The sequence below is a fragment of the Nerophis ophidion genome, linkage group LG26, assembly GCF_033978795.1.
Source record: "Nerophis ophidion isolate RoL-2023_Sa linkage group LG26, RoL_Noph_v1.0, whole genome shotgun sequence".
NCBI classification, from domain to species: Eukaryota; Metazoa; Chordata; class Actinopteri; order Syngnathiformes; family Syngnathidae; genus Nerophis; species Nerophis ophidion.
Genome location: NC_084636.1, coordinates 21024112 through 21139111, shown reverse-complemented (window position 1 = coordinate 21139111; position 115000 = coordinate 21024112). Strand labels below are relative to the sequence as shown.

Here is a 115000-nt window from a genome sequence, read left to right as displayed (position 1 = left end):
AACAAAAGTTCAAAGTCTTTATTTGTGGTTTATTTTTTATTTAAAAAAAAGTATGCTGAAAAAAATCATGTCCCTAATTTTTATGTCACGACCAAAACACAAGTTTTAAAGACTTGGCTGAATCTAGATTTTAGTCACGCTCATGAATTTTTGATCAGGAAGTATCGTTAAATTTCTGCCCCCCCCATGGCTGCATCGTAAGTAACATAATCCCATCGTTGGTTGCTTGGTTAGAGTTGTGGATTTTGAATAAATGTGTTCCAAAATCTAAAAACCAGTGTAAATATATTTTCAAACGGTCAATACCGAACACATATTCTCTTCAGTTATGTTAAGTCTTTCAGCATTTATGCAAAATACTATGTTTTTACAAGATACAAGCGGTAGAAAATGGATGGATGGAGTGTTCAACTCTTTAAAGATGTGTTTGCTAGCATTATTTAGTTATGGTCAAAATTAGCTGTAATTGGCACTACTAAAGCATATACACACACACATATATATACATATATATATATATATATATATATATATATATATATATATATATATGCATATGTGTGTGTATACATTTGAGTGTATATATTATATGTGTATATATATATATGTGTATATATATATATGTGTGTGTGTATATATATGTGTGTGTGTGTGTGTGTATATTTATGTGTATGTATATGTACATGTGCATGTATATATTTATGTGTATGTATATAAATACGTGTATATAAATGTGTATGCATATATATGTGTGTGTATATATATATATGTGTGTGTGTGTATATATATATATATATATATATGTGTATGTATGTATATATATGTGTGTATATACTTGTGTATATATATATGTGCATATATATGTGTATATATATGTGTATATCTATATATATGTGTATATATGTATGCATATATGTATATGTATATATATGTGTATATATGTATATATATATATATATATATATATATATATATATATATATATATATATATATATATATATATATATATATATATATATATACAGTGGGGCATTTAGTCAGTATTTAGTCAGCCACCGATTGTGCAAGTTCTCCCACTTAAAATGATGACAGAGGTCTGTAATTTTCATCATAGGTACACTTCAACTGTGAGAGACAGAATGTGAAAAACAATCCAGGAATTCACATTGTAGGAATTTTAAAGAATTTATTTGTAAAATATTGTGGAAAAGGGGTATTTGGTCAACCATTCAAAGCTCTTACTGATGAAAGGAGGTTTTGGCTCAAAATCTCACGATACATGGCCCCATTCATTCTTTCCTTAACACGGATCAATCGTCCTGTCCCCTTAGCAGAAAAACTGCCCCAAAGCATGATGTTTCCACCCCCATGCTTCACAGTAGGTGTGGTGTTCTTGGGATGCAACTCAGTATTATTCTTCCTCCAAACACGAAGAGTTGAGTTTATACCAAAATGGATACATGGATGATACAGCAGAGGATTGGGAGAATGTCATGTGGTCAGATGAAACCAAAATAGAACTTTTTGGTATAAACTCAACTTGTCGTGTTTGGAGGAAGAAGAATACTGAGTTGCATCCCAAGAACACCAAACCTACTGTGAAGTATGGGGGTGGATACATCATGCTTTTTATAAACTCAACTCTTGCCCTGATGTGGGATCTGAGCCAAAGATGTTGTTGTGGCTCGTGCAGCCTTTTGAGGGCTAGATACATTTACTTTGATTGATCGCCCAAACCTGCGACCCCGATTGGTACAAGCGGTAGAAAATGGATGAATGGTTGATTGATTGATAACGGTAGAAACTGGAACACGTTGTCGTGTACACCGATCCACAGCATTCCAAACATGCTCAATGGGCGACATGTCCGGTGAGTATGCTGGCCATGCAAGAGCTGGGATGTTTTCAGCTTACAAGAATTTGTGTACAGATCCTCACAACATGGGGCAGTGCATTGGGATGCTGCAACGTGGGGTGATGGTCTCGGGTGAATCGCACAAAAATGGGCCTCAGGATCTCATTGCTGTATCCCTGTGCATTCAAAATGCCATCAATAAAATGCACTTGCGTTCTTTGTTATGAACAAAGTGTCATGAAGGGGGGGTCGCAGCTTGCTGCGGGGTCGTTTCCCAGGAAGGCAGACGTGGCGTGCAGGTAAAAACATGATTTAATATTTGACTCAGAAGCTACAAAAAAGGTGCGCACAAGGCGGAAACACAACTTAGACAAAACTATGGACAATGAACAAGACAAAACTTAAAACGACGAACTGCAGTCAGGTTGAGACCCCGCCCGATGAGGACGATCAGCATGTAGATGAGCTTCCCTGAGACGATTTCTCACAGTCTGCGCATAAATTATTTGGCTTTGCAAACCGATTGTTGTAGCAGCTGTGCCGATCATGGAGGTGCACCTGTTGGATTTGGAGGTCTTGGGCTGGTGTGGTCACACAAGGTCTGCGGTGGTGAGGCCAATTAAATGTACTCCCAAATTCTCTGAAACGCCTTTGGAAACATCTAATTGTTAAAAAATGAACATTAAATTCCAAGTAACAGCTTTGGGGCACATTCCTGGAGTCAGCATGTCGACTGCACGCTCCCTCAAAACTTGCGACATTTGTGGTATAGTGTTGTGTGATACAACTGCAAATTTCAGAGTGGTCTTTTATTGTGGGCAGCCTAACGCACGCCTGTGCAATAATCATTTTGATATGCCACACCTGTGAGGTGGGATGGATTATCTTGACAAAGAGGAATGGTCACTAACACATATTTGTGAACAATATTTGAGAGGAATAGGTGTTTTGTGTATATGGTAAAAGTTTTAGATCATTGAGTTCAACTCATGAAAAATGGGAGAAAAAACAAAAAGTGTTGCATTTATATTTTTGTTCAGTGTATGTTTCTGCCATGTTATATACAACTGCCCAAGATCATTTTTATTGCATTTCAGCAGTTTGACAGTTTAACTCCATCCATTTTCTACCGCTTATTCCCTTTTTGAGATCGCAGGGGGCGCTGGCGCCTATCTCAGCTACAATCGGGCGGAAGGCGGGGTATACCCTGAACAAGTCGCTACCTCATTGCAGGGCCAACACAGATAGACAGACAACATTCACACTCACATTCACACTCATATACACTCAAAGCTCTGAGAAATATGCTCATTGTTTTATGGCGCTATCTGGTGTTTAAGAGGTGCAATTACACTAAAAAATATATTCTTTTTTATAACTGCGGTAAAAAATGGATGGATGGATGGAAAAAGTAGAGTAATATACTAGGATTACAGTCTTTTAGAAAATAGCAGTTATAATTAGAGTCAATGGGAACAAAATGGTTCTTCAGAAAAAGTGTGTATATTTTATGTTTATATCTTATTCTACCAACGTTGCAACAGATAAATAGACAGATGGATAGATAGATAGATAGATAGATGGATAGATAGATGGATGGATAGATAGGTAGGTAGGTAGATAGGTCTTTATTGTCATTGCACAAGTACAACAAAACTTTGTTTTCAGCACAAACCCGTTCAAGATTAGACAAACAAACAGTGTACAGGGTTACAGAACAGGAACGCTGATGGGTTGCCACAAGGCGCCCCGTAAAAGATGGGGAAAAAGGTAAAACGCTGGGGAAGGATGAGTACAAAAAATACAATCTAAACTGGGCTCCTAAGGGGGCCCAGTCTGGAGTGGGAAAAAAACCTCCATAGCAAAGCACAAATACATAATACAACGTACATCTCGAGATATCTACCAACAGAGGGAAGGGAGTGCGGGGTCATGGTGGTAGGCTGCTGCTCTCAGGTGCTGACCATTCTTTCATCACCCCAATGGGATTTGCGTTGAGGGCGTTGAGTTAGGGAGGGTGGGATGTGTATGTGTGGCGTATATTTTTTTGGATGCATGTTTGTGTGTAAGCCTGCAGTGTGTCTCTGTTCCGCGGCCTTGATCTCGTGCAGTCGCTAGTCCAAAGTCAACAACAACAGGTGTGTGTCCATGAGAGACAAGAAGGGATTTTGTTGTGTCTTCGCTTCACTGTCCTTCGGGAGAGTCTCGAAGCCAGGGAAACAATCCAAGTTAGAATGTTTTGTATGCGAGTGAAAATAAAATTTTCTTATCACTCTAAATTGTCTATGACTGGTCCTCAAAAATCTGCGGGGCGGACAGTCCAATGTTATCCAAGTGTCCACAGTTCTTCCCACATCCTCCAATCATTTATGGCAGCTTTGGAGTACTTTGAAGACTGCCCGCAAAAACTTCCAATTTGTCGACAAACCAGAGCAACGCTTACTCCAATCAGCAGATGTCCTGTTGTCATAATTCCAAATAGATAGATATCTTCACGTCCTTGACAGAAAATGGTCGCCAGGCACGCGACATTCCTTCTTCTCCCAAGAGTCCGTCGTGTGTCCAGCAACAACCGCTCCGTCTCGAGAAGCAGGTTCCCCCAAACCCAAGATCTTGTCAATTTTGTTGAGGCCAGTTAAATAGTTCCAATGTTTAGATTTGGAGAGCAGTGCAAAAAGAGGCAACAAAAAGGTTAACACAAGACAAAGAAGCAAGCAGGAGAGATATGAGAGAGGTTAAGGGGAGCGTCCACCCTCGATGAGTGCCAAAAACAAAGATAAATAAAAACTAAAAAGTATGCCAATTTAAAAATAAATAAATAAATAAAAAACTCCCTGGTAAAATTCCAGACTGGTAACCTTCAAATTGAACAATTATATCACATAATGAACATATATGTACTACTCAGTTTGGGCCCTAAGGTTTTAAAGGTGAACTTTGCTGACATTATAACGTTTGTGTTGCGTGAACTGTTCAAAGCTAAGTTTGCAGCTATTCAGGTGGACCAAAACATTTTCATATTTGTGATAAGGGGTATTGTAGGCAGTTTTCAAGATTTTTAATAAGCATCTCATATAAAAATGTATTGCAAACTGCCAGCAGGTGTGAGAGCAAGTGGCCCCACTTCCGAATGCCAGAGAAGTGTGCAACAGAAGGCAGACAGGCCTTATTATATATATATAATAATATTACAGCACTGACAGTGATTTTTCCTACAATAATCATTATAATAATGCAATGTACACCTCCACTGTAGGAATAACATCAACATATTTACATATAAATCCCACATTGGTTCAATCATTCGGGCGATACTTCTTTATACCAATATTTTTATTGACCCTAAATATAAATTGGGCCCTTTGAACTCTGCCTAGCAACAAGCGGCTGGGCAAATTTGGGAGAAAACCAGGAAAATTACATGAGTGAAAATAACATTGATGCTTTAAAACAATGCGAGTTTGTTCTAAGAAAGTGATACAACTGAAACGTAGCTTGGAGGTGCTGTGTATTTCTGGTCTTGTCACCCTTTCCCAGGCAGCAGGGCTACACAGCAGTGTGGTTGGATCAAAAGAGACATCGGGAGACGCTTTGCTGAACAAAAAGTTGCTTCATTACAAGCAAGCGTCATTATGCAGGACTGCAATACCTGGAGGAGGTCAAGGTAAAACAATTAGGTACTCCTAACTTGGCCTAGCCAAACCACCTTCTTATGTTCCTTCTTTCTCTGTCTGGGTGTTTAACTCAGGAGAGTACAACCTGACCATGTAAGGAGATGTTCATCTGTAATTGACTGGAAAACCTCCTCTATACGTTGTAAGTTAGAAGTTGACGTGAAGCTAGACATGGAGTCTCTCCCAGTCCACATGCAAATGTCCAACTAAGATTCCTTAATTTATTATGGACTCAACCATTATTTACTCAAATCCAGGGGTGGGTAGTAACGCGCTACATTTACTCCGTTACATTTACTTGAGTAACTTTTGGGATAAATTGTACTTCTAAGAGTAGTTTTTATGCAACATACTGTACTTTTATTTTTACTTGAGTATATTTATAGAGAAGAAACGCTACTTTTACTCCGCTCCATTGATCTACATTCAGGTCGCTGCTCGCTACTTTTTTTTTTTTTTATCGATCTGTTAATGTTTGTTTTGTTTTATGACAGAGCTTCAAAGTAGGATCTGCGCATGCCTGCGTTTCACCAATCACATGCAGTCAATGGTGACGTTGGACCAATCAAACAGAGACAGGCGGTCACATGACCCGACTTAAACAAGTTGAAAAACGTATCAGGGTGTTACCATTTAGTGGTCAATTGGACGGAATGCTTACTGTACTGTTCAATTTACCAATAAAAGTTTCAATCAATCAATCAAAAGTGTAAAGGAAAAATGACACTTTTTATTTCAACCGTACTTCCGGTCCAAAGCCTAAAGACTGATCGCACAGTTCCTGTCTTCACAATAAATGCGCCGCTCCATCGCGCCTGCGCTACCAAAATAAGAGTCTTCGAAAGCCAGCGCAAACAAGCTAGCAAGCTACGGAGTTTGCCGCCAATGTATTTATTGTAAAGTGTATAAAAAACGAATATGGAAGCTGAACAAATAAGATGCCAAAAACCAACGTCTTTCATGTGGTATTAGACGGAAAGGTGGAACTTTTTTCTCCATTTGTAAAAGTGGACGTTATCAGCACTAAAATGCAAGTCATCAGAATCAGGTAATACACCAATTTATATTCTTGTCTTCATGAAAGATAGGAATTTATGTGTGAACCATGCATGTATATTCATTAAAACACCTTTAACATGTCAACAAAAACGGCAAAATAAATAAATATAAATTATATACTGTATATATAAATGTATGCATGTATATATATATATGTATGTATATGATATGTATGTGTATGTATATGTATATATGAGGTAGATCACTTCGACTTGGTCATTTATTAAGTAATTGATTAACGTTGAAAAAGTTATTGGGGTGTTACCATTTAGTGGTCAATTGTACAGAATATGTACTGTACTGTGCAATCTACTAATACAAGCTTCAATCAATCAATCAATGAATGCCTATTGAGCCTATGGTGCTGTTAAGTTATTGTGGCTCAATGTGCCTTATTTTTTTTTAATTTTAATGAACTATTATTTAATATATATTATTGTTTTAGTTGCTTAAGAGATATTCATGGCTCTGAATTGGTCATTGCTATTTTTATGTTTTTGTGCATTATTTGTTGCCGTAATCAGGTTACTCATCAGTTACTCAGTACTTGAGTAGTTTTTTCACAACATACTTTTTACTTTTACTCAAGTAAATATTTGGGTGACTACTCCTTACTTTTACTTGAGTAATAAATCGCTAAAGTAACAGTACTCTTACTTGAGTACAATTTCTGACTACTCTACCCACCTCTGCTTAAATCTGATTGGCTCTACTTTGTAACTAACGCCCACCCTCTCTCATATTTGACACTATTAAAGAACTGTGATTGGATATATTCTGAACTTGTCCCACCCATCTACAATAATAAATTAAATATGATTAGATTTTGTTTATGTCAACATTTTTATCTTGTTTTCAATTGTTAATACTGGTTTACAGAGGGCTGAAGGGGAGTGGTTGTGTTCCTGGGACAGAGATGGGGGAAGATTATATTGGTGTATCCTGTCATGCAGACGTTGTTGATTGATTGTTTGAAACTTTTTTTAATAGATTGCACAGTACAGTACATATTCCGTACAATTGACCACTAAATGTCTTTCAACTTGTTTAAGTCGGGGTCCACGTAAATCAATTCATGGAAACCTGACACTTTGCGCTTAATTCTACCAATTTGTAGTCATGCGATTGATTGATTGAAACTTTTATTAGTAGATTGCACAGTAAAGTACATATTCCCTACAATTGACCACTAACACCCGAATAAGTTTTCCAATTTGTTTAAGTCGGGGTCCACGTTAATCGGGGTCCTTGTCAATCAATTCATGCGGCGCTTCACATTCTCAGTAACGGCAGCAGTGTTGCATCGACGGCAACAGTAAATAATTAGATTATTCGTTACTGAAAAAATAACACCATTAGTGACGCCGTTATTACCAACGCTGTAAATAAGTACTTCCACCTCCCTCTGACGCCAGCCAGACTTCAAAACCCCGCAGACAGAGGCATCCAAAACTGCGTCCAAGCACGGCTCGTTTGGGACAGCGTGGATAGTTTGTTAAAGCGGCCGTGCCAGCAACTTGAGGATTCCATTTTCAAGCCCCGCTTCTGCCATCCTAGCTACTGCCGTTGTGTCCTTGGGCAAGACACTTTACCCACCTGCTCCCAGTGCCACCCACACTGGTGTAAATGTAGCTTGAAGATGTAGATACTTGGTTTCACTATGTAAATCCACGCGCACATTCACGTTACAAACATACATATACTGTACATATACATTCACTGTACAAACACACATATATATACTGTACATATACATTTACTGTACAAACATTCATATACACATTCTGTTCATATACAAGTACATATACATACATACACTCATGCACATAATCACGTTTCATCAGACATATATAAACATTGTTGCCCTAGGGTAAACTGGGTAACACAAGGCATATTGACAGAGCTTAAACCATTGTTATTATAACAATCTACAAGATTAATATAGGTTGCCTCTCTCTCTTCTCTTTCATCTTTCGGTATTCCTTCTTTTTTTTTCTTTTTTTATTTCATTTATTTATTTATTTTTTTATTATCTTTCTAGCTATCATTATGTATACGTATTGTTCCATTTGAACAACTTTATTGTTGATAATAGAGGTAAACTATTGGTTTTGTTCATGATCAATAGCGCTTTTTCTATTGGTATTTGTATTGCTCCAGTTTTAGTGTAAAATGCTCATTGTCATTACTATATTATTTATTTCACTAACTGCTTATTTGCTATCACTTTTACGATCATATTTGTACATATTGTATGGCCTGGTGTTGTTCTATTGTTGTTGTTGTTATTGTTGTATTTGCTGTTGTTGTTTTTATCTCTCTGTCTAATCCCCCTCCTATCCCCACAATTTCCCCCTCTGTCTTCCTTTTTTTTGTCTTTCTATCCCATCCTGCTCCGGCCCGGCTGCACCAAATGATAATATAAATACATTTAATAAAGTCAAATTCAAATAAATAAATAAATGATAAATGGGTTGTACTTGTATAGCGCTTTTCTACCTTCAAGGTACTCAAAGCGCTTTGACACTACTTCCACATTCACCCATTCACACACACATTCACACACTGATGGAGGGAGCTGCCATGCAAGGCGCCAACCAGCACCCATCAGGAGCAAGGGTGAAGTGTCTTGCTCAGGACACAACGGACGTGACAAGGTTGGTACTAGGTGGGAATTGAACCAGGGACGCTCGGGTTGCGCACAGCCACTCTCCCCACTGCGCCACGCCGTCCCAAATAAGGCAACAAGAGAAGTATCCTACACTTATCTTTTGTAAAGTAAATCCGAACAGCCGATATGGGCATCTACATCAACTATATGATTTGCCTGAGAAGCTGGAAAGGACAAAAAATAAATAAATAAATAAAACACTATGTAAAGTACTTTGAGTCTCTAGAGAAAAGCGGTAAATAAATATAATTCATTTCACTTTAAGTTGAACCTTATGATTTGACGCCTTGACATTGTTTTCCACGAGTGTCCAACATTAATACATTTTAAAAAAGACCCTTCCTAATGCTGGTTTTGAGGCCTGGATTTTACAACAATTCCAATGGGTGCTACTGAGCCATGGAAATCTAAACATTTGGTGTAATTTTGAGTTTGGTCAACTCTAAGTAGTAGTGACAGAGACAAAAATATTTCAAGTGTATCTCAGCCAAAGAATGTGTTCAAAAATAAATGTGATTTCCCTGATAACACCACAGAATATATGTGTGTCGCAGTTTAGACTTTCGGATACTCTATCCGAAACTATGTTTGTGAATCTTAATTTTCCCCTGGTTTTCTTGTATTAACTGGTGACAGACTGAAACTTGGTATGAGTGCAGAGTTTTACGACGTGCTGGAACTGGAGGCTCCTTCGATTTCCTTGGAGCTTTCATGTTGGTTTCTACAAGGGGACAAATGGGCAACTGATCAGAAATAGGATTTCTAGCTAATGGAAACACTCACAGCATGAATTAATGAATTAATCATCTTTTACACCCTTGTGTTTTTACTAGTGCTCAGTTGTGTAATATACATTACACCAGTATTTTTTAAATAGTGGGTCGGGACCCCTCTGGGTGGGGTAGCAGAGGTGATCATTATATGTGTCTACACTAGTATTCGTGTTAGAACGATACACAAGCCTTCAGCTAGGTGGCAGCAGTGCTCAATCTAATCAACAGGCTTCCCTGTTTGACCCATTATCAGTAGTAAGTGCACAGGAACATGTGTACAGAGCTAACATAGGCAAATAAATGGAGAAGTTTGAGACTGGAATGAAAAGAAAAAGATTTGTCAGCGGCTTAGTATATAAAATATGTAACTCACACAGTGAGTTGTTGCATGCATGCATTTTCTACCGCTTGTTCCATTCGGGGTTTTGGGGTGCTAGAGCCTATCTCAGCTGCATTCGGACAAGTCACCATCTCATCACAGGGACAACACAGATAGACAACATTCACACTCACATTCACACACCAGGGCCAATTTAGTGTTGTCAATCAACCTATCCCCAGGTGCATGTCTTTGGAGGTGGGAGGAAGCCGAAGTACCCGGAAGGAACCCACGCAGTCAAGGGGAGAACATGCAAACTCCACACAGAAAGAGTCCAAGCCCAGGATTAAACCCAGGACCGTTGTATTGTTAGTCAGACACGCTAACCCCTCTGCCACTGTGCTGTCCACAGTGAGTTGTACCAGTGCAAAATAAATAAATATCAAGTTTTCAATAGTAATTCAAGTTAGGGGGTTTGCGTGGGCATTTCTGTCCCCCTGGTTAATGGAAAGGCAAAGAAGAAAAGGAATATGGAGTTTCTTCTGAAAATACATTTTCCAAAAAGTTGTAGGTCAGCAATCACATAAGGTTCTAAACCTTAGAAAAATAAGTTACTTTTATTGTTCCCAGAAAGTGAAAGCATACAACTTCCAAAATTGTCTTGTGTGTGTAACGATCGCAATGTATTAAAATAGAAGAGTAAGTTTTTTTTGGCGTAGGGGCAGTATTTTTCACTGGTAGCTTGTAGTGTTAATTCTTAACGTCGTACCTGGTTGAGTAGATAAGTTTGGCTTTACAGTCATAGAAGCAGTCCGCAATATCTTCTCTCCACATTCAGGATCAAAGGCAACGAAAGCTGCAAAAGAAACAAAACAGACAAAAGTCCTAACTAGAAGTGGAGCCAGAGTTAGGACATGCATATGCGATGTAGCTCTATACATACACAGTTTCTTCTGATAGAGTTCCTCCCTGGGTAGAGGCTTCAGAGCACCTTCTGAGGTGTCCATAAAGTGCTTGATGGTATCAGGTAGAGAGGTGCAGGTGACCTGAACAGACAACAAAACATATTTCAGGAACTTACGGAAAATATGCTAAGTTTACAGAGCCATTTAAATTTTTGCACAAGAGAGCAGATGTTCGACCCATCCATCCATTTCCTACCGCTTATTCCCCTTCGGGGTGGCGGGGGGCACTAAAGCCTATCTCAGCTACAATCGGGCGGAAGATACGCTATTGTACCAAGTACAATAGCGTATCCAGTCAATACTATGATTACATCGATTTTTTATCGTCAAAAAATATTTTTTAATTTTTCATATTATGTTTATAAACTCAGGAAGTATGTCCCTGGACATACTTTGAATATGACCGATGTATGATACTGTAACTAATTGGTATTGGATCGATACCTAAATTTGTGGTATCATCCAAAACTAATGTAAAGTATCAAACAACAGAAGAATAAGTGATTATTACATTTTAACAGAAGTGTAGATGGAACATGTTGAAACGGAAAATGATTAATAATTAATAATTCATTTTTACAGCTTGTCCTTCATAATTTTGACAAAATAAAATGGAAAATGACAATATATTACTGCATATGTCAGCAGACTAATTAGGAGCCTTTGTTTGCTTGCTTATTACTAAAAGTTGTCTTGTATGTTAAATATTTTATTTAAGGACAAAATTGTTCTTCGATTGCAATAAGATACATATGTTTAATGTACCATAACATTATCGACATCCATCCATTTTCCTACCAGTTGTTCCTTTCGGGGTCGCGGAGGCTGCTGGAGCCTAACTCAGTTGCATTCGGGCGGAAGGCGGTGTACACCCTGGACAAGTCGCCACCTCATCGCAGGGCCAACACAGATAGACAGACAACATTCACACTCACATTCACACACTAGGGCTTATTTAGTGTTGCCAATCAACCTATCCCCAGGTGCATGTCTTTTGAGGTCGGAGGAAGCCGGAGTACCCGGAAGGAACCCACGCAGTCACGGGGAGAACATGCAAACTCCACACAGAAAGATCCCGACCCCAGGATAGAACTTATGACTACTCAGGACCTTTGTATTGTGAGGCAGACACACTAATCAGATGTTGAAGAGGTCAAATATAATAAATAATCTCAACATAACGATCGTTATCTGTTACGGGGTGTTTAATTCCAAACAGGCCACGGGAACTTTTTTAGGAATTTTCCCATTTACGCGTATAAATAAAGTACAAACCCTGTTTTCCATATGAGTTGGGAAATTGTGTTAGATGTAAATATAAACGGAATACAGTTATTTGCTAATCATTTTCAACCCATATTCAGTTAAATATGCTACAAAGACAACATATTTGATGTTCAAACTGATACACTTTTTTTTTTCGCAAATAATCATTAACTTTAGAATTTGATGCCAGCAACACGTGACAAGGAAGTTGGGAAAGGTGGCAATAAATACTGATAAAGTTAAATTGGGTATTTTTTAAATTGTATTTTCATGGTTATATTTATAGATGTCCGATGGTGGCTTTTTTGCCGATATTCCGATATTGTCCAACTCTTAATTACGGATTCCGATATCAACCGATAACGATATATACAGTCGTGGAATTAACACATTATTATGCCTAATTTTGTTGTGATGCCCCGCTGGATGCATTAAACAATGTAACAAGGTTTTGCAAAATAAATCAACTCAATTTATGGAAAAAAATGCCAACATTGCACTGCCATATTTATTATTGAAGTCACAAAGTGCATTCTTTTTTTTAACAAGCTTCAAAACAGCCGCTTGGAATTTGGGACATGCTCTCTCTGAGAGATCATGAGGAGGTTGAGGTGGGCGGGGTTGAGGTGGGGGTGGTGGGTAGGGTATAGCGGGAGGTATATAGAGTTAGTGCTGCAAGGGTTTCTGGGTATTTTTTCGGTTGTGTTTATGTTGTGTTACAGTGAAGATGTTCTCCCGAAATGTGTTTGTCATTCTCATTTGGTGTGGTTTCACAGTGTGGTGCATATTTGTAACAGTGTTAAAGTTGTTTATACGGCCACCCTCAGTGTGACCTGTATGGCTGTTGACCAAGTATGCTTTGCATTCCCTTGTGTCTGTGAAAAGCCGTAGATGTTATGTGATTGGGCTGACACGCAAAGGCAGTGCCTTTAAGGCACGCCCTCAATATTGTTGTCTGGGTGGAAATTGGGAGAAATTCGGGAGAATTGTTGCCCCAGGAGATTTTCGGGAGGGGCCTTGATATTCGGGAGTGTCCCGGGAAAATCGGTAGGGTTGGCAAGTATGCCGGCACCACCGGACCAAATCAAAAGGACCAAAAAAACGTGACTGTCAGCCCTACATCGACAAAACTATTGAGACCAACCAACTAGCCAAATCAAAAGACAGCAACACCACCCCCCCACCAAGACACTCCATTTCCCAATGGGAAATGGAGGGTTGGCAAGTATGACTGGGAGACGCAACTGGTCTGTACTTCTCTCTACGTCCGTGTACCACTCTGTACAGCGGCGTTTTAAAAAGTAATGCATTTTACTTTTTGAAACCGATACTGATAATTTCCGATATTACCTTTTAAAGAATTTATCGGCCGATAGTATCGGACATCTCAAGTTATGTTCTTACTTTATTGTTCTATTTTAACTCAATTTTATTTTGCCATTGTTATTACAGTCTTGTATACTGCATACTGTATGGTGTTGCTCGTACTGGAACCTTAATTTCCCTGAGGGCACAAGGGACGAATAAAGGTATACCTAATTTAAGAATGGCAACATGTTACTGAAAACATTGTTTGTGGACTTAGTAAAAGTTTTGTAATAAACATAATTGGAATTCATCGATTCCAAGGTTTGTTATTGTTCCCAATTGGGTTGAGTTTTTCTTGCCCTGATATGGAGGATGATGTTGTGGCTTGTGCAGCCCTTTGAGACATTTGTGATTAAGGGTTATATAAGTAAACATTGATTGATTGATTGATTGAGCCTACATCAAAAATTGTTTTTGAAGTTAAAACAACGTTGAAATCAACCAGCTCCACTGAACAATTGTGCTGGATTATAACACAAATGACATGCACCTGGGGATAGGTTGATTGGCAACACTAAAAATTGGCCCTAGTGTGTGAATGTGAGTGTGAATGTTGTCTGTCTATTTGTGTTGGCCCTGCGATGAGGTGGCGACTTGTCCAGGGTGTACCCTGCCTTCCGCCCGATTGTAGCTGAGATAGGCGCCAGCGCCCCCCGCAACCCCGAAAGGGAATAAGCGGTAGAAAATGGATGGATGGATGGATATAACACAAATGCCATTCAACATTCTTCTCTGATGACCAACACCCAAAATTTAGACATCAATTAAACTCGCACAAGGTTTCAAATTTTCATAAACTCAACAAGAATTGACTCACAGGATTGTCCACATCGATGATGAAGATGTTGTCGTGTTTGCGGCTCACGCGGTAATGTTTGAGTATGGGGCTGTAATGGAGAGACAACAGGACAAACACAGAGGACAAATTAATGTGATGACACATAATGGACTTTTATACTGCATGTGGATCTTTTCCTATATACTGTATTTTCAGGACTATAAGGCGCACTTAAAATCCTTTTTTTTTTCTCAAAAACATACCTTATAACCTGGTGTGCCTAATGTAAGGAATACGTTTGGTTGAGCTTACCCACCTTGAAGCTATTTTATTTGGTTCATGGTGTAATAAGTGTGACCAGTAGATAGCAGTTAAACATAAGAGATAAGTGTAGACTGCACTGTTTGATGTGTTTCAACATACGAGTATTATTATGGTGTGTGTAGGTAAGACATATTATCTAGCGTTTTGTTTCACAATATCATGCAAAAGCAACTTGTCTTACCTTCTAGTACCTGCTGATCTGTATTTGGGATCTGCGGAATTGCGCGCGTCCACCTTTGTAGACTATGGCGACACCGTAGTCGATAAGCTTCTTATTTTTCTCTATCTCTTTATTATGTGGCATTCGTCCTCTGCTGTTGCCATATCTAATATAAAGTAGTGTAAAATTCTTACTTATATCTGTTAGTAAATATACCATGAGAGCGCTAAAACATACCGGTGTAGTGAGTTTACATTATTCACCCAAGGAACTTTAGCTATTAGTTTTTCACGGGACACATTTCCGATGTTGTTGTTTCAGGATGAGGAGATGCTGCTTCGTTATTGATTGAAGTAAAGTCTGAATATCATTAAAACAGTTAGCTACATCTTTTGACACTTCTTCCACTCCCGTCCTTGCACGCTACACCCCTAAAACAAAGACGACAGGGACAATATGGTGCCGAAGGTGAGCCATTATAAATAAGACCGCCCACAAAACAGTGCATCCTGAAGCAACTGTCAGCAAGAGCCTCGATGATGATCTGTAAAACATAATCTATGCAACGTTTTGACCAAAAAAACACCTTTACATTGAAATGAATTATATTTATATAGCGCTTTTTCTCTAGTGACTCAAAGCGCTTTTACATAGTGAAACCCAATATCTAAGTTACATTTAAACCAGTGTGGGTGGCACTGGGAGCAGGTGGGTAAAGTGTCTTGCCCGAGGACACAACGGCAGTAACTAGGATGGCGGAAGTAGGAATCGAACCTGAGACCCTCAAGTTGCTGGCACGGCCACTCTACCAACCGAGCTATGCCGCCATGTTATGTATACCACAAGGAAGTGTTTTCCATTTTGAATTTTTTTTTAAATAATTCTATGACTCTTTTATTGCTCCCTATAATCGCCTTATATATGAAAAACAATCAAAAATAGACCATTAATTGGCAGTGGGCCCTATGGTCCAGAAAATACTGTACGGTAAATGAGTATGCATTTTTTTTTTTTTATAGATACGTGCTTAGACGGATATTCAATCACATGAAGAAATTTTTTAAAAGAATCAAAAATAGTTTTCTGCACCAAATTAAATTTATGTAAAAGTGCTGCCCCTTTAAAAAGGTCAAATTATGATATATACTGTATTTTTTTTACATTTAAATGCAATCCTCAGCGCACAATCTTTGAAGACAACTTTGCTTGTGGTATCAAGTTTGCAGATGTTTTAGTACATGCAAAGTTTTGATCAAGCCCTGAGATGGAAATGACTAAAATTATACTCACCCTTGCAAAAGTATCAAATTGTATGTTTTGCAATGGGTATGTTTAAATATACTGTAGAACAATTAGAACATGTTATTGTTTAATTCAAAGCGGTCATTATATGTATTTATTTTTTTACATTTAAAACACTTCCTTGTGGTCTACGTAACGTAATGGTGGAGCTTTGGTCAAAATTCTGCATGGATTATCAGAATCAGAAATACTTTAATAATCCCCGAGGGGAATTTATGTTTTACAGACCATCTTCAAGCCTCTTTTTGACTGTCCCTTCAGAATGTGCCGTTTTTGTAAGCGGTATTATTTACGTTCGAGAGTCCTCATCCAGGGCCAATCCACCTTTCAACTGTGTTTTCTCCCCGTCAGCCATGGTTTAGTTTTTGCCGCTTCCATATGGAGTCTACGGACAGCTATAAGTTAGAACTAAACACTACTTATTAGAAATGGGTCATGGCAACACCGGAGGATACATTTGCATGTACGAGCCAGTCATAACAAGAGGATAGAGAAAAAAGGAACTTATTGACTACAGCGTCGAACAACAATGGCAAACTTGCGCTAACCTCTACCATGAAACTTTACCATATATGGAGATATCCACTAACGTCACCAATGGAAACGTCACAATTGGGGCAAATTCCAAATGGTTCGTTTGGAGGAAGTACGAAGGAAGGCAAGATTGTTTTATAAATATCTCTGCAATGTATAATAGTTTTGGGACTTATGCAGATCCCAAATACACAAAAACAGGTACCAATAGAAAAGAAAAGTTGGTTTTGTAAAAAAAAAGGTCGCCTTTAACTTTAAAGTAAATGGGAATATATTAGTATTTTAATAATTGGCCCTCATCCAGGGCCAATCCACCTTTCAACTGTGTTTTCTCCCCGTCAGCCATGGTTTAGTTTTTGCCGCTTCCATATGGAGTCTACGGACAGCTATAAGTTAGAACTAAACACTACTTATTAGAAATGGGTCATGGCAACACCGGAGGATACATTTGCATGTACGAGCCAGTCATAACAAGAGGATAGAGAAAAAAGGAACTTATTGACTACAGCGTCGAACAACAATGGCAAACTTGCGCTAACCTCTACCATGAAACTTTACCATATATGGAGATATCCACTAACGTCACCAATGGAAACGTCACAATTGGGGCAAATTCCAAATGGTTCGTTTGGAGGAAGTACGAAGGAAGGCAAGATTGTTTTATAAATATCTCTGCAATGTATAATAGTTTTGGGACTTATGCAGATCCCAAATACACAAAAACAGGTACCAATAGAAAAGAAAAGTTGGTTTTGTAAAAAAAAAAGGTCGCCTTTAACTTTAAAGTAAATGGGAATATATTAGTATTTTAATAGTTTGTTGTTCATCATATACTTTTCCGGGAATATAAATAAGTATAACAAGTAAAAAATGTAATTATTATTTTATAATATATATATACAGTGTATGTATATATATATATATATATATATATATATATATATATATATATATATATATATGTATATGTATATGTATATATATATATATATATATATATATATATATATGTATGTATATGTCCATATGTGTATAAATTAGTGTTGTTCTGATACCAATATTTTGGTACCGATACCAAAATGTTTTTTGATACTTTTTGATACTTTTTTAAATAAAGGGAACCACAAAACATTGCATTATTGACTTTATTTTGACAAAAAATATTACTGTACATTAAACATATGTTTATTATTGCAGTTAAGTCCTTAAATAAAATTGTGAACATGCAAGCAAATTTCTCTTTTAGTAGTAAGTAAGCAAACAAAAGCTCCTAATTTAGCTGCTGACATATGCAGTAACATATTGTGTCATTTTCCATTCTAGTATTTTTTCAAAAATATTAAGGACAAGTGGTAGAAAATAAATTATTAATCTATTTGTTAATTTACATTTAATATCTGCTTACTTTCTCTTTTAACATGTTCTATCTATACGCTTCTGTTAAAATGTAATAATCACTTATTCTTCTGTTGTTTGATACTTTACATTAGTTTTGGATAATACCACAAATTTCGATATCAATCCGATACCAAGTAGTTACAGGATCATACATTGGTAATATTCAATATGTGTCCAGGGACATATTTCCTGAGTTTATTAATATAATAGAAATTAAAGCTGCAAGCAGCGATGGACGGGACCGAGTATATTTGGAAGTGGCTGAGGAGAGGGAAGTCAGGGCTTCCCAGATATAAGTTAGAAGAACACATTGGTTTGTGTTACATTGTAGTTTTTACCTTCCATAACGTGTCTACTGACAGATATAAGTTAGAACTATACACTACTTTGTATCATAAATTTTGTAGTTTTTACCTTCCATAACGTGTCTACTGCCAGATATAAGTTGGAACTACTTAGTATTATAAATGTTGTAGTTTTTATCTTCCATAACGTGTCTACTAACAGATATAAGATAGAAAGAAAATACATGGGTACGGCTAGTAGCTACTATTAAGAAAACAGATAGACCTACCAATTCGGCGCATAAAAAGAGCAGAAGGCCTTAAAACGCCACAACAGTAAGGCACCATATGTAAGTACCCAAAATGAAGACTCGACATATAAAGAAATTCAATCGGAGCGGAAACATAGGAGGAAACGGGATTAAAACCCGATGCTAACCGCCCATTGAAAATACATGAGTACGGCTAGTAGCTACTATTAGCAAACAGATAGACTTACCAACTCGGCGTAATATCTTAACATCGACACACTCTCTCGTCGGAACTCGGGCCTGATTAAGTTTAAAATTAGTTGTAAAATGTTGGACGGTTGTTTTTACGATATGCTGGCAAACGACAATTTCAAAACATACCGGCTTAGCCACGGCACCTGGCAGCCATCTTGGTATAGACAATCACAGTCCCTCCCTCACGAATGTTGGTACGTGCGCACCAGCAGCAGACGTTACGGAAAAAAAAGGAAAAAAAAACGTCTCCTTCACTGTGTCTGCCCACGGCGGCCATCTTTTAAATTGTTTTCAGCTCAGCGGTCCTTTGAAGGTTGATAAAATCAAAACCGTAGCAGTGATAACAATTATTTCATCACCTTTTAATCAGAAGGGTTCAATCTCTCTCGTGTGGTAGTTTGAAGCCGACACGACAAACGCGCTCAGAAGAGATTATGTTTGAAAAAAGGTGACCGGTTTTTACAAAACTTTTGTTTTAAAGGGGGAATTGCAAACTTCCTGTTGATTTTCGCTGAAGGATGTCAGTGTATGAAATCTAGGTCTAAGTGAGACCTACATAGAGGTTTTTGTTTCATGTCGTTACGACATTCCTACTGGAAGTTACAGGCAGTTTTGTCTGTGTTTTCTTCCTAAGGAGCGCTACAGCGCAATTTTTAGTTTTGGGGTTAGTTTTTTTTTTAATTAAATCGTAATGTTCGCCAGTCCTGATGTGTGTATCAAATTTGGTGAGTTTTGAAGCATGTTCAGGGGGTCAAAGTAAAGCTCAAAGCTGCGGAATAATAATAAAGAAAGAAAGAAAGAATAAAATGCTAGAAATTCAATAGGGTCCTTTGTCCCAAAGGGACATTCGGTCCCTAAATTAATAAAAAAAAGGAAAGAAGATTTTGTGATGAAAAAAGATGGACGTAATCATAGTATTATCGACGAGATACGCTCCTGTACTTGATATCATCACAGTGGATGTGTAGATTCACCAATAGCGTTTGTTTACATTTTGACGCCGGTGAGCTACGGTGTGTAGTGAAGCATGTTTCGCTATTCCTCGTTCGGCAGGGATGATACTTGCAAGAAACTTACTTTATTTGTCACCGTTGAGGCGAGGATTAGTGATTTAGAAGTAGCTAAAACACTGCCGACTACGGATGGACTTTAGTCGCTAGCTAGTTAGCCATGTTTTATAGCACCTGTTCCTGAGGGCGTTTCAGGGTTATAACTTCACCTTTATCGTTAGTTTTTAAGCCAAAATGCGTCCGTTCTCCCTTTTCTATCCACACACTGTGTCTGCTTGTAAGTACTCCGTGATTGTGCACTGCCAAACATGCTCCTCTGCTTGTAATCTAGCAATGACACGATGTGATGCTGACAGGGGGGCGTGGGGGAGGGGGACTGGTACTTTTTGGCGGTACAATACCGATATACCGTACAACCCTAGTGTATGTATATATTGTAATGATCCCAGGAATGTAGGCTCACACGACTTCTCGCTTTGTCTTGTCTTTATTGCACAAGATGTAATTCAACCACACAACAGCTCTCATGTGTCTCCATCCCTTTTCCCGGCAAAACTCGCACTCTCACTTCCTATCGATGACATCACTTTCCTATCACTCCCGGAAGTCCCCGCCAGTCAAAGTCATTGGCTAACACCCAGTAGCCAGCAGCTATTATATATATATATATATATATATATATATATATATATATATATATATATATGTATATATATATATATATATATATATATATATATATATATATATATATATATATATGTATGTATATATATATATATGTATATATATATAATATATATATAATGTATATATACATATACATACATATATATATACATATATATATAATATATATAATGTATATATACATATACATACATATATATGCATATATATATATATATATATATATATATATATATATATATATATATATATATATATATATATATATATTAGTGTCTTCAAATTTTTATTTTTATTTATCATAATAGGGACTTTGTCGAGGTTAGAACTAGGGCTGGGCGATATATCGATATCCTCAATATATCGCGGGTTTGTCTCTGTCCGATATAGAAAACTGCTATATCGTGATATTCAAGTATACATTCTGATGCACGACTTGTCCAGGGTCTACACCGCCTTCTGCCCGATTGTAGCTGAGATAGGCTCCAGCGCCCCCACGACCAGGAAGGGAATAAGCGGTAGAAAATGGATTGATTCTCACGCAGTTGCTTTTAGCTGCGGGCATTACACTGCATGCGTTTTTTACTTTTTCTCGTCTCTCCTTCTCACAGAAACTTAAACAAGCGTACCTTCTCACACACGCCTCGTGTGCAGTGTCACACGCTCCCGTGGAGCAGAGAGGTAGCGACATGGTAACGTTAGCTGTGATGCTACAGTGTGGTGCGAGTGGTAGTACGAGAGAGAGAAGGTGCGAATCTGGTAACAAATGGAGGAATAATTAATTCCCAAGAAAAACCGTCTGGCTGTGGTTTGGCTTCAAGGAGGAATATGTTCAACATTTATGCGGCAAAAGAATTGTTACACAAAGTAGCAGCACTGTTAGTTTAGCATAATTTGAAAAGTCACCCGATAGAGCAGGGGTAGGGAACTTATGGCTCTAGAGCCAGATGTGGCTCTTTTGATGTCTACATATGGCTCTCAGATAATTATATTTATATAGCACTTTTCTGTAGTGACTCAAAGCGCTTTACAAAGTGACATCCAATATCTAAGTTACATTTAAACTAGTGTGGGTGGCACCGGGGGCAGGTGTGTAAAGTGTCTTGCCCAAGGACACAACGGCAGTGACTAGGATGGCGGAAGCGGGAATCGAACCTGGAATCCTCGGGTTGCTAGCACGGCCATTCTACCAACCGAGCTATGCCGAGAAACCGTGTAATACTCTTCCATATCAGTAGGTGGAAGTCGGTAGCTAATTGCTTTGTAGATGTGGGAAACAGCGGGAGGCAAGGTGCAGGTAAAAAGGTGTCTAATGCTTAAACCACGGGTAGGAAACCTATGGCTCTAGAGCCAGATGACTGCACTTGGCTCTCAGATAAATCTTAGCTGACATTGCTAAGTAACACGATAAGTAATGAATAATTCCGCTGGTAATCACAGTTTCAAAAATAACGTTCAAATTATAAAACATTCTCATGCATTTTAATCCAACCATCTGTTTTCTACCGCACCTGTGCAAGATGTCGCATTAATGGTAAGAAGTTATTGGTTAACTTTTATAATAACAATGTTGTTAAAAAGAATAAGAGACTTATTATACTCTACAAATGTTGGTCATACTTAAAAATGCACGAATTTAGTTGTATTCAGTGTTGAAAAATGTTATATGGGTCTTACGGAAATACATTGTGAAATATTTGGCTTTCATGGCTCTCTCAGCCAAAAAGGTTCCCGACCCCTGCGCTAGAGAATCAAAAGTGCTTGAAACTCCACATGTCAACATCTCCGTTCGGTGCCACACCCACAAAATGCAGAAGCAACTATTTCCAGATCAACACCGTATGAAAAAAAAAAAAAGTCAACAACAGAAGGAGGAGCTCATTTTTATTTGACAGTTATTGAAATATCTTCTGTGACATCATGCACAAAAATTTACTTTATTTCTTTTAAACTATTGTAGTGGCATTGTCTACAAAAAGTGCACTTTATTTTTGTGTTGTTTTGATATGTCATCTTAGTGACATCATGCACAAAAGTGCACTAATGCACTCTGACAATTTTGCACTTTCTGTTTTGGAAATGACATGAATGTTTGTGCCACTGCTTGATAAGTGTTTAATAAATACAGTTTGGGTAAATTGACCTAGTTGTGATTTCCCTGTCTCCATGACATTTTAAAAGTAGCATAGATTAATGCAGAATGAAGAAGAATGTTTTAATGTAGACACATAGAATTATCATAATGCTGTGATTATGTGCATCAAGTGTTCATTCAAGGCTAAGGCAAAGTATCGAGATATATATCGTGTATCGCGACATGGCCTAAAAATATTGACAAAAGGCCATATTGCCCAGCCTTAGTTATAACCAAGTATTCATGTTTGAATTGATTCTTATGGGGAACTATACCATACAAACCTTTTTAGGTTTACAAACGGTTTTCAAAAACCAATTGAGTTTGTCAATCGTGGTCCCTCTGTATAATAAATGGGGTCAGTTTAAAATGTGTGTTTTTTAGTTTCCTTTTTTTTGTTTTTTTCTTTACACCCTGACTGTTGATTGTTCGTGTTCAACACATGATAATATTTACTTACCCATTAAGTTCTTCTCTGGTGCTAATAGCGAAGGCGTCGCCGTGCCTGCTGGGCCTGAGCAGCAGGTTTCCTCTGCTGGCCTTTGTCGTCAGAAGAAGCTCCGCCTCCATGCGAGACACCGGGTGGAAGCAGCTGCGGACCATTGTGAGCACATTATTACATTATTACGCTCACATTACAAGACTTAAGTTAGTACATGGCTCTTTTTTTATGGAACAAACTTGCAGGGTATTAGCTTTGCCTGAAAAAGAATTACAATGTTAAAGTAGCCAAAACAATGTTCCCATTGGCCAGTAGTGATTGATTAATTGAACATTTTATTAATGGTTTGCACAGTACAGTACATATTCCGTACAATTTACCACTAAATGGTAGAACCCGAATAAGTTATTCAACTTGTTTAAGTCGGGGTCCACGTTAATCAATTCATGGTGTCGTATGCTAACATCTAGTACAGGGCTCGGTCCCCCAAAATGTTGATAGAGCCATATTGGACCAAAAATACAAAAACAAATCTGTCTGGAGCCGCAAAAAAATGTTACAAGCCATATTACATACAGATAGTGTGTCATGAGATATAAATTGAATTAAGAGGACTTAAAGGAAACTAAAAGAGCTCAAAAATAGCTACGAATGAGGCATAATGATGCAATATGTACATACTGTATATCTGGCCTAAATAGCATGTTAGCATCGATTAGCTTGCAGTCATGCAGTGACCAAATATGCCCAATTAGCACTCCACACAAGTATATAACATCAACAAAAGTCACCTTTGTGCATTCATGCAGAACGTTAAAAGTTTGGGTGAGCAAATGAGACAGAAAATTAAGTGGCATAAAACAGGGCGTAGAAAGTCGGAGAAAGTTGTACATGTAAACAAACTATGGTGAGTTCAAGGACCGCCAAAATTAGTAGGACAAAACGGCGCTCGCCAAATACTTGAATCCGTGAAGCATGTTTAATGTAAACAGTGTGCTTTATAACAATTAGGGAGGTTTGTGTCATGTTAGTCCTCCTACAGAAACTATATTAAAACAAAAAATATATATTTTTTCCCCTCATCTTTTTCCATTTTTCATACATTTTTGAAAAAGCTCCAGATAGCCACTATGGCGGTGCTAACGTCTCTCGAGCCGCGGGTTGCCAACCCCCCATCTCGTATAAGAGCAACTTGCGCTGATTGTTAAGTAACTTCTCTAATGCTGCAAACTTTGGCACTTGTTCCATAGTTCTGTACCTTCAAATGATGTCTGCAGATGACATGCCCCCCAAAATAGACGCAGTGGTCATTTTAGGCTGGCTTTCTAAAGGCTGGCTTTGAGTTTGAGCAACCTTTAGCTCCAAAACAGCATACATAGCGGACATGCAGTCGTGTTGAAAAGTTTACATACACTTGTAAAGAACATAATGTCATGACTGCCTTGAGCTTATTTTTTTGTGATGGAATGATTGGAGCACATACTTGTTGGTCACAAAAAAAAATTCATGAAGTTTGGTTGTTTTACGAATTTATTACGGGTCTACTGAAAATGTGGGTCAAAAGTATACATACAGCAATGTTAACATTTGGTTAAATGTCCCTTGGCAAGTTTCACTGCAATAAGGTGCTTTTGGTAGCCATCCACAAGCTTCTGGTTGAATTTTTGACCACTCCTCTTGACAAAATTGGTGCGTTCAGCGAAATGTGTTGGTTTTCTGACATGGATTTGTTTCTTCAGCATTGTCCACACGTTTATGTCAGGACTTTGGAAAGGTCATTCTAAAGCCTTAATTCTAGGCTGATTTAACCATTCCTTTACCACTTTTGACATGTGTTTTGGGTCATTGTCCTGTTGGAACATCCAACTGCACCCAAGACCCAACCTCTGGGCTGATGATTATAGGTTGTCCTGAAGAATTTGGAGGTAATCCTCCTTTTTCATTGTCCCATTTACTCTCTGCAAAGCACCAGTTCCATTGGCAGCAAAACAGGCCCAAAGCATAATACTACCACCACCAATCTTGACGGTAGGAGTGGTGTTCCTGCGATTAAAGGCCTCACCTTTTCTCTTCTAAAAATATTGCTGGGTATTATGGCCAAACAGCTCCATTTTTGTTTCATCTGACCGGAGAACTTTTCTCCAGAATGTCTTATCTTTGTCCATGTGATGTCAAAAGAAACCAAAATTAAGCTGTTTGGCCACAATACCCGGCGTTAGCACTTATAATAACCATTAATGCTTGTTTAATATTCAAATTACAAAATGTAAATGGGGTATTGTTGGCTCCGTTATAAGCTTACCTATATTTCCATTTATTTACGAGTTAGAAAAAATCCATCTGTTGTCATGTTTTTCGTATTGTTTGTGAACAATAGGCAAAATTCCCCCCCAAAAAGTGCAGTTCCCCTTTTAAGCCTAACTTGGACAAAGGATTTTTATGACTCACTCTGGCATGTCCACATTGGGGTCAGCATTCAGGCTTGAACGTTGCTGGGCATTTTTTTGTCGTTCTTTCTCCTTTTCCACAACGTCTTCCAGCAAGACTATTTGTCTCGGCAGCAGTATGTGGGAGGAAGACACTGACAGCTGCAAGCACACAAACAAGTTTGTTAAATATGGGAGAGATAAGGTAATAATTCACTACTTTATTTACAAAACCCAAAACCAGTGAGGTAGGCACATTATGTAATTGCTAAATAAAAACAGAATAGAATGATTTGCAAATCACTTTGAACTTGTGTTCAATTGAATAGACTACAAAGACAAGATATTTAATATTCGAACTGAGAAACTAATTTTTTTTTTTGCAATTAATCATTAACTTTGAATTTAATGGCAGCAACACATTGCAAAATAGTTGTCCCAGGTGCATTTTTACCACTGTCTTACATGGCCTTTCCTTTTAACAACACTCAGTAAATGTTTGGGAACTGAGGAAGATTTTCAGGTGGAATTCTTTCCCATTCTTGCTTGATGTACATCTTAAGTTGTTCAACAGTCCGGGGTCTCCGTTGTCGTATTTTAGGCTTCATATTACGCCACACATTTTCAATGGGAAGGCAGCACGGGGGGAGAGGGGTTAGTGCATTTGCCTAACAATACGAAGGTCTGGGGTTCGATCCTGCACTCAGGGTCTTTCTGTGTGGACTTTGCATGTTCTCCCCGTGACTGCGTGGGTTCCTTCCAGGTACTCTGGCTTCCTCCTACCCCAAAAGACATGCACCTGGGGATAGGTTGATTGGCAACACTAAATTGGCCCTAGTGTGTGAATGTGAGTATGAATGTTGTCTGTCTATCTGTGTTGGCCCTGTGATGACGTGGTGACTTGTCCAGAGTGTACACCGCCTTCCGCCCGAATGCAGCTGAGATAGGCTCCAGCGATCCCCCGCGACTTCAAAAGGGACAAGCTGTAGAGAATGGATGGATGGACGGATTTTCAATGGGAGACAGACCTGGACTATAGGCAGGCCAGTCTAGTACCCGCACTCTTTAAATATGAAGCCATGCTGTTGTAACACGTGGCTTGGCATTGTCTTGCTGAAATAAGCAGGGGCGTCCATGATAACGTTGCTTGGATGGCAACATATGTTGCTCCAAAACCTGTATGTACCTTTCAGCATTAATGGTGCCTTCACAGATGTGTAAGTTACCCATGTCTTGGGCACTAATACACTCCCATACCATCACAGATGCTGGCTTTTTAACTTTGCGCTCTGACAATCCGGATGTTTTTATTCCTTTTTGTTCCGAAGAACACAACGTCCACAGTATTACAAAACTAGAATAAAGTAGTTGTGACAGCAGAGTGGCCTTGTGGTTAGAGTGTCCGCCCTGATAATGGGAGGTTGTGAGTTCAAACCCCGGGGGAGTAATACCAAAGACTACAAAAAATGGGACCCATTGCCTCCTTACTTGGCATCAAGGGTTGGAATTGGGGCATAAATCACCAAATGATTTCTGAGCCTGGTGCATGCTGCTGCTCACTGCTCCCCTCACTTCCCCCGGGGTGAACATTGGGATGGGTCAAATGCAGAGGACAAATTTTACCACACCTAGTGTGTGTGTGTGTGTGTGTGTGTGTGTGTGTGTGTGTGTGTGTGTGTGTGTGTGTGTGTGTGTAACAACCATTGGAACTTTAATTTTAACATGTAACAGAGGGGGTTAGTGCATGTGCCTCACAATACAAAGGTCCTGAGTAGTCCTGAATTCAATCCCAGGCTCTGGATCGTTCTGTGTGGAGTTTGCATGTTCTCCCCGTGACTGAGTGGGTTCCCTCCGGGTACTCCGGCTTCCTCCCACCGCCAAAGACATGCACCTGGGGATAGGTTGATTGGCAACACTAAATTGGCCCTAGTGTGTGAATGTGCGAGTGAATGTTGTCTATCTGTGATGAGGTGGCAACTTGTCCAGGGTGTACCTGGCCTTCCCCCCAATTATAGTTGAGATAGGCACCAGCTCCCCCTGCAACCCCAAAAGCGACAAGCGGTAGAAAATGGATGGATGAGAATGGGAAGTTGTGACGGCATCCTACACACACACACAAAAAGATTCACTGTGCTAATGTCACGCCTGATCATGATGTTTTATTAGATTTTTGAAACTTATTGTTCCTGAGATTTTGGAATTGAACTTTTCACTCGACATTGAAACCAGGGAAGTAAAGTGGGAAAACAAACCTCAGCCACGGATTGAATGAAGCCTTTCCAAAGCTCACGAGCCTCTGCACTCGGAGCCTGTGAAGAAAAACAACCTTTTTTATTGTATTACTAGTGTGCATAATGTCATTGTCATTTTACTCTTCTGGCCCTGAACCGCTGCACAAATAAGGGTGAAAACGTGCCAGAATGTATGCAGCTTCTGTGTTTTTTTTTTTCCTGACAGATACAACACCTAGTGGCACTTTTGTCAAACCCCATATGTCTGATTGGCTTGAAATTTCTCACACACTGGCAGGGTGCCCTATAGAATTGCCACCAAATATGTGACGTGAAGTATATTTATATTGCCCTTTTTTCTAGAGAATTCAGAGCGCTTTACATATTGAAACTCATTCTGTACATCCCAGGTGTCAAACTCAAAGCCCGGGGGCCAGATCTGGCCCGACATGTCATTTAATGTGGCTCGCGAAAGCCTGGGAATAATGTGGATAATTCATATTTCTTACAAAATGTTTTCTTTGTTTCCCTTTTGACAGCAAAAAAATTATGTAATACATGAAATGTCACATGTTTCAAACTTTGATATATAAACAAATACTCAATTTTTATTGGTTTGAATTTTTGGGCACTTCGCCATTGGATTCCGATTCTTGGGGTGAGGATTTGATTCATAATCGATACTCGATTCAACACTAGTGTCCATTCAAACTGATTTTTGCAATGTATCATTTGGTATGATAATAACAACACCTTAACAAAACAGTTTACAGGTTACGAAATGTCCTTTTTTACTTTTTATTAATTCGTCCAAAAAATAAAATACATTTGATTTTTTTAAATTAATGCAAAATATCAGGATTCGGTTGTGATTAAAAAAATTTAAATAAACATTTTAAGCACCCCTAATTATTATATACCGTAACAATACATGCTTAAATATCTGCTTGTCATCTTGACTTACAATTTCACAGCAAGCTATCCATCAATTTTGTATGTACAAAAATCAAATAACCAAAGGCATAGGCAATAATATAATGAGGCGATTATACTTTTATATTTTTAAATTCACTGTTAAATCCGGCCCTCTGAGGGCAACCATGACTGCGAAGTGGCCCTTGATGAAAACAAGTCAGACACCCCTGCTCTACATCTCTACATTACATTTAAACCAGTAGGCTGGCAGAGTGGGTGCTTAAAGTGTCTTGTCCAAGGACACATTGGCAGAGACTAGGATGCTGGAAGCGAGGATCAAACCAGGAACCCTCAAGTTGCTGACAAGGCCGCTCTAGCAACAGAGCCACGCCACCCCAATATCCATCCATCCATTTTCTACCGCTTATTCCCTTTTGGGGTCGCGGGGGGCGCTGGCGCCTATCTCAGCTACAATCGGGCGGAAGGCGGGGTACACCCTGGACAAGTCGCCACCTCATCGCAGGGCCAACACAGATAGACAGACAACATTCACACTCACATTCACACACTAGGGCCAATTTTAGTGTTGCCAATTAACCTATCCCCAGGTGCATGTCTTTGGAAGTGGGAGGAAGCCGGAGTACCCAGAGGGAACCCACGCATTCACGGGGAGAACATGCAAACTCCACACAGAAAGATCCCGAGCCTGGATTTGAACTCAGGACTGCAGGACCATCGTATTGTGAGGCAGACACACTAACCCTTCTGCCACCGTGAAGCCCCCACCCCAATATACATATAAATATACCTTGAACAAAATTTGTTCAAAAACATGTTTTTGTGTTTTGTTTGCAGAGGCACCATTTGCAGAATGACTACAAAACTATGGATATCAACATTCAGTAGAAGATTAAATGTAAGCGAGCATGTCAATCATTTTTTCCATGACTGTACTGCATATACAACATTCAAATGTGCAAATATTCCCTTACAGAAAGTCTGATGGTGATATCTTGGATTTGGAGTTTCAGACTTGCTGCGTTCAGGTTAATATCCACCGAAGTGTCATTTGTGATGTTTGTCAGTCCGCTGAGATCCATCTTTTCAAGGTACTGTTCAAAAAAACGCACATAAATGTCAAACTGAAACATATTCATACACATTTTCATTCGAATTTGCAAATGCCAAATTTGGTAATTTACCGTTGTATCCATCTTGTGATTGAAAAAGAAAAGTGTGTTGCCGCACAGGCGTGTCCAGAGTTGGCAGCTTGTCTACACACACACACACACACACACACACACACACACACACACACACACACACACACACACAAGGAAGGATATACTTTTACTGGTTGAGAAAAGAAATACCGTATTTCCTTGAATTGCCGCAGGGCATATACAGTGGGGCAAAAAAGTATTTAGTCAGCCACCGATTGTGCAAGTTCTCCCACTTAAAATGATGACAGAGGTCTGTAATTTTCATCATAGGTACACTTCAACTGTGAGAGACAGAATGTGAAAAAAAATCCAGGAATTCACATTGTTGGAATTTTAAAGAATTTATTTGTAAATTATGGTGGAAAATAAGTATTTGGTCAACCACTCAAAGCTCTCACTGATGGAAGGAGGTTTTGCCTCAAAATCTCAGGATACATGGCCCCATTCATTCTTTCCTTAACACGGATCAATCGTCCTGTACCCTTAGCAGAAAAACAGCCCCAAAGCATGATGTTTCCACACCCAAGCTTCACAGTAGGTGTGGTGTTCTTGGGATACAACTCAGTATTCTTCTTCCTCCAAACACGACAAGTTGAGTTTATACCAAAATGGATACAAGGATGATACAGCAGAGGATAGGGAGAATGTCATGTGGTCAGATGAAACCAAAATAGAACTTTTTGGTATAAACTCAACTTGTCATGTTTGGAGGAAGAAGAATACTGAGTTGCATCCCAAGAACACCAAACCTACTGTGAAGAATGGGGGTGGATACATCATGCTTTGGGGCTGTTTTTCTGCTAAAGGGACAGGACGATTGATCCGTGTTAAGGAAAGAATGAATGGGGTTGAAGTGTACCTATGATGAAAATGATAGACCTCTGTCATCATTTTAAGTGGGAGAACTTGCACAATCAGTGGCTGACTAAATACTTTTTTGCCCCACTGTAATATGCGCCTGCCTTGAATTACTGCCGGGTCAAACTCGCTTCGCAAAATAATTTGCGCATGCTCAGTATTACCGCCGGGTCAAACTGGTGACGTCACGAGTGACACTTCCTCTGTCATCATTTTCAAATTGGAGGAGGCTGATTTCAATACGGGTAATTTGAAATCGCATAAAGGGAAGAAGATTAAGAGCTATTCAGTAGGATTTAAGGTCCAAGCTTACATCACACTCAAATTTTTACTGCATGCCTTTGGTAAGTGCCGGAGTGAGAAGAGGTTTTAAAATAATTAGCGCATGCTTACTTTTACCGCATGCCTTTGGTAAGCACAGGAGTGAGAAGAGGTTTTAAATTAATTAGCGCCCCGGCGGCAATTCAAGGAAATACGGTAATCACTTCCATCATTAAACATCTGTTTGTATTTGATTTATATTTTTGTATAAATATGGGTTCAAAAGCTGAAATGTGAATCACAAAAGTGCTTACATTTCCAATAAGGCGCTTTAAATAATGTTAAATTGATCTGCAAAATCCACTTTCTTACCTGCTGCTACCTGTTTCAGTGTAATTGCGATCTCCATCAGCCCCGAAAATATAAAATCAAACTATGGAGGCATGACGGAAGGTACAGTGTATGTTTTGGTGTTTCAATTTTATTTTCATTAAAATAAAAAAAGAAAACGCCTTTTTTTTTCAATGTTTTTTGGGGAATTTTAAAACAAAATAAATGATTAAAAAAACACTTTTGTGTCTTTCTATTTCCATTTATGAAAAGGAAATTAAAATACCAAAACAGCAGAAAAACAGCCCCAAAGCATGATGTTTCCACCCCCATACTTCACAGTAGGTTTGGTGTTCTTGGGATGCAACTCAGTATTCTTCTTCCTCCAAACACGACGAGTTGAGTTTATACCAAATAGTTCTATTTTGGTTTCATCTGATCACCTAATTTTTCTGCTAAGGGGACAGGACGATTGATCCGTGTTAAGGAAAGAATGGGTGGGGCCATATATATATATATATATGTATATATATATATATATATATATATATATATATATATATATATATATATATATATATATATATATATATATATATATATATATATATATATGTATATATATCGTGGAAAAACTGATTCTGAAGTAACCTATTTTTGGACATAATATAATTAGGCTTCATAGCACCCTAACTTTTGGTGCAGAGCTTCACAGTCACAGTCTCTGTCCGTGTCAATGTTTTTGTCTCTCTGGTTGTCCCTGTGAGAGTGGGCGTGTTTTGGCCGTAAGCTTAGTTTCAGCTCTCAGCCTGACACGGCTGATCACAGCTCCCTAATCAACTCACCTGCCTGCCATCAACTCATCACCAGCAACCTATATACAGTATGTTTGGACTCCACTTGGCAAGATCGCCAAATCGTTCGCAGTTTTATACGTGGTAACGCTTCTAGACAGTTTTATTCGAATTCTAGCTTTTTTGATGATCTTGTTCATCTGCTGCTTTTTAGGCACAACCTACAACAGCTGGAACCTTCTGCAGTCGAGTTGCATGCCACCAGGACCCATCTACCAATTTGTAAGATGAGGAGCCCAGCCTCCGAACAATTCTGCATGACTCCGACCAGTAGGTTGCCAGCTTGTTCCGGCTCTGAATCTTGGCTTGTGAGCCCTGTACCCGTGTTCTGGCCACCTGTGGTGTGGGCTCCTTCTGCACTGGGGCAACTTAAATAGTCAAACAGCTGTCTCAGTTCAGCGATTCCTCTGTGGTGGTATGTTTAGATGCCCAGATGGTCAAAAGTGTTTGATTAAGCGCTCTGCTAAATGTCTGACTCTCCTCCAGACAGTGAAGTGAAGTGAATTATATTTATATAGCGCTTTTCTCAAGTGACTCAAAGCGCTTTACATAGTGACACCCAATATCTAAGTTACATTTAGACCAGTGTGGGTGGCACTGGGAGCAGGTGGGTAAAGTGTCTTGCCCAAGGACACAACGGCAGTAACTAGGATGGCACAAGCGGGAATCGAACCTGCAACCTTCAAGTTGCTGGCACGGCCACTCTACCAACCGAGCTAGGCCTCGATTCCGCTCTTAAATGTTTTATTTAGCCCTTCCACCTCCCACCCTCTTTGCCTTCAGTTGTGGTTCTAATGTGCTTGACGGAACGCGTTGCAAGAAACTCTGCAAACTCGGCTGAAATTAATTGATCGTCCATTGTGATGGCCATGGTTAAGCCCCGGCTACCAAAAAGCCTGTCCAAACGGTCAGTAATGACGGCCGTTGTGGTGGAGCTCAACTTGAACACCTCAGGACATTTGGGCAAGAACTGCATTGTGTGCTGGTACGCCATGAATTTTGCCAGAGAGGTCCACCTGAATGTGCTCCCATGTTGCTGCAGACCATGGAGTTGGTGTAAGGGGCAAGGTGGCAGGCTGACCCTTTTTAACCTCTCAGAAGGCAGTAGGCGCAGTTAGGTACCAGACCCTCCATTTCAATGTCGAATTGGGCCCACAACATGGAATCCCTGCAGCAGCACCAGGTGTCCCTCATGTGCCATGCGATGTACCTTGAACCTAACAGCCTTTGGTGTGATTGCATTATGTCCCCGGGCCAGGCACACCGACCCCCAACAGGACAGCTCATATGATACTGTTGTTTGTTGTCATCCACCTTGACCAGCCAGCCCTCCTCGACATAATTGCGAAGGGTTGTGAGAACCTCATCATCCGCTGAGGCCTGCTGCAGCGCTGCCAAGGTGACCAAGCCACTCAGAGGACCCAGTTCTCATTTTCCTCTGGCACCAGTAGGATTCCTGCTGTTTGCTGCTTAGTGCTTGCGACGGTCACTGACAGGAGGTCAGCCACCGGGTTGGAATGTCCTGGCAGGAATTCGAGTTTGAAGTTGTACTGATTTAGCCATCAGCCCACTTCAACAGGCTCATGGGGCGGTACCCTCCTCCTCGAGTGCCCAGCAAATACATCAGTGCTTGATGATCTGTGTGGACGGTCGAGGCCCTTCCATACAGGTACACATACCAGTGTCCGCATGCCCACAGGCAGGTTTGCTAGACTATCAAACACTTAAAAAATAGGTTTTATTTGTCAAAAACATATTTTGCCCTGTCAGTTTGATGACACATCGACATACACGTATCCCGGCTGAACTACTGTTATCAGTCACAGAGGTATTCGAAAAGAACATGATTTAGTAATACCTTTGACATATCAGGGACAATTAACTACAAATTGACATGAAATTCTTATGGTTCCTTTAACTTGTTCATCTTCATCCTATCAGATCCTAACAATACTCTGAGGTACAACTTTGATATGGTTTCTGATGAATGCTTTTAATAACAGCATGTCTGCTTTTATTTATTGCAATCATCTGCTGGAACGTGCTGCACGCTGCAGACAACAGGAACTAGTATGATAGTTACAGCTGCAGATTTATTGTCACATTTACATTTTGCTGATGGTCCTCTCCCAATATTAGTCCATTTATGCACTAAATCGGGAGGTGAACTTGAACTGTTTTGGACCCCAGGAATGATGACACGGCTGTGCAACATACAGCTAAGTATGTAGCCCTTGAGAAAAATGTATTTGATCCGGTCTCCCATTTTCCATAAAAGATTAAACTTACTGAAACCCACTTCTACCCACCATGCAGTCTGATAGTTTATACATCAATGATGAAATATTAACATTGCAACACATGCCAATACATCCTTTTTAGTTTACTAAATTACAATTTTAAATTTCCCGGCAGTTTCGTCTTCGAAAATTTGTGTAATGATGACGTGTACGCAAGACATCACGGGTTTTTAGGAAGTATGAACGCTACGCACACACAAATCTAAATGTCGTTTGCTTAGTTCTACAGTTTTTTGGACATCTGTGTTGCTGAATATTTTGCAATTTGTTCAATTAATAATGGAGAAGTCACTGTAGAAAGATGGAGTTGGGAAGCTTTAGCCTTTAGCCACACAAACACACGGTGATTCCTTGTTTAAAATTCCCGAAGGTGAAACTTTCCTATGGATCCGAGCGTGGTCAAGCGAACATGAATCACGACCACATGTCAACCATCAGGTTTTGGTGAGAAAATTGTGGTTAAAAAGTCAGTTCTTACCGGAGAAAAGCTGAGCTTGTGCCGTCCATAGCTGCCGTCGACTTCCCTGAGACACTGCGCGTCAACACACCCATGGAGACACCCTTCCGACTATCAGGTACTATTTAACTCACTAAAACACTAGCAACACAATAGAAAGATAAGGGATTTCCCAGAATTAACCTAGTAAATGTGTCTAAAAACATCGGAATCCGTCCCAATGCAATCGCGTTTTTTATTTTTTTTTACTTTTTTTTTTCTAGTCCGTCGCTATCAATATCCTCAAACACGAATCTTTCATCCTCTCTCAAATTAATGGGGAAATTGTCGTTTTCTCGGTCCGAATAGCTCTTGCTGTTGGAGGCTCCCATTATAAACAATGTGAGGATGTGAGGAGCCCTCACACAGGTGAATTAATCGTCTGCTACTTCCAGTAAAGGCAAGGCTTTTTTACTAGAGGCCAAAAGTTACGAATTTTATCCTCGATGTTCTCTACTTAATCCTTTCAGCAAAAATATGGCAATATCGCGAAATGATCAAGTATGACACATAGAATGGACCTGCTATCCCCGTTTCAATAAGAAAATCTCATTTCAGTAGGCTTTTAATGCTCAAAATTTGTTATAATAAACATACTGCATGTGTCATCGCCGCATTGTCTAGGGCAGTTTGCAAACAAATGCTGCGAAACCCTTACCTTATCATACAATGATTGCTTCCTCAAGTACCCTTCATGATAACATGGTGGCAGCTGACTCACGGTTCTCCCTGGTTGCTCGTTCATCCTTCAGATAAGATTGACGACAAAACCAGAGACAAAGGTCGTTTTGAGGGTTGTCAATAAGAGTTTTGTGTTCACCTTGAGACGATTAAAGTGAAGTGAAGATTGAGACTGAGACTTCCTAGTACGTAAATACATTAAAAAAACAGGTAAAACTAGTTGTACTCGTCTACATATTTCTTCTAAAGATTGAAAGTAAAACTGTTTTGTAGAAATAGAGCAATTCAATTTTTACACGAAAAAAGGGTGATATATTTGTGTGTGTGTGGGTGTGTTTTCTTTTTGTACTTTTTGTTTGTTGTGGGGTTTTTGGGATGGATCACGCCTGTCAGCTGTAACTCATCACCTACAGGGCATTTAAAACGTTGTTGAAGTTTTTGCAAGAGCTGGTGAATCTTTTTGGCTCTTTTGCTTTAAGTGTAAGGGTGACTCTCTGCTGCTCTCCTCTCCTAGAACCTAAACCTCTCTACTGCCAGACCGATGATTTTTGTCATTGTGTGGAGACGTCGATCGACTTTACCCTACGCGGATGTTTTCAAGATGCGATCAGCATCTGCTTTGAACTGGAGCCAATCCTTATGCTTATTGACTTGGGGCCACCAGACCGACTCTCTTCTGATTTTTGTGTGGGTTTAGAGTTTGTGTCACATGGACATTTTGGGTACTGACTTCAGGCCTAGTTCCTCTCGGAGCTCAAATTTTCATTTCACATGTATCACATCTTGGCCTGTGTATTTATATAGCCCTTAATCACAGGTGTCTCAAGGGGCTGCACAAGCCACAATGACATCCTCGGCTCAGATCCCACATCAGGGCAAGACAAAACTCAACCCAATGGGATACAATGAGAGACCTTGGAGTGGACCGCAGATGTGGTTAAAGGCAATGGACAAAGAAAGACTGTACCGTGTACACGCCCTATTGAACAAGATCTACAAGACAGGGCACATTCCATCACATATAAACAAATTCAGCTTTATATGTGTCAACGCATTGCGGCGCACTTGCTGTGCGGAGTTGCCACCTCTTGGATGCACACGACCAGTCTGGCAGGAGTGCAGGTGAGAAACCGATTTTAATATAATAAAACAAAAGAACACTGCTACAAAAGGACAAAATAAAGCGCGTGCCTACGCACGGAAGCTAGCGCTAAACTTAGCAGGAGACAAAAGTACAAAAATGCGACGTGCCGACCGCACGCGAAGCTAAGGCGGAACTTAGCACATGGAAAACATAAGACCGAATACATACGTGACTTGTTGCAAAAGCAAACAATGGACCGAGGACGAACTAAGGAAACAGGTGGGCTTGAATACACAAATAATAATCAGAAACAGGTGTGTGACAGGAGCCCGTGAGGAGGAGCACAATACGTTGCCATGGTGACTAAAACAAACGAGGAAATGCTCAAATACAAGGATCGCCAGAGTCCAGAAACAAACATGATGAAAAACATATCAAAAGTCAAAACCATAAACAATCCGAGGCGCGGATTGTGACACTATGCAGACCAAAGAAACCGAAAGTCGTCATGTGGTGTGATAGAATATAGAACACTGAGTTTAATAAATCTAATACACATGTTAGTATGAATCATTCCCTTTTGAAACAGAAATATTGAGATTGAAGACAAAAGCAGTGAACTCCTAAGAAGCCTAATGACTAGAAACAGAACAGCAAAAGGACTTTGCAATCTAACTACAATCTAAAACGATACTGCGAAGTGGACAAGAAAGTGTATTTGTCTTGTATTGACTACAAGAAGGCTTTCGATGGAGTCAGTCTCGAAAAGATAATAGTTCATGACAAACATTGGCACTTACGTGCGAGACCTGAAAATTGATTGTGAATTCATACCGTACACATAGGACCGTTATTTGATTTGAGAGAGAAACATCTTATTACATCCATATCAAAAGAGGAAGAGAAAAAAAATTCAGTCCAAGCCTGGGCCCCTGGAGAGGGGGTCCAGACAAAGGCCAACAGAAGAAAAAAACTCATAGCCATAGCACACATAAGCATGTGTGTAAGAGGGAAACATCAAAGAACACAAAGGACATTAAAAGAGCAGAGCTGATGCAACCAGCCATTTCTACATACATGTACAAAAAATGAAAAAAACATATACACTGTGGTGGCCTCTGCGGTGTTCCATGCCATCGTCTGCTGCGGTGGGTTTGGCATGGCCAGAGACAGGAGCAACCAAGAGAGCCGACTCCAGTCCCGGCCAGTGTCCAGTCTGCATGGATAAGGGAGGATGCGTCTCAGGAGACTGAGGTGTCCGACACCTGCTCATTCAGCTAAGATACGTAGTCCAAACGGACTCTGATGTGGCAGGGACCCAACAGCTGGTCTCCATGGCCAAAAGGCTCCCAGGAGGCAGATCCAGAAGTCCACAAAATAAGCACACCGGAAGTCACGAAAGTGCCACCCCTTGTCACACAGTCCCAAAGGGTCCCGAAACAAAAGGCACAAAAAAAACTAAACACATGAAGACAAGAGGGAAACATCAGGAACACAAAAGGATGACACAAGAGCATAGAGTTCCTGCCACCGGCAGCCACTAGAGCGGTGCCATCTTGAAAAAATAAAAATAATGAAAAAATGCATGTTATTTTCCTCAAGAGCTTTGTTCTACTTGTGTAAATAATAGGGGTGTAACGGTACACAAAAATTTCGGTTCGGTACATACCTCGGTTTAGAGATCACGGTTCGGTTCATTTTCGGTACAGTGAGAAAACAAATTATAATTATTTTGGTTATTTATTTACCAAATTTGCAAAATCTTCCACCAAAAATATTTTTCTTAGTGGAATATTTAATGTGAAGTAATGGGAACCTTGGATAGGTCAATAATTCATAATAACATTGATTTTGATTCAATATTATGTTTTGAGCAATGACAGTTTGAAAGAAAGAAAAAACAGCTTCGTTTTATTAGTCAACATTGCAACTTTTTCTAAATTACATTTGACCTTAATTTAGTATTGTTAGAATGTGCCGTGGGCCTTTAAAACATTAGCTGTGGGCAGCAAATGGCCTCCAGGACACACTTTTGACACCCCTGCTTTATATAATAAAAAATTAAATGTGATAAATCAGTGGATAAAAAGCAGAGCCTGGAGACGGATGCACGTTTATCCTAACTCTCTCGCTCTCTGCCCCTCCCTCACGAATGCTGCTGCTGCGCACCCCTTCTCAACCCTGAACGTACATTGTTAATACACGCAACTATCACTCAAAATGCCGGACATTTGAGGCATTTAAGAAACTCTGCCCTTACAGCGCCGCAAAAGGGGACATGTCCGGTGAAAAGAGGACTTAAGGTCAGTCTATCCTAGCCCGGTCACTGCGAGCACCTGACCGGGTTAGGATAGACTGACCTCTTTTCACCGGGCAAAGTTTCTTAAATGCCTCAAATGTCCGGCATTTTGAGTATTGTTTACGCTACTTAATATGTACGTCTGGAAACTTGTTCGGTTCACCTCCCCACCGAACCGAAACCCCCGTACCGAAACGGTTTAATACAAATACATAAACTATTACACCCCCAGAGGTGGGTAGAGTAGCCAGAAATTTTACTCAAGTAAGAGTACTGTTACTTTAGAGATTTATTACTCAAGTAAAAGTAAGGAGTAGTCACCCAAATATTTACTTCAATAAAAGTAAAAAGTATGTTGTGAAAAAACTACTCAAGTACTGAGTAACTGATGAGTAACCTGATTACGGTAACAAATAATGCACAAAAACATAAAAATAGCAATGAGCAAATTCAGAGCCAGGAATACCTCTTAAGCAACTAAAACAATAATATTTATTAAATAATAGTACATTAAAATACAATTAAAAAAATGGCACATTGAGCCACAATAACTTAACAGCACCATAGCCTCAGGCATTCATTGTATTGATTGATTGATTGATTAAAACTTGTATTAGTAGATTGCACAGTACAGTACATATTCTGTACAATTGACCACTAAATAGTAACACCCCAATAAGTTTTTCAACATTTATCAATTACTTAGTAAATGACCAAGTCGAGGTGATCTACCTCATATATACATATACATACACACACATATCATTTATACACACACATATAATACATACACACACAAATAATTTATACACACATATCATATATAGGGCTTCACGGTGGCAGAGGGGTTAGTGCGTCTGCCTCACAATACGAAGGTCCTGCAGTCCTGGGTTCAAATCCAGGCTCGGGATCTTTCTGTGTGGAGTTTGCATGTTCTCCCCGTGACTGCGTGGGTTCCCTCCGGGTACTCCGGCTTCCTCCCACCTCCAAAGACATGCACCTGGGGATAGGTTGATTGGCAACACTAAATGGTCCCTAGTGTGTGAATGTGAGTGTGAATGTTGTCTGTCTATCTGTGTTGGCCCTGCGATGAGGTGGCGACTTGTCCAGGGTGTACCCCGCCTTCCGCCCGATTGTAGCTGAGATAGGCGCCAGCGCCCCCCGCGACCCTGAAAGGGAATAAGCGGTAGAAAATGGATGGATGGATATCATATATATACATACATTTATATATACAGTATATAATTTATATTTATTCATTTTGCCTATTTTGTTCACATGTTGAAGGTGTTTTAATGAATATACATGCATGTTAAACATATGGATTCCTATCTTTCATGAAGACAAGAATATAAGTTGGTGTATTACCTGATTCTGATGACTTGCATTGATTGGAATCAGACGTCCACGTTTTGAAATGGAGGAGAAAAAAAGTTCCTCTTTTCTGTCTAATACCACATGAAAGTCGTTGGTTTTTGGCATCTTATCTGTCCAGCTTCCATATTCGTTTTTATACACTTTACAAGAAATACATTGGCGGCAAACTCCGTAGCTTGCTAGCTTGTTTGCGCTGGCTTTTGGAGACTCTTATTTTGTTAGCGCAGGCGCGATGGAGCGGCACTTTTATTGTGAAGACAGGAACTGTGCGATCAGCCTTTTAGGCTTTTGACAGGAAGTACGGTTGAAATAAAAAGTGTCATTTTTCCTTTACACTTTTGATTGATTGATTGAAACTTTTATTATTAGATTGGACAGTACAGTACATATTCCGTACAATCGACCTCTAAATGGTAACACCCCAATACGTTTTTCAACTTGTTTAAGTCGGGTCATGTGACCGCCTGGCTCTGTTTGATTGGTCCAACTGCATGTGATTGGTGAAACGCAGGCATGCGTAGATTGTCATTAACCAAAACAAACATTAATAGATCGATTAAAAAAAAGTAGCGAGTAGCGAGCTCAATGTAGATAAATGGAACGGAGTAAAAGTAGCGTTTCTTCTCTATAAATATACCCAAGTAAAAGTAAAAGTATGTTGCATAAAAACTACTCGTAGAAGTACAATTCATCCCAAAAGTTACTCAGGTAAATGTAACGGAGTAAATGTAGCGCGTTACTACCCACCTCTGTACACCCCTAGTAAATAATGCACAATATGTGTGCATATTTTTGTCAAATGTGTTGACACAAAACATCAATCTGAACATGACGACCTATTGATATTATTTGCAGTATCAGCAGTAACGATGAGATATTTGTAGTTTGCTCTTCTTATTTGGCTCTCTCCAAGGTTGCACCATACTTGCCAACCCTCCCGATTTTCCCAGGAGACTCCCGAATTTCAGTGCCCCTCCCAAAAATCTCCCAGGGCAAACATTCTCCCGAATTTCTCCCGATTTTCACCCGGACAACAATATTGGGGAAGTGCCTTAAAGCAGTGGTTCTCAAATAGGGGTAAGCGTACCCCTGGGGGTACTTGAAGGTTTGCCAAGGGGTACGTGAGATTTTTATTTAAATATTTTGAAAATAGCAACAATTCAGCTTTATAAATATATTTATTGAATAATACTTCAACAAAATATGAATATAAAAGAAATGCAACAATGCAATATTCATTTTAGTGGACATGTTCAATAAATATGATGTTAAAGAGTCCTTTTTTGTGAAGAAATGTTTAATATTAAGTTCATGAATCCAGATGGATCTCTATTACAATCCCCAAAGAGGGCACTTTAAATTGATGATTACTTTTATTAGTAGAAATCTTTATTTATAATTGAATCACTTGTTTATTTTTCAACAAGTTTTTGGTTATTTTTACATATTTTTTTCCAAATAGTTCAAGAAAGACCACTACAAATGAGCAATATTTTGCACTGTTATACAATTTAATAAATCAGAAACTGATGACATAGTGCTGTATTTTACTTCTTTATCTCTTTTTTTCAACCAAAAATGCTTTGCTCTGATTAGGGGGTACTTGGATCAAACAAATGTTCACAGGGGGTACATCACTGAAAAAAGGTTGAGAACCACTGCCTTAAAGGAACTGCCTTTAGCGTCCTCTACAACCTGTCGTCACGTCCGCTTTTCCTCCGTACAAACAGTGTGCCCAGTCACACAATATATGCGACACACATCAGAGAATGCAAGCATACTTGGTCAACAACCATACAGTTCACACTGAGGGTGGCCGTATAACAACTTTAACACTGTTACAAATATGTGCCACACTTTGAACCCGCACCAAAAAAAATGACAAACACATTTCGGGAGAACATCCGCACCGTAACACAACATGAACACAACAGAACAAATACCCATAATCCCTTGCAGCACTAACTCTTCCGGGATGCTACAATATACACACCAACCCCGCTACCACCAAACTCCCCCATCTCCCGAATTCTGAGGTGTCAAGGTTGGTAAGCATGGGTTGCACCGAAACTCGGACGACATTTTTGACCATGAGCCTATACAAGGCTTATAAGAACAAGGAAGTCTCATCTAACCACAAATGACTGAGACCAAATTATATAACAAATTTACTTCCCTGCTTTTAGCCGGCTCAGAGTGAACATGTTTGCTTACTGGGAGCCCTTTTAAAAGAGATTTTTCTTTGTTGTTGTTGTTGTTGTTGTTGTCATAGCTTATCTGGAGAAGTTTCACAATGAACAATCTACAGGTACGGAATATGAGGAAGCTGCCACACTACTACTACGAGGGATACGTGGAGAAAAGGTCCTTTAAAAATGAGGTAAGGGTTTTGCCGTATTTGATTGCAAACTGACTTATTTATATACAAGGACTTAACATAATATATGTTTTTTTTTGGACACTTTTATGACATGCATGTTGGATCGGATCAAATTTTCTCATGGGCTACATACGGCCCATTAGCTGTTATAGGAGATAACAGGTGAAAAATCCAAATTGCATACATTTTGTGTGTGTTTATTCTCAATTAAGTCCCATGTACCAGTACAGTGTGTGTGGAAATACGGGTAACACTGATTAACTCATGATATTTGGTCATCGAATGGAGCTTGGGGTTAAATTGTGTTATTTGTTCAGGAAATTAACCCAAAATAATCTTTAATAAATGTTGTGTTGGCCTTACAAAGACAGGCATATCTAATGTATTTATACTTGTCCTTGCAAATGTGTCAAATGGTATGTATTGCAATACTCTAGATCAAGGGTCCCCAAAATCCGGTCTCAATTTTTTTCAACCCAATGCGGCATGAAGCTCCCGAGTCAGAAAGTTTGGGGAACCAATCTGTTGATTTACTGGAACTTAGTAAATTGTAAAATGCATTTATTAAAATGATCATCTCACAACATGGCAGAATATAAACTAAAACTGCTCAAATCATATATGAAAAACTGAAAACATTTAACAAGATTTAAGAGCACCGATTGTAGCTGAAATAGGCGCCAGCGCCCCCCGCAACCCCGAAAGGGAATAAGCGGTAGAAAATGGATGGATGGATGGGTGTTCTCCCTTATGGACAGCCCAGTAGGGGTTTTCCAAGGATTAGACTTGGGGCCCCTGCTGTTTAGTGTACATATTAATGATCTTCCTGACATCTGTTCAGAACGTAATGCCCAAATGCAGGAATGTGCAAGCTACTTGGAAAATGTAGTAAGCTGAACTACAAGTTGCTCTCCAATAAAGTGAAGCAGAGTTTTAGTAAGCTACATTACAAGCTACACGGCAAAAGTAGCTTGCTCAATCAAAGCTACATTTAACGGCATTTACATCTATGGGCCCTAATGTATAATATCAATGTTAATGTAACACAGAGTGTAAAAATGGACCCAATAGCACTCTACAACACAGGTGTCAAACTCAAGGCCCGGGGGCCAGACTTGGCCCGCCACTTCATTACAGGGCAGGTAGACAGCTGAGTCTTGGCCTGAAGAGTTTGCCCATCTACGGTGTTTTCCAAGTTGGAATTGCCATGATACGTATTTCTGGTCTCGTCATCCTCGTCCGGACAAAAGGGTGCCATGGCAGTGCGGCTGGATCAAAAGAGACGTCGGAGAGGCTTTGCTAAACAAAAAGTTGCTTTATTACAAGCAAGCATCATTAAACAGGTCTGCAGTACCTGGAGGATCTCAGGTCAAAAAAGAAGGACTCCTAACTTGGAGAAACCAAACCATCAGTTTTATATTCCTACACTGTGCCTCCTGAATCCGAGGTTCGACTATCCTATCCCACCAGATCCCCTTTTTGAATAAAGCAAACACCACCCCAGTCTCCCAATCCAAAGGCACCGCCCACGATGTCCACGTGATGCTGTTCAACCACTACAGCCCCACAGCATCCAGAGCCTTAAGGAACTCTGTTCGGATCTCATCCAACCCAGGTGCTTCTCAACTACCTTGGCAAACCTCAGCCCCAGAAATAGGAGAGCCCACCGCTGAGTCCCCAGGCACTGCTTCCTCAATGGAAAACATGTAGGTGGGATTGAGGAGGTCTTCGAAGTATTCCTTCCAGTGATCCACAACATATTTAGTCAACGTCAGCAGCACACCGTCCACACTATACACGGTATTGACAGTGCACTGCTTCCCCCTCCTGAGGTGGGGGTCCAGAATCGCATCAAAACCGTCAGGAAGTCGTTCACCATGGCTTCTCCGAACTCCTCCCATGTCCAGGTTTTTCCCTCTATAACTGCCAAAGCCACACACCACTTGGGTTGTCGGTACCTGTCTGCTGCCTCCAGAGTCCCATGAGCCAAAAGGACCCGAGAGGACTCTTTCTTCAGCTTGACAAATGTCATGATTCTTTGTCATGTCAAAAGCAGCACAAATACGTGGTCTTTTGTAAAGTATATTTATTTGAAGCTAAACAATGCCACATATTTAGAACATGTTACGACTACTTTTACTCTGTTTTAATTTTATAATACAGGGATTGACTTATTTTTAAACCAGTATGACAGTTATGAATGTTAAAATGTTGCCTAAAACCTCACTTGTACAGTTATTGTGTTAAAATGGTGATAGTTTGAGCCTGGACCAAAGTAATTCAGTTACAATTAGAACAACTTGGACGACAACCAAGTGAACATGTTTGACCTTAGAAGTTCCACTTTATAATTTTATTAACGAAAGTTAAATATCAGCTTATGTCCTAGCCTTCAAATGTTTAACATGAGATTGTTGTTTGTGTGCATGTAGCTGTCAGTGTCTTCCTCACTCAACCTGCTGCCTGGACAAATGCTAAGGCTGAAAGAGGTGGTGGAAAAGGAAATGAAAAGGCTAAAACATGTACCTGTACCAGTTGACCCTGTTGTGGAAATGCCAAAGTGAGTATTTAAAGGCCTACTGAAATGAGATTTTCTTATTGAAACGGGGATAGCAGGTCCAATCTATGAGTCATACTTGATCATTTTGCGATATTGCCATATTTTTGCTGAAAAGATTTAGTAAAGAACATTGACGACAAAGTTCGCAATTTTTTGTCGCTAATAAAAAAGCCCTACCTTTACCGGAAGTAGCAGACGATGTGCGCGTGACGTCACGGGTTGTGGGGCTCCTCACATCCTCACATTGTTTATAATCATATGCCACCAGCAGCAAGAGCGATTCGGACCGAGAAAGCGGCGATTTTCCCCATTAATTTGAGCGAGGATTAGAGATGCGCGGTTTGCGGTCTCATCCGCGGAGTTCGCGGATAAACCGCGGGTCGGGCGGGTGACATGACGAAAAAATAGAATTTAAATAGATTCGGGCGGGTGGCGGTTGAACCTTTTGGAAATATATGATATACATCAGTCGTCCCCAACCACCCTGACTATATTATACACCCCACTAGCACCTTTATTGTCCATTCCTTTTTGGTCACTTCATATACTCTGGACCTAGATCAGGGGTGTCAAACTCAAATACACAGTGGGCCGAAATTTTAAACTGAACAAAGCCGGGGTCAAGGGTTGAACAAATTAACCTTTTAATGGGGACCCAAACAAGTGTTGCGTTGAATATTGAACGAGCAAAGCTTATATAACTTTATAGTGACATGCAAAATCAAGTTTCAAATAATAATAATAATAATTAAAAAATATCAATGGCATATCAAATAAAATTTAAATAAAAATGTAATGCCTCTTTTCTATTTGCAGCCTTCTGAGGTAAATATCAAAATAAACTTTTTCCACAGGCTAATAATACATTCGAAAATAAAATAACAATAATGAGTGAATCAAACATTCAAGTCTTGAAGTAGCAAGAGAGTGCATGAATAAATTGTTAATCATTGCTCAGTTTGTTACTCTGATTTGCTTTACCACTGAATATGGAACAAGCAATACTTATATAACTTAATAGTGCAAAATCAACTTTCAAAAACCAAACAAAAAACATCAATGGTAAATTAAATACCATTTTTATAAAACATTTAATGGCTCTTTTCTATTTGCAGCCTTCTGAGGTAAATATCAACATTACATTTTTCCACAGGCTAATAAATCTTAAAATAAAATAACAATGCGATGGATCGGGTTGGGGGGGTGGGGTTAGGTGGTAGCGGGGGGTGCATATTGTACTGTCCCGGAAGAGTTAGTGCTGCAAGGGGTTCTGGGTATTTGTTCTGTTGTGTCTATGTTGTGTTACGGTGAGGATGTTCTCCCGAAATGTGTTTGTCATTCTTGTTTGGTGTGGGTTCACAGTGCAGCGCATATTTTAACAGTGTTAAAGTTGTTTATACCGCCACCCTCAGTCTGACCTGTATGGCTGTTGAGCAAGTATGCAGGGCATTCACTTAAATGTGTGTATAAGTTGCATATATTATATGACGCTGTTTGTATTGAGGAAAAGCGGACGTGACAACATATTGTAGACAACGCTAAAGGCAGTGCCTTTTAGGCATGCCCCCAACATTGTTGTCCCGGTGGAAATCTTGAGAAATTTGGGAGAATGGTTGGAAAATCCGGAGTGTTGGCAAGTATGAGTATTAGCGGCGAATGCAGTGTAACAGCGGGCCAGCTCTAATGTTAATTTGATATTGCCTCAAGGGCCAAATGAAATTGTACGGCGGGACAATTTGGCCCGCGGGCCAGAGTTTGACACCCATGACCTAGATGTTGAGTCCGCGACATACATGGCGGACAATAACTGATACAGTCTGCTTTACCAATCCAAAAGCATTTTCCGTAGTCTTCCCTCGTCGGCCAGGTAATACAAAGCACATGCTACTTTTTTTAATTACATCCAACGTAGCCCGCATTTTTTTGTCTCCCTTCGACAAATGGACAAAGTTTTTTATTAAGTAGAATCACAGCTGACCTGGACATACAAGTCCAGGTGAGAGGCATGATTTATGATCTTGAATAAACTTACAGGGAGCAAGGAAGCGAGTAAATAGCAGAACACTCGATGATGTAAACATAAGGGTACACGTAAGTGAGCACGTCAACCAATATAAATAGTCCGTCTGCGTTAGCGCTTATAATAACATCACCAATACTTGGTTAATATTCAAGTCACGGAATGACATTTTGAATGCTTATTTATTGGATTTTATGGGCGAAATAGAGGAGCTCCCATTGGCTCCGCTGTAATGGCACTTTTATTTACAATTTAGAATGCTTTTTTTTTTTTAATCCATCCATCCATTTTCTACCGCTTAATCCCTTTTGGGGTCGCGGGGGGCGCTGGCGCCTATCTCAGCTACAATCGGGCGGAAGGCGGGGTACACCCTGGACAAGTCGCCACCTCATCGCAGGGCCAACACAGATAGACAAACAACATTCACACTCACATTCACACACTAGGGCCAATTTTTAGTGTTGCCAATCAACCTATCCCCAGGTGCATGTCTTTGGAAGTGGGAGGAAGCCGGTCGTCATTCCTTCCATAATGATTGCTAACAGTTGGCAAAAAAAAACAAAAAAACTTCAGTTCCCCTTTAAGTTGTCTTTCTGTGTGTAATATGATTTGTCGTTGTGTAACAAAAGAACTGTCTGTCCATATTTTGATAAGCGTGTGTGTGCGCATTTAGAAATGTGTGAAGCAGGAACCCTTTATTGGCTGTCTTTTTACACCGTTGCCATGTGCGAGTAGTCCATGGTTCCCCAAACTACGGCCCGGATTCGGCCAGCCAGCATCCAAAATCCATCCCGCGGTCTGCAGTTTAATAAAATAAATACATAAAAATTATATATATATATATATATATATATATATATATATATATGTGTGTGTGTGTGTATATGTCTCTATATATGTATGTATGTATGTATATTTATATATGTATGTGTATATATGTGTATATATATATACATATATATATATATGTGTGTGTATATATATATATATATATATATATATATATATATATATATATATATATATATACTGTATTTTTCTTTATTTTTTTAATTATCATTATTTTTAATCTGTCCTTTTTAATCTGTTTTCTACCGCTTGTTACTCTGTGTCTCCTAGTCGCTCAGGCGAATCATACTGTCTAAAAATGCATTTTGCCATCGATAACGTGACATCATCGCACTCGGGCCATTATATATATATATAATGTCTTGATTGGATTATCCAGAGAATAGTGCTCGATATCGTGGTAGAGCGTAATATGTATATATATATATGTATATAAATATGTATGTATATATATGTGTAGAAATATATGTATATATATATATATATATATATATATATATATATATATATATATATATATATAAATATGAATGTATATATATGTGTAGAAATATATGTATATATATATATATATGTATATATATATACGTATATAATTATATACATATATTTAAACATTTGTTTATACATATATATATATATATATATATATATATATATATATATATATATATATATATATATATATATATATATATATAAATAGAGAGAGAGAGAGAGAGGGATATGTTTTAATTGGATTATCCAGAGAATAGTGATCTCCTGACGATTGAGGGAACGCCTCATCAAACAGTTCTGTAGAGATGAAGTAGTCTTGTGATTTTTCACACACACACACACACATATATATTATATATATATATATATATATACATATATATAAATATCTACCATTAGTCGGCGCCTTGCTGCCGTAGAAGCCAAAAACAATGGACTTTTAATCACTTGCTGTAAATAAAGCAGTAACTTAGTGGTCAAAAGTATTTTTGTATTCAAATAGGTGATCATGTAATCAAATAGAGGCTGACATTATTCTTCATCAGGGGGGCTTTTGGTTGTTGGACACTCGCACCCTGAAATGGTAAAGGGGAACTCACACAAGCTCCAAAGTGTGTCGTTTATACTTAGGAGAACCAACTTCTCTGGTATCTCCTTTGAGCTGCTTCTTTGTCAAACACACTATCAGCAGCTTCTTCATATTCTCATGGATAAATAGCCAATGTTTTGATATTATTTTATCATTCATAGCTGGCAAAAAAGCTGCCTCCTGCATTAGTATGGCGCGACTTGCATTTCTACGTTTTTAATAGTTTCTCTGTCACAATATTGATTATTTCGTCAATTCAATGAATATTGTTTGCTTCTTTTTCTTGTTAGTATACCATATGTCATTGGGGATATGTGACTACGTCTGAACACTCATAGTATGCACTGCACTTGAACGCCTCATCTTGTGAATAGGGGCACAAAAAAACCAGCGCTATTTACTGGTGCCTGTGTATACTGAAGTGTAACAATGTTTACTAATGTGCACTGTTTAATGTCTGGCCCACAGCTGTTTCCACCCAGTGTCTCGCTTGGAGGCGGAGCTTCTTCTGGAGCAAGAAGCCAGCAAAGGAAACCTGCTGTTAAGGCCCAACAGTGACGGCCGTGCCTTTGCTATTAGCACCAGAGAAGAACTTAACGGGTAAATATTATCATATTTTGAACACAAACTGACTGACACGTTGGCACTGCAATGAGGGCCTATGACAGGGGTCGGCAACCTTTACCACTTAAAGAGCCATTTTGACCCGTTTCACAAAGTAAAGAAAACAATGGGAGCCACATATGTTGTCCATCCATCTATCCGTCTTCTTCTGCTTATCCGAGGTCGGGTCACGGGGGCAGCAGCATAAGCAGGGAAGCCCAGACTTTCCTCTCCCCAGCCACTTCGTCCAGCTCTTCCCGGGGGATCACCGAGGCGTTCCCAGGCCAGCCGGGAGACAAAGTCTTCCCAACGTGTCCTGGGTCTACCCCATGGCCTCATACCGGTTGGATGTGCTCTAAACGCCTCCCTAGGGAGGCGTTCGGGTGGCATCCTGACCAGATGCCCGAACCACCTCATCTGGCTCCTCTCGATGTGGAGGAGCAGCAGCTTTACTTTGAGCTCCACCCGGATGACAGAGCTTCTCACCCTATTTCTAAGGGAGAGCCCCGCCACCCGGCGGAGGAAACTCATTTCGGCCGCTTGTACCCGTGATGTTGTCCTTTCGGTCATGACCCAAAGCTCATGACCATAGGTGAGAATGGGAACGTAGATCGACCGGTAAATTGAGAGCTTTGCCTTTCGGCTCAGCTCCTTCTTCACCACAACGGATCGGTACAACGTCCGCATTACTGAAGACGCCGCACCTGTCGATCTCACGATCCACTCTTCCCTCACTCGTGAACAAGACTCCTAAGTACTTGAACTCCTCCACTTGGGGCAGGGTCTCCTCCCCAACCCAGAGATAGCACTCCCCCTGTTTCCGGGCGAGAACCATGGACTCGGACTTGGAGGTGCTGATTCTCATTCCGGTCGCTTCACACTCTGCTGCAAACCGATCCAGTGAGAGCTGGAGATCCTGGCCAGATGAAGGCATCAGAACCACATCATCTGCAAAAAGCAGAGACCTAATCCTGCAGCCACCAAACCGGATCCCCTCAACGCCTTGACTGCGCCTAGACATTCTGTTCATAAAAGTTATGAACAGTGGATCTAGCATAATATAAATTGGCTGTAACATAACAAAATGCGGACAAAGTAAAGCGCTGTGAATACTTTCTGGATGCACCATATATAAAAAAAAAAACATGCACATATGAAATTTCCACCTGTATCGTTCCATTTGTCTTTGTGTGGTTTAATATGTTGTCTCTCCATTTCCAGACCCATATACAAACACTATCGCGTGATCCGCAAACACGACGCCAGCTTCACCATCGGTGTGAAACATCCCGTGAGTTAGCTCTTGTTGTGTTTCTGAAAATGTGAAACCCTGAGTGAGTCTAATTGTTGGGTGTTGGACATCAGAGAATGGTGAATGGCATTCTTGTGTCGATGCCAATCTTTTAATTGCTTAAAATGTCACCGACACAATATGTTAAGTGTCGCTAGTTGAGTTTAACTTTCTTTTGATTTAAAACACATTTTCACATTCAAAATAATGTGGAAAAAAGGAGATATATTCCAATACCAGCCATCATCAGCCGGGGACGGCGTGGCGCAGTGGGAGAGTGGCCGTGCGCAACCCGAGGGTCCCTGGTTCAAATCCCACCTGGTACCAACCTCGTCACGTCCGTTGTGTCCTGAGCAAGACACTTCACCCTTGCTCCTGATGGGTGCTGGTTGGCGCCTTGCATGGCAGCTCCCTCCATCAGTGTGTGAATGTGTGTGTGAATGGGTAAATGTGGAAGTAGTGTCAAAGCGCTTTGAGTACCTTAAAGGTAGAAAAGCGCTATACAAGTACAACCCATTTATCATAACCCCTCTATCAACTGTCTGGTTTCAGTAACGTGTCTATTCTGGGTTAATTTTTTTATTTTTTTGTCCTGTCCAGCCACTCAGGCAAATCATATAGTTGATGTAGATGCCCATATCGGCTGTACAAATTTACTTTACAAAAGTTAAGTGTGGGATACTTTTCTTGTTGCCTTATTTGTATTTAACTTTATTAAATGGATTTATATTATTACTTGGTGCAGTCGGGCCAGAGCAGGAGGGGATAGAAAGAGAAAAAAAGGAAGACAGAGGGGGAAATTGCTGGGACAAGAGGGGGATATGACAAAGAGATGACAACAACAGCAAACACAACAAAAACAACAACAACAACAGAACAACATCAGCAAGTAGGGTATGTACAAATATGGTAGTAAAAGTGATAGCAAAGAAGCAGTTATTGAAATAAATAATACAGAAATGACAATGAACATTATTACACTACAACTGGAGCAATACAAATACACTATTGATAATGAATTATACTAGATATGTCCGATAATGGCTTTTTTGCCGATATCCGATATTCCGATATTGTCCAACTCTTAATTACCGATTCCGATATTAACCGATACAGATATATACAGTCATGGAATTAACACATTATTATGCTTAATTTTGTTGTGATGCCCCGCTGGATGCATTAAACAATGTAACAAGGTTTTCCAAAATAAATCAACTCAAGTAATTGAAAAAAATGCCAACATGGCACTGCCATATTTATTATTGAAGTCACAAAATGCATACTTTTTTTTGACATGCCTCAAAACAGGAGTTTGGAATTTGGGACATGCTTTCCCTGAGATAGCATGAGGAGGTTGAGGTGGGCGGGGGTCGGGGGGGGTGGGCTTGAGGTGGGTGTGGGGGAATTAGCAGGGGGATATATTGTAGCGTCCCGGAAGGGTAAGTGCTGCAAGGGGTTCTGGGTATTTGTTCTGTTGTGTTTATGTTGTGTTACAGTGCAGATGTTCTCCCAAAATGTGTTTGTCATTCTTTTTTGGTGTGGGTTCACAGTGTGGCGCATATTTGTAACAGTGTTAAAGTTGTTTATACGGCCAACCTTAGTGTGACCTGTATGGCTGTTGACCAAGTATGCGTGGCATTCACTTGTGTGTGTGAAGAGCCGTAGATATTATGTGATTGGGCCGGCACGCAAAGGCAGTGCTTTTAAGGTTTATTTGCACTCTGTACTTCTCCCTACATCCGTGTACACAGCAGCGTTTTAAAAAGTCATACATTTTACTTTTTGAAACCGATACCGATAATTTTGAAACAGATACCGATAATCCGACCGGAATGAGAATCAGCACCTCCAAGTCCGAGTCCATGGTTCTCGCCCGGAAAAGGGTGGAGTGCCATCTCCGGGTTGGGGAGGAGACCCTGCCCCAAGTGGAGGAATTCAAGTACCTAGGAGTCTTGTTCACGAGTGGGGGAAGAGTGGATCGTGAGATCGACAGGCGGATCGGTGCGGCGTCTTCAGTAATGCGGACGTTGTATCGATCCGTTGTGGTGAAGAAGGAGCTGAGCCGGAAGGCAAAGCTCTCAATTTACCGGTCGATCTACGTTCCCATCCTCACCTATGGTCATGAGCTTTGGGTCATGACCGAAAGGATAAGATCACGGGTACAAGCGGCCGAAATGAGTTTCCTCCGCCGGGTGGCGGGGCTCTCCCTTAGAGATAGGGTGAGAAGCTCTGCCATCCGGGAGGAGCTCAACGTAAAGCCGCTGCTCCTCCACATCGAGAGGAGCCAGATGAGGTGGTTCGGGCATCTGGTCAGGATGCCACCCGAACGCCTCCCTAGGGATGTGTTTAGGGCACGTCCAGCTGGTAGGAGGCCACGGGGAAGACCCAGGACACGTTGGAAAGACTATGTCTCCCGGCTGGCCTGGGAACGCCTCGGGATCCCCCGGGAAGAGCTAGACGAAGTGGCTGGAGATAGGGAAGTCTGGGCTTCCCTGCTTAGGCTGCTGCCCCCGCGACCCGACCTCGGATAAGCGGAAGATGATGGATGGATGGATGGATGGATGGATGGATAATCCCTGATAATACATTTTAAAGCATTTATCGGCCGATAATGTCGGCAGCACGATATTATCGGACATCTCTAAATAATACCAATAATTACCTCTATTATCAACAACAAAAATCTTCAAATGCAACAATACATATACGTATTGATAACTTGAAATTCAAAAGAAAGCATATAAATGGAGGGGAAGAAAGAGAAGCCAACTATATTAGCCTTGTAGATTGTTATAGTAACAATAGGTTAAGCATTGTCAGGATGCCATGTGTTACCCAGTTTCCCAGAGGGCAACAATGTTAATATATGTTTGACTAAACGTGATTATATGCAAGAGTGTATGTATGTACAGTACTTGTATATGTACAGTATGTGTACAGTATATAAATGTTTGTACAGTAACTTCTGGGTTTATAAATTAAATTGTGCAAGTTATCTCCAGGAAATTAAGGTTCTAGTTGCAGCAAAATCATAAGCAGTATCCATCCATCCATCCATTTTCTACCGCTTATTCCCTTTTGGGGTGGCGGGGGGCGCTGGCGCCTATATCAGCTACAATCGGGCGGAAGGCGGGGTACACCCTGGACAAGTCGCCATCTCATCGCAGGGCCAACACAGATAGACAGACAACATTCACACTCACATTCACACACTAGGGCCAATTTAGTGTTGCCAATCAACCTATCCCCAGGTGCGTGTCTTTGGAAGTGGGAGGAAGCCGGAGTACCCGGAGGGAACCCACGCATTCACGTGGACATGCAAACTCCACACAGAAAGATCCCGAGCCTGGATTTGACCTTCGTATTGTGAGGCAGACGCACTAACCCCTCTTCCACCGTGAAGCCCCCATAAGCAGTATATGAGACAGTAATAGTAATTGTAGGAAGACTTACTATTACTGTCTCATAAGCAGTATATGAGACAGTAATAGTAATTGTAGGAAAAACCCCCAAAAAATAATAATCAAAGAGGACAGTAAGAATAAAAACAGGTATAAAAATACAATTTATATTAAGGAAATAAGAATAAGTTAACTACTGTATTTAAGGCAGGTTGTGTTGAAGGTGCAAGTACATTGGGCATTTGGACGTGTGCATTTTGGATTGTAGTAAGGTGTGTCCATTACACAGAGGAAGTCCCATTTGTTTTGATATGTAGAGTAGGTAGGATTAAGTAAACTCTGCTTCTCCCTACTGTTTTTCTGACATGTTCAATTACGTGAGTGTACTTCAATGCAACACTGTTGAGGACACTTGAAATGACATGAACCATAGCTGTACTTGTACTGTCATAGATAACAATACATAACGCTTTGTTATATCCATATCACTACAAAGATCGGTTTGACATTTGTCCATTGCAACATCAGACCTCTTGACCGAAAGCAATGGATGTCGAGCAGGTCTAACATGATATTGTGAAAGTCCAGTCCATAGTTGATCAAACATAACAGTGAGAGTCCAGTCCATAGCGGATCCAATATAGTAGTGAGAGTCCCGTCCATAGTGGAGCCAGCAGGAGACAATCCCAAGCGGAGACGGATCAGCAGCGCAGAGATGTACAGTATGTCCCCAACCGATGCACAGGCGAGTGGTTCATCCTGGGTCCCGACTCTGGACAGCCAGCACTTCATCCATGGCCACCGGATCTGTGTGTCCCCTGCCCACCCTCCACAAGGGAGAGAGGGGCAGATCAACTGGTCTAAAAACGGGGTCTATTTAAAGGCTAGAGTATACAAATGAGTTTTAAGATGGGACTTAAATGCTTCTACTGAGGTAGCATCTCAAACTGTTACCGGGAAGAAATTCCAGAGTATTGGAGCCTGAATAGAAAACGCTCTATATCCCGCATACTTTTTTGGGGCTTTGGGAATCACTAATAAGCCGGAGTTCTTTGAACTTAAAGATTTCTTGCCGGGACACATGGTACAATACAATCGGCAAGATGTTGTTTATTAAGTGACATTTTCAGTTAAAGCTATCGCTCCTTCAGTGCTGAAAGAAGTCTTGTTGTCTGATCAGGTCACCTGCGCTTCTCTACCTGACATCTTCACGTACTTCATGGACATAGACACAGAAGGCAGTCTCACCCCTCTATCCAGGGAGGAAATCTATCCGCAGAACATCTGTACGTATGTACATCACAAATCCACCGCGTCGCTTTGGCTTCACTTCGAGCTTTCTTTGTTTTTCTTTGCAGCTTACGTTGACTCTGATAATGAAAGTGGAGAAAGACTATTGCGGAGGTCTTCTGCTGGAATACTCAAACCTAATTTCTCAACCAAACCAGGTAGAGTGCCAAGAATAATCAACACCCATTCTTTCATCACTTAATGAGTCTATCTTAGAAAAGGTTTTTAATTTTCACTGCTTGCTCGTGTGGGGTTCAGATGTTTTGATTATTGTATAAGAAGTGTGATTGCAAACCTCTATCAACACACCACCTAATGAACGACGCCTTGGTTTCATCTTATATCTCATATTAGTTTCATATTAGCAAGGTATTTTTGGCAGTTGTATGAATTCACTTTGTGGGAACCCCATTCTGCAACCGTTCTTAAGAACAACTTTTGTTCTTAGGCCCACTTACAAATTTTTTAAGGAGATTTTTGTATTCACTAATGTTTTTTAGCTGGGATTTGTTCGTAGGTAAGAACAAAATCTACGAGTGCCCCAGAGCACTCTTAGGGTGGCCTATTTGTTCTTAAGTGTGTCAAGTTCCCTTATGTCTATTGTCTTATGTTAAATTAACATCATAGATAGATAGATGGATGGATGGATAGATAGGACAGACAGATAGACATATAGCAAAATGAGCAATATATAGACATTAAAAAATACACACCCGCGCACGCACACAATAGCAATGCTTTTGCTGCTACTGCAAGATGCCGCAGATGTGACCTGGGGAGGGAGCGCATATTTCACGACCATGTAGACCTATCTGCCCGAAGTGACAAATATTTATTTGAACGCTTTAGGCTAGGTCAGCAGTCCCCCCTTTCTTAAAACTTATGACTTATGTTTATTATCCTCCAGGATAATGTGAATTTCTCTTCCGTAATTTGTTTGTGTTTTCTCCGTGTGTTTGATGTTTGGCTTTTCAGACGGAATTGTGCCCTTATATGGGGAATTAAGGGTGTTTACATATGCATATTGGGGAAATAAGGGTGTGTTTATATGCAAATTATGACAGACATGCACACGCTAACCATTTGGCATTCAGCAACTTAAGAACAGCCGGTGGGAACAATTTGGCCATTTAAGAACACGTCATGAATTTGAATGGAAATCACTTAGGAAGAAAGATAAGAGGAAAAGTTAGGAACTTATAGATAGATAGATAGATAGATAGATAGATAGATAGATAGATGGATGGATAGATAGATAGATAGGAATGACAGACAGACATATAGCAAAATGAGCTGTATATAGACATTTGAAAATACACACACACACACGCACGCAATAGCAATGCTTTTGCTGCTACTGCAAGATGCCTCAGATCGTGCCCTAGGGAGAGAGCGGGGTCCAGTATAAGGACATTATTTTTTGTTCCCAGTGCAAAAAGCAAGGTCTAAAGTGTGGCAAAAAGCATCACAACACCACTTCAAAATGCATATGTTTTGCCAGAGACATAGCAGAAAAAAATTGAAATCGTGCCTAAAAGATATTTTTTGACATTGACTTGTGGAGCAAAAAATTTATAACAACATCATTCCTGACCAGAAAATCATTTTGCAGAACTTCCTCGCAGGTAGCCTGTATAAAGGTGCTTTCAATGAAATTTTAAAGAGGCCTTGTCTTTTATGATTGATTGATTGATTGATTGATTGATTGATTGATTGATTGAAACTTCTATTATTAGATTGCACAGTACAGTACATATTCCGTACAATTGACCACTAAATGGAAACATCCGAATAAGTTTTTCAACTTGTTTTAATCGGGGTCCACGTTGAGCAATTCAATATTTTAGTCAACTAAACTTGTTTAAATTTTGCTGACAAAAATGCTGTGTAATGTAGTCGACTGAAACTATACTAAATCTAAATCAAATTAGATGACTAAAAAGGTTTAAAAAAAAAAACAGACATTTTAGCCTAAAAAACTATGACTAAAACTGCTGTTAAAATAAACACTGATGAGAGATGATTAATTTGATACAGTATGTCCTCCAACATTGTTATGATGACTTGCCTTTTGTCACAACAGAACTCAAAGTGAAAGCTGAGGAGAAACCAAAGAAGCCTCCAGTTTCTAAACCTCGCAAATATCCCCCTCCTCCAAAGTTGTCATCACCTAGTCAACACGTGAAAAATAGACCTAGCTCAGGAACCACACGTGGGGTATGGGTCACAGCCAGGAGTGGGTAGTAACGCGCTACATTTACTCCGTTACATCTACTTGAGTAACTTTTGGGATAAATTGTACTTCTAAGAGTTGTTTTTATGCAACATACGTTTACTTTTACTTGAGTATATTTATAGAGAAGAAATGCTACTTTTACGCCGCTCCATTTATCTACATTCAGCTCGCTACTTGCTACTTTTTTTTAATCGATCTATTAATGTTTGTTTTGGTTTATGACAGAGCTTCAAAGTAGAATCCACGCATGCCTGCATTTCACCAATCACATGGTCACTGGTGACGTTGGACCAATCAAACAGAGCCAGGCGGTCACATGACCGTCACACGTAAACCCGATTTAAGCAAGTTGAAAAATGTATTGGGGTGTTACCATTTAGTGGTCAATTGTACGGAATATGTACTGTACTGTGCAATCTACTAATAAAAGTTTCAATCAATCAATCAAAGGTGTAATGGAAAAAAGACACTTTTTATTTCAACCGTACTTCCCGTCAAAAGCCTAAAGACTGATCGCACAGTTCCTGTCTTCACAATAAAAGTGCCGCTCCATCGCGCCTGCCCTAACAAAATAAGAGTCTCCGAAAAACAGAGCATACAAGCTAGCAAACTACGGAGTTTGCCGCCATTGTATTTCTTGTAAAGTGTATAAAAACGAATATGGAAGCTGGACTAATAAGATGCCAAAAACCAACGAGTTTCATGTGGTATTGGACAGAAAGGAGGAACGTTTTTTTTCTCCTCCATTTGAAAACATGGACGTTACAACACTATACTGTCAGATTCCAATCAATGCAAGTCATCAGAATCAGGTAATACACCAACTTATATTCTTGTCTTCATGAAAGATAGGAATCTATATGTTAAACATGCATGTATATTCATTAAAACACCTTCAACATGTGAACAAAAACGGCTAAATAAATATAAATTATATACTGTATATATAATGTATGTATGTATATATATGTATATATATATATATTTATATATGTATATATAGGTGTGGGAAAAATCACAAGACTACTTCATCTCTACAGAACTGTTTCATGAGGGGTTCCACGGTATCGAGCACTATTCTCTGGATAATCCAATCAAGACATATATATATATATATATATATATATATTTATATATATATATATATATATATATATATATATGCTATGTGTGTGTGTATGTATATGATATGTGTGGTGGAGAGCCTTGTGTGATCCAATGAACCTAAGAGCGTTGCCGTCGGGAGCCCCGGCTCCTGGTAGGTTCAACCATGGCGGTAAGGTTGAGGGGGAGGTTCCAGACGAAGCGCGATCCAAAAACTTCAACGGCGGAACTGGCGGATAATGACGCGTCGCCCCCGGCAGTAAAGGCGGATGAAGGTTAAGGGTGCCTCACTGCCTACTGGGTGTACCGTGTGTGTTTGGCTTCGGGAGTAAACCCCTAACGACAAATCTGTTGGGAAGACCCGCATCAGGCAGCCATCAACAGACCGGTGTGCTGGCAGTCTTCTGCAACTCCTTCCTGCAGAAGGTCGTCATGAGCTTTTCATGCCACTGGAAGACGTAGGGGGGAGCCAAGGTAGTGAGGGTAGTGACTGCGCACCACTTCCTTCACTCTAATCTACTCTTTGAGCAGGCCTGCTCCAAACACCCCTAACCCCTTTCCCACCCCATCCCCCCCCTCCAAGTCCTGCGGCGATGGAGAAGGGTGGCAGATACAGGTCAGGATGTGACTGGGAGTATCTAGCCCAACTCTGCACGCAGACGGCGTGGGATAGACGTTCGCTGAGGTACCGGACGGAACAGCGTGTCTCTTCGGCAGCTTCCCACGTGACTGAGCAGCCCCACCCTGCTCACCCTGAGATGGGAAGGGCCTAGAAAATGTGGCCTAAAAATGGTCTGTTCCTCCACTCCCGGGCAGCCTACCGCAGCTGTCGGGTCATCCTCCCATGCGGTCGAAAACACAAGAATAAAACCCGACTGACACTCACACTAGCGACTTGGAACGTCCGTACGCTTTTGGATGTGCGTGATGATTCATCTCGTCCCCGCAGAAGAACTGCGTTGGTGGTGCACGAACTGAAGAGGTATAACATCAACATTGCGGCCCTCAGCGAGACCCGCTTCCATGGGGAGGACTCCATAGCCGAGGTTGGAGAAGGATACACTTTCTTCTGGAAAGGGTTTCCGGAAGGCTCCCGTCGCCTCCATGGTGTAGGCTTCGCTGTGCGGACCTCCCTACTTCAGAAGCTTCCCGAATCTCCAGTTGGCATTAGCGAAAGGTTGATGACCTGGAGGATTCCCCTCACCAATAACCGTTACTGCACCCTCATCAGCGCCTATGCCCCAACACTGATTGCCGACCCTCAATGTAAGGAAGAGTTCGATGCCTCACTGCACTCCGTCATCAGCAAAACACCACTCACTGATAAGCTCATCCTTCTAGGGGATTTTAACGCAAGAGTGGGCTGTGGAGGGAAGTGATGGGTCGGCACGGTGTTGGCAAGCTCAACAACAATGGTCTCCGTCTTCTCACTCTATGTTCTGAGCATCAACTGGTCATCACGAACACCTTGTTCCAACTGAAAAACAAGTACAAAACATCCTGGCAACACCCTCGCTCTAAACACTGGCATCTCCTAGATTACATCATCACCCGCCACGCGGACAGGAAGGAGGTGCGCATCACTAGAGCCATGCGTGGAGCTGACTGTTGGACTGACCATCGTCTCATCAGAACAAAGATTGACTTAGAAATACGTCCTCAACAGAGAAAAACACCAACTTCCAAGAGGCTCAACTGTGATGCACTGAAGTCCACGCAATGTGTCAACCAGCTCAGGAAAAAGGTAGCAGATCAGCTGTTCAAGATTCCTGAAGTGCCACCAGATCTGGACACTGGACGTACCTGGAGCACCGTACGCACTGCCCTCCACCAGGCGGCCGTGGAGTCTATAGGGTACACCAGAAAGCGACATCAAGACTGGTTTGACAATAGTGCGCCAGGAATCTATGACCTGCTTTAGGCAAAACACAAGGCCCTTGCAGCTCACATATCAAACCCTCAATCCACCGTCCTGAAGGCTCAGCTCATCCGCCTCAGAAGTGAATCCCAGCGCACCCTCAGAGCCATGGAGAATGACTGGTGGACACAGAAGGCCCGCGAAATACAACATCACGCAGACACCAACAACTCTCATGCCTTCTACAACTCCATCAAGTCCATCTATGGCCCACAGAGGAAAAACATCACCCCAGTTAGATCAGCTGACGGCACCACTCTCTACAAGGACAAACAACAGATCCTGGACAGATGGGCTGAGCACTTCAGGGTACTGCTGAACACCACAAACTAGAGGGGGGGGCGGGGGTTGCCCACATCTGAGGTCCTCTCCAAGGTTTCTCATAGTCAGCATTGTCACTGGCGTCCCACTGGATGTGAATTCTCCCTGCCCACTGGGTGTGAGTTTTCCTTGCCCTTTTGTGGGTTCTTCCGAGGATGTTGTAGTCGTAATGATTTGTGCAGTCCTTTGAGACATTTGTGATTTGGGGCTATATAAATAAACATTGATTGATTGATTGATTGATTGAAACCCTGTACAGACAGACATACTCTCTGACCTCCCATGCCTGCCCCCTGTAGACTTGCTGGACTCCTCTCCCAGCTTCTCTGAGATACTCAAGGCCATCAAGGGTCTAAAAAACAACAAGAGCCCAGGCCTTGAGGAGATCCCGGGAGAAATCTTGAAGCACGGTGGATATGTCCTGAACCGCAGAATGCACCAGCTGATCACTGCCATCTGGTCGTCTGAAGTCATCCCGCAAGATTGGAAGGATGCTAACATCATAACAATCTATAAGCGCAAAGGCGACAAAGCAGACTGCGGCAACAGCAGAGGTATCTCTCTACTATCCGCAGCTGGGAAGGTGCTAGCAAAGATCATGTTACATCGAGTAGCAACTCATGTAACCGAAAACATCCTGCCCGAATCTCAATGCGGCTTTAGACGTGATCGGAGCACCGCAGACATGATCTTTGTTGCCAGACAGGTACAGGAAAAATGCAGAGAACACCGCAAATACTTGTACATGGCATTCATTGACCTGTCCAAGGCCTTCGATACAGTAAACCGGGACTTGCTGTGGGAAGTACTTGGAAAACTAGGTGTACCAGCAAAGTTCTGCAACCTACTGCGACAGCTACATGATGGCATGCAGGCCTGTGTGAGCAACGGCGGCCAACAATCCCCATTTTTCAGTGTGGATGTGGGGGTCATGCAAGGGTGTGTCCTTGCCCCAACCATATTCAACATGTTCATTTCCACTGTCACCCTCCTGTCCCATAAACACTTGGACACCACATATGGGATTCAGATACAATACCGGCTGGATGGTAACCTTTTTGACATCCGTCGCCTCCAAGCCAGCACTAAACTCACCACCCAGCATATTCTGGAACTACAGTATGCAGATGACTGCGCTGTACTTGCACACTCACCAGAGTCTCTCCAGCGCGCACTGAATGTGGTAGCCTCCATCTACAGTGCCATTGGTCTTCAGATAAACACCAAGAAAACACAAATACTCGTGCAGGAGTTTACTCCCCAGCCAAACACGCCAATCTTCACCCTTGACGGGCACCCATTAGCCACCGTCCCCCACTTCACCTACCTCGGTAGCACCCTGAAGCCAACCTGCACCATTGACGATGACGTCCAGGCCCGTATTGGCCTGGCCTCTGCTGCCTTTGGAAGGCTACGGTCCAGGTTTTTCCTGAACAGGAATCTAACCATCTCCACCAAGACAGCCGTGTATAAGGCAGTCTGCCTCTCCATGCTGCTCTATAGTTCCGAAACCTGGACACCCTACCAGAGGCACATCCAGAGTCTCGAGGCCTTCCACATCCGCTGCCTCCAAAGGATCCTAGGTCTGACCTGAGAAGACAGGGTGCCCTACACTGAAATTTGTGACCGGACCAACACACCAAGCATCACAGCACTCCTTGGCCAAAAACCCCTACGATGGGTCGGACATGTGATCCGTATGCCAGCCCACCGCCTACCCTGTCAAATATTGTATGGCCAGCTTTCAGTCGGTCAAAGGTCTGCCGGGGGCCAGAAAAAACGGTACAAGGACCACATTAAAACTCTCCTGAAAAAGTGTGACATCAAACCACCAGCACTGGAGTCCCTGGCTGCTGACCGCCAGACCTGGAGCTCTACCTGCCACCAGGGAATCACTCATCTTCAGGAGAAGTTCACAGAGCGGAGAGCACAGCGACGTGCACAAAGACACCAACGTGCCACAGCACCAGCGACCATCACAGCTGCCTTCCCCTGCCCCTCCTGTGACAAAGTTTGTGGATCACGCATAGGCCTGAGCAGCCACCTGGCTGTGCACAGGCGAAAAGCACAACAATAACCAATCAAATACTTCGTTTGGAGCAACGTCATCATCGACATCGTTGGACTGCAAAGTAATATATGAGGTAAATCACCTCGGCTTGGTAATTTATTAAGTAATTGATTAACTTTAAAAATCTTATTGGGGTGTTACCATTTAGAGGTCAATTGTACAGAATATGTACTGTACTGTACAATCTACTAATACAAGTTTCAATCAATCAATCAATCAGTGAATGTCTACTGAGCCTATGGTGCTGTCAAGCGGTCTCCTAAAGGGGGGGGGGGGGGGGGGTTGCCCACATCTGAGGTCCTCTCCAAGGTTTCTCATAGTCAGCATTGTCACTGGCGTCCCACTGGATGTGAATTCTCCCTGCCCACTGGGTGTGAGTTTTCCTTGCCCTTTTGTGGGTTCTTCCGAGGATGTTGTAGTCGTAATGATTTGTGCAGTCCTTTGAGACATCTGTGATTTGGGGCTATATAAATAAACATTGATTGATTGATTGATTGAAGTTAATGGGGATCAATGTGCCTTTTTTATTTTTTATTTTAATGTAGTATTATTTAATAAATATTATTGTTTTAGTTGCTTAAGAGATATTCCTGGCTCTGAATTTGCTCGTTGCTATTTTTATGTTTTTGTGCATTATTTGTTGCCGTAATCATTAAACAAACAGGTTACTCATCAGTTACTCAGTACTTGAGTAGTTTTTTCACAACATACTTTTTACTTTTACTCAAGTAAATATTTGGGTGACTACTCCTTACTTTTACTTGAGTAATAAATCTCTAAAGTAACAGTACTCTTACTTGAGTACAATTTCTGGCTACTCTACACACCTCTGGTCACAGCATGTCCAAACTGTGACACACATTTGCTCTCATATTTGTTATGATCAGATGTGATTACACGTATGACCGCTAGGGGGCAGTACTGGTTAGTATTCAGGTTACCGTGTCATATAATGTGGTAGAGCAAGACTGCAGATATACACATGTATGTTGTTGAGAATGTGAGGGCGAGAAAGTCGATTTTCTGGCCCGGACTTAACAAAGACATTGAAACACTCATAAATAAATGAGAAACATGCCAGAAACCCAGGAACAAACAGAGTAAAGAGCCAATGGTGATTGCTGAGGTGCCAACTGCACCATGGCACAAAGTAGGAATGGACTTGTTTCACCTCAGAGGTAAAGACTATTTAGTAATAGTGGATTACTACTCAAATTTCCCTGAGATGGCGTTACTAGCAAGCTTAACGTCAACTTGTGTAATAACAAATGTTAAATCTATCTTCGCCAGGCATGGCATCCCACACACTGTAGTGAGCGACAACGGCCCATGCTTTAGCAGCAAAGAATGGCAGAAGTTTGCAGTGCAATACGATTTCCAGCATGTGACGTCAAGCCCACATTATGCGCAATCAAATGGTCAAGCGGAAAAAGGAGTTCACATTCTCAAACAACTTCTAAAGAAAGCAGCTGACAGTGACTCGGATCCGTATCTAGCTTTATTGAGCTACATAGCATCACCTCTTCAGTGCGGTATATCACCAGCAGAACTGCTGATGAAGAGGAAACTACGCACAACCTTGCCAAGTCATTCAAACAACAAAATACAGCAAAATAATCCCTCAAAGATTGAACATAAGCTACGACTACAAAAGATGATGCAAAAGTCATTCTATGACAAAACAACAAAGCGTCTTCCTCCACTGACTACCAACAACACAGTCAGGATTGAGGATATTGATGGATGGAGTACAAAAGCAACGGTCCTACAAGAACTTGCTCCACGATCGTACACAGTGAGAACTGATGATGGACAAATTCTCAGACGCAATCGTCGCAGTCTGTTAAAGACTCCTCAAGAGACTGTTGGTGAATCTCAGGAAATACCCACACCTGTTACAGACTATAACTCTGACTGTAGCACACCTACTCCAAACGAACCTGAGTTAAGAAGGTCCACAAGAGAAATCAAAAAGCCTGATAGACTGAACTTGTAAAAAAATATATGTATATAAAAGTCAACATGCATGTTAAATATGTTCCACAAAATGTATGTTGATTGTTGTAAAAGTGTTATAAATAGTATTGGCTCAGATTTGAGATAGCCGAAGCAATCTGAAATTGTTCATACTGCACATATGTGTTAAGGTTAGACTGAATGAGAAGTTGTTTAAAATAACTGACCCAGCTAATGTGATGAGTCATGTCAATACATTTTGTCTTCTAAAAAAACAAGGGGGATGTTATGATCAGATGTGATTACACGTATGACCGCTAGGGGGCAGTACTGGTTAGTATTCAGGTTACCGTGTCATATAATGTGGTAGAGCAAGACTGCAGGTATACACATGTATGTTGTTGAGAACGTGAGTCATTAAAAAGTAAGTTACTTGCTATCAATTGTTGCGTTCTGACCTGTTCTTCCTTCGGTCAACGCCCCCAGGTTCTTTTATAAGCTGGTTTCAAATCAATCAGAGACAGAGGTTGCTCATTTTGATATTTTATAACCAAAGCGCCTTGGGAGATCAATCTAGATACAACATTTCAAAGGCACGGTCCAAATTGATCTAATCCTAAAGTGGCAGTTTCTCCCTCCTCACTCACTCTCACCCGCCCCTCTTCTTCTCCTCCCTACCTCGGACAGTTGAGATAACAGATTGTTATGTCTTCATTCCAACATTCCAAATTCAAGGTCTATGTAAAAGGCTCACACATTAGCTGTTCTAAAATCTGACTAGGAAATAAAAAGACAACCAAATCCAACACAATCCAGCCTCATCCTTCAAACACAAACATGACAATATTCTGACATTCATGGATTTAAATCATAGTACTTAACCCTCTAAATGCATCAATAGGGTGAGGTACTTGTTGAATTGATTTATTTCTTTATCATTCCGATAGGCTTTTGGCTTTAGCAAATTCAAAATCACACCACATTTGAACATTTCCATGGTATTACCCCCCGGAATTGTTGAAAATCCAGACAGACCCCAAAATCAGTGTCACTTAGCAACATGCAATCTGGTAGGCATGTTTATTATTAGTCTCAAGAACACACGCTGAAAAACACACAAAAAGTAAAAATATAATAATCCATCCATTTTCTACCGCTTGTCCCTTTTGGGATCGCGGGGGGTGCTGGAGCCTATCTCAGCTGGGTCGGGCAGAAGGCAATTACACCCTGGACAAGTCGCCACATGGCCAACACAGATAGACAGACAACATTCACACTCATAATAAACTTTATTTGTATAGCACCTTTCATACCGGAATTGCAGATCGTAAGTGCTGCACAGCAGTAAAAGCAAAGTAGAAAACATAAGGATCAGACAATAATAGTTAAAATAATCACAGTGTAGAACAAGATTGATTGAGAAGTTTATTGACGTATTAAAAAAATTCATCCATGTAATTGTTAAGGTCTTGGTAAAGTGGGGATGACCCCAGGATGCAGAGACGGGAAACAGGGTGTAATTACAAAAATAAAAACATTTAATTAGACAAAAAGGGATAACTAAGGGCGATGGGGCAGAAACGCACACCATGAAATCTGGACAAAAAAGTTCCTCAGCGGTCGGCAGGAGAAAGGGCCAAGGCACACTGAGCAGGGCCAGAGTCCAACAAAAGTTATCCTTTTTACTTCAGGGGGAGTAGAATATAAACACACAGGAGGTGAAGGAATTCAGGACAAAGGAACAAAAACATACCAGGTCTGGTGAAGCAGGTGCACGCACGACAGGAGTATTGGAGACAATAACCGGCGAGGCCAAGCTGACAGTGACGAACCTAAATACCGATGTGCTAATTGCGAGCAGGTGTGCCTCAAGGTCCGCCCCTCGCCGAGGATGAATCACTAAAAGCACAAGTGCAGACAAAGGAGAAGGCAGGAAAACACTAAAAACACAACATTAATGCTTTAAAAAGGCAAATGGATGGCACAAAAAGCCAAAAGGCTTGTTTACATTGTGGTGCATGATGAAGAAAATAATATAGGAAATAAACAGGCTAAAAGTAATGCAGAGTTAAATACAGGGATCACTGTGAGCCGCAGGTCTCATTTACAGTACAATAATCACAGTATGGATGCAGAGAATAAGATATAAGATAAGTGCAATTATATAGGATAAAAGTCAGAAGAGCAAATTCTGGTGGTTACAATAAAAGTAAAAATGTATTACAACCAGCCGGTCTGCCCCGGTTTGATGGTACCGCAATGATATAAAATAAAAACAAAGTTGGAAGCAATATGATAAGGTAATGTAGACAGTAATGCAGAGAGTTATACTTGTATAACAAAATACAAGGATCACTGTGAGCCGTAGGTCTCATTTATAGTACAGTAATCACAGCAATGTAGGAAATAAAAGGCACTGAATCGCAGGTTTCATTTACAGTACACTAATCACACTCTGGATGCAGAAATTTAAGAGCAATGTATAGGAATTTAAAGGGTGATGCAGTGTAGGTGCAGCAAGTGCAAGATGATAGTGTAGTGGTTCAAGGTGTAGTTAGCTGGCTTCCCTCATATCTAATCTAAATGCTTGAGTAAAGAGGGTGGTTTTAAGCTGTCTTTTGAAGATATCTATCGAGTTGGCTTCCCTGATAGTTTTGGGCTGTGTGTTCCATAGTTTTGGGGCATATTTGACAAAGGCTGCATCATCGATCTTCGTTTGACTATTTCTGGGAGCCTCTAATAACCCAGCAGCTGATGACCTCAGCGTTCTTTTTGGTAGATAGTTCGTTAGGTGTTGGCGATATTGCTTGGTCCCTGTCCGTTTAGGGCTTTGCATGTAATGAGTAGGACTTAAATTCAATTCTAAATGTTATAGGGAGCCAGTGCAGAGTAGCTAAGACTGGACTAATTGTGCTCTCTCTTTTTGGTTTTGGTTAGCAGTCGAGCTGCAGAGTTTTGGATAAGTTGAAGTCTCTCCGTGGTTTTCTTACGGAGACCTGTAAAGAGGGCGTTACAGTAGTCTAACCAGCTAGATGTGAAGGCCTGAATTAGCTTCTCTGCATCATTTTGATTTATAAATTGATTAAAGAACAATGTTTTGGTCACCCCGTTTATACGGGAGTTGAAATTCAGTTCTGAGTCTATGATAACACCAAGATTTGTGACCTCAGATTTGAACCGAGGATTGATTGATCGATTGAAACTTTTATTAGTAGATTGCACAGTACAGTACATATTCCGTACAATTGACCACGAAATGGTAACACCCGAATAAGTTTTTCAACTTGTTTAAGTCGGGGTCCACGTTAATCAATTTATGGTACAAATATATACTATCAGCATAATACAGTCATCAAACGAGTTAATCATCAGAGTATATACATTGAATTATTTACATTATTTACAATCGGGGGTGCGAAGGGGGGAGGTAGGTTTGGTTGATATCAGCACTTTATTCATCAACAATTGCATCATCTGAGACATTGAAACAGTGTAGGTCTGACTTAGTAGTATATGTACAGCAAGTAGTGGACATGGAGGGATCAGAAAGCATAATAACAAGTATATACATTTGATTATTTACAATCCGGGGAGGTGGGATATGCTGGGGGGAGGGGGTAAGTTTAGGGTTGCAGTTGCTTGGAGGTGTTCTTTTAGTACAGTTTTGAAGGAGGAAGTAAAAGTGCCGTTGATTACAAGACGGAACGGCACTTGTACTTGTACTTGCGTTTCAAATCGTATGGATTCTTCATTCATCAAGAGATGCAGTTTCTTTTACACCTGTTGGGAGTGCATTCCACATTGATGTGGCACAGAAGGAGAATGAGGGAAGACCTGTGTTGGATCGGAATTTGGGTTTAACGTGGTTTGTGGGGCTCCCTCTGGTGTTGTGGTTATGGCGGTCATTTACTTTAAGGAAGTAGTTTGACATGTACTTCGGTATCAGGGAGGCGTAACGGATTTTATAGACTAGGCTCAGTGCAAGTTGTTTTACTCTGTCCTCCGCTCTGAGCCAGCCCACTTTGGAGAAGTGGGTAAGAGTGAGGTGTGATCTGGGGTGGAGGTCTAGAAGTAACCTGACTAGCTTGTTCTGGGATGTTTGGAGTCTAGATTTGAGGGTTTTGGAGGTGCTGGGGTACCAGGAGGCGCATACGTAATCAAAAACGGGTTGAATGAGAGTTCCAGTTAGAATCTTCATGGTGCTTTTGTTGACCAGAGAAGAGATTCTGTAGAGAAATCTCATTCGTTGGTTGACCTTTTTGATTACCTTGGTTGCCATTTTATCACAGGAAAGATTAGCCTCTAGAATGGAACCTAGGTAGGTAGGTGACTTCATCTTTCCAGGTGATAACAATGTCACCCTCTTTGATAGTGAAGTCACTGACTTTCCTAAGGAGTTAATCCTCCTAGGTTTTTAATTAACGTTTAATTAACGAGAATTACAATTTCAGTTGTGTTCTCATTTAGTTTCAGGAAGTTGTTACTCATCCATTTATTTATTTCCAAAAGGCAGTTGGTGAAGGAGTTTGACATTGACAAGCTTTATTTTGTCCATTCCCACATGTACAAGACACATAGGAACTGAAATTACATTTTCAGCACAGTCCCGCTAAGAGCAGACATATGTTACAGGGGGGACAAGATGGGACCGCCAATGGATCAGCCACTTACAGCGCTCCTTAAAAAGGTGAGAAAAGGGTGACATTGGGAGAGGGTAAAAAAAAAAATCAGTCTGAGGCTAAACCTTCGGGGTTTAGACTGAGTCCAAGGAAAAAAAACTCACATAGCATGGCAGACATTAAACATGATACATAATCACACCAACTTGCAACAGAGGAGGGTGGGGGTGATTTGAGGCCCTGGAGGCCGGCTGCCGCTATAGAGCACTACTCAGTATGCCCAATTAACTTGGGAGAGATGTTGAAATGTTTTTGTGTACTGGGGCGATCTCAAAGTTCGACACCAGGTGTTGTTGAAAAAAAGGAAGGTCAAAAGCGTCCATCTTTGAGGAGTCCTCGGGGGAGTTCTTCAGAACAGCCTTGTTCCAGCATCAAGGCCATTCGAGGGAGTCAAATCATAGATGTTGTTTTTCTTCGAGAAGTCGAAAACAATGACTCGCCTTCTCTGTGTATCCTTGCTGGATCTCTCAATTTCAATTTAATTATTCCTTCTCAGCAAATTTCTCCAAGATGACATCCATTTTGCGATTCAGATCAGAAATCGCTCCAGTCTGTGTTCCCACAGCCCGACCCAATCCTTCCATTGCATTGAACAGCTGTTGGGCCCCTTGGGTGGCTGTCATCGTCTTCCGAATTTGACGATACACCAGAGCAATGCCCAGCCCAATCAGCAGGTGTCCCGCGATCACAGTTCCAAATAGGCAGATGTCTTCAACGTCCTCGATGGAAAGAGCTGAGAGGCACATGGGCCTCCATTTTTCCCATGAATCTCTCACATACCCCGCAGCAGTGGTTCCATCAGGGCAGCCAGGCACCCCCGAACCTCTTTTCCTTGTCGAAAAGACTGTGTCAATTGCGTCGAGAGTCCAGCTGATCATACTCATATTGATGTTTAGATTAGAGGACAGAGCAAAGAAAGAGGCTTTAGAAAAGTTCAGACAAAGACAAGGACACAGAAAGCAAGCAGGGAAGGAGGGAGCGGAGAAAAATGTGACCGCCCTCACCAAGAGGCAAGGCAGAACAGCTGTTGTATCATTAGGTTCTGCGGATATGTACAGTTGTGTATCATCTGCGTAGCTATGGAAGTCTATGTTATGTTTTCTGAATATGTCGCCCAGCGGTAACATGTAAAGACAAAAAAAGTAATGGACCGAAGCAGCTCCCTTGTGCAACCCCATAGTGATTGTCATATTTCTCAGATATATGGCCTCCTAGTCTAACGTAGAACTTCCTCCCTCTGATGTACGTTTTGAACCAGTTCAACACATAGTCCGATAGACCAACAAACTTATTGAGACGACTGACTAGAATATCGTGATCAATGTGCACAATTTCTGTTTGAAGCAGACATTTTAGTGTCATTTTGACAATAACCAAGAGTCCTTTTAAGACACACTGACCTAAGACATTTTGTCTGATTGCTAGAAAATGTTAACCACATACGTATACTAAACCAATAGAGGACCCTAAATGGCAAAAAATGTCATAGTGTGGAAACATTCAGTGCTACTTATGTTAAGGGTAAACACACTTACTGTAAATTACATATACTGTAATATTGTACATGGTAATTGGGATTTGTTATATATTGTATATCCATTAGGGGTGTGGGAAAAAATCGATTCGAATACGAATCGAATTGTTTACGTTGTGCGATTCAGAATCAATTCTCATTTTTAAAAAATGTATTTATTTATTTATTTTATTTTTTTTTTATCAATCCAACAAACCACTACACAGCAATACCATAACAATGCGATCCAATTCCAAAACCAAACCTGACCCAGCAACACTCAGAACTGCAATAAACAGAGCAATTGAGAGGAGACAAACATGACACAGAACGAACCAAAAGTAGTGCAACAAAAATGACTATTATCAACAACAGTATCAATAGTAATTATAATTTTAGCATAGCAGTGATTAAAAATCCCTCACTGACATTATCATTAGTCTTTTATAAAAATAATAAAAAAGAACAATAGTGTCACTGTGGCTTACACTTGCATCACATCTCATAAGCTTGACAACACACTCTGTCCAATGTTTTCACAAAGATAAAATAAGTCATGCTTTTGGTTCGTTTAATAGTTAAAACAAATTTACGTTATTGCAATAAGTTGATAAAGCATTGTCCTTTACAATTATAAAAGCTTTTTTTTTTTTAAATCTACTACTCTGCTAGCATGTCAGCAGACTGGGGTAGATCCTGCTGAAATCCTATGTATTGAATGAATACAGAATCGTTTTGAATCGGAAAAATATCGTTTGTAAATCGGGAATCGAATCGAAAAAATCGATGTATTATCGAATCCTGACCCCAAGAATCGATATTGAATCGAATCGTGGGACACCCAAAGATTCACAGCCCTAATATCCATCCATTCATTTTCTACTGCTTATTCCCTTCGGGGTCGCAAGGGGTGCTGCTACAATCGGGCAGAAGGCGGTGTACACCCTGAACAAGTCTCCACGTCATCGCAGGGCCAACACAGATAGACAGACAACATTCACACTCACATTCACACACTAGGGCCAATTTAGTGTTGCCAATCAACCTATCCCCAGGTGCATGTCTTTGGATATATTGTATATATTATATAAAATATATATATATATATATACATGGAAGGGTATCAGTATATATTATATAGTGTATATATAATATGTAAATATTACCTATGTTATATTTTGTATTGCTACCATGGTACATTTTAGTCTACTTTATACCTTTTGTTTTCGCCCTCTTTTTGTGCCCTTGTGTGCATTATTCTTTCCATCCTTATCCCTTCCATCCTTTGTAACTGAGCTACTGTGTGGAACAATTTCCCTCGTGGATCAATAGAGTTTGTATAAGTCTTTGTCTGAACACAAACCTAATGCTCAAATGTTGTAATCCTATTTATTACTACCAAGAGGTCATTTCAAAGTGCAAAGAACAGTGAAAACACAATGTTTCAAATAAGCAATCGTAAAAATAATCAATTTAATGTCTTTAAACTGACATTGTAACCATGATGTAATAGACAGCGATTTTAAACTAGACAAGTCAATGGCGTTTTAAAATCGTGTTTTTATCACCTTCGTCTTTTAGTAAAGGTTAAACCGTTTTTATCTTTTAACCTTTTTGAACAAGTCGTGCATGCTTTTATTTCAAGTCGCCTGGACTACTGCAATGCACTTTATGCTGGCATTAGCCAAAAAGCTCTCTCCCGGTTGCAGTTAGTCCAGAACGCGGCAGCACGACTTTTAACAGGGGCCAGGAAACGCCAGCATATAACCCCAATTCTTCAGAGTTTGCACTGGCTCCCTGTTCATTTTAGAATTGATTTTAAAACATTGCTGTTTGTTTTTAAATCTTTACATGGACTGGCACCTCAGTATATCTCGGACCTCATCCAAATTGACATTCCTGCGCGCGCTCTGAGGTCCGAGAGCCAGTTCCAGCTCGTGGTGCCCAAGAACAGACTTAAGACCAGGGGAGACAGGGCCTTCTCTGTGGTCGGCCCTAAGCTCTGGAACACTCTGCCGCTCCATGTTCAAACTGCTTCCACAGTGGAGTGTTTTAAGTCTCGTCTTAAGACCCACTTTTATTCTTTGGCTTTTAACACTACGTGAGGTGTGTGGTCCTCTGTCCTCTGTGTTTTTTATACACTTTGATTTCTATTTTACTGTTTTAATTGATTTTACCCTCTAAAATTGTTTTTAATCATATTTGTTTTTATATTGTTTTTTTTATATGGGTTTATATTTATTTTTTGTTTTTATTCAGTCATTGGTGGAGCATAATATTGTTTTTTTAATATTGTTTTTAACATGGCTGTGCAGCACTTTGGAAACATTATTGTTGTTTAAATGTGCTATAGAAATGAAGTGGATTGATTGATAATGAGGGAAACTTGTTTGAAATGCTTCACTCGTTGATGTTTGGCTTGGTTTACATCTTGGTTTTGCGACGACAATCTTTTCCGGGTGATAATCAATCAAGTGACTTTTGAAGTTGCTTGTATTTCCGGACGTGTAGACAATCGTCATCTTGCAATATCTGCATTTTGCATGTTCGTCATGTTTGCTCTGTGGTGTGATTGTATTATGGGAGACTTACAGAGTCGACAAGCTATGACGTCACGAGTGTGCGGCGTGCGTCAGACAGTGAGCGAGACACGTGTGATTGAACTAGTAAAAGATCCACATATTAAAGTACAGCTGGACTCACATATGTCATTCAGTAACGTGACATGAACCTCTTTTTTTTTTCCTTGACTGCAAAGCCAAAATACGTCCAAAATGTCCAATTTTAACTTTGTGGGAACATTTACTTGCTTCTCTGTGTTTCCTTCATTCGTTTACAGATCTGCACTAGGCTGGGGATTATGGGAGATGTGGTTTTCTTCTCAGACCAGTGTACTTTTTACTGTTTCTGATGTGTAAACTTAAGCACTTTATATTACCTGTCGTATTTTAGTACATAAAACAGTCTGTATCTGTTCAAGTCTACTAAAAACAATGAATTACTTTATAAAAAGCATTTTTTTTGTATCTTTCTTTTTATAATGTATTGTATTTGAATTAAGTATACCCCAAAGAGGCCACAAATGATTGGAGGATGCGGGCAGAAATGTAGACACTTTGTGATTTGGATCACATTGGACTGTCTGCTCTATAGGATGAATTTGAGGACCAGTCATAGAAAATTTGGAGTGAAAAGCAAATATTATTTTCACTCGCATACAAAACATTCTAACTTGGATTGTTTATCTGGCTTCGAGACTCTTCCGAAAAACGGTGTGGTGAAGACACAACAAACTCCCTTCTTGTCTCTCATGAACACACACCTGTTGTTGTTGACTTTGGAATGACTGGCGGCCGCAACAACACCAAGGCCACGAAACAGAGACACGCGGCACACACACATACACCCACGAGAAATATACGCCACACACACATAACCCACCCCCCATCCATCGCTCTTGACGCAAATCTTAGCCCCCACTTCCTCCCCTCTGTTGCAAGTCTTGAGTTGTATGTTGTAATATGTATATGTGCTTTGCTATAAAGGTCTTTTTTCAGCAACATGCAATCTGGTAGGCATGTTTATTTTGAGTAGACCTACAACAAAGTCTCAGATTTTTTGTGGACATGTTCCATAAATATTGATGTTAAAGATTTTTTTTTTTTTCGTGAAGAAATTTTTAGATTTAAGTTCATGAATCCAGATGGATCTCTATTACAATCCCCAAAGAGGGCACTTTAATTTGATGATTACTTCTATGTGTAGAAATCTTTATTTATAATTAAATCATTTCTTTATTTTTCAACAAGTTTTTAGGTAGTTTTTTATCCTTTTTTCCAAATAGTTCAAGAAAGACCACTACAAATGAGCAATATTTTGCACTGTTATACAATTTAATGAATCAGAAACTGATGACATAGTGCTGTATTTTACTTCTTTATCTCTTTTTTTTCAACCAAAAACGCTTTGCTCTGATTAGGGGGTACTTGAATTAAAAAAATGTTCACAGCGGGTACATCACTGAAAAAAGATTGAGAACCACTACATTACCATATATGTATATCCATCCTTTTTCTACCGCTTGTCCCTTTTGGGGTGGCGGGGGATCGCTGGAGCCTATCTCAGCTGCATTAGGGCGTAAGGCGGGGTACACCCTGGACAAATCGCCACCTCATCGCAGTACATACATATATATATAGGATCGCTGGAGCCTATTTCAGCTGCATTAGGGCGTAAGGCGGTGTACACCCTGGACAAGTCGCCACTCATCGCAGTACATACATACATATTGTAACGTATTATTTTCGGGTCTCACCATGTCTAGCATTAAAAGATTACAGTTGGTACAAAATGCAGCTGCTAGACTTTTGACAAGAACAAGAAAGTTTGATCATATTACACCTATACTGGCTCGCCTGCACTGGCTTCCTGTGCACTTAAGATGTGACTTTAAGATTTTACTACTTACGCATAAAATACTACACGGTATAGCTCCAGCCTATCTTGCCGATTGTATTGTACCATATGTCCCGGCAAGAAATCTGCATTCAAAGGACTCTGGCTTATTAGTGATTCCCAGAGCCCAAAAAAGTCTGCGGGCGATAGAGCGTTTTCCGTTCGGGCTCCAGTACTCTGGAATGCCCTCCCGGTAACAGTTCGAGATGCTACCTCAGTAGAAGCATTTAAGTCTCACCTTAAAACTCATTTGTATACTCTAGCCATTAAATAGACTCCCTTTTTAGACCAGTTGATCTGCTGTTTCTTTTCTTTTTCTCCTCAGTCCCACTGGAGGGGTTCCGGCCCGGTGGCCATGGATGAGGTGCTGGCTGTCCTGAGTCGGGACCCAGGATGGGCCGCTCGTCCAGAGCCGGGACCCAGGATGGACCGCTCGCCTGTGTATCGGCTGGGGACATCTCTGCGCTGCTGATCCGCCTCCGCTTGGGGTTGTTTCCTGTTGGCTCCACTGTGGACGGGACTCTCTCTGCTGTGTTGGATCCACTTTGGACTGGACTCTCACGGTTGTGTTGGATCCACTATGGATTGAACTTTCACAGCATCATGTTAGACCTTGCTTTCGGTTCCCCTAGAGCAGGGGTGTCAAACTCAAATACAGAGTGGGCCAAAATTTAAAACTGAACAAAACCGCGGTCCAAGGTTGAACAAATGAATAATAAATGATAAATGGGTTGTACTTGTATAGCGCTTTTCTACCTTCAAGGTACTCAAAGCGCTTTGACACTACTTCCACATTTACCCATTCACACACACATTCACACACTGATGGAGGTAGCTGCCATGCAAGGCGCCAACCAGCACCCATCAGGAGCAAGGGTGAAGTGTCTTGCTCAGGACACAACGGACGTGACGAGGTTGGTTCTAGGTGGGATTTGAACCAGTGACCCTCGGGTTGTGGACGGCCACTCTCCCACTGCGCCACGCCGAACCTTTTAATAGGGACCCAAACAAGTTTTGCATTGAATATTAAACAAGCAAGGCTTATATAACTTTATAGTCACATGCAAAATCGAGTTTCAAATTATAGTAAATATCAATGGCATATCAAATAAAATTCTAATAAAAATTGGGGGGGGGCGGGGTTTGGTGGTAGCGGGGATGTATATTGTAGCGTCCTGGAAGAGTTAGTGCTGCAAGGGGTTATGGGTATTTCTTCTGTTGAGTTTATGTTGTGCTACGGTGCGGATGTTCTTCCAAAATGTGTTTGTCATTCCTGTTTGGTGTGGCTTCACAGTGTGGCGCATATTTGTAAAAGTGTTAAATTGATTATACGGCCACCCTCAGTGTGACCCTTACGGCTGTTGATCAAGTATGCCTTGCATTCACTTGTGTGTGTTAAAGCCACATATATTATGTGACTGGGCCGGCACGTTGTTTGTATGGCGGAAAAGTGGACGTGACGACGGGCTGTAGAGGACGCTAAAGGCAGTGCCTTCAAGGCATGCCCCCAGTATTGTTGGCCGGGTGGAAATCGGGAGAAATTTGGAAGAATGGTTGCCCTGGGAGATTTTCGAGAGGGCCACTGAACTTTGGGAGTCTCCCGGGAAAATTTTGAGGGTTGGCAAGTATGTATCAGCGGTGAATGCAGTGTTACAGAGGCATCGCCGCTGTATAATACCGGCGGGCCAGCTCTAATCTTAATTTGATATTACCTCAAGGGCCAAATGAAATTACACGGCGGGCCAAGTTTGGCCGCTGGCCAGAGTTTGACACCCATGCCCTAGATGGTGGGGAGGTTGCCCACATATGCGGTCCTCTCCAAGGTTTCTCATAGTCACCATTGTCACCGACGTCCCACTGGGTGTGAGTTTTCCTTGCCCTTATTTGGGCTCTACCGAGGATGTTGTTGTGGTTTGTGCAGCCCTTTGAGACACTAGTGATTTAGGGCTATATAAATAATCATTGATTGATTTATATATATATATATATATATATATATATATATATATATATATATATATATATATAATATACATATATATATATATATATATATGTGTGTATTTTTTTTTTTTTTTTTTTAAAGACAGGATTAAATAACAGAATGTAGAGTAGGATTCCATCTCGGTCCACACTCCATATCAGAAGGTGGCGGTAGTGTGCAACACAAGAAGGCTTACCGACTGTCATTAAACCAAAGGAAAAAAAGAGGAAGAAGAAGAAGCAAAATAGGAGCGTGTCTGACACAACGAAGAGGTTGCGTTTGACGAGCACAAAATGGGGAACAGAGACGATGAATATGATTTCTTGTTTAAAGGTAAACGGGCGCTGTCAGATATAATTATTGTTACTTTATTCGACTAGCTCAATCAGTTCGCACGGGTGCTAACGAGCATCAGTCAGCAGCTGGTGGTGGCAGCTGACGCCGGCTGCGGTTTTTCTCCTTCGTGTGGTTAATGTTAAATATGTCATCTTCTATTTACGCCACATTGTAGACTTATGGTGATATTCAGTGCCCTTATTGGTCTAAAAGTAATATATTTTGCTCTTTTTTTGTGGATTGGAATGGCGTTGACAAGACCGGAAGCTACCTGCTAGTGCAGGGGTCGGTCATCCAAAACGTTAAAAGAGCCATATTGGACCAAAAATACAAAACAACTAATCTGCTTGGCGCTGCAAAAAATGAAAAGCCGTTAATAAATCTTATAATGAAGGTACACATGATTTAATTGTCTATATTAGCTATAGTGGCCTATCAAAAATGCCTATGTATTGCAGGCTGAAGCAAATCTTCGTTGACAGAAATGTAATATTTATCCTACACATTTTTACAACATTAGAAAGCATTAGTACATCAGAGGCTACTAAGAAAGTGAAATAACTCCTGGAAGTTACTGACTTTTGAAGGCCTACTGAAATGAGATTTTTTTATTTAAACAGGAATAGCAGGTCCTTTCTATGTGTCATACTTGACCATTTCGCGATATTGCCATATTTTCGCTGAAAGGATTTAGTAGAGAACATCGACGATAAAGTTTGCAACTTTTGGTTGCTAATAAAAAAAAGCCTTGCCTGTACCGGAAGTATGTGCCCGTGAGTCACGAGTTGCAGGGCTCCACACATATTCACATTGTTTTTAATGGGAGCCACCAGTAGTAAGAGCAATTCGGACCGAAAAAGCGACAATTTCCCCGTTAATTTGAGCGCGGATGAAAGATTTGTGAATTAGGATATTGATAGTGAAGGATTAGAAGAAGAAAAAAAAAGCGACGGCGGCAGTGTGAGCATTTCAGATGTAATTAGACACATTTACTAGGATATTTCTGGAAGATCCCTTATCTGCTTATTGTTTTAATAGTGTTTTAGTGAGATTCTAAAGACATGCCTCGAGGTCGTATGGCAGCGTCTCAGAGAGAAGCCAATGGAGGAGCCAAGATCACAGCTGCCTTTTTTGACAGCTACAGGAGGAAATCCCATAATCCACTGATTTCTCCGGTAACACTTAATATCACAATGTTCTCATCCAAAGACATGCTGGTTGACGTAGAGAAAACATGTTCGCTTGACCGCTCTGTGTTAAAGCTTCACAACAGCAAAGAAACACCGGCTGTGTCTCGGTGCTAAAGACAGCTGCAATCGACCGCTTTCCACCAACAGCATTGTTCTTTATAGTCTCCATTATTAAATGAACAAATTGCAAAAGATTCAGCAACACAGATGTCAAAAATACTGTGTAATTATGCCATTAAAGCAGACGACTTTTAGCCGCTAGTGGGGCAGCGCTAATATTTCCTTACAGTCCGTGACGTCAGGCGTACGCGTCATCATTCCGCGACGTTTTCAACAAGAAACTCGTGGGAAATTTTAAATTGCAATTTAGTAAACTAAAAAGGCCGTATTGGTATGTGTTGCAATGTTAATATTTCAATATTGATATATAAACTATCAGACTGCGTGGTCGGTAGTAGTGCGTTTCAGTAGGCCTTTAATGGCCAAAGGTATAGATGTGTGTGTCCAAGTTTAAAGGCCTACTGAAATGAGATTTTCTCATTAAAACGGGGATAGCAGGTCCATTCTATGTGTCATACTTGATCATTTTACGATATTGCCATATTTTTGCTGAAAGGATTTAGAAGAGAACATCGACGATAAAGTTTGCAACTTTTGGTCGCTAATAAAAAAGCCTTGCCTGCACCGGAAGTAGCAGACGATGTGCGCGTCATGTCACCGGTGTGAGGGCTCCTCACATTGTTTACAATGTGAGCCACCAGCAGCAAGAGCGATTCGGACCGATAAAGCGACAATTTCCCCATTAATTTCAGCGAGGATGAAAGATTTGTGGATTAGGAAAGTTAGAGTGAAGCACTAAAAAAAAAAAAAAAAAAAAAATGCGGCAGTGGGAGCGTTTCAGATGTAATTAGACACATTTACTACGATAATTCTGGAAAATCCCTTATCTGCTTATTGTGTTAATGGTATTTTAGTGAGCTTATAAAGTCGTACCTGAAAGTCGGATGGCTGGTAAACGCCAGTGTCTCTGAGAGAAGCCGAGGAGCCAAGATCACAGCTGCCTTTTTGAGCTGCAGGATGAAGTCGCATAATCCACTCAAGTCTGCGGTAAGAGCCGACTTAATATCACAATTTTCCCATCCAAAAACGTGCTGGTTGACGGAGAGAAACATGTTCGCTTGACCGCTCTGTGTTAAAGCTTCACAACAAACAAAGAAACACCGGCTGTGTTTCGTTTGCTAATGGCAGCTGCAATCCACCGCTTTCCACCAACAGCATTCTTATTTGACGTCCATCCATCCATCCATTTTCTACCGCTTATTCCCTTTCGGGGTCGCGGGGGGCGCTGGCGCCTATCTCAGCTACAATCGACGTCTCCATTATTAATTGAACAAATTGCAAAAGATTCAGCAACACAGATGTCTAAAATCCTGTGTAATTGCGCGATGATAAGAGACGACTTTTAGCTGTAAGTGGTGCTGGGCTAAAATGTCCCCTCCAACCAATAACGTCACAAACACGCGTCGTCATACGCGTCATCATTCCGCGACGTTTTCAACAGGAAACTCCGCGGGAAATTTAAAATTGTAATTTAGTAAACTAAACCGGCCGTATTGGCATGTGTTGCATAGTTAAGATTTCATCATTGATATATAAACTATCAGTGCGTGGTGGGTAGTAGTGGGTTTCAGTAGGCCTTTACTGAAACCCACTACTACCCACCACGCAGTCTGATAGTTTTTATATCAATGATGAAATCTTAACATTGCGACACATGCCAATACGGCTTTTTTAGTTTACTAAATTACAATTTTAATTTTTCCGGGAGTTTCGTCTTGAAAACGTCGTGTAATGATGACGTGTACGCAAGATGTCGCGCAATTTTAGGAAGTATGAGCACACACACAGCTAAATGTCGTCTGCTTTAAGGGCATAATTACACAGTATTTTGGAGATCTGTGTTGCTGAATCTTTTGCAATTTGTTAAATTAATATAGGAGAAGTCACAGTAGAAAGATGGAGTTGGGAAGCTTTAGCCTTTAGCCACACAAACACACGGTGATTCCTTGTTTAAAATTCCCGGAGGTGAAAATTTACTATGGATCAGAGCGTGGTCAAGCGAACATGAAACCAGACCAAATGTCAACCAGCAGGTTTCGGTGAGAAAATTGTGGTTAAAAAGTCGATTCTTACCGGAGAAAAGCTGAGCTTGGGCCGTCCATGCAGCTGCCATCGACTTCCCTGAGACACTGCGCGTCAACACACCCATGGACGTACACCTCCGACTATCAGGTACTATTAAACCACTAAAACACTAGCAACACAATAGAAAGATAAAGGATTTCCAAGAATTATCCTAGTAAATGTGTTTAAAAACATCGGAATCTGTCCCAATGCAATCGCATTTAGTTTTTTTTTTTAACTGTTTTTTTTTTTTTCTAGTCCGTCGCTATCAATATCCTCAAACACAAATCTTTCATCCTCGCTCAAATTAATGGGGGAATTGTCGTTTTCTCAGTCCGAATAGCACTTTTTGTTGGAGGCTCCTATTAAAATCATTGTGAATATGTGAGGAGCCCCCACACTTGCGACGTCATCGTCTGTGACTTACGGTAGAGGCAGCGCTTTTCTCTTAACACCGACAGTTGCGAACTTTATCGTGGATGTTCTCTACTAAATCCTTTCAGCAAAAATAAGGCAATATCGCGAAATGATCAAGTATGACACATAGAATGGACCTGCTATCCCCGTTTAAATAAGAAAATGTCATTTCAGTAGGCCTTTAAAAGAGCCATATTGGACCAAAAATACAAAAAAAACAATCTGTCAGGAGCCGAATGTGCTTTGCTATAGAGTTTTATAGAGCCGAAATAGAGTAAAAAAATCTAAATTGTTAATACTTATCAATAACACACATTTGTTTTTAAATATATGTATATTTTTAAACCCTTTTAAAGAAAATATATGCATCAACACCTATTACGTAAATCTTATGACATCATTGCCACTAATATATTGGAAATCAAGGGGAAACCCTAAACTAGTTTGTGATGACTCCTACCATTAGCACTAAAACAGGTGTGAGTGTTTATTTACCAACGTTATGACTGATGAAATGTAGTCTGATATTATTTTATTTTTTATAGTCGTGCTTATAGGAGACTCTGGGGTGGGGAAGAGCAACCTCCTGTCCCGTTTCACGAGAAATGAGTTCAACCTGGAGAGCAAGAGCACCATTGGGGTGGAGTTTGCCACTCGCAGTTTACAGGTGGACAACAAAACCATCAAGGCTCAGATTTGGGACACCGCCGGACAGGAGCGCTACAGAGCCATCACCTCGGCGTGAGTATGTGTGTTGTTTTGGAACAAAAGTTTAAAAAATGCAAAATGGCATATCGCCATCAGGTATTACCGCGGCGCAGTCGGGGCTCTGTTGGTTTACGACATCGCCAAACACCTGACGTACGAGAACGTGGAGCGCTGGCTAAAGGAGCTAAGGGATCACGCCGACAACAACATCGTAATAATGCTGGTCGGCAACAAAAGCGACCTACGACACCTCAGGGCCGTTCCCACTGACGAGGCTCGAGCTTTTGCAGGTAACACCCACAGACATGTTTGCAGAATTAACAGTCCCAATTATGAGGCAAGAAAGTTTATTTGGTTCTACTTCCAAAGTAGGGACTTCCAATCTTAAGATTACAATCATCCATTGTGCTAAAAACATTGTTAGAATCGTACCAATTTATGCCACTTCAAACAATCTCTGCAGGTTATACGCAACTTTGTCCAGTTAACAGCTGAACAGTTTGACTAATCGTCATTTCCCTTAATTGAAATTGTCCCTGCATAAGGCTAAAACACGTATCATTGTTTTAAAGGGGAAAAAATATTACGGTATGTGGAATTTCCAATTACAAATTTGCTGAACTGATTGTAAATCAGAAGTGAGCTTAAAAATGTATTTAAATGTTGGTCTATGGATCTTCTTATACGAAAGTGTCTAATCAACGCACTTGAAAAATGCATTCTTGCTCTGCACTTTCACATCTCCACACCCTTGTTTACATTGACAAAGATGCCAACATGTGTGGCATGTCTCATTTATCAACAGATAGCGCTACCTAGGACCACGTTCAGCAGTTCCTCAATGTTGTTGAAAGGGGATGTAATCTGTGCAATGTGTTGGAACTCGGGCCATCAAGTGATTAAGATATTTAATTGTGATTAATCGCAGAGAGACATCATTTTTTGTGTATAAGTGTGTTTCAGACAGATAACTTTCAAGTTTTTAATACTATTAACAAGAGACAAGGCTGTTTGTTTCATTTATGCAAATGTTTTCCTATTAAACATTATGCTTTTTTCAACAGCTCAGCACAATATAGACACACACAAAAAATAGTGGGATTTCGAATTATTATCCCTGACATAATTTTTATTCTCTGTTGCTGGAGTGCTTGCATCCAAAGGAGTGGAGGCAACACTCGAGTTTAGATACCAATTTAGTAACCTGACTCTCGCCAGATCCTTGTTGTTCGCCGAGCCCAGACAAGGGTCCGGCCTCGAGGGCAGTGCAAACACCTTTTAAGATGGCAAAAAATAATGAACTAATCAGGATCTCCGGGCGGGATTTCATAGATGTGACGTAGCGCCGAAGCAACTTCACACAACAATTGCTATTGCAAATGTTTTGTCGTATCTATCGAATATTAATTCTTTAAAAGATGACCAGAGATTTTTTTCGCTCTTTCGTTATCCAATATGTCGGCTGTTATGTTTTGGATTTCCCAATGTCACTCTCATCAGCGCCACAGGTTGATTTCGATGCGAAGATAACGGACAAGTGGTTTATCCAATTATATACAATGATTTTTTTTTTTTTTACAAGGCCCGCCTTCTGAAATACATCTCCTATTGTGAATTCTCAGGTGCTTGTGTGGAGCTCAGTGAACTACAAGGATCTTGCGAGAGTCAGGTTACCAATTTAATGCATTCATAACACAAAATCTTGATTGTCAAATATATTTGTTAATGCAACATTTGATATTTCTACCCAAATAAGTGTTTCTGATATATTTTATATTACATGTTGTACAACTTACCGTACATTTCAGACTTTAAGCCGCTCCTTTTTTAGTGGAAGAGCATTGAATTCTTCTGCTAGTTATTATACAGAGCTGGCATCAATAGATAAGCAAAGATAGATTACCGGGTACTTGCCGTAAATAGATATTCCTGATTGGACCAATTTAGTGACACACTTGATCTCTCAGAGCACATAAGGGGTTGGGAATCACTGTATTGCAGTATATCTTCTCAAGTGACTCCACTATAAAAAATTATACGTGATATACTTAACAGTAGCAGGATTAGTAATAGTAAGTTTCATTTCACAGTATTTCCTTTTAGAGTATTTGATTTTCCATCATTTAGTTGTCTTCAGCTTAATCGATGCGCACATTTGCAGAGATGTTCTGTGTTAAAATGTTCTCGTGTAAAGGCAGTGTTCACATCTTACTTACAGGAATACTTTGGGGTTTTTTTGTGGCTGAATAAAGCTGATTTTGCTCATGCTTGTTAATCTTTTTGTTAACCATGTTAAGATGTTCGGAAAACAATTTTAATGTTTCGTTCTAAAAAAAATTATTCATTAATCAGTTATTCTTTAAGCATTACCTGTTGTGATTAAACGGAACAAAGGAAAAAAACAGGTGTGTTAGACTCTCCAAACACTGTTTAAAAAGCACTGTAACCTCTGCAATGTTTTAGGAAATTTTCTCAAAAAGTCATTTGTTTAAGGCTGCAAAAATCTCAAAAGGCCTTGTAGGGGTTTTGTAGAAAACTGAATAAACTTAGTCTTAAATGTTGTCCCCTCATCAGAGAAGAACAGATTGTCATTCATTGAGACGTCAGCGTTGGACTCGACAAATGTAGAAGAGGCCTTCAAGAGTATTTTATCAGGTGGGTTGGACTTAAAACACAAACGATGGAAATTATTTTCATCCATTCCAGTGTACAATTGTCACCATTGTCATAATTTCTTTGCTGCCATACCTCTGTAAAAATCAGTTAAAATACTATGTGTGATTCAGAGGAAAGTTTGTTTGACTTTTTGTTTTTGGCGGGGTGGGGTCACTGCAGAAATCTACCGCATCGTGTCACAGAAGCAGATAGCCGACAGGTGTTCACATGACGAGTCTCCCGGCAACAACGTCGTGGACATCAGCGTCCCGCCAACCACCGACGGCCACAAGAGCAACAAAATGCAGTGCTGCTAGAATGTGATATTTGTCCCTCCTCTTCTCATCCTCACCATCATCTACCCTGATGTTACCTCAGCTAAGCACTTTTGCCTTCCCTCCTCACTCTCTCACTACTTCGGCCACTAAAGACGTGCCCAGAAGCCTTTTGCGGTAAAGAATGTGAACGGTGTTTACTGAGCTTGCCATGAAGCATTTCACTTCTGACCACTAGATGGTGCTGTGCAAATCATGTATTGGCAGCCACTTCCCAGTGAGGCAGGCAGTATTATTGAATTCTGTGTCTATTGAAATACTATTGATAATAGTTGTCACTGTTTTGTTGATTTAATGACTGGTTATGTTTACAATAAAATAAAAAGCCATTCCATCTTGTGCAATTTGCATATTTGACTAAATTGTGTTTAATAACCTAAACAGACCATTTTTAAGGTCATTTATGTTTTGTTATGGTTAAGTGGTGTACTGTTTTGTATTGTATATTTTTTATTTTTAAGTCGTTTTCAAAAGCTTTCAGTGTAGAACAACTACGAATGCAAGGAAAATGCACATTAAAACCAGTACATTTACCAGGTGGCACAAAATTAAGTTATTCTGTATTTATTGTACTTTAATTTGTATAGTGGTGCTAGAGTTAGCTTCAAAATTAGAGTTTGGACTATGAGTAAGGTCTCAAATTTGGGTTGAGCTTGAGTTAAGATATGTTTTGATGAGGGTTAGGGTTGAGGTGATGCATGTGGTTAAGATTAGAATTAAGGCTTTGTGGTGTGGTTGCATTTCGTTGAGGGTTAGGGTTGGTTTCCAGATCAAATTATGTTCTCATTTTTTGTACAGTACTCTAGAAAACCTCCTTCAAAAACATTTGAGTACATTTGCTTGAGTAGATTTTTAACTAAGTCTCTGGTAGCTAGATTAACTTCACACACATGAGAACATGCATATATCATTGGCAGGCTTGGGTAACACCAGTCCTGAACTTTTCACTCTTAACACCAGTACATCTGGTGGTAAAACAGTGACAGACTTCTCCCACTGCTGTCATAACTGAAAGTTTTTTTTCTCTTGACCATGGCTAGAAGCTTTCCTTAGGCACTTCTTTCCAACACCCTGCTCCTGTGTGTTCAGTGCCGCGGAGTAGGTGGACAGTTGCAAATCTGACATACATTCTACTGCAACTGGCAACATCATGGTTTCTCCAGCCGGTCTCGATGCACTCTGTCGCCAGGTCTGTGTTCTTCTTGAAAAGCTTCCGTTTATTTGCAGACATGGTAAAGTGAGCCCCACCACTACTATGATGGTATTTCGTGGTCCAGACTACATGATCATGTCTTGACGAATGTGTCTCTTTGTCGGGGAGTTGGCTCTACTTTAGTTGATCCTGGCCAGGCCATCTGTGAGCTCTATTCACAATGTTTCCTCCATCCTCTTATCATTATGCTGCATACATTAATGTGTAAATATTACAAGTACTATGTATAAATATGTTGAAATTAATACAATATTGAATAAATATAACAAAAATGGAAACCATACAGGTCAGTCATTAGAGGGGAACTGCATTTTTCTTAAAATATTTCCTATCATTCACAATCCGTATGTAAGACAATAGCACGTTGGTTTTTCATGCATTCTAACTAGTAAATAAACGCTAGCAAAAGTTAGCTAAAAATGGAGGTAATGGGATTCATGACGTTATTGTATCTATTGCTATAAAGCCCTCTAAAAAACATCCAAAATTCACCAACAATACTCCATTTACATGTCATTACCTGAATATTATCCAAGTATTAGCAATATTGGTACTATAAAACCCCAACGTTCAGGATGCTGCTATTTTCGTACTGAGCCTCTGAGTCTGTGAAAGTTAATTCTCGATTATAAACAATGCCTCTCACTTGTGTAGTAGCCGATAGCAAAGCCAAGAAGTCGATCAACTTTAACATCCAAAATTACACCCGGAGATGGCAAGAAATCACTTTTTTTTTTTTAAACTGTGAGGATTATTACATTTTGTCATCTATATATTACTATATTGTACCCATGAGTCGGCATCCCAATGAAAGGCATTGTACAGTAAGTCGATGTTGTACTATGGTTGTAGTTTGTATTTCTTGTTAAGCATGGTGCTTAGTTTTTCACTAAAGCTGCAACTGTTTAGCACTTCTAAAAGTTGTTGTACATCCTCCGTATATTCAGGCTCAAATGTAAAAGATTCTGTGTCATTTGTCCCAAAGTAGTTGTTGACTCTCATGAAGTCTACCATGTTTAGTACTAGTTATTGTTGTACAAAATAGCGAACGTTGTGATGTGTTTGGTAAATCAATACGCCTCCGAATGCTTGAAATGAGCTAAATACATAATATGAACCTGTTACTTCATTACATATATATAACTACAGCGTGCAAATAAAATGTTGATGAGGTTTTTGGATGTTTTTAGAGCACTCATAGATGAAATAGAGTGAATCCCATTAGCTCCACTGTTAGCTTTTGCTCACGTTTAATAAAAAGTGTTCTTTTTTTAAATAGGGATTGTGAATGGTAGGCAAAATTTCAATAAAGTGCAGTTACTCTCTAGAGTATTTGTTTGTTCGTTTTGCAAAGAGTTCTTAAATGATAACTAATTCTGAAAGAGGGCAACAAATACAACTTAATTCCATCATTTTAAGTGTGGAGGCCTCTTGATATGACAAACAGTAAACACACAGATAAGCGAAGCACTCATAAGCTCGTAAGACAGATGAGCTCCTGTCCATCCCCCCATTTGGCCCCCTTTCAATGCTGGGAGTTGAAAACAAAAACACTACACGATTAAAGGGTATTTTGTGGGACACCGAAGGCTTTAGTAAAGGACAATGAAAAATAATATCACATGGCCCTGCGATGAGGTGGCGTGTATTTTATACATAGACTTATACTGTATATCTTTCTGGGAACCAGCACTTGTTTTTGCTCTACTGCGTTTTGGGGAAAATAACTCTTTTATGCAAACACACGTCTGTCAATTATTAAAAATGTTACTAAAATTAACCAATTAACAAATATAACAATTACCATTCACAACTATTGTGTGTATATGCATTTTTTTTTTTTTACTGTGCTGTGTTAAAGTAACAAATAACAATGATGGGACGATAAATATATTTAGGGGAACTGAGCTATTTTGGGAATTTTGCCTTTCATTCACAATCCTTATGCAAGAAAATTCCTTACGGTCGTGTGTGTGTGTGTGTGTGTATGTGTGTGTGTGTGTGTGTATATATCAATCAATCAATGTTTATTTATATAGCCCTAAATCACAAGTGCCTCAAAGGGCTGCACAAACCACAACGACATCCTCGGTATAGCCCACATAAGGGCAAGGAAAAACCCACCCCAGTGGGATGTTGGTGACAGTGACAATGACTATGAGAAACCTTGCAGAGGACCGCATATGTGGGCAACCCCCCACGCCGGGGACCGAAAGCAATGGATGTCGTGTGTGTGACGTGTGTAGTGCAGTAGAAGTAGAGAGATGTCTGTAGATGTTGAGTGTTGTTTTCTGCTTGATACTCTCTGCTTACAGCTACCGCCGCTAGCTAGCCCCCCTCGGAGGAGCCGAGTGCGTAAGTCTCTTGCTGGTACAAAGTCTCTCCACCACCAAGACTCCTTCAGTGCCTCCTCGTGGCCACACACGGATAAGGGTCTTTGCAGACCCCGAACTAAACTGAAGGGGATCTCGTAGCAGCAGTGGGCCCCCAGAGACGTGGCGTATAGGCCCACCATTGTGTGGAATGCGCCCTGACGCCCGTCAACCCTGCCCAAACTATGGGTAAATAGCCCCATTGCCTTGTGGGTCAGCTTATTTAGGCAAAGGCTAAGGGAGCACAACCTGACAGAAAAGCAACGTGCTGGCGGTGCGAAATAAGCGGGCCTTGAAAGATTTAGGACCCGGCAACCTCCTGCAGTCATGATGGGGGCTGGTCGTCATGGGCTCACCCACGCCACCGGGTTTACCTCATTGTGGTGAAGATAGTGCTACTGGAGAAAGTGCACCTCCTTTGGCAGTTAAATATCTCCTTGCGCACGTACCCACTTCTGACCATGGTGAACAATACCGGGACTTACATCTGGTTGAAGTTTGACGGCGATGGGGTTTCTGGCAACTGGAGCAGGTTTGAATGGACTGGAAGCTCTTAGCTAGAACCCTGCACGGCAACAGCACAGGGTGTAGGTCGCTAACAGCTCGGTTGAGTGGAAGCTGTTTTCGGCAGACCCCTGTGTGTTTGAGCAGCCTTATCTAGGGACGGCACTGTTCACCTCAATTGAGGACAGGCCTAGAAAAGATGGTCTAAAAATTGCCCACTCAATCTTGCCTGGATAGGATACCGCACCTATCGGGCCATTCCATATACCCGCGGTCGAAATAAAAATAGAAAATCATGCAGCTTAAAACTGGCAACATGGAATGTAAGGACTCTCCTGGACTCGTACGGCAGATCTGACAGACCTCACAGGAGAACTGTCTTGGTTGCTGAAGAGCTGAATCGCTACAACATTAACATTGCAGCCCTGAGTGAGACCAGGATCTTGGATGTAAGCTCTCTAACTGAGGAAGGTATGGGCTACACATTCTTCTGGAAAGGTTACCCCTCAGTAGAACAACATCTGCATGGTGTAGTACTGGCCATCAAAAACACCCTGCTGCCAAGACTTACTGAAACACCTGTCGGCATTAGTGAGAGACTAATGACCCTCTGTATCCCCCTGGTCAGGAATCGCTACGCCACACTTCTCAGTGCCTATGCCATCTGAGAGTGAGGTCAAGGATTCCTTCTACCAGTCACTTGATGATGCTCTCTGCCGGATCCTCAAGAATATGACAAGATTTTCTTGCTTTGGGATTTTAATGCCCGAGTGGGACAGAACAGCAGGATATGGAGTGGAGTACTTGGCAGACATTGGGTTGGTCAGGTTAACTCAAATGGGATGAGATTGCTTACTCTCTGCTCAGAGCACAACCTGACCATAACCAACACCATCTTCCAGCAAAAGGCTAAACATAAGGCTTCATGGATGCACCCCCGTTCTAAACATTGGCACCTCATAGATTATATCATAGTGAGGCGTAGTGACATCAAAGATGTCCTCACCACCCGTGCCATGAGAGGTGCAGAGTGCTAGACAGATCATCATCTGATTATGGCCAATGTCCACATGCAAGTGTGCCCCCCCTTGAGACGGCAACGACCCAAAAGGAAACAAGGGCAATGCTAATAGGAGTTTCTTCTGTCTCAGCAGTGGGCTTGGCTTGATTTTCCTGTTTTGGGCCTTTTTCACTTGAAATATGAAGTGCAGTAGGATGGTTCATCTTGCGAACCTGACGCATTAATCTTCTTGTACAATGTTTACTTAGATGACCTTTTATTAGGCAACCAAAACAATGTCCTTGTGTTCTTAAAAATTCCACCTTTTTGTCATGTGACTGTGTTTTGAATTCTGAGCAGTTATTCAGGGCATGTTTGCCATGACAATATCCACATAAAGGAATGATACCACTGGGTGTGGTTTGAGCAGGTTGTTGTGGAACAGATGATTGTTTTAGAGTGAGTCCTGCTGGCTCTGTATTCATAGCTACTGAAGTAGCAAAGCTGCTGCTTCTGCTTCTGATTGGTTTTGATCCAGTTGTGCTTTTTGGGAGAGGCCTTTTCGTTCTTTGGTCCTGAATGTCTCCAAACAACGGATCCAAAAGCATTTTGGCATGGTTTTCCACAAAATCCACAAAGTTGTTGAATCTGATCCTCCTTCCAGTCCTCTGTTGTGTCTCAAAAGCTGTGCTGCGCCACTTTTCTCCGAGTTTGTAGGGTAGTTTGGATGTAATCAGCCTTGATGGGATATCAAGTTCCTCCAAATACTGTAAATCTTGCATTACATTACAGCATCCTCTTAAATACAGTGCATATGTATGTAGCATTTTCCCACCCTCAGCTTTAATCGCTGTCCAATTCAAGGCCTTTTCCAAATAAGCTCCCGAAATTTTCATCAAATCTCCAAAGTGTTCTTTTAAGAGGCACCTTGCTTCATTATAGCCCCTACTGGCTTCCATGTGCAAACAGCTGAGAATCAAGTCTCTTGGCAAACCAGAGGTAAACTGCTCAAGGTAGTAGAGTCTGTCTTGATTATTATCAGTCTTGTCTTCAATCAAATGTTCAAATGCATGGATAAAAGACTGATATGCCAGTGGGTTACCATCAAATACAGACATCTCTCTTCCTGGTAGTAGAGATAGTTTTTGCTGTGAGACAATGAGTGTTGCGATGTCACTGTCTTTGAATGACTATTTCCAAGTTATCATGAGCAGTATTAATAACCACATTATCTTGTGCATGGTGATTTATTATTTGAGTCTGATTTACACTCTGGGTCTTGTGTTCTTCGTTTGTGTTTTTGTTTTGAGGTTTATTTAGATATTCTGATGTGTTGGTGTTCCTTTTAGGTGGAGGTCTGTGGAGACTTGACATGGTTTGGTGAAGTGGGGTCTTGGGTACTGCACCGAACTCTAGAAAGTCCACATTCCTCTTCATAGTTTGTTTCATGGTGAAAATCATATTTAGTCATGCCATCACCCGGAGGTTCCTGAGCCACCTCATGGCTTTCAAGAATCAAATCACTTTGAAGGATTTGTATTTTAGCAGTTGATGCTGCAAGGTTTGCTTCCAACGCCATTTGCTCCATCTTTGCTTTAAGTTTTGTTTCCTCCAGTTGCAAGGTGTGTTTTTCTTTCAGTGCAGCAGCTCGAGCCATTGTAGCAGCGTGGTCCGCTTTGGCCTTTTTTAATTCTGAGGACACTGAAGAACATCTGGAGGCTTTTGATCCAGTGACAGACTTTGATTTGTGAGATACATTTGATATGCTGTCCAGTGGTCCAACTTTTGATTGTGCAATTTCTCTTTGCCATGTTTCAACATCTTTCATGAAATAATTCAAATTTATTATTCTGGGTTCATACCAGTCATAATAATCATTTTCCTTTTCCTCTTCTGATAGCAATTCTTGCAAAAAGTTGTGAGCATTTTTAAATGTATCCACAGCTTCTTTAAATACTTCAAAATCATCATTGACTTTATCAGCATTTGTAACATCAGTCATCAGTCTTTATTTCATTTAGCCTCCTCGTGCACGCTACCAGTCTGCCTCTGCGCGAAGCAATGCGCGTTCTCAGCATGTCGTCGTGTTCAGCTGCGGTGTGCCAGACATCATTCTAAATAATCACACTGCTCAATTTAATTTCCAATTAGTTGATCGTTTCGTTCATTCCTAAACGTCCTTCCAACATTTGTATTTCACATCCACAATTTTTTCCTTAGCGTTTGAATGATTCCATGCAGCGCAGCGGCGCGTTCATTCATTTATTCATGACGTCATCAACTGATTTTTCTCACGACCCGTGTTGTGCCGAATTATGCACCCCCGCCGTAAAATGCAACCCCAGGCGGGAGCGCGCTTACGTCACTCGGTTGCGTCACCCGTCTCGAAAAGTAGCTAAACTCGGCTAAAATCGCCTCTTTCGGCATAAAAATGTACATAAGGTGAATAATCCAAGTTGTCTTTACTTTGGATATATTAATGGATGGATTAATTGTGATTCTTTAATGATTTCGCCGTCATTGCCTTTAATGATTTCGTCTTCATTCAATCGCCTCTTTCGGCATAAAAATGTACATAAGGTGAATAATCCAAGTTGTCTTTACTTTGGATATATTAATGGATGGATTAATTGTGATTCTTTAATGATTTCGCCGTCATTGCCTTTAATGATTTCGTCGTCATTCAAACTCCTCTTTCGGCAGAAAAAGGTACATTAATATATCCAAAGTAAAGACAACTTGGATTATTCACCTTGTTATGTACATTTTTATGCCGAAAGAGGCGATTTTAGCCGAGTTTAGCTACTTTTCGAGACGGGTGACGCAACCGAGTGACGTAAGCGCGCTCCCGCCAGGGGGTGCATTTTACGGCATAATTCGGCACAACACCTGTGTTGTGCCGAATTACGCACCCGGACCCATTACTAGATGGCAGTATGCACCTTTCATGTCATTGCTGCAAGCTGCCGTTAAACTAAAGGAAGAATTTGTCAAAAAGGTTCTTTGATATCAAAGGGCTTCAACTTCAAAGAGAAGGTTCTTTTAAAGCCGATCGTTCTTGAACGAGCCATAACTCGGTGCTGGGAGGAAATGGTAACAACGTCTTCATCTCATCTCTTTTTGCACTCAAACTAATTACTTAGTTGCTTACTTTTAAAATCAGCTTTTCAGTCCGCGTCTTACTTTGAAAACATGAGCCAAGAAATAAAGCCGGAAGTTAGCAACACGCGAATGTTGATAGAGCAGCGACTAAATGTTACTGTTGAAGAAATATTTGGAGTGTTGGAAAGAACCATAGCAGAGTACGAGGAGGAACTTTCTAGGACAAAGGAGGAGAACAAACGTCTACAAAAACTGGATGCTTTTTTCAAACCTCAAGTTGTGCCACACAGAGCAGGTTTGTTTACATTTTTTTACCATATCATGTAGCGTGAAAGTCAAATCAAAAAGATTACACCGAATCAACAGCTTGTATATTGCTCACTACATTATTTTATTACACTTGGTTTGTGAAATGTATTTGACATTGTCTTCATGATGATAACCCTGTGGAAACAAGATTGTTTCTTATAGATTAGTTTGTGTTTCATAACAGTCGGACAAGTCCAGAACAATTGACCTTTTTAAAATGAGTGATTTATCTATTTTTTATTTTTATTTTACATAAAATTAATTGTGTTGAAACCCTCTGCGTGAATTAAGATATATAAACAAGTTGCAAGGTGCAAGGTTCTAATGCAGGGGTCGGGAACCTTTTTGGCTGAGAGAGCCATACAAGACAAATATTTTAAAAAGTATTTCCGTGAGAGCCATGTAATATATTTTTTTTAACACTGAATACAACTAAATGCATGTATTTTTAAGTAAGACCAACATTTAGAGCAGGGGTCGGGAACCTTTTTGGCTCAGAGAGCCATACAAGCCAAATATTTTAAAAAGTATTTCCGTGAGAGCCATATAATATATATTTTTTAAACTGAATACAACTAAATACATGCATTTTTAAGTAAGACCAACATTTAGAGTATAAAAAGTCTCTTGTTCTTTTTAATAACATTGTTATTCTGAAGCTAACCAACTATAAATAAAATAATTCTTACCGTTAATGCGACTTCTTGAACAGTGGAGGAGTTCAAGTACCTCAGAGTCTTGTTCAGGAGTGAGGGAAGAGTAAATTGTGAGATCAACTGGTGGATCGGTGCGGCGTCTTCAGTCATGCAGAAGCTGAGCCGGAAGGCAAAGTTCTCAATTTACGGGTCGATCTACGTTCCCATCCTCACCTATGGTCATGAGCTTTGGGTCATGACCGAAAGGACAAGATCACGGGTACAAGCTGTAATTGCCATAGAGGTCCATCTATTTATAATAAATATTCCAGTCACAATTAACTTGTGCTCAGCTGGGAAAGTAATTATATATACTTATCATGTCATCCATGTAATTATTATGAAACTGTTGCAGGCGTATTAAATTGTTTTAATATTAAAAAAATGTAACGTAAATGAATGTGGGGATATAAAAGGCATCCGGTCCTATCAGACCGGGCAGAAATGGAAGCAGATGACACACCCCCTGGAGCACCTGTCAGTCACAGCGTTTTTACCACAGAGCTACTTTATGGAAGTATCCTCATTTTTGACTATTTTTCTTACTTACAATGGTAAGTAAGAAAAATAGGCCAATGCCTGTGGAGAACGTGGACAACACAGACTCTTACCAGGAGGACTTTTGAGTTGGACGCACGGACGCGGTACCGTGAGTACACAGCTTCCGAACAATTGTTTGCTGCCCGTACGTGCGTGCCGCCGTGCACACGTCTCGTACGTAACTTTGGGGGAATATTTGTGTGGTATTAACTTTGGGAGGTGAACGGTATTTTTGGGCTGTGGGATTGTGTGTGTTGTGCGGGTGTTTGATTTATATTTGCAGGTTGTATGGACGGGAAAGGGGAGGTGTTTGTTATGCGGGATTAATTTGTGATATATTAAATATAGCCTAGTGGTGTTGTGGCTAATAGTTATACCTGTCTTGTGTGTATTTACTGTATTAATCATTCCCAGCTGAATATCAGGTCCCACCCGTTACTCCTTAATTTGCGTAGTGACAGAGACACCCGGGGAACTGGGTGCATTTGTTACAGAGTGGTGGCCCGTACGGGGAATAGCGGGGCTTAGTGTACCATTGATATCAGCGACTCTTATTTTCATTTGTCCTTGTGAAGCACGTTAAGGGGAATAAGTTGAATGACAACATTATTTGTCTTAACATTATTTGTCTTGTTAAAATATAATTGTATATTGGGTTACTTTTTACCCCTAGATAGTCAGCAGTGTCGCACACACACTCTTATTGTGTCACCATTTTCATACATTTTCATACATTTTGATACATATATACAGTACATACTGTACATATTCCGATATATAAATAAATAAAATGTTTATACATTCACACAAATTGACACTAACATATATATGACAGTTAATAATACTTACACATAAATTAATTTAATTGGAGCAATGTCCACTAGCAGCCACTCCCTGATGGAGGAAGAGGACAGACAGTACTGCGCTGATGCAGCCCGGGACCCAACTCCGCCTCTTGACCCTTTCCGCCATGTCACCAGTAGACCTAACCAAAATGGTTTTGCTGAGCTGACTAATTTACTGGACTCTATGTATTTAGAACAGTCCAGACAGGATGTGGCAGCAGAGGAAGAGGATGGGGTGGAACCAGAAGCAGTCCTGGAGCAACTGCTAACGCTGCAACAACGAATGGACATTCTCGAGAAGCGACTCACAGAAGAGGTCGACAGCACCCTTAACCGGGAAGATGGACATAGAGCAGCAATGGAGGCCATGGCTGGAGAGGTAAAAGCATGTGTGGACACAAAGATGCAGAATTTCGACCAAACTGTTGTAGCATGTCTGCGTCTGCGAGTTGAAAGGTGGGGAGAGGAATTAAAAAATACCCTGGCTAAAACCCGACGATCTTGGCGACCAGCTAGCTTCTCCACACCTGCAGCCACTCTACCAGTCAGCCACCTCCTCCCTGTCAGAGACATCACCATCCCTATTACACCTGCTGTCACCGCCAGAGCACCTGCTGTCACAGCCAGACCACTTGCTCTCACCTTGCCTATTACTCCTGCTGTTACCACCATTGCACCTGCTGTACCCGCCATTACACCTGCTGTCACCGCCAGACCACCCATCAGAATGTAATTTCCCCAGTTTGGAGAGTCCAGAGGCTCAGCCAATGTCACAGATTTCATCGAACAGTGTGAAAACTTTTTAGCACTCCGCCCTCTGAGCAATGCTGAGCTGGTGCGAACCCTCAATGCCGTTTTAAAAAGTCCTGCCAGGAGTTGGAGGTCGGCAGCCCGCAGTAACGTAACCAGCTGGTCTAGATTTAAGCAATCATACCTTGAAGCCTTTTTGCCAACTGGCTACCAATCCGAGATTGAGATGCAGCCCCACTCCATTATTCAAACCCCTAATCAGTGCTTACGAGATTTCGCATATGGTTATCGTGTCCTCTGCTTGAAGTTGAGATCTGACATGGAGGAAGCCGAGATCATGCGCCGCATACTCTGTGCCTGCAATCCCAGGTTGGCCAGTGGTCTGCGTGGAATTGTGACAACAGTAGAACAGTTGGTCAAGGTGGGCTCCCTGATTGAACGGGATTGGGCTAATGGTAAAGACTATTGGAGTCGTGTCCAACAATGCTACTCTCCAAAAAGATCTTGAAAGAAGATGGACCATGGACTAAGTCGTAGTGGAGCCGATCTTGCCGCTGCTATGGGTGAACAGTCCCTCCTGGTGGTCCCTGTTGGCATCCGCGGCTCTAAAGGAGATGGAGTCCTGGACTCCGGATGCACTTACTCACTAATGAGTCATACATTATGGAGAGCTGTGAAGAAATGCGGCGAGGTTCTGGAACCAAGCGGAATTCCAAAGTTTGTCATGGCAAATGGACAAGTAAACCAAGCAGTTGGAAAAGACACCCTGCTCTTTAATCTGCATGACTGTCACAGCACCCGACAGGTTCATTTGATGGCTGATGGCCACTTATGTATGCCCTTGTTGCTATGTCTCGACTTCATGACCACATTACAAATGGTACTCAAGCCTCATCTCAGGAGGCTTGCCCGGAGGGAGAGGATTCAAATTTCTCCCCAAAGGTAGAGAAATGCTTCGCTGGTCCTGGTCCTGGTCCTGGCCCTGGTCCCTCCATTAACTTTTACATGGCCATAAATGAAGAACCCAAAGTCAATCAGTCTGCAATCCCCCTCCTCGAATCCCAACCTGAGGTGGTGCGGCCACTGCTGCAGAAGTGGCCAACTGTGTGGACTGAGACTACTGGGACCACAATGGTTATTAAACATCAAATTACCACCATGGATGAGATGCCTGTAAGGAAGCGAGCCTACAGCGTGTCCAGTCAAAAACAAGAAATATTTGAAGACCGAATCAAAAAAATGATCAGCGATGGAGTGATAGAGCCATCAACATCTCCGTGGGCCTCTCCAGTTCTTTCACCCAGGAAGGACGGCACACCCTGATTTTGTGTAGACTACAGAGGTTTGAATGCCAAAACCCAGCATGACGCTTATCCCATGCCCCTCATTCATGAGATCCTGGAGTCGTTGCAAGGTGCAAAATATTTCAGCTCCTTTGACCTGCAGAGCGGCTATTGGCAGGTTGCCATGGATGACGACAGCAAACCGAAAACTGCCATGATCACCCATCTGGGCTAATATCAATTTAAAGTAATGCCATTTGGACTTCGCAATGCTGGGGCAACCTTCCAACACTTAATGGAGACAGTGCTGGGTGAGCTTAGGGGAAGAATCTGTTTTGTTTACATTGATGACGTCATTGTGTTTTCGCAAACCGAAGAACAACACCTGCTGGACCTTGAAGCGGTGTTTGAAAAATTACAACAAGCAAAACTTACTCTCAACATTAAGAAATGTCACCTGCTCCAAGATCAGCTCACCTTCCTTGGACACCTAATATCAGGCAAAGGAGTGGAAGTTGACCCGGGAAAAATATCAGCAATAACGGCATATCCTCCTCCCACAGACTTGAAGAGTCTTCAAAGGTTTCTTGGTATGGTTGGCTGGTACCACAAATTCATCCCCAGGCTGGCCGACATTTCATCTCCCCTGAATCACCTAAAAAAAAAATGTTCCCTGGGAGTGGAGTCCTACCTGCCAGGCAGCTTTCGACCACCTCAAAACTCTTTTACAGTCACCACCAGTGCTTGCTCAGCCACATCCGCTAATCAGTTTCCAGGTTCACTGTGATGCCAGTGACTTGGGCCTCGGCGCAGTCCTGGTGCAACGCCTTGAAGGTGAAGAACGGCCAATTGCCTTTGCCTCCAGAGCGCTCGAAGGAGCTGAAGTCCGCTATTTTCCACTGCCGAAAAGAATGCTTGGCCGTGGTGTGGGCAGTTGACAAGTGGAGACATTTCCTCGAGCGAACAACTTTTGATGTCTTAACGTATCACAGTGCCCTTTCATGGTCATTCAATTGCCCTAGGACTTCATCCCGACTTACACGGTGGACGCTGAGACTCCAGGGATTCACATTCAGAGTACATTACAAAAAGGGCTGCTGCAATGTGGTACCAGATGCACTGTCACGGGAACCACAGTCACTAGAAGGGCAGATTTGCCAAGTTTTCTCAAAAACCTACTGGTCAGATCTTCCCAGCACACTGCAAGATCTTTCTGAGGCCCCAAAAAATGATACAACATGTCTGGAATGTGAACCCTCTGTTGACGGGCCGGATACACTATCAACTTCAGCAAGGGGTGTGGTACCGGGGAGTACCATCTAAGTATGGCGGTTTCAATTACCAGCTGATAGTGCCATTGGCTCTGGTGCCACAGTTCTTGGGCTACTATCATGACAGTCCTTTCGGAGGACATCTAGGGAGAATGAAGACACTCTTGAAGATACTGGAAGTAGCTTGGTGGCTGACAGTAAAGAAAGATGTCTGGAGTCACGTCTAAGCATGCCAGTCTTGTCAACAATACAAAAACCCCAATGACAAGCCAGCTGGGTAACTACAGTCCTCTACCGTCAGCGCCCCAGGAGAAATGCTGGGGGTGGACTTTATGGGACCTTTTCCCCTCAGTAAGGTTCGGAACTCTGTGCTGATGGTGATGGTGGACTACTACTCTAAGTGGGTGGAGCTATTTGCTCTGAAAGATGCCAAAACTGCCAAAGTCTGCAAAATTCTTAAAAATGACAATTTCACTCGGTGGGGAGTTCCCACATATCTTGTGTCTGACCGAGGGCCACAGTTCACAAGCCAACTGATGTCCTGTCTGTGCGAATCCTGGGGGATAACTCATAAGCTAACCACAGCTTACCAGCCACAAACCAACATGACAGAACGAGTCAATCGCACCCTCAAGACTATGATTGCTGCCTTCGTAGGGGACCATCATCAGGACTGGGATAAGTGGCTGCCTGAATTCCGGTTTGCCCTTAACGCCGCTGTCCATGAGACGACCGGTTAAACCCCTGCCAGGTTGACTCTCTGGCGGAATCTGATGGGACCCCTGGAACGACTGGTGCACAAAGCTCCACCACCACACACATCTGCATATCACATAATACTTACACACACACACTTAAAGGAGGAAGTAGAGAGACATGTAGGCGCGGCCAAAGCTCGACAAGCCAGATATTATGATGCACGATGCAAAGATGTACACTTTGTAGTTGGGGATTTGGTCTGGATTAGGGCGCACCCAGTTTCCAAAGCTTCGTCTAAATTTTCTGCCAAACTTGCACCTAGATGGTTAGGGCTTGTGCGGGTAGAGAAGAAGTTGGGTCCTGTAAATTACAGTATTCGTTGGGTGAATGATAAAGTCCAAGGTGGACACTATTATTGTGGTAAACATGAAACCCTATTATGGTCCCCATAAGCCGCTGGCTGGGGGGGGGGAACTTGGGTGCATTTGTAGTTTCCTCCGCCGTGTGGCGGGGCTCTCCCTTAAAGATAGGGTGAGAAGCTCTGTCATCCGGGAGGAGCTCAAAGTAAAGCCGCTGCTCCTCCACATTGAGAGGAGCGAGATGAGGTGGTTCGGGCATCTGGTCAGGATCCCACACGAAAACTTTCCCTAGGGAGGGGTTTCGGGCACGTCCGACCGGTAGGAGGCCACGGGGAAGACCCAGGACATGTTGGGAAGACTATCTCACTCGGTTGGCCTGGGAACGCCTCGGAATCCCCCGGGAGGAGCTGGACAAAATGGCTGGGGAGAGGGAAGTCTGAGATTCTTTGCTTAAGCTGCTGCCCCCGTGACCCGATATCGGATAAGCGGAAGAAGATGGATGGATGGATGGACGTTTGAGGTGAAACTGCAGTAAAAAAAAAAAGAATATATATACATGCTTTTCATGTGACGTCATTCAGCCGGGTCACTAAGGGCTGTGCGCCATTTGGAAATGCAAACAATCATCACGCAGGTTGATTTTCAATACATGGGTTTCCGATCACGTCACACCCGTCCCACAATTCCCTTGTCCGCCATCTTGTGTGTCAAAACAAACACTCGTAACCAAGGACGCCTCCGTTGTTATTTTTGTGAGAAATGGGTCACACGTGTCGTTTGGGGCTGTGTAAATCGCGCCAATTCAGGACAAAGAACAACAAAGTACTACGATATCCCTAAGGTTATAGTACAACAGGGAAAAGAAACCGAGCAACTGTCGACAGAAATGAGCAACCTGTGGCTACTTAGAATCAATCGAGTGGGATTTACCCCTGATCCAGCAAAACGACATTATAAAGTTTGCTCTGACCATTTTGTAACAGGTACTTTGAATTATGTTGCTCTCTGTATCGATGATAAAATGTGTTATGGTTAGAATAGATATTAAAACATAGGAGGAACTACTGTGCCTGTGCTTGTACTTAATAACGCTCGACGTCTGACGTCGTCGTTGCACAAATATAACCTTCTATGTATAATATAGGCAATCGCCGCTTATTTTTGGACGATTTCATTCAAATTTGATCAATTAAATCAAGTAACCCTAAACTATGCAGTTGCATAGTTAGAATCATATAGTTCTGAAAATGCTTTTGGGTACTATTTATCAAGTGCTTCTGGACGATAGTCTTTAGCATATCCTGGAATCAGAGAAAGTAAGACAGGCTTATATTTTCGTTTGGTTTTTTATTCTCTGTACAAAACTGACAGTTCATCTTGTGTCCCCTTCTGTACCTCCGGTAGTTTCCTCTGTTTTTATGGTGCCGGTGTATCTCCGGATACGATTGCCTTGTCTAGCTTTCTCTTCATTGTCTTGGCGGATGTGAAGTTAATGTCCTGTATGGTCTTGCACCCAACTTTCTTGACTCCAGATGGAAGTAGCCAGCAAGATTTTTCCTGTGTGACTCATGTTGTCCCGCATCTTGACGCTCGCTTCAATGGCAAACAACAATGCAGAAACGTGAACATATTTCGCCAATGCCTGCCATACACGTACAGTGTCCTGATAAAACACGAACCGTCTTCTCTGATATGACCCATGGCATCAAACACAGATCAGTTGATCTCTGAGAGTGACGAACACGAGCGATGAGCACACATTTATCTTCCATTGTAGCCAGTTTCATTTCCTGTACCCATCCACACACAAAGTAATTGTAAGCTTCGAGCGACTTGTAGCCCTTGAGCTCATCCAGAGTGTAGGCACTAACATTGTTCACCAAATAGCTGACGATGTCGGGGTAGGTTATATCAGGATAACATTTCAAGTCCGTAGTCCATTCGTGCTTTCCCATCTCATACGGATCTTTATCGCCAATATCCTTCAATTTCTGTAAATACCTGTCTTTGCAAACCCCATCTAGCGTCTGTCTGTAGGGAACTTTAACGACTTCTTTCAAATATCCCGAAGTGGACGTCATTGTTGCTGCAAAAGTGTGGAAATATATTTAGAAAACTGCCGCTGACGAGTAAACAAAATTTTGACACACAAGATGGCGGCTGCTTCGAAGGATTATGGGTAATCGCCGCTAGCGGAAACCCATCTATAGCTTCTATTCACAGCCAAAAGCACACAATATGGTAGTTTTGTGTTGGGTTAATGGGTGCACTAATCGCCGCCAAAGTTCAGTCAAACGTGGATTCTTTAGTATTCCTAGAATTCGGTGCCACGAAGGCGAACTTACACAGAAAATAAGCGAAGATCGGCGAAGGGCATGGTTAGCCCTCCCAGTCATCGAAGATATGTTTAGAACATTTTGTTAGAGGTAAGCAAACGTTTTAGGCAAGTTTATTTGTCTCATATTCAAACTAATTCTACTGTATTATTTTTTTACAGGCCCAGAAAACGCAGGTTATGTCTAATATTCTGATTCAAATCCGTTTGAGGACCGTTTAAATATGTACATCCAGTACAGTAAATTAAAGCTTCGAAATGTTTAAGCTACATTTTTGTAAAGCCATTAGTTAAAATGACATCATGCCAATTGTTCATGGAAGAAAATTGAATTACGCCCTACATGTACTGTCATTTAGTAACTGTATACACAGTACTAGGAAATAATTTAAAATACAGTAATGAGTATAAATTGCCTGTCACTAAGACTTTCCCATTCGTCATCATGCTGTACACATCTTTCACCCAACCATTCATGAACTGGTTGTAAGCCTCGAGTGATTTGAAAGCCTTTAACTCTTCCATAGTATAAGCACTCTTGGAACAAACCATATCATTTAGAATGTCTATGTATGTTATAGCAGGAAGGCATTTGTGGTCAGCAGTCATTTTAGTTTTACAAACTTCGTACGGATCGATACCGATGCATTCTGTCTTTCAACCACTGTTTTATCCAAACCATCTCTGTACCGCTTCTTTGGTGGTTTACTGGCCATTTGCGTTGGTTTTGTAAGATTACTGAACCGGTTTTGTGCAGTGTAATGCAGCGAAGCGAGTTACCAATGAAAGCTTGCCTCTAAAAATGGATGCATGCAAAGCATCATGGGATTAGGTAATCGAGTGTCAGAACTATGTATCGATAAACGAACCAACAAAATTTATGAAACCATTCATGAACTGGTTGTAAGCCTCGAGTGATTTGAAAGCCTTTAACTCTTCCATAGTATAAGCACTCTTGGAACAAACCATATCATTTAGAATGTCTATGTATGTTATAGCAGGAAGGCATTTGTGGTCAGCAGTCATTTTAGTTTTACAAACTTCGTACGGATCGATACCGATGCATTCTGTCTTTCAACCACTGTTTTATCCAAACCATCTCTGTACCGCTTCTTTGGTGGTTTACTGGCCATTTGCGTTGGTTTTGTAAGATTACTGAACCGGTTTTGTGCAGTGTAATGCAGCGAAGCGAGTTACCAATGAAAGCTTGCCTCTAAAAATGGATGCATGCAAAGCATCATGGGATTAGGTAATCGAGTGTCAGAACTATGTATCGATAAACGAACCAACAAAATTTATGAAACGTACATTTTTCAGTTTTTGGATATGATTGCAGGGCAATTTCTTACCATTCTCTAAATTGTATTCATAAATAAATACAATTGGAATGTAGAAAAAGTACTTTAGAGATGCAATGCATACAGAGATGACATATGTGCCATTTTGTGTTTTACACTACAGCATCTATTCACACAGCAAGAAGCATGCTTCAGCACATTTACTGCTGAGAGACAGACTCAACATGTAGATCCAGGTGATTGTTTGTTCTTTGTAAATGACTCTAATCACAATATTTTTTCAATTAAAAAGTATACAACATATATATTTAACTGTAATACATCTAAATCAATATCAGACTATTTTTCTCATAATCTTTTTAAATACTCTAAAGACATCCTGGCCTATTCATCAGAAAGCATTGTTACTTTAGCTGCATTAAAATGAGTGCCTGAATGTATTTTCTTACCAATAATATCATGCTGCAAGACAAAATAATGGATATTAATCATAGATATTGGCTTGCATGGGCAGCACGGTGGGATAGGGTTTAGTGCTGGTGCCTCACAAAAAGAAGGTCATGGGTTTGGTACCGGTACCAAAATTATTTCGATGCTTTTCAGTACTTTTGTAAATAAAGGGTATCACAAAATATTGCTTTATTGACTTTATTTTCACAAAAAAAAAAAAGGTACATTCAACTTATGTCTCTTATTGCAAGTTTGTCCTTAAATAAAATAGAGAAAATACAAGACAACTTGTCTTTAATTAGTAAGTAAGCAAACAAAGGCTCCTAATTATTCTGCTGACATATGCAGTAACATGTTATGTCACTTTTCATTCTACTATTTAGTCCAAATCATTAAGGACATGTGGTAAAAAAAAAAAATAATTAATCTATTTGTTAATTTACTGTCAATATCTGCTTACATTCTCTTTTAACATGTTCTCTCGACACTTCTGTTAAAATTTAATAATCAATTATTCTTCTATTGTTTGGATGCTTTACATTAGTTTTGGATGACACCACAAATTTGGGTATCGATCCGATACCAAGTCGTAGTTCATATTCAGAGTCCTCATATGTCCAGGGATATATATCCTGAGTTTACAAACAAAATCTTAATTTGAAAAAAAAACGAAAGAAGATGTTGTGATGCCAAAAAATATCGACGTAATCATAATAGTATCGACTTGATACGCTATTGTACTTGGTATCATTACAAAGGATGTCAGGTGTAGATCCACCAGTGGCGTTTGTTTACATTTTGACGCCCGTGAGCTACCGTAGTGAAGCATGTTTGGCAATTCCTCGTCTTGGAGTGATAATAATACTTTTAAGAAACGTACTTTATTTGTCGCCATGGAGGCGGGGATTAGTGATTTAGAAGTAGCTAAAACACTGCCGACGGCGGATTGGACGTTTGCCGTTAGCCAGCTAGCCACGTCTTAAAGCACCTCTTCCTGAGGGTGTTTCAGTGTTATAACTTCACCTTTATTGTTAGTTTTTAAGCCAAAATGCGTCCATTCTCTCTTTTCTGTCTACACACTGTGTCTGTTTGTAAGTATTCTGTAATTGTGCGCTGCCGAACATGCTTGTCTGCTCGTGAACTAGCAATGTCACGACGTGATGACGACGGGGGAGCTGTGGGGTGCGGGACCGATACTTTTCAGAGGTGGTATCGTACGGAATATGATTCATTAGTATCGCGGTACTCTACTATACAGTACAACCCTAATCTACATATATATATTTTACATTCTACTTAATTTATTAACAATCCCCTGGTGCTGTATCGCACTGTTTTTGTACTTGTTTTAATTGTCCTTGTTCATATGTTTATGCTTGTCAATGTTGAACTTTATAAATAAAAGTTTATGGGGGGTGGGGGGGGGGTATTTTTTCGAAGCAGCCACCCGCAGTCAGAGGGGGGTGGCCTAAAGATATGCAAAGATGGGCCAATCACAAACAAACAAAGGAAGTCAGCACCCCCAGACGACACACTCACCACAGAAATAAAATTGCAAACTCTGCACCAAAACGTTTAGAACAGAAGAACTATTTGGCAATCAAGGGCTATATAAACAAACTTTGATTAATTTATCTTAATTCAACTTTAAAAATCAGCTTTATGTCCGCGCGTTTTAGAAAAGTGAAGAAGAATCGCCAGAAGTTAGCAACACGCAGGTTTTGTTTGTTTAAAAAAAAATGTGTCAGGTCAGAAAGCTGAGAATGTTGATGGAACAGCCACTAAATTCTGTCGTTGAAGAAATATTTGGACTGTTTGAAAGAACCATAGCAGAGTACGAGGAAGAACTTTCTCGGACGAAAGAGGAAAAAGACCGATGCTGGATGCTGTTTTCAAACCTCGAGTTGTGCTCCACAGAGCAGGTTTTTTTACATCTTTTTACTCCATCCTGTAATCTAAAAGTAACTTTAAATACGTGCCCTGAATTAACATTCTGCATCTTGTTTGGTAAATGCATAAATGGGGTCAAAACTATTTTGAAAAAATGCTGTTTTGCTGATTTTTAAGAAACGTGTGGGTAATAATTTGTACGTGGTCTTCATTCTGCCGTCTGTTATAGTACAAGTCTTATTTTGAAAAATGCAATATTTTGCTGAGTTTGGAGTACTTATAGTTATTCATTTTTTAATAACGTCATAATAATACTTCATAACAACTCAAATAACACTGTTGGCTGGTTGGTTGCTATCATATATAGCAGTGTTTTTCAACCACTGTGCCGCGGCACACTAGTGTATCGTGAGATATTGTCTGTGCCGTGTAATTTCACCTAATTGGGTTAAAATATTTTTTTGCAAACCATTGTTGAGTGTCTCGAGCTCGGCAGAGTAACCGTGTAATACTCTTACATATCAGTAGGTGCAGCAGGTAGCTAATTGCTGCGTAGGTGCCTGGAACTACGACAATGGTTTGCAGGTAAAAGGGTATCTAACGCTTAAACCAAAAATAAAAAAAAGGCTAGTGCCGCTAAGAAAAGGCCTTGAAGCTTGGGGATGGCTTTTCAAAAACGAAGCTAAAACTGAACTGGCTGCAAAGTAAACAAAAACAGAATGCTAGACAGCAAAGACTTTCAGCGTGTGGAACAGACGGCGTCCACAAAGTCTGAGTATAGGAGTAATAGATGGGTTTCTGCTAGCGGCGATTACCCATAATCCTTCGAGGCAGCCGCCATCTTGTGTGTCAAAACTTTGTTTACTCGCCTGCGGCAGTTTTCTAAATATATTTCCACACTTTTGCAGCAACAATGATGTCCACTTCGGGAAATTTGAAAGAAGTCGTTAAGTTCCCCACAGACAGACGCTAGATGGGGTTTGCAAAGACAGGTATTTACAGAAATTGAAGGTTATTGGCGATAAAGATCCGTATGAAATGGGAAAGTACAAATGGACTACGACTTGAAATGTTATCCTGATATAACTTACCCCCACATCGTCAACTATTTGGTGAACAATGTTAGTGCCTACACTCTGGATGAGCTCAAGGGCTACAAGTCGCTCGAAGCTTACAATTACTTTGTGTGTGGATGGGTACAGGAAATGAAACTGGCTACAATGGAAGATAAATGTGTGCTCATCGCTCGTGTTCGTCACTCTCAGAGATCAACTGATCTGTGTTTGGTGCCATGGGTCATATCAGAGAAGACGGTTCGTGTTTTATCAGGACACTGTACGTGTATGGCAGGCATTGGCGAAATATGTTCACATTGTTTCTGCATTGTTGTTTGCCATTGAAGCGAGCGTCAAGATGCGGCACAACACGACAGTCACACAGGAAAAATCTTACTGGCTACTTCCATCTGCAGTCAAGAAAGTTGGGTGCAAGACCATACAGGACATTAACTTCACATCCGCCAAGACAATGAGGAGAAAGCTAGACAAGGCAATCGTATCCGGAGATACACCGGCACCATAAAACAGAGGAAACTACCGGAGGTACAGAAGCGGACACAAGATGAACTGTCAGACTTGTACAGAGAATAAAAAACCAAACGAAAATATAAGCCTGTCTTACTTTCTCTGATTCCAGATATGCTAAAGACTATCGTCCAGAAGCACTTGATAAATAGTACCCAAAAGTATTTTCAGAACTATATGATTCTAACTATAAAACTGCATAGTTTAGGGTTACTTGATTTAATTCATTCGTTTCAATAAATCGTCCAAAAATAAGCGGCGATTGCCTATATTATACATAGAAGGTTATATTTGTGCAACGACGTCAGAGGTCGAGCGTTATTCAGTACAAACAAGCACAGGCACAGTAGTTCCTCTCCTATGTTTTAATATATATTCTAACCATAACATCATCGATACAGAGAGCAACATAATTCAAAGTACCTGTTACAAAATGATCAGAGCAAACTTTATAATGTATTTTTGCTGGATCAGGGTAAATCCCACTCGATTGATTCTAGCTAGCCACGGGTTGCTCCTTTCTGTCGACAGTCGCTCGGTTTCTTTTCCCCGTTTTACTATAGCCTTATGGATATCGTAGTACTTTGTTGTTCTTTTTCCTGAATTGGCGCGGTTTACACAGCCCCAAACGACACGTGTGACCCATTCTCACAAAAATAACACGGAGGCGGTCTTGGTTACGAGTGTTTTGTTTTGACACACAAGATGGCAGACAAGGGAATTGTGGGACAGGTGTGACGTCATCAGAAACCCATGTATAGGGGTGCAAGACAAGAAGTAAAACACTACACACAGGAAAACACTAACAAACTCAAAATACTACTTTTAGACAAGAGTTATAGTTGGTTATGGTTTTGAATTCATATCCAACAATTGCGGAAACGACTTTTTACTTTCAATATCGCCTGCTGAGTTTCATTTTTATGTTTTCTGCTGGTGGTGTGCCTCGGGGTTTTTTTTTTTTTTTCAATGAAAAAATGTGGCTTGGCTCAGAAAAGGTTGAAAAACCCGAATATATAGCATATATTATAATTATTTGGGGGAAAAAACAAACTTTTTTTAAAATATATTACTCATTCATTTTTATAACCTTTATGATAAATATTATACAATCTAAAAACACACACAAATTGGATGGTACCTACATAGATAATTTGGTTATAGAATTATTTTTGTAAAGCAAAACATATGTGTGAGACATTTGTATTATCTGGGTGTGAATATCATCAAATATTGGCTTATTAATTTTTTAAGATTTTTACATCTTCTGCAGACTGTTTTCATACCAAATCGCTGTCAATTATTGCTTTAAGAAAGTTATTAAGACAGAAGGTTGATACTCACCTTCCTCATCATGATCGCTGGGTGTTTATGTCAGTAAAGTTGTCATAAAAGTCAGTGGTCTTTTTTTAATAACGATAGAGACCACTGCACCGTTATTCTTCAATACCTAGTCGATCCCCCCCCCCCCCCCCCCCCCCATATAACGGTGTCGGAAAAGGAGTAGGAGAAGCCTTTTCTTATCATAGCAGTTTAATCATTTGTTCTTTTCTGTTTTTTTAACAGAAAGTGAACCAGTAAATACTTTTTACAATAAGTAAGTAAACAAATAATAAATACTTAAATATTATACATGTGAACATAAATAATAATAAAGAACATTTTCAAGATGTTTATCATAATTCTATTGTAAGGAACAGGTCTGTACGTTTGTAGATTGTAAACTGGTCTTCAGTCATGTAATATGGTACGACTTTTGCTATTTTCATTTTGTTTGGGAATTTGCCTTTTTAAAATGATAGGTTGCTGACAGATGTTAAAGGTTTTGAAATATATTCAAATATCTCTTCAATGTAATGTAGTATTTAGTAGATAGATACCACACTGTCCTTTCAACCATTCCTAAAAGACTACAATTAGCCTCCAACAAATAACAGGACTGCTTGTCCTGCAGTTGTACCATTATTTGCAACTGAATGGAAGGCTAACATGGGTGATTCCAGTCTAACAATTGATTTTGGGCTGGTAGTGGTCGTTCCACTGCGATCGTTCTGTCGTACAATACCTCAATGCTGACGAGGGGAAAATTCCTTTCTAATGACTTTTGTGCACATTGACAGAAATGTTGCTCTTTTGCATCTCAATAGTTTTTTGTTTATTTTCACTACAATAGATTGGCACCAGCTCCTAGACAAATCTAAGGCTATGAGCGTGAATTGATAAAGCCTACTTGAATGAGAGGTGGAAGGTTTTCGTAGGTATCGTTATAGACTACTGAAATTCTGGTCTTGTGACAACCCTTGTAGAGTGTCTTTCACAAAACAGGACCCTCACCACACAGCTAATGGTGCATATTTGACACTTTTTATTGACGACCCCTTTACAACGACTCCTTTTTTTTTTTCCAACATGTTGTAATTTTTTTTCTGTTAAACACACGCACGCACGCACGCACACACGCACACACACACGCACGCACGCACACACACACACACACATACACACAACACATATGTTTCTATTTGTTACCCTCTTGAGACCTCCAGAAAATGCCTACCTCTTTAGGACCACCCTTTCTACATATAATTTACAACATTATTAATATATACATACAATGCAAATATATAAAAGCTTGTTGTGAAAAATGAGTTAGAATCTCCAAGAAAAAGGTAATAATTTCACAAGAAAACTTAGAATTAGGGCAGTATTATAATAAAAGTCATAATTTTACTAAACGCAAGTTTAAGATTTAGCAGAAAAACTGAACATTGGGCAATACTATGATAAAAGTTGGAATTTTACTCAAAAACAGTCAAATTTTTACAAGAAAAGATTAACAGTTTGGCAATATTATAATAATAATCGGAATTGTAATCAAAAAAGGTCAATATTCTACCAGAAAAACAACACAACTGGCAATATTGTGATACAAGTCAGAATTTTACATTACAAACCATTTTGCATTAAAAAGTAATAATTTTACAAAAAAAGTCATAATTTTATGAGAAAAATATTGCAATATTACAGAAACAGAAAGATCAGAAATTGTTCCCATGTTATAAGAAAAAAGTTGTCAAAATTTCAGAATAAGACTGCTTTTAGTTTATTTTTATTTTTTAAAATGTTTTGTTTGTATTTGGTTTTAAAGCTTCATTATTACTTGAAGTTATTACAGTATGTCGCTATATACATAAATATCTTTTTTTTTTAAATTAATTTTGGCCAAAGGGGCGCATTTCAATTTTTTACACACACTTGTTATTTCATATTTTGACCAGAGAGGGAGCACTTTTAACAGAGACACACAGTCAATTTGAAAAATCCTCCTTTTTGGGACCACCCTAGTTAATAGATTTCAACACCAGGAGTGCAAATGAGACATTCTTGATTAGACGCAATGGTTTTCCGTATTGGGACCTTGATTAATGTCCTAACTTGTTCACCGGTCCTCATATGGAATGTACTTTTCCTTGTTGATGTACACACACACACACACACACACACACACACACACACACACACATTGTCCTAATGTGTTACCTTCCTGAGACCTTAGAAAATTGTCTACCTCTATAATTTATGTTATAAAAGTATCCTGAGCAAGACACTTCACCCTTGCTCCTGATGGGTGCTGGTTGGCGCCTTGCATGGCAGCTCCCTCCATCAGTGTGTGAATGTGTGTGTGAATGGGTAGATGTGGAAGTAGTGTCAAAGCGCTTTGAGTACCTTGAAGGTAGAAAAGCGCTATACAAGTACAGCCCATTTATCATTTATTTATATATATATATATATATATATAATATATATAGTAGGGCTGTGAATCTTTGGGTGTCCACGATTCGATAATATATAGATTAGTCGATTCGATTCGATTCTCGATTCAAAAACTATATTTTTCCGATTCAAAACGATTCTGTATTCATTCACTACATAGATTTCAGCAGGATCTACCCCAGTCTGCTGACATGCTAGCAGAGTAGTAATTTTTTGTAAAAAGCTTTTATAATTGTAAAGGACAAGGTTTTATCAACTGATTGCAATAATGTAAATTTGTTTTAACTATTAAACGAACCAAAAATATGACTTATTTTATCTTTGTGAAAATATTGGACACAGTGTGTTGTCAAGCTTAGGAGATGTGATGCAAGTCTAAGCCATCTGTGACACTTTTTATAATTTTTTATAAATGTCTAATGATAATGTCGAGGGATTTTTAATCACTGCTATGCTGAAATTATAACTTATATTGACACTGTTGTTGATAATATCATTTTTATTTTACTACTTTTGGTTTGTTCTGTGTCGTGTTTGTGTCTCCTCTCAATTGCTCTGTTTATTGCAGTTCTGAGTGTTGCTGGGTCAGTTTGGTTTTGGAATTGGATTGCATTGTTTATGGTATTGCTGTTTAGTGGTTTGTTGGATTGATTAAAAAAATAAAGATTAAAAAAAATAAAATAATGTATTTTAAATAAAAACAAAACAAAACGATTTTACATTTTTTTTAATCGATTCGATTACTATTCGAATCGATTTTTTCCCACACCTGTGTACATACATCTACTGATGCCTCTGGACACATCTTCAGTGATGTGCCTGGAATCATCGGGTGTTTCGGGTCTTTCAACTTCATACACCCTCCTCCAGGTGACCCAGCCGGGGCTGATCAAACCCCAGCTTGTGTCCAGATGGCTAGCTAGCTACCATGACTCCATGGCTCTCCCCTTTTGAGCCACAGCCATCTTGAGGCCCTCTCTGCCGCATCGTTGGTACTGCGGATGGCTCTCCTCCTTCTCTCTCCTCGATGCCCAAAGTGCTGAAGGCTCTGGTCAAGGAGCGGGCTGCAAAACCCCTGCATCCAACCTCAACTGGGAGGCACCTCACTCTCCAGCAGCCTGCTGACAGTCACTGACCAGTCCCGCGTACTTGGAGAGCTTCCTCTCAAAGGCTTCTTCCAGGCGGTCTTCCCATGGGACGGTCAGCTCCAGCAGCACTACCTGCTTGGTGGACTCAGACACGAGGACAAAGTCTGGTCGCAGGGTGGTGACTGCAATGTGGCTGGGAACTTCAGCTGATGTTCAAGGTCCACCAACAGCTGCCAGTCTCTTGCAGAGGTTAGAATGCCCGCAGAAGTTCTTCTGGCAGGGGTGGCTGCTCCCCAGCTCTGACAAAGGCGATGATTTTCTTGGAGGGTCAGAGCTGCTTCGCCCACACAAGTCCTGCGCTGATGGTTTCAGCAATGGTCTTAAGGACTTGGTCATGCCTCCAGCAGGTACCGACCATCTCCAAGTGCCCTGGTGCAGCAGCTGAGGATATGTTCCAGGATTCCTCGCTTGGAGCACAATGGGCATGCTGGTGTCTCTGCTATGCCCCATGTGTGCAGGTTAGATGGGCTTGGAAGCACATCGTACACTGCCTGGATGAGGAATTTAATGCGGTGAGGCTCGGCTTTCCACAGCTCGGCCCAGGTCACTTTCCTCTCAACCGCATGCTCCCATCTTGTCCAAGCTCCCTGTTGCTTCAATCCCACTGCCTTGCAAGTTCTAATTTCCTCCACTGCAGCTCTCACCTCCCCTGAACAAGGCAGCGCCCTTCCTTCCGCTGGTTTTCAATTGGGGAATTGGAAAGGAGCCTAGCCCAGTTCTGCCTCGAGTGACCACTCCCACCAGGCTTCTTTGACGCAGCCTTGCCTCTGCCTCTTGAACTGCATCCTCAGCCCTCCACTTCCTACCAGTCCTCACTTGGATCCCTGCTTTAGCCACCTTCGGATCTCGTGAGTCCCTGAGCTGAACCACTTCTCTGGCTCTTGTTACCTTGAACTCTTCCTCCAAGAATTTGAGGGCAGTTGCAGTTTGTTGGTGTTCCGTAGAGTGCGAGGCTGCTCAGGCTCTTTGGTAATCCCAGCCATCTCCGGAGGTGGCTACTGACCCTCCTCTCTAAGGTCTCCACTGTTGAGATGGGGACTGCATAGACAAGGAGGGGCCGGATCCTGGGAAGAATGCCATGTTGGCAGACCCAGGCTTTGAACTTTCCAGGTAGGCCTGACTTGTCCACGGATTTCAGCCAGCCATCCAACTCAGTGCAGGTCGACTGGATAGATGTGGTATCTC

At 40.8% G+C, this 115000-nt stretch overlaps 3 protein-coding genes across 6 annotated transcripts; 2 read left to right on the top strand and 1 right to left on the bottom strand.

Moving 5' to 3' along the window:
- Positions 1–8330: 8330 nt before the first annotated feature.
- On the bottom strand, positions 8331–36275 carry LOC133543954 (signal-transducing adaptor protein 1-like). 2 transcript variants are annotated; one of them, XM_061888898.1, is made up of 10 exons: positions 36067–36273; positions 30289–30360; positions 30079–30198; positions 28193–28249; positions 25963–26102; positions 23533–23664; positions 14770–14839; positions 11297–11399; positions 11123–11209; positions 8331–9982 (listed from the first exon to the last, which is right to left on the bottom strand). In XM_061888898.1, exons 1-10 carry the CDS (start codon positions 36151–36153, stop codon positions 9834–9836), a joined length of 1017 nt encoding a protein of 338 aa, XP_061744882.1. In that variant the 5' UTR covers positions 36154–36273; the 3' UTR covers positions 8331–9833. The 2 variants fall into 2 exon arrangements, with proteins under 2 accessions (XP_061744882.1, XP_061744883.1); XM_061888899.1 differs by lacking the exon at positions 28193–28249 and having other exon boundaries at positions 36067–36275.
- A 74-nt stretch (positions 36276–36349) lies between these two features.
- LOC133543955 (signal-transducing adaptor protein 2-like) lies at positions 36350–77318 on the top strand. Of its 3 annotated transcripts, XM_061888901.1 has the most exons (9): positions 36350–37211; positions 43122–43229; positions 45662–45789; positions 50214–50345; positions 51570–51639; positions 56224–56329; positions 56402–56491; positions 70572–70626; positions 76912–77318. In XM_061888901.1, exons 1-9 carry the CDS (start codon positions 37131–37133, stop codon positions 76964–76966), a joined length of 825 nt encoding a protein of 274 aa, XP_061744885.1. In that variant the 5' UTR covers positions 36350–37130; the 3' UTR covers positions 76967–77318. The 3 variants fall into 3 exon arrangements, with proteins under 3 accessions (XP_061744885.1, XP_061744884.1, XP_061744886.1); XM_061888900.1 differs by lacking the exons at positions 70572–70626; positions 76912–77318 and adding an exon at positions 58417–59018 and having other exon boundaries at positions 36352–37211; XM_061888902.1 differs by lacking the exon at positions 70572–70626 and having other exon boundaries at positions 36364–37211.
- Positions 77319–78727: 1409 nt separating this feature from the next.
- On the top strand, positions 78728–86734 carry LOC133543956 (ras-related protein Rab-11B-like). The gene is made up of 5 exons (XM_061888903.1): positions 78728–78903; positions 83243–83438; positions 83502–83695; positions 85980–86060; positions 86241–86734. Exons 1-5 carry the CDS (start codon positions 78864–78866, stop codon positions 86375–86377), a joined length of 648 nt encoding a protein of 215 aa, XP_061744887.1. The 5' UTR covers positions 78728–78863; the 3' UTR covers positions 86378–86734.
- Positions 86735–115000: the final 28266 nt, after the last annotated feature.

What these genes read in the sequence shown, in the direction of transcription:
- LOC133543954 (XM_061888898.1), bottom strand. Translation starts at nt 36,153, where the DNA reads ATGAACGAGCAACCAGGGAGAACCGTGAGTCAGCTGCCACCATGTTAT. An exon ending in ATCACAAGATGGATACAACG is followed by an intron (nt 30,199 to 30,288) that starts GTAAATTACCAA and finishes TTTTTTGAACAG; the next exon opens with TACCTTGAAAAGATGGATCT. An exon ending in ATATCACCATCAGACTTTCT is followed by an intron (nt 28,250 to 30,078) that starts GTAAGGGAATAT and finishes TTTTCTTCACAG; the next exon opens with GCTCCGAGTGCAGAGGCTCG.
- LOC133543955 (XM_061888900.1), top strand. Translation starts at nt 37,131, where the DNA reads ATGTGTCAACGCATTGCGGCGCACTTGCTGTGCGGAGTTGCCACCTCT. An exon ending in CCTGTTGTGGAAATGCCAAA is followed by an intron (nt 45,790 to 50,213) that starts GTGAGTATTTAA and finishes TCTGGCCCACAG; the next exon opens with CTGTTTCCACCCAGTGTCTC. An exon ending in TAATTTCTCAACCAAACCAG is followed by an intron (nt 56,492 to 58,416) that starts GTAGAGTGCCAA and finishes TTGTCACAACAG; the next exon opens with AACTCAAAGTGAAAGCTGAG.
- LOC133543956 (XM_061888903.1), top strand. Translation starts at nt 78,864, where the DNA reads ATGGGGAACAGAGACGATGAATATGATTTCTTGTTTAAAG. An exon ending in ATATGATTTCTTGTTTAAAG is followed by an intron (nt 78,904 to 83,242) that starts GTAAACGGGCGC and finishes TATTTTTTATAG; the next exon opens with TCGTGCTTATAGGAGACTCT. An exon ending in TACAGAGCCATCACCTCGGC is followed by an intron (nt 83,439 to 83,501) that starts GTGAGTATGTGT and finishes TATCGCCATCAG; the next exon opens with GTATTACCGCGGCGCAGTCG.